Here is a 121,777-nt window from a genome sequence, read left to right as displayed (position 1 = left end):
CAGATCTCCCGCGGAAACAAAGAAGCAGTGGCAGGCTGTTGCTGTGTGCAATCGGCGCTCTCTGGCTTGGTGCCAGGCAGTGGCCGGTGCGGCTGGCGAGAAGGAGAGGAGGGAGAGATTCCTGCTGCGATGCGCTGCTAATGCTCTTTGAAGACTGGCTAGTTAGTGTTGGCTGAAACTAGCAGAGCTTGTGCACATGGAAAGTGACTGCAGGTCCAAGCAAGTCACACTCTTTAGATGGGAAGAAGACCAGTTCGTTCCCGATGTAGCGCTAGTCCTGAATCCTGAGATTCAGCTGTCGACAGTTCCAACCGTAGTTCACTCGTTGATCAGGCGAGCTTTGGCGGTGGAGTACCGGTGGTTCACGAGGCTGTCAGCTGGGCTAACCTCGGGCAGATCTTTTTGTTATGCACGGGCAACCTCCGTTCTCGACTCTTAGAACAAAGTTAAGTCCTGGCACTCGGACGCACTGGCCGTCACGTGATTGTCCGAGCTGAGTCTGAGAACATCCTGGAGGGACACCTTCTGGGCATTGTGCTGCCTGTTTTATCTGGAGGAACTACGGTAGTACAGTGGCTTAAAGTTCCGCGGGCATTCGAGACACACGTGGGGTTACCCTGCCCTTCCAGTTCCTGATTGGCTGATTGAGGTGGAGGATGAGTAACAATGACCTCTGACCTTGTAAACCTTGGGATGAGACTCTCCCATGGAATCTCCCAGACAGTAAGGCGCCAGAGATGACCATTTATTAGGGTGGCTGGTGAATCTCAGCCTTGGGAGGTGTTCCTTATCAGGAAACTCTATCAGCTAGAAAAACACCTTAAATGTGAACCAGATGGAATGGCCTCTCTGTATCCAGCTGCACTGAGATGAGGGAGAGAGGGACTGGCAAGGGAGCAGCAAACTTAATTCCTGTATTTTAAATAAGCCTTGCCGCTACAGAAGTGTCCTTAGAAGAAAAACATCTTCTATGATAGTGGTACAGTCCATCACGCCCCTCCTATAGCCTTTCGAAGAGAAAAAAAACTGACAACAAAGTATGTCTATGTGTGGTAATCAACCAGGTCTTACAAACATTCTTAAACCCTTCCACCTCTTTTCATTGCAAATGATTTGTACATGTTAGAAGGTTAATTTTGGCTTCTGATATTATGGTGGATTAAGAGTCCTGGAATCTTTGTAGAAGGACAAAAGACGGAAAGAAAGAGCAGTGTAATCATGGCCAAGAGAAGGCAAATGTTGGACTATCTGCTTGGAGTGAATGGAGCAAAACGTAGGCAACTCCTTGAGCAGAACCTGCTTCATCCTTCAGACTGGGGTTTCTGAAGATCTGTACATTTGAACTTTCAAAGTGACTAAAGTAAAGGAGTTTTCCCTTTTTACCACATAATTCCCACAGATCAACACTAACAAAGAGCCTAATTCCAGCCAGGATTCAATCACTGTCTCTCAGGCATCCCAGCAGTGGATTTCATGACTTCAGAAAGCCATCTTTTACTTAACCTCTTCCAGCTACCAACATTACAAATGCTGTTTACACATTAGATGGTTATTTTTGGCTTCTGATATTATGATGGATAAAGAGCCCTGGAATCTTTGTAGAAGGACAAAAGATGGAAAGAAAGGGCAGTGTAACCATGGCCAAGAGAAGGGAAATGTTGGAGAGATCTTTTTTCATTCACTTTTTATCATTGTTTTTCCAGCCCAACAAAGATCAACATATATGAGCAGGCGTCCTGTGTCAAATCCAATCTGCATTCCTTCCAAGCATACAAGAATGTCAGTGAATTAAATATTGACATATAAAAATACCCAAAAATATGCAATCACACATATGCAGTTTGAGCAAATATAAGACAATAACAAAGTACCACAAACTACCGGGCATCTAGTATCATTAGCAGTTCAGGTGGGGAGCTGTGTCAGCATGTGTAGGCTTCAAAGGAACAAGTAATAGGTCTATTCCATGCTTAAAAGAGAAGAAAGAAAACACAACATTTCAGCCGTGGAGCCTTCTTCAGGTGTGAGGGCTCCACGGCTGAACGTTGTGTTTTCTTTCTTCTCTTTTCATCTAGTGTCATTAGCCTTTTAACAGTTCCTGTCAAAATAAAATAGAAATGGATAACATTCTAGAGAGAGTTTGAAATACCAAGGTACAATTTAAACCATATTTCTTCCACTACAACCACAATATTTTGGAGAGATCATTGAACCTCACTGTTCTGACATGTCCGTTAGCCTCCGTCCTGCTTCAGCAATGAATGTGGCGGGGCACATTCTGAGGGAGATGAGGTCAATCAGGTGGCAGGAAAACCACGCTATGCTTTTTTTTCAGATCCTGAAAAAGACAGAGGGGCCATCTATATGTGTGCAGCTGGATATGTAATTGCAGGTGGCGTAGCAAATTCTGCTGAAGCCCCACTGCCTGATGTGGACAGTAGCTGTGCATGTTGCAGCAGAATTGTGCATGTGAGATCAAGGGGGCATGTCATGTGTTTCAGCACTTCACTCCCTTCAGTAGCAAATGATTCCCTGAGTTCTTTAGATGACCTGTGGACCAATCTTTCATGATGAAGAATTACTTAAGAAGAATAGATCTCGGCCCACCATCCCAATGCCTCCGTCTCAAAACAGCAACCTCCCACTGCCCTTGGTCTGCAAGGCAGTCCTTTCAAGTGCGATGACGATGCCTGGACATTGTGGAACATTGTTTTCAAGTGATCGCTGTTCTGTCATGTTGACGCTGAGTGAATCTTTCTTTGGCAACATGGGCAGAATGACAGCAGCGCGAGCGAAAGTAATGGCAAATTTCTTGACTTATTTCTGAATGTGAATGTTCTTTAGAAAAGGGATGCGGCGTTGCTTCTCGCCCATGTAAAGGTCACACATTCCAGACGTGGTTATGAGCGAACAGTTGCCGCAAGTGTTTGAAAAGAGCAAGAGAGGAAGCAGCCCTGCCCCGTGTGAGGATCAAACTCAGGCCCTTCAGATGATAAGACTGACGCACTACCAATTTCGCCAACGAGCCCAGCTGCAGTACACACACCGGAAAGTTTACCTCACATGGATTTCAGTCACCCGTTCTGAGTGTCGCCATCAGGATGCTGGGGCATAAGAAAGCCACACAGACCGCAGGGTGAGCGCTCCCTACTTGTCCCAGTCACACCTCTTGCAGGAGCAATGATACAAGCGAAGGATTACTTGGCTCCCAGCACTTGAAAAGACCGACAAATGACTCGTTCCCGCCGGAGCTGAATGTACCTGCATGTGTCGTGTCGTCTACTTCCCCCGCCCCGCTGTGTTTGCTGTATTGTCTTTGAAGCCGGTCCCCGAGACGAGACGGGCTGTTCCTGTGCCCCAATTAACACTTTACAGGTGCCATTCCCCGGCATTGTGGCCATTGTCGGTGGTCACACGCCATAAGATAAGGTGGAGGAGAGCGGGGCATGCCCAGCGCCAGACATTCAAGGAGGGGGCTGTGCGAGGTGAGGTGAGGTGCGACACGCCGGAGCCCCGACGCTACTAATGCGGAGCACTTGTTGAACTAGCATTGAAAGGACGTGTGCGCACGGAGCGAGCCTTCCCTGCGGCGGAGCGTGGAAACTTTCTCCCCGCTCTGCAGGAGTTGTGTGCGCTGCAGCGGTGCCGAGAGAACAGCACAGAAGGCAGCAGGCTCTGGAGAGCGGGTAAGAGACGGAGTCTTGTGGGCAGGTGAGCAGGCCCTTTTTTTGGAAATTGCTGAAAAGGCTCCGGTGTTTGTTCGGTGTGTGGCAGGCGCACGACGCAAGCTTGCGTAGCGATCTGACGGTCTGGTGTTATGCAAATGAGGCCGAATTGCGTCCCGGGACATGCTGCGAATGCGCATTGGCGACTGCAGATGTGTAGGAAACGGTTTGCTCGTTTTCTCGTTTTGCCCACCCTTTTGAGTGTAAGTGTGGCGTGTGAGTGTGCGAAAGAGTGGGCCCAGCAGGAGGCGGTGGTGTGCGGGGTGAGGAGCTGGCCTAGGCTGCGCGCTTTGTGCTGTGGGTGCGGGCCACTTGCAGGGGCTTGTACAGCTCATACTTACCTGGCAGGGGAGATACCTTGATCAAGAAGGAGGTTCACCCAGAGCGAGGCTCGGCCATTGCACTCCGGCTGTGCTGACCCCTGCGAATTCCCCAAATGTGGGAATCTAGACTGCATCATTTCTGGTAGTGGGGGACTGTGTTCGCACTCTCCCCTGATGTGCTTGGTCCAATAGCAGATACGGAAGAGTTATGTATCGGATCCCAGTTCGAAAGGAGTCGATGCCACTGCTGGTTCCCGGTTTCTTTTAGTTAGAGGTCCGGAGAAGCATTTCAAGCTGGTTATACTACTCCTTCCGGACATTCATTCCCTTTTCAAAGTCAGTCGTTTTGCTGTAGTCTGCATTATTTAGGCTGATTATCGAGGTTAGCCTTTATTTGGTCATGGGGGCCTCGGTACTGTATGCTAATTCTCAAGACAGTTTCACCCGTTTTCTGATTGCTAGGTTCTGTACCAGTGCAGACATGTCAAACAGTGAATGGCTGTACCTCTATTGTATCCGTGCTCAATGAATGAAATCAGTAATAAATGAATATATGTATAGTTATACGAAAAACAAGTGGTTTATCGACTCATCTTCATTTGCAGATTTAGAGGCAGCTTCGATATTCGTTTTACAAACGGGTTTTTTTTTATATGGGTCACACACATGCCATAGCAACAAAGCATCTCTAGAGATGAGGCTATAGATCACCTTTCCATCCTCCAGGTTTTCCTCCCAAAGCCTACGGTACCAACGGCGACCCCTGCTGGCCGAGAGAGCAAAAGCTTGCAGCACCTGGTATTCCCAGGTGGTCTCCCATCCAAGTACTAACCAGGCCCAACTCTGCTTAGCTTCCAAGATCAGAGGAGATGGGGCACATTCAGGGTGGCGTGGCCACAAGCAAAAGCTATGGTGCCTGACTCGCTACTTGAAGCTGTGTGTGGCTGGGGCTCCGTGCCCCCCGAGCGGGACTGAAGGATCGTTCGTGTGCAACTCTTTGGAAAGGAGCTTCTTTCCAAATCGCATTGCGTACCTGGATGTTGGCGAATGTGCTCCCTTGTGTTGGCTTGTCCCGCACTGGAGGAGAACAAACAAACTGCTCGGAGGAGCACAAGGCAAGTCTTCACAAGACAAAAACCTCCAGTGCACAGCACTCAAAACATTTCTGGGCTGTCGTGTGTTTATTTCAGCACATAAAGCACACCAGTCCAACACGTCGCTCGGGCGCGCGGCGCCTCCGCCCTCTTGTGGCCTTGCGGCATCAGAGCAAGAGGCTCCTTCTCGCTGCCTTTCCGCTGTGTTGCAGAGCCCCGAGAGGAAACCTGGAGCTCACACTTTATGGGGGGCGGGGGACCGCGTTCGCGCTCTGCCCCCGGTCTCTTGCGCGAGTACTAAATCTCACGGCGCCAGCCAGCGGCCAGGAGACAAGTACAATATCGCGGGACAGGGGGGCCTCGTCATTGATTGTTACATATGAGACGTGGATTAGGAGGAGACCCTGACTGATTGGTAAAGGGGAACACTAACACCAGAGTGACACCCCCGGCGTCTCTTTTTGAGAGACGCCCTGGGATTTCTTAATGGCCAAGGAGGGTCGGGACCTCGGTTTTACGCCTCCCCCGAAGGACGGCGCCTGTTTGTGCAGCAGAGTGTCGCCATCAGGATGCTGGGGCTGTTACGATCCCTGCCTCCCGGCAACGGAGGAGGCAGAAGTAGGCGTAGCCCCTATCCACCTGCTTACCTATCAGTTTTCCTATTCACCACCACACCCCCGTCTCATCCTACTTTAACACCTGTCTTTCCTTACCTCTTTGCTCAGTATTGGTTTTCCCTTTCGAGCTTCCTGGTTGCGCTACTTCTACCCCGTGTTCGTCTTGGCTTTCGGTTTGCGGTTTTTCCCTTTGGACTTCGGCTTTTCGGATCTCGGTTTGGCTTGGTTACTTTCGCTCTGTTTCGGATCACTGGCTACCCCTGGATTATCAGATTGCTCTACTGACTACGACTTCGGATCACGCTTCGGCTTCGGTACTCGTTCCCTTTCGGATATCTGGCTTCCCCTGGACTCTCGGCTCGTTCCTACGATTACGGCTTGCTTTCGGATTACGGCTTGGCTTTGTTCGCTCCTGCAAGTGGGTTCACTCACTGGTTCGGTCCCTCTTACCGATTCCGTAACAGAATACTGAGCCATTTAACATGGACCCAGCGGAGCAAGAGGAGATTCGCTGAGCTTTGGATCAGCACGGACAAGCCTTACTCCAGCTACAGGCTTCTGTCCAACAGATCTCTGCGCACCTGTCTGCAATGCCGCCCATCGGCAGTCGAGGAAGCAACGCTGGAGCTGCCGCTTCGGCTCCGCCTCTGCCGTCTCCTACACCTGCCCCTCGACCTCTTCCACTAAATCCACCTGACAGGTTTGACGGCAACCCTACGAAATGTCGGGGCTTCTTAGCACAGTGTGCGCTGGTTTTCAGGCTCCCGGAAACTTTTTTTTCTCCTCAGGACAAGATCGCCTTCATAGTTTCACGGCTAACCGGCCGCGCTTTGGAATGGGCTACTGCTCTGCTTGATCGCGGGGCTCCTGAAATTCAGGATTATGATTTTTTTTTAGGAAAATTTAAGGGGGTTTTTTGTCGTCCCATAGTTGGCCAAGACTCTGCCTTCCGCCTCTCCTCCATCCACCAAGGCCGCCGGTCTGTACATGATTATGCTATAGATTTTCAAGTAGCAGCAGCAGAGACTCACTGGGACGATGAGGTCCTTATTTTTATTTTCCGTCAAGGACTCAGTGAAGAAATTAAGGACCATCTGGTAAATATGCCGCAATTGGGCAATACCTTGGAGGAAGTTATTTCACAGGTATTGCAATTAGAATAATCAGAATTCATCATAGGAGTGCTGAGAGATCTCGGTCCCCTATACTAGAGGCTCCTCGGCTATCACCTTTCAGATCTGCCGACTCAGAACAATCTATGGAAATAGCCCGCACCCGAGTAACCCCTGAAGAACGAGAGAGGCGCCAACGAGAGGGTCGCTGCCTGTACTGTGGGAAATTTGGACACTTTAAAGCGGCCTGCCCTGCTGCATACTCATCCTTGAAGAGCCGCCCACCTTCTCAGAATCCTAAGGTGAGTGAGAATACTCAATTCCCTCACCTTTCCTCAGGATTTTTTATTTGTTCTACACTATTCTGAGGTAATGAAAGGAGACCTTTTCTTGCCTTTATAGACTCAGGGGCGGTGGGTAACTTTATAGACGCCGCCGTCGCTCGAGCTTGGAAACTACCCTTGACCCTGGTGTCAACCCCTCTTCGTGTCCAGTCTATTGATGGCTCCCCCGTATCTCCAGGACTTATTAGGTGGCAAACGGAAATTATAAGCCTGCAGATAGGCGCCACCCATGTGGAAGACATCTGGTTTTATCTCCTTGAGACCCCAACACATCCTCTGGTGCTAGGCTTTCCTTGGCTACAGCAGCATGACCCACACATTTCTTGGTCCCGTAAAGAGATAGTAGCTTGGGGACCCAGATGTGTTAGAAAATGCTGTCGCCTACCAGTGAAGATTGCACTCATGGCGACGTCCCCTTCAGGGGTTCCTACCATACCCCCTCAATACTCTGATCTACAGGAAGCCTTTAATGAGCAGGAGGCCTTGACCCTCCCCCCTCATCGACCTTAGGATTGTGCCATTGACCTTTTGCCTGGTACTATCCCTCCCAAAGGTCGTATTTTTCCACTCTCCAATTCTGAGTCTGAGGCCCTGAAAGTCTATATACAAGCTTCTCTGAAGGCTGGGCTTATACGTCCATCCACTTCACCAGCATGTGCCAGTTTTTTTTTGTGGAAAAGAAGGATGGTGGGCTCCGTCCCTGCATCGACTATCGTGGCCTCAATGAGATCACCATCAAGAATCGATACCCTTTGCCTCTAATTCCAGCAGCACTTGAGTCTGTGCATGGAGCCAAGATCTTTACAAAACTGGATTTACGAGGGGCCTATAACCTAATCCGCATTCGGGAGGTGGATGAATGGAAGATGGTATTTATGACAACCCATGGACATTACGAATATTTGGTCATGCCCTTTGGTTTGGTTAATGCTCCAGCAGTGTTTCAATCTTTTATTAATGACATCTTTCGTGATCTCCTACAAAGATTTGTCTTGGTTTATCTAGATGACATATTATTTTTTTCTGATTCCTTCCAGGATCATGTTCTCCATGTCAGAGAAGTACTCTCCCGGCTCATTAAGAATAAGCTATATGTCAAACTAGAGAAGTGTACCTTCCATGCTTCGAGGATTCACTTTTTAGGGTACGTCATCTCGCCGGAGGGGGTGGAAATGGATTCGAGTAAAGTCTCGGCGATTACTGATTTGCCCACTCCCAAGAATCTAAAACACATTCAACGATTTCTCGGCTTTGCTAACTTTTACAGGAAGTTTATTCGAAACTTCAGCTCGGTGGTCACTCCCATAACCTCTTTGACCCGTAAAGGACCTAAACAAGGCAAATGGACCCCTCAAGCCGAAGATGCATTTCAGCGTCTGAAACACCTGTTCACTACAGCCCCCATCCTAAAACACCCTGATCCAACTTTGCCCTTTGTGGTCGAAGTGGATGCTTCTGGCCATGGTGTGGGTGCTGTTCTCTCCCAATGTCATGGAGAAAAACAGGTTCTTCATCCCTGTGCCTTCTTCTCTAAGAAGCTATCCCCTGCCCAAATGAACTACGACGTCGGTAACCATGAGCATTGGAGGAATGGAGGCACTGGTTAGAGGGTGCTCATCACCCTTTTTTAATTTACACTGATCATAAAAACCTGGAGTATCTGCAGTCGGCCAAACGTCTTTGTCCTCGCCAGGCTAGGTGGTCCCTTTTTTTTTCCAGATTTAATTTCTTGATCACCTACACTCCAGGTTCCAAGAACATCAAGGCAGACGCCCTTTCACGGATCCACGACCCCCCTGAGGCCGAATTGATTCCAGAACCCATCATCCTGTCTGGTAAGTTCCTGGCAGCGGTAAGATGGGACATTGAGGTAATTGTCCCACAAGCCTTGGTAGGGCAGACGGTACCTCCTCAGTGCCCTCAGGACAAGTTATTTGTCTCTAATTCCGTCAGATCGGCAGTTTTACTATGGGGACACGACTCCCGCTTCGCCGGACACCCTGGATTCCACTGTACCTTGGATTTCATCTCCAGAGACTTCTGGTGGCCAACTATGGCCAAGGATGTCAAGGAATATGTCCAGGCCTGCTCTATCTGCTCCCAAATGAAGTCTTCCCGGATGAGGGCAGCGGGCCTTCTTCAACCCTTACCCATCCTGGACCGTCCTTGAACCCACCTCTCAGTAGATTTTATTACTTACCTTCCACCCAGCCATGGACACACGACTATTATGGTGGTGGTAGACCGTTTTCCCAAATCTACCCATTTTATTCCCCTACCATCCTTACCTACTGCTCGAGAACTAGCAGAATTGTTTGTACAACATATCTTCCGACTGCATGGCATCCCTAAGGATATTGTTTCTGATAGGGGCCCTCAGTTTGTCTCCCGATTTTGGAGGGCCTTCTGTAAGTCACTGGGCGCCTCAGTCTCACTTACCTCAGCTTATCACCCTCAGGCCAACGAATGAATCAGGAACTGCTGACCTATTTACGGACTTATATCTCCTCTACCCATGATAATTGGGTGTCCTTGCTCCCATGGGCAGAGTATGCACACAATTCTTTGTATACCACATCTACTGGCATGTCTCCCTTTAAGTGTGCTTTAGGTTATCAGCCTCCTCTTATCCCTGACTCCCATCCCAACACAGAGGTACCTTCGGTTCAGGACTACATCTCTAACCTGAAGACCTTCTGGAGGAAGGCCAAAGCCACCCTTCTTCGCACCTCAGCTCAGCAGAAGAAGGTGACTGATCGGCGCCGTTGTACCCCACCCAGACTTCGACGTGGTCAGTTTGTTTGGTTATCTACTCGTAACCTTCCTCTTAAGCAACCTTCTTCTACGCTGTTGTGTGCTGGGGCAGCAGCATCATGACTAGAGATGCAAATAGGCTCAATAAACTCACCAAGAAGCCTGGCTCTGTGTTGGGGCTGAGTCTTGACCCCCTGGAGATGGTGGCTGAGAGGAGAATGCTGACCAAGCTCACAGCCATCATGAACAGCACCTCTCAGCCACTTCATGGGACTGTTATTGGGCAGCGGATCACCTTTAGCAACAGACTGCTCCAGCTACAGTGTTCAAGGGAATGTTTCCGCAGGTCTTTCCTCCCGGTGGCTGTCAGGGTGTATAACACTGTCCTAGGCTAAGACTGTTAGCCCTTCATATGCTCGTCTATGGATAGCATGTTGCTCCATTGTACTTTTTGGACACTCAATCTGTATATACCTATGCATATTTTGCATACACCTATATATTTATTTTATATGTATGTTGTATTACTGTATGTATTTTAATTTTTTGTCTATTCTGATGTCTGTTTTTGCCTGTCTTGGGCTGGACTGCTGTAACACATCAGTTTCCCTTTGGGATCAATAAACTCTTTATCTATCTATCTATCTTTATCTCCTCTCTTCCTCTCACTGTATCTCCTGTCCTGTTGTTGGTGTTTATTACATGGAGATTCTGTGTTTTCTTCTTTCAGTGTATCTTCTGACCTCTCTCCCTGGTGAGACTCTTGGCTCTGTTCTGCCTGCTGTGAAGGATCACTCCTTAAAAACTCAATAAAGCTCCAAGCATTCAAACTCCTGGTCTGCAGTAATTACTGATCTGTAGTTTATTTCAGTCTTTTAACTGGCTATCATGAGGTTCAGAAATGCAGAAGAGACGCTGAAGAAGTTTTTTAATGACTTTTGTAAATAAACTTTTATATCATCAAGATTATACTGAATTTTAGATTATAATACAGATTTGGCCCACGACTCTACATCTGTTTTGTGAGTCACTGGAGAATATGATGTGGACACGACTTAAACTCTTCAAAATGCAGAATTAGAGATTAAATTTGTCCCTGACCAATCACGTCAAATATTGTGGCCATGTACAGTATTGATGCGCTGATCACTGCTGGGGGCTTTTTGTTAAAGTGTAGTAAGAAGCTACAGTTTTTTAGGTAGTCAAACAAAATCTGTAAAATGATTGAGCTTTATCTTAATTTCCATACTATTAAACCGAGTTCAGGGGAGCGCAGTGGCATAGTGTTCAGTGTTGCTGCTGCCAGAGCTGTTGCTGGGCCTGTGTGTCCATCTGTCTTGAGCTGGACTGGCGTCCTGCCATGGGGTGCCCTGCCTGGGGCCCTTTCTTGCTGAAACAGGCTTGGCTGCACCCACAGCAGACTGCAAATGGATGGATGAAATAAGTAACATGATTTTTTTTTCTTTTTTAATGTAGTTTAATATTGTACTGTAGGTAAAAAAAAATATTGAAATTAAAGTTGCTTGTATATTTTTAATTTGTGATTCATAGTTTTTATTGCAGTAAAAGCGTCACATGGAACGTGAGACTGGGCTCTTGTGGTGCTGCAGCTCTGGATCACTAGGTGTTGCTGTGCCCAAACTCTGTCTTTTTACAGTCTTTACAGGACAATCTTGATTATAGTGTAAACAATAACCCTGCAGCTCTTTAAGAGTTTTAAGATGCGGTAATCTTGTTTTCTTTGCATTTAGATATGTGAAACAAGCACATTTATTTGAAAGAAATCGCATTAACACTTGGTAAAAATCTTAAATTCAGCCCAGAGCCGGACTGCAGTGAAAACTACCGACAACACTTGATTTCCAGCTGTTGCTTTGCGTGTCATGAATTATTTAGTATGCACATCGCCCCACGAATCTAATGGTCCAGATTCTCTTTAGTCTTGAACTGTGAAAACTGCGGAGATGGAAAACTATGAGGGATCACGGTTCGAAATATCCTAAATCCTCAAAAACACTGACAAAGTCAGTCCAGCGGACTTCAGAATCAACATGAGCCAGAGGACACACGTGGTACAGTGCAGTATATTTGTACACTGCCGTTCACTGCCGTGTGCGCTACTGTTTCAGTATATCTGTGTATCTGACTTCCTGTGATTGGCGTGTGTGGAACAGCGGGAGGCGAGACCCGCGGGGGGCGTGTCGTCCAACTTTTGGAATGATCAAAAAATAAACCTTTGTGCACGAGAGACAAAAGGTACCTTTAGAGAGGTCGTGTACTGATTGCAAAGTAGCTGATTTTGACAAACAGATAATTTTGTTTGAAGAATTAAACATCTGTCTGTTATGTAGCTTTATTTTTTATTTACGTGAGCAGAAAGTCACCTTGCTCTTGTTTTTTATTATAATGGGGTGTGAAAATTGCCTGAACACCGGGGCGCACAGTGAGATTACTGAGATGGATAATTTTAGTAAATTTAGTAATGTTGATATGTCTGGATTTTGTTTATATGTCTGGATTTTCGGTTTCAGGAGGGAAGATAAAATTGTATCCAGCCATGATTTAGCTACGTGACGCTGCCCCTGTGAAGTCGCGGTGTGGTGCCCATAGAGTGTTAGTTTTATTATATCAGTGGATTACTGTGATCTTGCACGTACGGTTTTTAAACGTCTGTAATTGCTATTCTTGCAAAATACATCCTGTATTGTTATTCGGTTTGTCTGCGTGCTGGTGGGCAAACGTTCGGCGTGAAAATTCTTCTGCGAGGACGGTACCTTTAAAGCAGAGAAAACGGCACCAGACCTTTTCGGCTCTGTTCGGCTTATAGCTTAAGCCATTCCTCTTCGCACTTTAGTCATAGAGGTTACATTTACAATCATGTTATATTTTTATGTTTTTTGAGAGACTTCAGAAGGCTTCAACTAATGCATAAAAATGTAACATCATGTGTTCTCACGTTATGAACTCACTTACACCTGGGATCTGCTTTATTCAAACTAAGTTTTCTAAATATGCAGCCAGGTACTGGATATTGTTTAAATAAAAGCTGCGACACTTTTCACAAATCGCGATCTCTTAAACGCGTGTGATTTAGTTATTGACATCTGAAAAATAGTGGTCTCAAAAACAGTCATTTTAATAAGCGAAGGTTATGAAAACCGGAGAAAACAAATGACTCTGAACTACAGTATAACAGGGTTTCCTGTCTCCTTTTACAGTTGGACGATAACATACCAGATTCACACTCACCTTTTTTCTATACTGTATACAGATACAGCCATTGAAAATGCACAGTACGACCCCGTACTGTGGAAATTTTCTACAGTTCACCGAGTTGTACCGCAGTAAGTGATTGGCTGGCCAAAATGACTGACAGGCAGCACTCATGATGAATTGGTTGTTAGTGAAACGATTGCTTCATTTGATCTCTTTACTGTGCATGTTTAAATCCGCTTAATATTGAATATTAATATGGACATTTTACAACTAAAGGAAAATTTTAGTAGCTGAGCATTAAAAGAAGAGGAGTATAACGCGTCTGAAGGTCATAAATAATATTAATTTAGGAACATAAACATATTATGTAAAATGTATGTCTGGTTTTGGTAATTTAAATAAAAAATACACACCAGTATTCCACTTTCTTCATAAACATTTTAAGCATCAGTCTTTCATTCAGTTACATACTGTGGTTATTTTGGAAAAGGTTTTACGTACTTCTGACTGTATTAAGTTTATAGACAGAACTTCATAAAAAGTATATAAAAGTATATACTAAGTAAAAGTATAAGTATTAACTTCATTAATATTTATTCATATTTAATTGGGCTCGATATCACAGTAAAAAACCACATACTTTTTATAATTTGATTAATAGGGAATATAATATGGAACCGTGTATCTAAATAAATTGATAACAATATTATTTTATTCATATAGCTCAAAATATTACAGTAGTAGACTTTCTTTGTAAACATCTGCATCAATTTGACTCATTCACCCGCGATTACTTGGAAACTTTTGGCCTGCCCTGTTCAGTTATAACTTGAACTGTCAAGCAGTGTGTTGGTATAATGGCTTAGGCATCTGACTTGTATGCTGTAAGTTGGAGGATTGAACCTAGCTCTTGCCATGAGTTTTCTTTTAACAGATAAACATTTCTTTGAAAAACTAAAATAGTAAATATTATTGAAAATATATTGAGTTAAGTGATTAACCTTTTCTATGAATACTTGTGCTCGTTATCGCAGTAAAAAACCTCATACTTTTTAGAATCCACTAAATAGGAAATATAAGATGGAATTGCTTATCTAAAGAAATTAATAATGATATTAATTTACTGTACTCCACATTCTTTGTAAACATGGTTTATTTTTAATTTGACTCAATCGCGCATGATTACTTTCAAAACATTTTAAAACTGTTAGTCTCAGCTGTGTTTTCGAGGAGCCCTTGACAATCCAAGTTCAATACCTGCTTACGGCACAAGTTTTTCTTCTAACAAATACTGTAAAAAAATAAAATAGTAAGTATTATGTACACTATATTAACATGTTTTTATATATATATTTATATATATTTATCATAACATATTCAATGTTAATTTATATTAATAATGAAATAAAAACGTGAATTATCAAACGGGAATACTGTCAACTGTTCAACCGATTTGATTCAAAACACTTTTATTCAGTTGGGCAGTTAAACAGACGCCTCAAGCCTTAAAATGAAGTTGTATATATTGTAATTAGAATCGAGAATAACAAATTAAAAATACCATTGAAACTATAATAATGTGTCTGGTCATTATTAACAGTATTAATTTAATAATAATAATTTCAAGTATCTTTTTCAGAGTCATTTTTTTCTTCGGTTTTCATAAGCTTCGCTTCTTAAAATACCTGTTTAGGAGACACAATGTTTCAGATGTCGATAATTTTGTGAACAAATGACAGAGCCTGCAACCTACAGTTTTAAAGATTGTGATTTGTGAAAAATTTCACAGCTTTATTTTAAACAATATCTAGTACCTGCTTGCAGTTTTAGAAATCCTAGTTTGAATAAAGCGGATCCCAGGTGCAAGTGATAACGTGAGAAGACATTATGGTATATTTTTTATGCATCACTTGAAGCATGCTGAAGTCTCTCAAAAACATAAAAATGTAACATAATATTGTGTGGCACGATGGGCAACCGATTCTTTTAATTTTAAAGAAAATCAAAAATAGGAAACAATAAAATGTGTGTCTCAAATAGACATTGCATGGTTTTAAAACCCATAAAAACTGGTTTAGTTAAAAAAACATTTTTCTTTTGTGTGATCAGCTTAGAATCTTTGTGCAAGCTGTACATTTTTAAAACTTTTAAATTAAACATTTTAAAGACTTTAATATTGTAAACGCAACACAAATTTCTTACAGATACAGAACAATCACAATCTCCTGTTTTCCCGTGGTGTGAAATGAATTAGCAGAAGATTGAGAAAACGGTGCACCCACTGAGCTCAGTCAGAGAAAAGGAGGGCGCCGTAAGGACACCATTCTGCAGCGCAGTGTTTTTGGCTCTGAGTGCGCCTGCCTTTAAAACTTAATAATAGAGTGTAAATAATTTATTTTAACTTGAAATATTTTACTATTAAACATAGCTTTCTCACCAGTTCGTTTTATTTTTTAAATGATCTTTAAACAAAACAGGGACTTATTGTACTTTCTAATGACATTACACATGGAAAGATTATACATTTTAATCATTTTTAATTTAAAAATATTTTAGAAACATTTAATCTACACAAATATCACATATTATTTTATTTCTGATTGTTATGACAACAGATTACAATCTAATCTTTCCATGTGTGATGCCATTAGGAAGTACAATAGTCTCTTGCTTTGTTTAACGATGGTATGAAAAATAAATCTAAATGGTGAGAAAGCTATGCTTAAAGTTAATTAAGGAACTTAGAAGACAAAGATAATGATTTACATTGTTTAATTTTAAAAACTAAATAATAAATGCAGACGCGATTGGTGCCATTTGCACTGCGAAAGCTCAGGCTGTGCTGCTTCTCCCCCTGTCTTTGATGGGGCGCAGTATTTTCACAGCCTCTGACTGGGAAAAAAGACCAGCTGATGTGTCCTACATAACAGGAAGAGAAGAGAATGTGATTTTTTTTCTGTATGAAACGTGTGTTACGTTTATGAAATTCGAGTATTTTAAACATTTAATTAAAAAGTAAAAATCTTACAGCTAACACAAAGGTTCAAAGCTGATCACGAAGATGAAAAATCACCCATTTTTTGCGCATAAAAAGTGGTTTTTAACTGAACCAGTTTTTTACAGATTTTAAAGTCATGCGATGTTAGGCAGGGACACGTTATTGTATCTTATTTTTTATTTAATTAAAAAAAATAAATCGTTTGGCCATCTGGTTGATAGGCTGTTCTCCAATTACTGGCAATTGTAAAACAAAATAACCATTCCACCCTCCCTTGATTAACTTAAAGATTTCCATTAAGAAATGCTTAAACATAAAACCATTACGTATAGTAATCAATCCAAATACACACGCAGGAGCCAATTTTGCCAGACACAACATCCCAGAGCAAATCAGGCACTTTGGCTGAGATCTCCTTTAGCCCAGCCAGCTGGTTTCCTGTTGAATGACGTGACAGACTGGGTTCAATCCCAGGTGGTGTACTATATAGTACAGTTAATCTTTGGTTTTAATTCCAAGTTAAATTGTTGGCTGATTACTGGCTGATGACATTTGGATGAAGACAAAATATAGATTTTCTCAATTCAGGTGTAAACCTGAAAAAGACACATCATGTTCACAATAAGCTTTAGTGGACTATAGTAGTAGTAGTAGACTATAATAATAAAGGACTATCTTTATGCATTCAGCTCTGATCGCGCCTAGGTGCACCTAGGTACATTACTGTCATGATCGCAAACCCCTCCTCTTAAGGGCACTCCAGCCCTTCCTTGTTTGCCTTATTCCCCACACCTGTCCCTTGTTCCAGCCCCTTTTCTGTTCCCCCTTATAAGCCAGACGCAGACGCCAATCTGGGCTCTGCATTGGTTCCTGTATCATGCGAGCACGGGTCCTGGATGTGTCTGGCTCCGTCATGGTTTTAAGTTTCTGTTCCTGTTCCCCTTGCCGGTCCCAACCCGGTTCTAGTTTCTAATCTCCTGTCTTGGATGGATCTCCTGGCCATGGACTTTTGCCTTGTTTTTGTACTTCTCTTTGGACTCGTCCCCGGATTGTTTGCCTCGCTACACCTTCCCCGACCGCCAGCACTCCATGGACACGCCCCCCTGTTTTTATTCCCGTATCCTGCATGACTTTTTCCCTGTGTTTCCTCACTCAACCCCGGATTGTGTCGTCCGCATAGGGTCCGGAAAGAAAGCTTTCGTGACAATTACAGTGCTCATTACCACTACAACGACAATAGAAGTTTTTTTTTAAAAGAAACGAATGTCAAAATGTTTCCAAAACGTCCACTTGTGATACTTTAGCTGCTTAGTTACACGATCCCATATTAATATAACTATCAAGTGATGTTAAATCACTACAACATGTATTTTTTTACAATAACAGCAAGTGGTGTTTTTACTACGTATTCTTAGAAAAGGATAAAACGTTATAACTTTTTATGAATTACAGAATATAAGCTTAATAATGTTAGAACAAGCATGTTAAAACCAGAACCCATGTTAGTTACCAAGTTAAAGACTTTGATGCATAAAATATTTATGCATAATTAAAATATTTATGATGAAGGTGGAAGGTTGTGTACTTTTGTCCACAAGAGCAATCTTTCTTTTATAAAATATACCTACTTTTTAATGTTTAATGATTGACATTCTGTAATACACAGTTTCAAATTATTAAAAATCTAAAGAGTATGCAATTTAAATTCTTAATTGTTAAAAGACTGTCAGCAGTGACTGGGATTCGAAACCAGGCATTTTCTGGTGACAGCTCAAATGCTGTATATGAGATGTTAAGCTTTATTAGCTCCACCTGGTGATTTTACAAGGTGCTTCCAGATACTATTATCATATTTCAATTCAAATGTGGTATGATTCGCCATGCCCACCGCGTTTTACCGCCATGTACTCCACACATTTTGAATGGCTGGGTCTGTAGGTGCCATTGCTCCAGGTGAGGCGTGAACACAAAACATCGCCATGACTCTGCTGTGTACACTGACTGATTGTGCCACTGGGGCTTCGCAAGTCGCAAGTCAGTCCAAAGACTTTGAACAAACAAATGGTGAAACAGGGTTTCGTCTGTGGATCCATCTCCACATGGGGGAAGGGGACAGTGAAACAGTAAGGAAAATACAAGAGAAGAAACTGAAAGAACTATAATCACTGCAAAATAGGAAGAGGTGGCTGGACATGTTAAACAGTTTGGCGGTTAATTTGTGACATTTTTGGTGACAATCAGCACACGGATTTCTCTTCAAGTTTCCTTAAGATGTGCAGTATATATTTTCATTGTAGATTGGTTACTTCAAAAGTCCAGTAAAGTGACAGTGGAGAGCTATCCGATATACATCTTAAAGAAGACTCCCTGTAAGTCGATTAAACATTTCATTTTCAAGTCAAATCCTTTACATGAAATAGACACCAACAATAGAAGGGGATGAGAAATGTCTTTTATCAAAATAAACCTGCTATTCACAGACCTCGGCCACAACATCTCCCAGGTACTTCTGCAGAATAAGGTCAAGCTCAGCTGCAGCCTGGCGGAAGCACTTGTCCACCTCAGATAAGTCACACCTGGCCATTGTATTTTCGAAGTAGGATTTCAGCGCCTCTTTCACCTCCTCATAGTTGTCCTGCTTCATGATTCCTGTGCCCTGGGAGAACAAGAAAGGTGAATATTCATCATCATCCCTCAACGATTCTCCAAATTGCCTGACTGCAGACACCACCATGAGGAGGAGCTGGAGTGACATAACATCATCAGTAGGCAGTGAGTCAAGAGAGGGGGAGTCATCCCACTGTTATCCTTATCCATGATCAAGAGTCTCACCCCCTGCTTTACGCTGTCCCTAGTGGTGATCTGTAGACAGTGTGTCTTCCACCTCACCCACCTCCTGAGGCAATAATCTTGAATAAACAGAGGGCTGGAGGCCCAGCCCGGCTCCTGTCTCTCTCCCCTTGGGGACAGGAGATTTTCTCAGAACCATGTTGAGGTGAAATGGGAGTGGGATGACGCAGGTGTCTTGGAGAGGTGAGTCGCCCCAGCCCCTGCATACCTCAGTGTGATTCAAGCAAGGGGGAGGGGTTTAAGGGACTTACCAATCCCGCGTATGCACCCTCTGATTCAAAGTCAGGCAGGAGCTCATTGTACAGCGCCAGGCAGTCCAGCTGGATAGATGATATCATGTTCTGAGCCCAGGTCCGCACCCGTATCTCCTCCTCCTGGAGCAGCCCCTTCAGCTCGACCTGCAGGCCCTCCCTGAGCCGCCACAGGGCCGCTGGGGTCAGGCCCGGGTGAGCGGGTGTACCAGGGGGTGGGTGAGGAGGTGTGTGAGGGGGCGAGCAATGGGGTATGTGGGCTGCCAAGGAGGAGGTCCATGCCCTGTCCTTCTGCAGATCCCTCTCCGGGCCCTTAGGGTAGTTCCACAGCTGGGTCTCGGTCTCCTGCCTGGTGATTGGCTGGCTGGCCTGAGGGGACAGGGGCACAGAGAGGGCATGAGGAGGACAGAGAGAAAACTGAGAGGGTCTTCTCTAGGAGGACCAAGCCCTGCCCCTGGTCTCCCAGCAATCACAGTCACCAACATTGCAGCTGAAACCAAACTTTCGACAGATGTCACAGACATATCAGGCTCACAGACTTGCAGCTCTCGGCTGCCCGGGGTGAGATGCAGGGGGAGTCTGCTCCCTCTTCCTCTGACAGTCTTATCAGATGACAGCGGCAGACCTGATCCAACCCCACCTTCCCTTTCACACACAGCCACACACAGGCATGACTGTGTCACCATCATCAACACCTCCACCATTATAATCTCCACTATCTTCGTCACCATCATCTTCATCACATTTCTAATAAATGATCTCCACCATCTTCATCACCATATCCTTCTTCATCATGACAATCATCATGTCCACCATCATCATCATCAACACCTTTCCATCAACATCATCATAATAACCACCTTCATTATCTACACTACCATCTGCATCACCATCATCATCCTGAGCAGAACACATTGGTTGTCTTACACTGGAAGAATCTTTGCTCAGTGCCTCGGTATCGGTTGCCCCTCTCCGGCCTTTCAGGGTCACATCCACCTTTAGTCTCACCAGCAGAAGCCAACCAAGTTTGTGTCTCAGTACAGGTTTATTCTTAGTCTAACAGTATTAATACAGTATTCTTTACATAGAGGAGGGTGGGTGTGTGGAACAAGCTCTCTAGCCATGTTGTTGAAGCCGATAGGGTGGCTTATCTTAAGAGAGAGCTGGATGAGACCCTACAGTCAGGACAGGAGGCACTACTGTATGTAGAGGGAGGTGGGTGTGTGGAACAAGCTATCCAACCATGTTGTTGAAGCCAATACTCACGTTCCTGTGGGATCTGCCCCAGGTCTCGGTGTGACACCCTTCTCTCTGCTCGGCCATTCCTCTCTCAACTTGAGTGAGTTTCTCCAGGCGGTGCTGGGGAGGAGAAAACAGAGTTACCAGCCAGTCAGACAAACACACATCATCATCATGGGCCAAGATGACCCTACATGACAGTGGCCTGTCATCCTCGATCCAGACGCAGTGTCCAGCCCTCAGCTATCCAGCTTCATGATCCCCAACATCCCTATTGAGGGGCCAGTTCTGCTAGACCAGGGGTCTCAAGCCCAATCACAATCCCTGGAGAGCCAGGTGCATCTCCAGGTTTTCTTTCCAAACGGGGCTAGCCAATTAAACAATTAATCTAATTATTTTCATAAGAAGATGTGGAAATAATGTGTTTAATAATATATTTTGATGTCTCTCACTGTTGAAGACTCAAAATATTCAAGGCACAGTTGGATATTTAAGGTCTGGATAAAGGTACAGTATTAGAATATTTTTTGTTTAATTAAAAAATTAGATCAACTTTGTAACCAAAACCTCTGGGCAGGAAACCAGATGATTCAACAGACCCTCTAGGAATGGAGTTTGAGACATGCTCACCCTCTCTCACACACAACCTCACACACACTCACCCTCTCACTACTACTACTACTACTACTACTAATAATAATAATTATAATAATAATAATAATAATGCAGACTTGCTTTTCTTGGGGTCTTGGGTTTGGCTCCTGTGTTGGCTGAGTCTCCTGTTACCTCCTTCCTGATTTGGGGATGTCAGACACAGTTCTGTTACAGACACGGGCTGGACTAGACTCACAAGCACACACACCCACAGACACACACTCCCACACACTAACACACACGCAGATGCACACACTGTCAGGTAGAGTCTTTCTCCTCCTCAAGAGAAGACAACAGAGCCCTGCTACTGCGATGAGCTTTAATTTCAGGAGGAGGAAGAAGAGGAAGAATCACAATATGAAGAAGACCAGCAGTGGACTCACAGCTCTCTGGGTCTGGGGCCTGACTCTCAAACTTGTCTCCAGTCTCTGGTGAGTTTGGACATCTTCTCTGTTCACCTCTGTTGACATCTGTGGACAGGACAGTTCAGTTAGACAAACAAGTTCGACCAGACTTCACTCTCATAGTCCATCAATCAATCAATCAATCAATCAATTTTTGTCTTATATTTTGCCTTTTAATCCAGAACATCAAAGCACTTTACAAAACATACCTGGAAAATAAAGTATAAATGTGTAATACTGTAGTTCCTGGAGTAAGTGCTTGGATAATCCAACTACCACTGTTGTTACTTCTGCTGCTACTACTATGACCATGACTACAAATTCTAATACTAATTCTGATATTAATACTACTACTGCTGTCATTACTAGTAATAGTGATAAAAACAAAGCACTCACAGCTCTCTGGACATTGGTCTGGAATCTAGAAAATGGTTCCATTCTCAGGCGACTCTGGACCTCAACACCTGTTGATGGGTCACTTCTGTCAGACACAAGAGTGGAGCCCAAGCCCACAGATATACACCCACACAATCACACACATTATCACACACTGACAGACACCCACCCACACATATTCACACACAGACATTACACACACACACACATACACTACACACACTCACAGACACACATTCACAGACACACACACAGACACAACACACACTCACAGACACGACATACATTTATACACACAATCAGACACTCACACACATACTCGCACACATTCACAGACACACACATAGACTACAAATACTTATAGACACACACCAACACACACACACACAGACAAAAACACACACACTCATAACTACAAATACAGTATAACTAACACTAACACAAATGCCACTAACATTAAAACAGTAACACTATCACTAAGAATTACACTATCATTATCACTGACACAAACTACTACTACACTACTAATACTAATAATAACAATAATGCTATCACTAAAACTAACATGACTACTAGTGTAAATACTCTAACAGTAACTCTATAATTATAACTAATATTAACATGAATACTGGCATCAAAACTATCAGAGGCGCAATCACCATTAATACTGACATGAACACTAGCATTAATATTAAAGCTACCGATTGTACTCTCACTAATATTAAATATGAATACACTCGCATTAGTATTAGTCCGTGACGTCAAACCACTCTTTGTGACGAAGGCGAGACACCTAGCTGGGCACAGTGAAGTGGCACGTGTCGCCGTGGTTACCATACTTATAATTTGTAAACAGTGGAAAAATGCATTTAAACTGCTACCTACACAAATTTATCAACTTGGAATATAATTTTCAAGCTCTAGAATACAATTTCTAAACAATCATTTGAATAATCATTCTTTAATTTGGGATTGAACATTATGAACACTAAACGCATTTGGTATTTGTATTTGATCGATACAGGCTGTATTGACTCTTTTCTAGATATTTAAAGAATTTAAAGAAAGAAAATAATCAGTTAATTGATGATTCTAAGGTTTTTTAGTTGAATTAAGTGGTTGTCGATACATAAGTTATCAATATCTCTCCTCCGTGCTCTCAGCGCTCCTCCCGCGGTCTCGCTCTCTGATCCCGGCGCTCTGGCTGGTGTCTGTGACGTCACAGCGCTCTTTCTGACAGAGCAGAGCGCGTCTCCGCTGGAGGAGACTCCTGTCCGGAGCACGGGGGGCTTTTCTTACAGATATACTGTAACATCTCCAAAAGAAAAAACACCAAGCTGTGAAGAGAGGCGATTCATAACAGCTGGAGAAGGAGACCGACAAACCGAGGAATACAATTTATTAAACAAAAAAAATAGTTTACTTCACAGACTAATGCGTTGTAAAGCATACTCCGGTAGAGCAGAAGAGAAAGGGCACAAGTCCCTGTAATAAGCGCTTTTAAGGTTGAAGAGCATCATCTCCTGGTTTTATTTCCACTCAGTTTGGTGATTTAATTAACTGTATAATTGTTATCAGACTCTGTTTAACTGTATATTTATAAGACTCCGTGAGAGACGTGTGGGAGACGCTGAATCCCAGGGCTGGTGTGGACTAACACACAGACAGGTCTTCTGTGTGATCTGAGTCCCACTGCTCAGAGCTACAGACTGGTCAACTGGTCACTATTGTAGACAAGACCATCAGTCTGCTGCTGCAAATAATCATATTACACTTATAAGATTAGCAATACTGCTGTTCATTAAATCAGTAAAAATAATAATAAGAGATAATCACATATTGCTCAATTTTCAGTAAAACACTTCTGACAGAGGGATGGAGGCTGACTTACAGTAAAAACAATGAATCAGGGCAGTAATACTGAAGGGCTGGAGGGCCTGGAAAGGGTTAATAGAAGCTTCTTGCTTCTGACCTGGAACAGAGCTCACAGCTGCCAGATCAGTGACCCCTGAGACCTGTTCATGGAGAGGAGAACCTGGAGCTCTGCTCTGTCTCTAAGAGGCTGTGAGGAAGGAGAAAAGGGGGAGATGTGACTTGAGTCCAGGCTGTTCTGTCTGATATTGTTCATGTAGCAGCACTGATTGTCTCAATGTCCTCTGGTTCTGGATTGTCAGGATAAAGAGAAGGATGGAGATGAGCTTCTGTGTGTTCAGGAGGGAGGAGTTTGGGTAAAGTACTGAAGGACCCAGAGCTCTGTGTGTGTGTCTGAGCTGTGAATCTTACTGAGAGGAGATAAAGATTTTTTTTATTATTCTGCCTCTGAGAAGTCTTTTCCTTTGCCGATCAATGTTACAACCCCTTCAGATACTCTGCACAGACTGTCAGAGTGAGAGAAAAGGAGAGAGAGATGGACAGATAAGAGCACACACAGCGAGAGAGACAGGAAAGGGGAGAGAGAAGAGAAGGAGCAGGAAGACAGCGCAGGTGTTCAACCACACTGTGACCTCAGGAGACAGGAGGCTTTTCTCAGCTCCTGAGGAGCTCAGGGCTCATGGCCACTCAGGCTCAGAGGCTCTGGCAGGAGTCAGGTCTGAGAGCTTCTCCTCATACTGACACTGGGGCTCTGAGAGTCAGCCTCCATTCTGGTACTACTGCTACCACAACTGCTGCTGCCACTGATACTACTGCTACTACTAATATTTTACTGCTGCTCCTACTACCTATCATAATAAGGAAGAGGATGTGGGCTGTGCCTTCACACTGTTCAGACTGGGGGTGTATCAGTCCATCAGTATCAGTTCAGCTCCACTGTGCTGTTAGAGAGTCTCAGTCATGCAGTCGGCTCCACACAAAGAGACACTGGGGTCACAACTGGAGGGGCTGGAACATCTGTTTGGATTGTAGCTGTACAGAGACAGACTCAGGGTCTGAGGGAGTCAACTGGAAGAGCTGCTGTCCAACAGGCTCAGTACATAAGGAACAATCACTGCTGGGCTTTTCTTTCTTTTTCATTTAAATTATTGATCACAGTCACAGGACAGCCAGTTCTTCTTCAGTCCACCTTGTCTCCATATTCCTGTGCTGACCTGAATGACCTCACTGCCACCTTGAGCACAGGCTGTCCTCACACTGCCCTTGACCATGACCAGAAGACATTTCTGTCTGGAGACACAACAACTCTGTGAGTCACTGCAGGACACCAGTCATTGGACACTGCCTGACACAGACAGCAAGGCACACAGGACCACATTCTGGACACCAGTCACTAGACACTTCCTGATACAGACAGCAGGAATTACAGGACCATATATACATAATTGATTATCTTGATACTGATTTAAAAATATAATACTTGTCTACAATTTTTTTAGTTTAATATCAGATCTCTTCCTGCCCCTGGAGCACCTGTAGCCCTGCTGTCTGTATCTGTATCTGTGTTTCCTCCAGTGAGACACAGAGCTTCTCCTGTCTCTCCTCTTCTCCCCGCTGCTGGGAGTGTCTTCAGGGAGAGGAAGCAGTGATGTGGCTCTGATATATATGGAGAAGACTGAAAGGGCCCTGTGTGATTGGTGTCCCGCCTGTGTGAGAGGTTCCTGCTGTCAGTCTGAAAAGGCAGTGCTGTGTGTGATTGGCAGGGCGGGGGGCTGTGTTGTTACTGGGGGTCTGGGGTGCGAAACAGCAGCTCAGTTACCCTGTGAGCTCAGGGGTGAAGACAGGGGTCTCAGCTGCTCTGTCCTGATGACAATGGAGAGCTGCCTGTCCATCTTCTCTCTCGCTGTCCTGGTGCTGCACAGCTCAGCCAGTAAGTGACAAACAACAATTTAAGTTTAAATGGAAAAGAAGCAAGACATTTACATTTACATTTTGATGTAAAAATCATATTGATGTAAACTGATGTAAAATTAAAAAAATATCTAGTATATTATAACTTTATTTTTCTTGATTTGTAAGTGAGGAGAAATAATTGGTTGCTTAGAATAGTTCTAGTTTGAGATCTTTGTATTTTATTTTGAATTCAGAATGGAATTTATTAAAATTCCAAAAAATGTAAAATATATTGTAATTTCTTTTTTCTTGGATTGTGAGGGAGGAGGAATAATTGGTTGCTCATAAGAGTTTTAGTTGGAGATTGGAGTTTTAGGTGGATATTTTATTTGACTTATTTTTATTTGAATTTATATGAATTCGGCTCTATGTGATTTAGTAAAAATATTAAAATTATAATTATATTATATTTTATTAAAATTAAATTAAAACTTTATATTGATATTGTAATTAATTAATTACATTAATTTTGGTTTTAAAACTCAGGAAAATAATTGATTGCTAGAACAATTGTATTTTTAAAAGCATCAGTTTTAATAATAATTTAATCTCTATCAATGTAAAATTATTCATAAGGTTGTAGTTTTTGATAGATAAAGAGCAAAAAGGAAATGTAAAAATTAGCTTAGGTGAGAGATTTTAATTTGAAACATTGTGGGAATTTATCAAAAAGTGTTCTAAATGATTTATTTTTCTGGGCTTGAAAGTTTCAAAAATAAATAACAGCCTACAGTAATTTTATTGTTTAAAAATACAGAACACCATGGATGCAACTAGCATAACTCTGATGAATGGAAGTAGTCTCTCTTCAGTCATTCATGTCTCCAGTATAAATGTCAGTTAACTTCATATTAACATGTTAGTAATATATTACACAGTAATTCACTATTACACACTGGGAGAGCTGGGGTCACAGATCTGTGACAGCATTGGGGTTTTATTAATTGACGTTCCTTGTGTACAGCAGAGGTTAGTCATTATCACCCTTTATTGATAATTTGTAAAAATATTTAGTGTATAAAATCTTTTAAAAAGTCGTTTAACGTATCTGTTACTCTAAAAATAAACTTTCTATATAAATTATACATAATTTGGGTGATATGCTATAACATGTGAGAAATTTTTCATTTGCATGAAATCAGAAAATACTTATTTAATACTATCATACAGGGTGATTTAGAAATCTTTACCCTGGGTTTGTTTATTGTTTTAGTGTGTTCAGTTCTGATGCCTCTGCATGGTATTATTACAGACTTGCATTATATGCACTTACATATAAGTGTGTTTTTAAAGACTGGAGTATTACTGAGACAGATATTTTATTATTGCAGACTGATGTATTAATAGTGATCAGTATTGTCTTAATGACTGGAGTATTACTGAGACACTGATATTTTATCATTATAGACTGATGTGTTAACAGATATCAATATTTTATTAAAGACTGGAATATTACTGAGACACAATTTATTACAGATTGATTTATTAATAGAAATATATATATAGAAATATAGTATTACATACTGTATCATTATTAAAACACTGATGTTTTCTGATTACAGATTAATGTACTAATTGAGATAAGTGTGCTATTAAAGACTGGACGAGACTGTTTTTTAAATGCTGCTGTTATGTCTCTTGTGTATTCAGACTGTCCAGGCTTCTGTCTTTTAGTTGCGTTGAGAGTTGCTGTGAAAGCAAGTATTTCCTCTAGTGTTAAGAAAAGGTGTTCCAATATGATGCGAACTAATGAGTGGGAATTCTTCATTTTAAAGACATACAATTACATTTTTAAAATGTAAAATACTGGAATCATAGGACAATTGGCAACTGTAGTTTTTATAACGTTAAAATAAAATTGATATTGGTATTATCTCGTTCACGTAGACCAAGCTTGCTGTGCCTGATAAAGCTTTTCAGCTTGATAAAGGTTACAATCTTTATTGCTTTATAAGTTATAAAATACAGACTTTAACATCAATTGTGAACAATTATTAGTATGATAGTGTGCCATTATTAGCTGCACTGTAACAGCAATAATTTAACAGCTACAGGACATTGTGGCACTTCAAGAAGAATTTAAAATCTTCAGGAAGTCGTGGCTCATATTCATACAGGATTTGAATGATATTGCACATCTAAATAATTTAATTTGTGTTTAGGTTAGTAACAAATGAAAGTGGTAATTTTCTTTATATTAGAAGTTTTAATAAGAATATTTTTTATTTATTCTGTGTACATAAGAAATCAGAAATTATTATCAAATGCAAGGATATAAGTATGGGTAATACAAATTAAATATTGAAATATTAAACAGGCAATCATTAGACATTCGTAACCACAGGACTCGGGTATTGATTTTTAAGCAGTTTCTCAGGACAACATCACAGTAATACACTGGGTGTCAGTATTGTTGTTTGTCTTGAACCTATCTGGTATTATTTTATCAAAATTATTTTTCTTTAATATAATTTAATCAGTCAAATGTGTTAAATTTAGGTGTTGACATGTAAATCCTGGAGATACATCATGCACTTATTACACAAAGAGAATGAGATTATACACTTCACATACATTTCAGCACAACCTGTCAACCACTGCAGTGACCACAGCTTGGAGAATCACAGGAACACAAGTCTCAGACCTCTGAAGTCACACAGTCATTACAGCCACTGACCATTGTAGCTACCACTACTCAGAGAAACCCAGGAACAGTGTTCTTACAGCTACTGTCCAGAGCAGAGAACAAAGCACCAAGAAACAGAAGAACAGAACCCTCAAGGTTGTGAAGACATACATTCATTACACCCACCATTGTAGTGACCACAGCTCCCAGAAACTCAGGAACATAGTCATTACATCCATTACAGTCATTACAGTCATTAGGGTCATCACAATGACAACTGTGGTGACCACAGCTCCCAGAGACCCATGAGCACAAGTTCCAGGATATGGAAGACACAGAGTCAGTACAAGTCTCTGCCCAGTAGAGTCCTGAACATTCTGGAACCCAGGACCAGAAGTCCCAGCCATCTGATGTTCTACAGTCATTGCAGTCACTCACCACTGCAGTGACCACAGCTTCCTGAAACACAGGACCACAAGTCCCAGCAGTTAGAAGACATAGAGTGATTACAGCCAGTGTGCACTATAGTGAGCAGAACATCCAGAAACCCAGGAGCACTGTCTTAGCACTCACTGTGCACTGTAGTGAAAACAGACACAAAGTACTGATCACTGTTTTTAAAACTGCTGCCCACCACTGTGACCAGAGCACGCAGATACCAAGGAACACAAATCCAGGTCTTTTGAACTCATTACAGCCTCTGTCCACTGTAGAGACCACAGCTCCCAGAAACACAGGGACACAAGTCTGGACTATCTAATCTCACATATTCATTAAAACCACTGTCCACTACAGTGACCACAGGTCCCAATAATACAGGAACACGAGTCCCAGGACTTGCAGTCAATACAGTAACTGTCTAGTACAGTCATTACAGCCAGTGTGCAGTATTGTGAACAGCACATCCAGAAACCCAGGAGCGTAGTCATTGCATTCACTGTCCTTGTCACGATCATAATCCCTCCTCTTAGGGGTGCTCTGGCTCTTTAGTATTTTAGCTCATTACATGCACCTGTCTCTTGTTCTGCCCCTCCTTATTTAAGCCTGGTGCTCTCGCTATTACTGGCTCAGCATTGAGAGCTGGACACCCGGAAACCCGGTCCAGGAGAGACCCAACGGTATAGGCTTCATCACAGCGTCCTGACCATCTGAGACCGGGGCTCGGAGCGCCTGGCCTCATCATCCTGGTTTTATTTCCTGTCCCTGTCCTGGATCCCGTTCTGGATCCTGATTCCGGTTTTTAATTGTGTCTGTTTCATCTTGGATGGATCCCCCAGTTTTGGACTTTGAACTGTGCCCCAGATTTTCCCCATTTTAGACTGTTTTGGAGCTGTTTGTCATCGCCACGCCCCTCCTGAGCAAGAGATCACCGTTGTCACGCACCCCTGTCTGTCAACCCTTCCTGATCCTCTGTGTCTTTTCCCTGTTGTCCTTCTCCACTTTCATCCGGATTATACCGTCTGCATAGGGTCCTGAACTATACCTGGACTGGCTCCCGTTACAGTCCTCTGTAGTGCAAACAGCTCCCAGAATCCCAGTCATTACAAACACTGAGCACAGCGGTGACCAAAACCCCCTGAAAAACAGGAACACAGTCCTAGCCCTCTGAAAGCATGTGGCCATTACTCTTATTGTCCAATGTAGAGAAAACAGCTCCCAGAATCCCAATCATTACAAACACTGTCCACTGCAGTGACCACAATTTGCAGAAACACATAGACACAAATTGCTGATCCGAAGTCATACAGTCTTCAAAGCCAATGTCCACTGTAGTGCCTATAGATCCCAGAATACACTGCCCACCACATTGACCACAGCTCTCAGACACACAGGAACACAAGTCGCAGAACATTAAATCTACTGTCCAATGTACTGGCCACTTGACCACAGCACCTAAAAAAATCAGAAATACAATAATTATAGCCACTGTCCACTGTACTGACCACAGCTTCCAGAAATCAAGGAACAAAATCATTACAGCCACTGTCCACTGTACTGACCATACCTCCCAGAAACGCAGGAACACAGTCATTACTGCCTCTGTCCACTATACTGAACACAGCTTCCAGAAACCAGGAACAAAGTCATTACAGCCACTGTCTACTGTACTGACCACAGCTCCCAGAAACATTCATTACAGCCACTGTTCACTGTACTGTCCACTGTCCAATGTAGAGACAAAAGTTCCCAAAATCCCAATCATTACAAACACTGTCCATTGCAGTGACCAGAGTTTACAGAAACACACAGACACAAATTGTTGATCTGAAGCCATACAGTCATTAAAGCCAATATCATCTGCAGTGACTACAGGTTCCCGAATACACTGCCCACTACATTGACCACAGCTCCCAGACACACAAGAATGCAAGTCCCAGCCCTCTGAGGTCAAACATTACATCTTCTGTCCAATGTACAGACCACTTGACCACAGCACCTAAAAAAAATCAGAAATACAGTAATTAAAGCCACTGTCCATTGCAGTACTGACATCTTCCAAACCCACAGGAGCACAGTCATTAGAGACACTGTCCACTCTTCTGACCACAGCTCCCAGAAACCCAGGAACACAGTCATTACAGTCACTGTCTAAAGTAGAGACCACAGCGGAACACAAGTCCAGGCCCTCTGCAGTCAAACAGCGATATGGACAGATAGATATATAACAGGATCTGGACACCGGTGTGTAGAGGGAGAGGTGAGATGGCTGCTGGTGGACTTCTCTTGTTCTCCATGGGAGTGTCTAGCCATCCAGTCAAACAAATAAAACAAAGTAGAAATACCAGGTGTGTTTCCAAAATGGCTTAACATAAAATGTCTTGTAGATGTGGTGATAAGTGTTTGTTTCTCTCTCTCCAGGCAGTGCACAGCCAAAGCATATCTTTTTCTTTTCCCTTTAGCATGGAATAGACCTTTGTTACCTTAATATAAAATATACGGGTTTGTTTCAAATACAGTATAAATAAAAATATACTGTAGACATGGTGATAAGTATTGTCTCTCTCTGCAGGCAGTGCTGATGTGAGGCTGGTGAATGGTGCCAGTCCCTGTGAGGGGACAGTGGAGGTGTATCATGATGGAGAGTGGGGGACAGTGAACAGTTATGAATGGGATCTCAATGATGCTGCAGTGGTGTGCAGACAGCTGGGCTGTGGATCTGCTGTCTCAGCACCAGGAGGAGCTCACTTTGGACCAGGGTCTGGATCAGTCCTCCTGGATGAAGTTTCCTGCAGAGGGTCAGAGTCTACGCTGACGGATTGTCGAAAAGATGAAGTGAAACAGTATGGCTATCCTCATGCCTATGATTCTGGAGTGAGGTGTTCAGGTAGGAGTCCCTGCAGTCTCCAGCACTGAGGACAATTAAAACTCCTCCATTGATCTAGAGTCCATCATCATGATCCATCTGTCCATCCTCGCATTCCCACTGCTCCTGTCCTGCTGAAAGCTGTGACAGCACTCCTCATTGTCACTTTGTGTCTTTTCTCCTTCTGGATTGTATTTCCTGCAGTGTGCAGAAAAGATATTGAATATGGTTTGAAAACTGCCTGGACCCAAACCCCACCTGTATGCTTTCTGTTAGGTTTTACAATTGACCAATAATGAGGCCAAAGAACAGGGTTTGATCATAAGGCTGTAAAAGTGTGTGACTTATAGATCTGTAGTGAACTAATGTATTTTTGGTCTTGATTTTGAACTCCAGTTTGTTCTCCATTTAAATCATCAGCATCATTTTCACTCATAGTTCTGGTCTGTCTCTCTCTTTGAATTCAGATTCAAAGAGCTGTGTTCAGCAAAGAATTACAGCATTGGCATTGAACATAGGTTGCTTTTCTCTGAGGTATTTATAGCCATTAGAACAATGACCACATTATCTGAGAATGAGTGAAATAAAATATTTACATCACTGTTTAAACGCTGTAGAATAAAAGCAAAATGACTCTTTTCTTAAGAATTTTAAGAGTAGACTTTTCAGTCTCCGTGGTAGATAGTATTGATCTACTGATTGATCTGTTTCTTGAAGAAAGCTGGGATTTCTGAATAGCTTGTTCCATATTCCTGCAATCCTTTAGGTAAGGTGCCCTCAGGTCTCAGTGTACATATGTAACCTTTTTCAACACATAATGAAAATATTAATAATAATAATAATAATTGCTTACACTTACAGTGCCTTGCGAAAGTATTCGGCCCCCTTGAACTTTTCAACCTTTTGCCACATTTCAGGCTTCAAACATAAAGATATAAATTTTTTATTTTATGTGAAGAATCACCAACAAGTGGGACACAATTGTGAAGTGGAACGAAATCTATTGGATTTTTGAAACTTTTTTAACTAATAAAAAAATGAAAAGTGGGGCGTGCAAAATTATTCGGCCCCTTTACTTTCAGTGCAGCAAACTCACTCCAGAAGTTCAGCGAGGATCTCTGAATGATCCAATGTTGTCCTAAATGACTGATGGTGATAAATAGAATCCACCTGTGTGTAATCAAGTCTCTGTATAAATGCACCTGCTCTGTGATAGTCTCAAGGTTCTGTTGAAAGCGCAGAGAGCATCATGAAGACCAAGGAACACACCAGGCAGGTCCGTAATACTGTTGTGGAGAAGTTTAAAGCCGGATTTGGATACAAAAAGATTTCCCAAGCTTCAAACATCCCAAGGAGCACTGTGCAAGCGATCATCTTGAAATGGAAGGAGTATCAGACCACTGCAAATCTACCAAGACCTGGCCGTCCCTCTAAACTTTCAGCTCAGACAAGGAGAAGACTGATCAGAGATGCAGCCAAGAGGCCCATGATCACTCTGGATGAACTGCAGAGAACTACAGCTGAGGTGGGAGAGTCTGTCCATAGGACAACAATCAGTCTTACACTGCACAAATCTGGCCTTTATGGAAGAGTGGCAAGAAGAAAGCCATTTCTCAAAGATATCCATAAAAAGTCTCGTCTAAAGTTTGCCACAAGCCACCTGGGAGACACCCCAAACATGTGGAAGAAGGTGCTCTGGTCAGATGAAACCAAAATCGAACTTTTTGGCCACAATGCAAAACGATATGTTTGGCGTAAAAGCAACACAGCTCATCACCCTCAACACACCATCCCCACTGTCAAACATGGTGGTGGCAGCATCATGGTTTGGGCCTGCTTTTCTTCAGCAGGGACAGGGAAGATGGTTACAATTGAGGGGAAGATGGATGCAGCCAAATACAGGACCATTCTGGATGAAAAACTGTTGGAGTCTGCAAAAGACCTGAAACTGGGACGGAGATTTATCTTCCAACAAGACAATGATCCCAAACATACAGCAAAATCTACAAAGGAATGGTTCACAAATAAACGTATCCAAGTGTTTGAATGGCCAAGTCAAAGTCCAGACCTGAATCCAATCGAGAATCTGTGGAAAGAGCTGAAAACTGCTGTTCACAAACGCTCTCCATCCAACCTCACTGAGCTCGAGCTGTTTTGCAAGGAAGAATGGGCAAGAATTTCAGTCTCTCGATGTGCAAAACTGATAGAGACATACCCCAAGCGACTTGCAGCTGTAATCGCAGCAAAAGGTGGCTCTACAAAGTATTAACGCAAGGGGGCCGAATAATTTTGCACGCCCCACTTTTCATTTTTTTATTAGTTAAAAAAGTTTCAAAAATCTAATAGATTTCGTTCCACTTCACAATTGTGTCCCACTTGTTGGTGATTCTTCACATAAAATAAAAAATTTATATCTTTATGTTTGAAGCCTGAAATGTGGCAAAAGGTTGAAAAGTTCAAGGGGGCCGAATACTTTCGCAAGGCACTGTATATAGCGCTTTTCTGGACACTCCACTCAAAGCGCTTTACAGGTAATGGGGTCTCCCCTCCACCACCACCAATGTGCAGCATCCACCTGGATGATGCGACGGCAGCCATAGTGCGCCAGAACGCTCACCACACATCAGCTATTAGTGGGGAGGAGAGCAGAGAGTAATGAAGCCAATTCATAGATGGGGATTATTAGGAGGCCATGATTGGTTAAGGCCAATGGGAAATTTGGCCAGGACGCCGGGGTTACACCCCTACTCTTTTCGAGAAACGCCCTGGGATTTTTAATGACCACAGAGAGTCAGGACCTCGGTTTTACGTCTCATCCGAAGGACGGCATATATTCACACTCTTAGAAAACAACTCAAGAATCTAACATAACATCTCTGTTTCTCTCGGGGAAAATGTCCCTACCCCTATGTTTTGTGTCTTCCAGGGCAGCTGCTGGGCACTGGGTTCTGGATGAGGTTTGAGAAAATAAAAACACTTTTTAAGTTAGTGAAAACCCAGAAGCCAAGTGCTGTAAGGCAGCTCTTTGGAAAAATACAAATACAGCCTTCATTTCCAAAGTAGTGTTTCATTATTTACAGAACAAGAAACACAACCCAAGAACACAACCAAAAAGTAAAAGCTAAACTCCTCTGTGTTGACTGAGCATCTTCACATGAAGTAATACAATGGGAAGTTAAGCTGCTTACCAGCTCAATTACTCTTAAAAATCATTCTCAAAACTGATCAGTCCCTTCTTCTGCTCCCATCTCCTCTGGTTATACAGCTTCCTGCTTTTAAAAGTCACTTTACAGTTGACTGAGGATGACAAATCATTCTCCATGGGTTTGACAGGAATCATACTCTTGTCTTGTCTCCACATGCTCACCCCTTTACAAAATAGAAAAGAATATGTAGGCACTGTACATGAAACAAATTCACATATGCACACCTATGTAACCAATATATACTGTAAATACATGAAGAACAATGCTGTTTCTACTTACAGGCTGTGGTAACTGACCCTATACTTCATTGTGGTCTGTTTCTCTTTGCTATATCTTACCCTCAGCTAAAGTGAGTTGTCATATTATGCCAAGCTGTGACAAGCAGTGCCAGGCTGTGACAGTCCTGGTCTTGTCCAGAGTGTCTGTCAATGCCCAGGTCAGACAGTCCTGCTCCAGTAGTGCCAGGCTGTGACAGTCCTGCTCTTGTCCAGATTGTGTGTCAGTGCCAAAGTCAGACAATGCTGCTCCAATATTGCCAGGCTGCGAGTCCTGTTCTCTGGACTCTATGAACCCAGGTTTTGAATGACTGAATTAGGTAACTGTTCCTACTATTTTTATGTTCCACAGGTGGTGCTGTCTTCAGGAGTGTTCTGAAGACAGCACCACCTGGAATTATGGTGATGTAGTTTAAATGGTTCATAAATGTTCATGAGGCTTCAGTTTCTCTGACTGTTGTTGCGACTCCAGAAGCTGCTCCTGCTGTCTGTCTTGATCTCAGTCCTCCTTCATTTTCTCTCAAGGCCTCAGTCTAACTTTCTGAATGTCCTTCTGCACCTCCTCCCTGCAGCTTTGTTACCCTCTTCATATTAAATTAGAAACAGAGATATTTTCTGATTTGACCAAGCAAATTGAAATACTTCTCAAACTTTTAGATTGAATGCAAATGATGATTTTAAGGTCTTTTAAGATTAGGATTAAAAACGAATACAGATAATCTAAACATTTTCATTTCTCTGGATTAATTTTACTTTGATATACTGTATTAAGTGCTCTGCAATGTGCTGTAATACTATTTAATTTTGTATAAATCCTCTGACTCCACCTTTGTCACATGTCAGGAGTGCGGTTAGCAGGAGGCAGAAGTCTCTGCTCTGGCAGAGTCGAGGTTCTGCGAGGGCCATCCTGGGGTACGATCTGTTAGGCCGACTTTGACATGAAGGACGCGGAGGTCGTTTGTCGTGAACTAGACTGTGGATTTCCAGCACAGCTGCTGAGAGGGGCTCATTTCGGAGAGGGGCAGGGGCTGATCAGGACAGAGGAGATCCAGTGTCAGGGAAATGAGACCAGAATCCACAACTGTCCCACCTCAACCAGGGAGCATCAGAGCTGCACTCACAGCAGTGACATCAGCCTGGTGTGTACAGGTGAGAGCACTGTTGTCTGTACTAATCCCCAGCTGTATAAACACTTCAATATCTCACTCTGAGCTGCTCTCACAGCAATGACATCAGCCTGGTCTGTACAGGTGAGAGCACTGCTGTCTGAATTGATCTGCAGCTAAACACATCAATGTCTCACTCTGAGCAGTGTCGGCTAATTACATCTCTTCCTTATAGCTTTGCCCACTTATCTTTGATAACATTGTCTGTTCTACAGCACCATCATCTGGTTTAATCAAATACGTAAGGACAAATAATTCTGATTTTTATTTTATTTAGCATGTTCTTCCTCTTTAGAATACATTTTGTCACTTTTTAGATTTTTTTATTTTCTTGTCTGTTGTATCTCAGGGCACTGTATATTGTGCCCCAGACTAATATCTTTGGATCAGTCAGTGAGCTGCAGCAGGCAGTGGTCTTGTGGTCATGTGATTTCCACATTGCTTGATTCATCTTTGTCACAGTGCGAAAGATAATTAATTACTCTTGTGTATTGAACTTAAATATTCAATAAGTATGTATAATTATGAGAAGTTATTTTACAATCAACACACTATAAAATCAATCATTATGACATTGTGTTCATACTGTACAGCTCCTGACTCCCCTGTCTTTTTATAAAGATAACAGTGTGTTTATGCTGTATAGCTCCTGAGTCCTCAGTCCTTTGTATAAAGACTAGAGTGATGTTAATATTGTACAGCTCCTGACTCGCCTGTCCTGTCTGCAGAATACAGTGGCTACAGGCTGATGGGCGGCCCTGACTCCTGTTCTGGCCAGGTGGAGCTGCAGTACCACGGTGAATACAGGACAGTGTGTGACCAGTACTGGGACCTGAGAGACGCCACTGTTCTCTGCCAGCAGCTGGGCTGTGGGGAGGCTGTAGCAGTTCCAGGACAGGCCTGGTTTGGACAGGACAATGGATCAAGAGGAGTTGATGTTTTTGAGTGTCACGGCAATGAGACCCATCTCTCCTGGTGTGCTCTCTCTTCATGGGGCAGAGCTGCATGCTCTCATGGGCAGGAAGCTGGAGTCATTTGTTCTAGTAAGAATCAACACATATTTACATTTTCAGAATTAATACAGCTGTAAATAACGGATCAGTAAGATGTCAAATCTTAATCTGTCCCACTTACTCATGAAGTAACCAAATCCATTTACATGGTCTTGGTCTCCAAGCCAGCCACAGTAGACCTACTGTTCAGAATGCCATTAAAAGCAGCCTTCTTACCAGAATCACCAAACATTCCTCACTTTTCAAACTGCCCTAACCTCTGCAAAGCTCCAGCACAACTGTAATCCCAAGATCCATCCACTTATTCCATCCTTATCTGCTTTCTATTTTCCTTCCATTACCCACCTCTTCATGCTGTTTTATAGGAGCCCTGGAGCTAATTCCAGCTCCACCCACCCTGTGTAACTGAACACACAAGTCAGTCCACATTCACATTCCTCATTCACAGCCCTTGTGAATGGCACAATCTGCCACAGCTGCAGGTTGTGCTCGTTTAATGTCCTAGTCACCTGTTGAGGTGCTGGCCGGTAACCAACCCCCATCTCCCCACATGTGGGCTGAGCTCACCTACCCAGTGCTGTCACAACCCTCCTAGAAACTAGAGCTGTTGTCATCCAGTGAATATTTATATATTTATAGTATTAGAAGAGAGAGTAAGTGTGATGTTAGAATTTGATCTCCTAGCAAACTTCTTAAGAAAGACCATTCATAAAATTATGATGACTATTTTTAAAACACTACAGTATGTTGTGACATAATAAGCTGTGGTGTATCAAGTTGATTGTACAAACAAAAAATATTTCTGATAACCCCTCTGTGAGTTTGTTTTATTTTACTAATGTGTGACTGAAAATTAACATGATTATTAATTTTTATAGATTCCTCCCTGTCAGCTGTAGACGGTGGAGTCCGGCTGTCAGGAGGAGAGAGTCACTGTGATGGCCTGGTAGAAGTTCACTACAACAGGACCTGGGCGAGACTCATCCAGCACTCCTGGGGCTACAGAGAGGCCTCTGTGGTCTGCAGACAGCTGGGCTGTGGCTCTTTAGTACAAATACACCAGAACTCTGTGTATGAGACTGGCGACAGTGCTGTGTGTCTGACAGGTATTCAGTGCTCTGTAGGACAAGTCTATAACTCCTCTCTGTATGGGACAGTGACAGTGCTGTGTGTCTGACAGGTATTCAGTGCTCTGTAGTACAAGTCTGTAATTACTCTCTGTATGGGACAGTGACAGTGATGTGTGTCTGACAGGTATTCAATGCTCTGGGGACGAGTCTCACCTGGTGAACTGCAGTTCTCCACAGAGAGTCAACTGTGGTGCTGGACAGGAAGTGTCCCTGCTGTGCTCAGGTAGGAACCATTTGGTCAATTTGCTGTCTTTTTTTATTAGTTTACCGTTCATATTGTGATACCTGTTGCACTGCCCTGGTAGAAGCAGACTGGAGCCAGGAGGTCTGACTAAAGCAGGCTGAGCAGGCAGCCAAAGTGAAACTATATCCAGACAGAATTAAATAATTCACCTCCTGTACCGAAACATACAGGTCCTTCTGTCAGATCTTTCCTTGAGAGATCTACTCAGTCTGACATCTTTGGCATCCTTTCCACTCTTAAGTGAGAATCACAGTTGTCACTGCAACATCAGCTGACAGCTTGCCTTCTTTTTAAAAAGAAACACAAAGGGTAAAAAACCATCCCAGCCCCTAAATATCTCCTCTAAAGACCATCCTTCTTTCAGCAGCCTTAGCAGCCTTTTCCCACAGCATACCAAATTCCAAAGATGACTGGGACTGTGCTTTTAGATGAAGAGGAACAACTATTTTATTTTGAAATAATCAGAATCACAACAATTGAATACAGTTGGAGCTTAAAAAAACAACTAACTTGGACACTGTAATTAGGAAAGCAAATGGTTACATCAGCACAAATTTACAATTCCTATTACTAAAGGGTGTGTAATCTTCTTCTCCCAATTTTTTCTAGGGCTTTAATTTGTAATTACTTATCCGGAAGTCTCAGAACAACTTCACATCCCAGTGGATAAGCAGAAAAAAATAAAAATAACTGGTTCATAAGGAATGTGCTGTGTATGAAATTGAGCCTTGACTAATTAGCCTTGCTGTGCATTGACTAATAAGATGCAGACAGGTAAAGGCTAGAAGCAAATTATTGTTATTGTTACAGATAGGAGGTTATGAAACTGGTAAAAACCAGGAATAGACAAGTGGTTTAGTTGATCAGTGAAATAATTATTCATAACCCCCGCCTTGTAAGTGAATTCTACACCCAAGTGGCTGGTATAATTAGAGGAATGTGAATACTTTGTTCTCCAGCACAGCTTGTTGAGAAGAGCAATAATTTAGGCACACATAGTTAAACAAATATTTATTACCATAAACTACATAAGACACAAAACATACAACACACAAAGTTACATTATATTGTTACAAATGGGGTAGGACTCATAGTTTAAAACAATGACACAACACACAACAAAACATGCTACTTTATATACAGTATTTACAGACAAGGCATTTCAGAGGCCTAACATTCTGCTCACCCAGAAAACCCTTGACTGTTTCTACTGACTTAACAGACAAATAAGTTCTGGAACCTGAGATTAAGTTTAAACAAGGGAGTTTATTGCATGCAAGGAACAATAAGACTGAAGTATTGTTCAAAATACAGGTACAAAACGTCGGGTTTATATAGCACGAAATGTCCGCTTCTGTCGTACTTCGTTTCCATGGTAATGGGGAGAGGTCACGGTGTTCGGACAGTCCCCCAGGCTTTGACCACTCTTAATGGTCAGTTTTATGTTTCCTTTGTTGGGGGGGGGGTTCTAGCTGGCATCTGGAATTCTTATCAGTTAACCCCCATTCCTGACATAACTTAAAGCCTGGAATGTCATGGGTCACAAGAAGTCAAGTCCTTGTGCAAAAAGAAAGCAGTTAACCCCTTCTTCACATCTTGTATCTTACTTCACTATGCATTAAACTCTTAATGTCTACAGAGGCCACATAGGAGATGAGCTACCTTTTTAAATAAAAGGTAACCTGCAGTTAGATTTCTCTCCCTGCACCCTGGAAGCCACAAGATTAATGGGAGCCTATATCCCTATCCATAAAATGCACCCTCATCAGGAAAGATGTTTCTAACTGAGGTACCTGGAAACCCAAGTTCCCTACAAGCACAGAATAGCATGCTATCTCCAATGTTTCACACACAGTCACTGTGTGCTAGACTCTCCAGTATTTCACACACAGTCACTGTGTGCTAGACTCTCCAGTATCTCACACACAGTCACTGTGCTGCTAGACTCACCAGTATCTCACACACACTACTGTGCTGCTAGACTCTCCAGTATCTCACACACAGTCACTGTGCTGCTAGACTCTCCAGTATCTCACACACAATCACTGTGTGCTAGACTCTCCAGTATCTCACACACAGTCACTGTGCTGCTAGACTCTCCAGTATCTCACACACAGTCACTGTGCTGCTAGACTCTCCAGTATCTCACACACAGTCACTGTGCTGCTAGACTCACCAGTATCTCACACACAGTCACTGTGCTGCTAGACTCTCCAGTATCTCACACACAGTCACTGTGCTGCTAGACTCTCCAGTATCTCACACACAGTCACTGTGCTGCTAGACTCTCCAGTATCTCACACACAGTCACTGTGTGCTAGACTCTCCAGTATCTCACACACAGTCACTGTGCTGCTAGACTCACCAGTATCTCACACACAGTCACTGTGCTGCTAGACTCTCCAGTATCTCACACATAATCACTGTGTGCTAGACTCTCCAGTATCTCACACACAGTCACTGTGCTGCTAGACTCTCCAGTATCTCACACACAGTCACTGTGTGCTAGACTCACCAGTATCTCACACACAGTCACTGTGCTGCTAGACTCACCAGTATCTCACACACAGTCACTGTGCTGCTAGACTCTCCAGTATCTCACACACAGTCACTGTGTGCTAGACTCTCCAGTATCTCACATACAGTCACTGTGCTGCTAGACTCACCAGTATCTCACACACAGTCACTGTGCTGCTAGGCTCTCCAGTATCTCACACACAGTTACTGTGCTGCTAGACTCTCCAGTATCTCACACACAGTCACTGTGCTGCTAGACTCTCCAGTATCTCACATACAGTCACTGTGCTGCTAGACTCTCCAGTATCTCACACACAGTCACTGTGCTGCCAGACTCTCCAGTATCTCACACACAGTCACTGTGCTGCTAGACTCTCCAGTATCTCACATACAGTCACTGTGCTGCTAGACTCACCAGTATCTCACACACAGTCACTGTGCTGCTAGGCTCTCCAGTATCTCACACACAGTCACTGTGCTGATAGACTCTCCAGTATCTCACACACAGTCACTGTGCTGCCAGACTCTCCAGTATCTCACACACAGTCACTGTGCTGCTAGACTCTCCAGTATCTCACACACAGTCACTGTGCTGCCAGACTCTCCAGTATCTCACACACAGTCACTGTGCTGCTAGACTCTCCAGTATCTCACACACAGTCACTGTGCTGCTAGACTCACCAGTATCTCACACAGTCACTGTGCTGCTAGACTCACCAGTATCTCACACACAGTCACTGTGCTGCTAGACTCTCCAGTATCTCACACACACTCACTGTGCTGCTAGACTCTCCAGTATCTCACACAGTCACTGTGCTGCTCTACTCTCCAGTATCTCACACACAGTCACTGTGCTGCTAGACTCTCCAGTATCTCACACACAGTCACTGTGCTGCTAGACTCTCCAGTATCTCACACACAGTCACTGTGTGCTAGACTCTCCAGTATCTCACACACAGTCACTGTGCTGCTAGACTCACCAGTATCTCACACAGTCACTGTGCTGCTAGACTCTCCAGTATCTCACACACAATCACTGTGTGCTAGACTCTCCAGTATCTCACACACAGTCACTGTGCTGCTAGACTCTCCAGTATCTCACACAAAGTCACTGTGCTGCTAGACTCTCCAGTATCTCACACACAGTCACTGTGTGCTAGACTCTCCAGTATCTCACATACAGTCACTGTGCTGCTAGACTCTCCAGTATCTCACACACAATCACTGTGCTGCTAGACTCTCCAGTATCTCACACACAGTCACTGTGTGCTAGACTCTCCAGTATCTCACATACAGTCACTGTGCTGCTAGACTCACCAGTATCTCACACACAGTCACTGTGCTGCTAGACTCTCCAGTATCTCACACACAGTCACTGTGTGCTAGACTCTCCAGTATCTCACATACAGTCACTGTGCTGCTAGACTCACCAGTATCTCACACACAGTCACTGTGCTGCTAGGCTCTCCAGTATCTCACACACACTCACTGTGCTGATAGACTCTCCAGTATCTCACACACAGTCACTGTGCTGCTAGACTCTCCAGTATCTCTCACACAGTCACTGTGCTGCTAGACTCTCCAGTATCTCACACACAGTCACTGTGCTGATAGACTCTCCAGTATCTCACACACAGTCACTGTGCTGCCAGACTCTCCAGTATCTCACACACAGTCACTGTGCTGCCAGACTCTCCAGTATCTCACACACAGTCACTGTGCTGCTAGACTCTCCAGTATCTCACACACAGTCACTGTGCTGCTTGACTCACCAGTATCTCACACAGTCACTGTGCTGCTAGACTCACCAGTATCTCACACACAGTCACTGTGCTGCTAGGCTCTCCAGTATCTCACACACAGTCACTGTGCTGATAGACTCTCCAGTATCTCACACACAGTCACTGTGCTGCTAGACTCTCCAGTATCTCACACACAGTCACTGTGCTGCCAGACTCTCCAGTATCTCACACACAGTCACTGTGCTGCTAGACTCTCCAGTATCTCACACACAGTCACTGTGCTGCTAGACTCACCAGTATCTCACACAGTCACTGTGCTGCTAGACTCACCAGTATCTCACACACAGTCACTGTGCTGCTAGACTCTCCAGTATCTCACACACACTCACTGTGCTGCTAGACTCTCCAGTATCTCACACAGTCACTGTGCTGCTCTACTCTCCAGTATCTCACACACAGTCACTGTGTGCTAGACTCTCCAGTATCTCACACACAGTCACTGTGCTGCTAGACTCACCAGTATCTCACACACAGTCACTGTGCTGCTAGACTCTCCAGTATCTCACACACAGTCACTGTGCTGCTAGACTCTCCAGTATCTCACACACAGTCACTGTGCTGCTAGACTCTCCAGTATCTCACACACAGTCACTGTGCTGCTCTACTCTCCAGTATCTCACACACAGTCACTGTGCTGCTAGACTCACCAGTATCTCACACAGTCACTGTACTGCTAGACTCACCAGTATCTCACACACAGTCACTGTGCTGCTAGACTCTCCAGTATCTCACACACAGTCACTGTGTGCTAGACTCTCCAGTATCTCACACACAGTCAGGGTCTGAAATGGCAGAGAGCGGACTTTCTGTATTTTACTGAAGATGACTTAGTGGATTTAGTAGACCTTCTGTGTTTCATTTTCTGCGTGTCCTCTGTTTCTTGTTCACTGGCAGATGGACTAGCAATCCAGTGAAACAGGTTAAAGAAATTTTAATTATATGACATATTTTGAAAATGTATTAATATACTATATATATGTAAGTAATAGGTTTATTCCATGCTGAAAATAGAAGAAAGAAAACAACATTTCGGCCACGGAGCCTTCTTCAGATTTAAGACCACACCTGAAGTGATCTCACACCTGAAGTCTCCACAGCCAAAATGTTGTGTTTTCTCTCTTCTCTTTTCAGTATGGAATAAACATATTACTTGTTCCTTTGCAGCCTATGCATGCTGATGCTGCTACCCACCTGAACTATATATATACAATATATACATTAAATATAAATATACAAAATATCCTCTACTAGTTAAAGTAAGTATCTGTGTCAGCATGCGTAGTCTGCAAAGAAAGTAAAGATTTTTTTCCATGCTGAAAGGAGACAGAATGTTGTGGCTGTGGAGCCTTCTTGGGATGTGAACAAGGCTCCAGCGCTGAAGTGTTGAGTCTCTTTTCTTTTCTTTTAAGTATGGAATAAACTTTTACTTGTTCCTATGTTAAATATCCTCTGGATATGGTAATAATACTTTTCTCTGTCTCCAGGCAGAGCTGATGTGAGGCTGGTGAATGGAGCCAGTCCCTGTGAGGGGACAGTGGAGACTCACTATAAAGGAGAGTGGGGAACAGTACTTAGTGTTAATTGGGATCTGGATGATGCTGCAGTGGTGTGCAGACAGCTGGGCTGTGGAACTGCTGTTTCAGCACGAGGAGGAGCTCACTTTGGACCAGGGTCTGGATCAATCCTGTTGGGTGCTGTTTCCTGCAACGGGTCAGAGTCTGCACTGAGGGAGTGTGGTAAAAGTGAAATGAAACAGTATAGCTTTCCTCATAGCTATGATGCTGGAGTGAGGTGTTCAGGTAAGAGACACAGACTCTCTCCAGTCTCCAATACTGAGACATTTAAAACTCCTCCACTGATCTAGAGTCCATTATCATGATCCATCTGTCCATCCTCCCATTCCCACTGCTCCTCTCCTGTTGAGAGCTTCTCACTGACAACACTCCTCACTGTCACTGTGTGTCTTTATTATAAATCCAAACTATAAAAAATTTCAACCACCTATCTTTTACTTTTTCTCTACTGTTATTGCTCCCGCTCTCTTACTGTCTACTATTAGCAAGGAATATTCTTAATAAAAAAATATATATCCTAATAAAACATGAATTATATAGCAATTATAAATATAGGGAATAAATATATGTCATAAATAATATTTATTTTTCTGATAATTATTTCCATAATCATATTAAGGACAAAGTATACATTTAGCACATGACTCTTCAGTTTGAGAAAACTCATTTTTTCATGTGTTTGTACAGCAGGACAACAGGAAGTGTCTCTATTTCTGTCATTCTGAGCTCATCCTGTTTGTGGTTATTGAGTCTGTAAATGCTTCACTGTGTCTATATTGTTTTAACACTGGTGAAATGAGAGTCTGCATGGGTTCCAGTGGGCTGTGGGGTGAAATACCTTCTCAACAGCTGTCAGTGGATGTGGTCAGTCATTTCAGGTGTGTTTTAATGGTATTTTGGTGTCAGGTGTCAGTGGATCCGGTGAATTTCAGGTATATTTTAATGGGTTTTCATGGTATTGTGAGCTCAGTGTTGTAGACCTCAGTGCTGCAGTGGGCTGTGTGTCCAGGTGCTGTACCAGCTGGCCCAGGGGCAGATTCTTGGTGGTGGAGTAACTATCAGTCTGATACAGATGAGCCCAGAATGGAATTGTGGGATGAGTTCTCAATACTGATTTGTACCTAAATAGAAATTAAAAAGAGCAACTTCTGTTGGCTTTGTCAAGTTATTCAATGATATTGCTATTGAAGATTGGTCCTCTAACCTCTTAGCTGCTCTGTCTTATTGTAATATGGGCGGCATTATACTGAAGATGGGGAATTAACTCCAGATGAAGAATTAAAATTTAAAGATTGGCACCTTCAACAAAAATACCATTAGGGATTTGATGGTCCTGAATTTTCTTGCAATGCACTATAGCCAGGAGCTGACTGCTAGTCCCAGGTGTGTGTAAATGGTGCTGAAATAAATGAGTGTGTATTTTGCTGAGACCTGCTTTCACATGGAGAAGCACAACCCTGGTCATGTCCACATTGTCGATCAGTGCCCAGGTCAGTCAGTCCTGTTCCAGCAGTACCAGGCTGTGACAGTCCTGGTCTTGTCCAGAGTGTCTGTCAGTGCCCAGGTCAGACAGTACTGCTCCAGCAGTGCCAGGCTGTGACAGTCCTGGTCTTGTCCAGAGTGTCTGTCAGTGCCCAGGTCAGACAGTACTGCTCCAGCAGTGCCAGGCTGTGACAGTCCTGGTCTTGTCCAGAGTGTCTGTCAGTGCCCAGGTCAGACAGTACTGCTCCAGCAGTGCCAGGCTGTGACAGTCCAGGTCTTGCTCAAAGTGCCTGTTAGGGGTCAGACTTGTCAGTGACAGTGATCTCTGTTATTGTTCTGATATTCCGGCTCATCAAAGGGTCAGACTGGTCAAGGACAGTGATCTCTGTTATTCTTCTGATGTTCCAGCTCATCAAGGGGTCAGGCTGGTTGGAGGCAGTGATCTCTGCTCTGGGAGAGTGGAAGTGCAGCACGGAGAGACCTGGGACTCAGTGTGTGACTCTGACTTTGACTGGCAGGATGCAGAAGTTGTCTGTCGAGAGCTGGACTGTGGGGTTCCCTCACAGGTGCTGAAGGGGGCTCATTTCAGGAAGGGGGGGGGGAGGTCTGGACAGAGCAGCTCCAGTGTCAGGGCAACGAATCTCAGATTTTCTCCTGTCCAAAGTCATCCACAACATCACAGAACTGCACGCACGAGAACAACGTGGGACTGGTGTGTTTCGGTAAGAGCAGGATAATTGATTCCATTTGTTTATTTTATTGAAGTTCCTAATTGAAATAACAGAAGTTAAGGAAAGAGAAACAACCCTCAAATTCCGTCAGTCACTGCAATATAAAGCTGCAGCTTGTCCTCCCCTGATTCAATGCCAATACAGCAGGGACAGCAGCCCTGTGTTATTTGATACAGGGGCTCTGAGTATCTCCTCCAGTTTTTTTCTTGAAACATATAAGTAAGGCTGAGTAATAGTAATTATATGTAAAATGGTTTTGTTTTGTTCTCTAAAATAAAAAATAAAAATAAATATAACTTAGACCTGTTCTGTTTTGCTCCTGAATTCAGCTGTTTAATCAGTGAAGAGTTGTATACGCCTCATTCATCACCACTATATCTCTGTCTGAGTCTGTACTGTGGGTTTAATCAGTGAAGAGCTCTAGTCCTATTGATCACTAGTACTCTATTGAAGGTTTACTGTATACTTGAAGGCAGAGTTGAGGATCACTGCTAGATGTTGCAGGGAGATTTCGTTGTGTTGTGACACTGTGTCTGCTCTCCCCCTGTCCTGTCTGCAGGATACACAGGGTTCAGGCTGGTGAACGGCTCAGACTCCTGCTCTGGCCGAGTGGAGTTACAGTGGCTCTTCAGGGACTGGGGGACAGTGTGTGATCTCTACTGGGACCTGAGAGATGCCAGTGTTCTCTGCCAGCAGCTGGGCTGTGGGGAGGCTGTAGCAGTGCCAGGACAGGCCTGGTTTGGACAGGGCAGTGGACCAGTATTGGCTGATGTGTTTGAGTGCCAGGGCAATGAGAGCCGTCTCTCACACTGTGCTGTCTCTTCATGGGGGAGAGCAGGGTGCTCTCATGGACAGAACGCAGGAGTCATCTGCTCTGGTGAGAATCATTTGATAAAATGACACCCCCTCTGCTTATACACAGCAGCACACTATCTTCATGGTTGACCGAATAACTGCTCTGTTACATACCGCAGTAAAAGGATAGAGATGTTTGAATTTCTTTTCTTAATCCATTTCAGTGTATTATCAACATATATAACTCAAAATTTCTCCAAAGTGGTTATTAGGTTGCTGTGTAATTTTCTTTCAGAAGAGTAGATATATACAGTGCATACAAATACAGTGAGGAGTAGAAATCAAGTGTATATTTGTTATTCAGATCACCAATGAAAGAATGTCCTGGAACTCAGTATATTGTAATTAATGCCTGATCTCTGCAATTAATCCATTAACCCAGAGCCTAATTATGCAGGGTGCTGTACTAGTGTAAAGAGGGAATCCGGAGGTCAAGGTTTATCAAAGTAATTTTTGTGCCACACAACTGACACTCCACTGGTGAAACCACTCCTGTGGACAGTAATGAGCTCCTTCATTCTCTTTTACAGACTTGAAAAGCAGCAACGACTCACTTGGCACAGGTAAAGGGAGACTAATGACTAATTTTGTCATTAATCAGTGTTGTTTTAATTTTAGTTTCATTACTGATGTTAACTTGTTTGATTCACATATAGCTCACACTGCTTTCCCTCTCTATGTGTTTGACAGGTTACCCATCTTCCTCTGTTCCTTCCTAAGTAACACCAGGTATGAACTGGTCCTTGTTCTGTATCTCCAGGGCTCTCAGTGTGCATTGACATCTCTGTTACTCATTTCAGACTCTGGCACTGTGAGGTAGCAGGTGTGTGTGGAGTTTTTCAACACTGTCCCTCTCAACCTCTCTAACACACGCAGTCAGGCTCTGTGAGGCAGCAGGACATAAAAGCTGCTTGCACTGCATCTGCTGCCCCTTAGCTGATGTTCAGCAAATTATCTCCCACTAGAGGTCACAGTGATCTCTTAGTACTGCATTGACTTCTGACCATTGGTCCCTTACCTCTGATTTTCTGCTCCTAGACCAACTGTCAGTAATGTTTATATATACTGTATACTGTATATGTGTTTATATCACTGGGTATTGTCTCTCTCCCAGCCCAGCGCTCCCTCAGGCTGGTTGGGGCAGGTAGTGACTGTGCTGGGAGGCTGGAGGTTTATCACAATGGCTCCTGGGGGACAGTCTGCGATGAATCCTGGGACCTGGCAGACTCTCAGGTGGTGTGCAGGCAGCTCCAGTGTGGGACGGCCCTCAGTGCTCCAGTGCCAGCCTCCTTCAGCCAGGGAACTGGAGCCATCTGGCTGAACAAAGTGGGCTGTCTGGGGAACGAGTCATCTCTGTGGTAGTGTCCCTCAGCAGGGTGGGGACAACATGACTGTGGACACAAGGAGGATGTGGGAGTGGTGTGTTCAGGTACAGGACTCATATCACACCATGACGTTTTCATACAGTAGGGTGTTAACTACCAGGAGTATTGTACAGTATCTCCTGGTCAAGACAAGAACAGGGACAGTAATGTGAAAATAATACTATTACTGTAATAGTAATAGGGTGCTTGACATAATAATCCAAAGATTCTCAATTTGGATTGTAATTTACAGAATAAAGAGATACTAGTGCCAGACTGATGCTTGACATTGATTTAAAAAAAGTTACCAATGTATTGTTTTCTGTTGAGAAAGAGCATTCCGTTCCATTGATATGATTTTGGAGAAAAGAAAAGATTATGAAATCCTCTAGTGTCACAACAGACTTAGCAGACACACTGTTTCTATCTGAGGTCTTTAATCTAGAAGTCTGTGTCAGTTCAGAGCAGGGTTCTCTCAGTCTGTCCACTTGTGTGTCCCCAGAGTTCAAGGAGCTGCGACTGGCCGAGGGCTGTTCTGGTCAGCTGGAGATTTTCTACAATGGCACCTGGGGCAACGTGTGCTCAAATAGCATGAGTGAGGACACAGTGAGTCTGTCTGTCAGGAGCTGAACTGTGGGAAGAGTGGGCGTGTCGTCGATTCAGCCCCCAGACGGGACTCCGCTCCTCACTGGCTTGATGAATTTAAACGCCGCCCTCACGACTCCACGCTGTGGCACTGCCCCTCCTCTGCCTGGAATCAGACCCAGTGCACAGACTCTGAAGTGGCTCTGATCACCTGCTCAGGTAAGGACTCCAGATCATGACTTATAAATTAAATAGATAGCCCAGTGTTTCACTGTTTTTGTCCACGGCCTGTGTTGGACAGTAAGACGTTGAAGGTTAAGATTATGGTGGGATGGCTCAGAACCTAATTTGACATAAATCTGTCTTCACACAAAAATGGTGGGTAAAACATTGACACCTAAATACGTCAATAATTGATTAGTTTCACAAAAACTGTTCCTAGTGGCTTTTATTACAATCAGACTAACATGCCTGTCATTATTATCAAAGAAAAAACAGATAAAATACTTTGAGGTTCAAGAGAATTTTAAATGTCTTAATTATAATAAATTATAATTATAATAATTGCTTACACTTACATAGTGCTTTTCTGGACACTCCATTTTTCTGTCCCCGTCACTATTCTGGGGCATTAGGACCCACATAAACCGCAGGATGAGCATCCCCTGCTGGCCCCACTAACACCTCTTCTAGCAGCAACCTTAGTTTTTCCAGGGATCTCCCATCCAGGTACTGACCAAGCTCACACCTGCTGAGTTTCAGGGGGGGGGGGGTGCCAGTGGTGAGTTGCAGGGTGATATGGCTGCTGGCATAGGAACCTGATGTCAGGGCTAGATTTCTCTCACACCATAGTTGTTACAACTATTACTCTCCACAGTACAAAACTGGACACAGCCCAACAGACGTGAAAGGCGATCTGGTATCTCTTACCTTTTTGCCCAGACATCGCTGCAGCTGTGCTGTTTCAGCATTATTTGGCTTGGCTCCAAACCGTCGCGGTGTGGCCGTATGCTGTTTATTACAGTGGTTGACATGGAAACCTGTTTTGAATACAGATGAGCTGTAGTCATTTAGTAGGCGACTTTTTTTTGGTTAGTTAATCAAGCTAGTTGTTCTGTCATTTCCGTGCTGGATTTCAAAGAAAAAGGATTAAGGATTCGCAATGCGTAAACGAGGAATCTGCCCCTTGTTCTTGATCTCTGCAGAAACATTGGGATCAACATTGGGGGATTTTTTCACGCAGATACCAGGTGAAGCTGAGGATGGACTGCGTCCATACAGCAGAGGGGCGTGACGTGATTTATTTTAATGACATTGTAACACACCGAGCCCCGTTAAATGCACAGCTCTACCACATGCAAAGCTCGTAACATGTCTCTGTTCCTGTCGCATTATCCCAGAAATGACCGATAACAGACCCTCTGTTTGCCTAAAAAAAAGGGGATTGAACGTGTTTGAACATGTTGAAAACGATATAAGCAAGTCTAAGAGGGAAATGTTTGTCTCCACGCAAAAAACAGTTGCTGGCTACGTTTAGTTGTTTCTGGGCCGAGTCGCTCTTCGTTGTTATCATAACACCAAGAGTGACTCATTGAAGAGAAATGATGCCAAAATGTTTGATCTGTACACAACCGGTAACTGTTGCCAGAGAGCAATAGCAATAGTTGTATAAGTGAATTGATTGCTGATTTTATATTGCTTATCCCTAGCAAATAATGTTCTGTATATGTGGTGTTTATTTTGAGTCACACAATGTTAGTTTAGTCTTATCCATTACTGATTATTTCCAGTTTAAAAGAATAAACAATCTGCTAATTAAGACATAGGGTGAGCTGTCAAAAAGTGCTGAATGTTAGTTTTATGAGCAGATTCCAGAGTTTCTAATCCCTAATCCCAGAGTATGGAACTTTAAATCCAGCAGTTTACCAAGCAATATGCCTTACAAATGTCTTCAGACATTCACACAGTTTTCCTATTTTATTGTTTTAGATCTGGCAGTCACAGCATTTTCAAGAAGCAATATGTGTTATATACAGAATCCGTACAACACATTAAAAAATGAAAGTAAAAAAATATATAATACGAAAGACAAAAGAAGATGTAATGACTGCATGAGTACTCATACTTGCAGCTAACATACTCTCATACTCAGACATGATACTGTTGTAACAGAAGAAATAAGGTTCTTGATCCCGAGATGAAGTAAAACAGATGAGTTTATTGCATGCAAGGAACAATAAAGCCGAAGTCTTGTTTCCCGCAAGAAACAACAAAACCGAAGTATTGTTCGCCGTACTGTTACAAACTTTTGGGTTATATAGTGTTTTCTTCTCCGTTTCTGACGTCACTCGGTCTGATGGTAAAGAGGGGGATTCATGGTATTTGGCCAGTTTACGATGTTCTGGACAAATGGTCAGTTTAAGATTACACCCAGGGGGGTTCCTAGCTTGCATCTGCAATCCTTATCAGTTAACCCCCTTTCCTGCCATAAACCCCAGCTTGTGACTTAGAAGTCTAAACCTCATACAGAAAGGATTAAATTCAAACCCCCATCTTCACATCTTTCTTCAATACTCATTAATGTCATCATAGTTCAGGTGGGAGCAGCCTAATAAACCTATTACTTGTTCCTTAATGTCTTCATGTCCAGTATAAAGGTTATTAATCTTAAATTAACAGGGTTTTCCTTCTTTTAGATAAAGAGAAGAAGTCTGTGCCCCGGAGTTTCAAATCCTGTTCCACAGCCTCAGGCCAGGACACATGTTCAAGTGAGTTTACAAAATGTATCTGTATGTTGATAAAATAAATCAGTTCTTACATTTTTTTCACAAATAACAAATAAAGTCAGTGCTCTAAACCAGACAGTAGTCGAGATGTATTTTGCTTTGATGTTGATAAGATGTGTCAAAACAATCTCTGGACTACTGGCTCCTCAGGCTGGTTGGGTTTGTACTGTATCTCTATGTCTGTTAATCAGATTTGTTTTGTTCTCTAGACTACTGGCCCCTCAGGCTGGTTGGAGGAAGAGATGCCTGCTCTGGGAGGGTGGAGGTTTATCACAATGGCTCCTGGGGGACGGTCTGTGATGATTCCTGGGACCTGCAGGATGCCCAGGTGGTCTGCAGACAGCTGGGCTGTGGAGATGCAGTGAGTGCAGTGGGAAACGCATCATTTGGACCAGGGGATGGCACCATCTGGCTGGACAAGGTGAACTGCAGGGGCAGTGAGCTTCACTTGTGGGACTGTTGGCACCCTCCCCTGGGACAGAGCGACTGTCTGCACAAGGAGGACGCTGGGGTCACCTGTACAGGTGAGTGGGAGCAGCTGGAGCTCCCAGCGTGTTCAGGGCTGCTCTCAGTACAGGAATACAGATGTAAATAATAATGAAGAAGCCAACACAAATTCTGCCTATTAGAAATACAATTAGTATGAGCCCTTATGGCTATTAAATACTCTCTGAATCTCGACCCATCCCTTCTCCTTTTTTTTTCAGGTTGGGGATCTCAAAGTCATCCAGTGACAACAGGTAATGCAGTTGACAGAAGGGAATAAGAGACATTTCGGTTTGTCTAAATGATGCTGCTGGCAAACTGCATGGTTTTCAGAAGTACTGCTCTCTATAAACTATAGCCTCTCTGTTTCATTTTTGTCAAGAAATAAAGAGAATTATTGTGAATCTCCTCATCAAAAAACATTTTATCTTCTATTATAGCTCTTCCGACTTCCACCAGCACTTCTTCTGTGGAAACAGGTAAATTCTCCAGTTTCTAATCTCTGTCCAGATGAGATCACTACTGAGATTAAAGATTAAAACACAGAAGATTATTTTCTGATCTGTGTCCCTCTCCCTCAGGCAGCACCAGGACAACACCCCAGACACAGCTGCTGGGAGGCCTCTCCGTCTCGCTCCCGGTCCTCCTGCCACTGGGGGCTTTGCTTTTTGTGGTGTTTGCCCTGTTAGTGTGGCAGCTGATCCATAACAGGAAGCTGAGGAAAGGTAGGGAGGGAACTAGTGACCTCTGGTGGTCAGTACTATCACTCACATGAAACTGATATGTGGATTTTACTCTAAGATGGAGATCTGTAGAAATTTGCAGATGTGTATAATATATAATATAATATATAATATATAATATATAATATATAATATATAATACAATATTTATGTGCACAGATGCCCAAGAAAAGGTTTAGCACCCAATTAAATACCTTATATTCCCCTCACTGCATGTTAACCCTGAGTGTTTGTTTCCTAACACAGCCCTATCTAAGGGAGCACACACCCCCTATCATGATGCTGTTTATGAGGAAATAGAGCACAAACCGGCCAGAGAGGGAACCTACAGCGCCCCCAGGAGAGGTGAGTGGAGAGAGAGTACAGAGGGTGTGATTGGTCTCCACCCTCTGAGGAAGATTTGAGGACTTACACTTGTAGAATATCTCACCACACTGGTTTCAGACAGTGGTTTCTTTCTCAAGAGGTATGTCAACATGAGTAACGAAAATCAGCACAGCACTGTCCCTGATCTAAAAACAAACTCTGTGTTACTTTTCACACTCTGGCTTCTCACACAGTGGGAACAGCCAGTAGAGGACAGTGAGGCTGCTGTCTGACTGCAGGTATTACTGATCTGTCCTCCTGTTCACAGGGAGATTCTTCTCTGACGAGCTGCCCTCAGGATACGATGATGTGGAGGACAGTGAGGGAGACCCAGTATCAGGTGAGGGGAGATGGAGTCAGGGGGCTCAGTGTGTGAGTGGGGGTGTCTTCAGTCCAGTACTCACTCTCATCCCAAACCAGGCTGAAATCTAGAGAACTTGTGTAGAAAATTCTGAATCTGAAAAATATACTGTAACCTCCGTTGTTTGACACCTTATTAACTCTGTTCTTCAGTGTTGCCTAATGCTGGCCTGATCTTAACAGATCACAGAGGCTAAGACAAAACAAAACTAGTCTTTATCAGTAGAGGGAGAGGATACCTTTAAGGAATAGTTAGGATGCAGCTCTAACTAGTGTTGATGCAACAGTTACAATTTCCCTCAGGAGCAGAATTCAGGATCGTTGTCCCAGAATGATGACTGGGAAACTGAAGGCAGGAGAAACCACCTTTCAGATGAGATATTAACACCAACATCCTGACTTAATTATTAAAGATTCTCTTGATGGCTGTTTATAAGACTCACCCTGGAGTCTTGTCTTAATTTTATCTCACAAAGCATTTAGAATTACACTTTACTATAACTACATGGAAAACACATTTTACTCTGCAGTTCTTATGAACATCAGTGTTTAAAGTGATTGCAGCACTGTGGTGAAGTAAGTCAGAGTTGAAGTGTACATTCTCTGTGTCTCTGTGTGGTTCAGGAGACTCGATAACCTCTCTGAAAGAAGAGATCCCAGAGCACTATGATGATGCTGTAACTGTACCTCAGAGTCCAGACGCTTTGTCAGGTTGGTTATTTCAGTCCAGTCCCAAAGAGAAACCCTGCACCAAACCCAGTGAGTCTGACTCTCTCTATTCTCTCTTTTATCTCAACCTCAGAATACAGAGTTATCATTTACTCAGCAACGGTCACATTAAACTGACTCTCTATGCTCTCAGCTCTGAACTATCAGTCTGGGTCACTGTGCTGCCAGTGTCCAGCTCCTCTTCAGTATCTTCACTCTGCCCAAATAAGTCCAAATCTAGGAATAGTTTTATATTTATTATGGAAGTGAATAGGTCTGGATTATTCTCTGGGTTATTCTGCTGCCATTCTCCAGCTCCTCTTCAGATATTTAACAACGATTCACACCATTGCTCTCTGTTCTGAAACAGGCTACTCTGTTGTCATTCACCATTTTAATTTAAACAAAATAGAGTTAATTTGAAATGTATTATATAATCAGATTCCCAAGTCTCCTGTATTTTAAATCTGATATGTAACAGTAAACCTGTCTCTGTGTGGTTCAGGAGAGCTGATGTCCTCTGTGAAAGAAGAGGCTCCAGGGTACTATGATGATGCTGTAACTGTACCTCAGAGCCCAGATTCCTTCTCAGGTGAGTCATTTCAGTCCAGTCCTACAGAGAGAAACCCTGCACCAATCCCAATGAGTCTGGCTCTCTCTGTGCACTACACAGCTCATCACAATGGATTATTCTCTGGGTTATTCTGCTGCCCGTGTCCAGATGAAACTCTTTAGATGTTTCACAAAGGTTCACAGCATTGCTCTCTCTGTCCTGATTAAGGTGGCCCTGTTGTTATTCACCATCTCAATAAAAATCTGAAATTAGCTTGAAATGTATTATAGAGTTAGGTTGCCAGATCTCTTTAATTTTAAATCTGATGTGTGACAGTGTGTGGTTCAGGGGAGCTGATGTCCTCTGTGACAGAAGAGGCTCCAGAGTACTATGACGATGCCATCACTGTACCCCAGAGCCCAGACACTGTGTCAGGTGAGTTATAATAAATAAGACTCATGAGTATGCCCTGTACCAGCCTGCACTAACCTCTGTCAGTAGAAAGTAGTTTCAACCTAATTTCACACCAGCAAATAAACACTAACTGGAAGAGAAGAGCTCTAAATGATCAATTCTTCCTAAAAGATACAATTATATATGGAAAATTACTTACTTACTTCAAGGCTTTTGACTACAATATTGTAAAAACTATTCTGTTTAATCCAACCATTACTCCACTAACAGCCATTTGTATCACTGCAGATCATGTAATGCTTCTATCAATAAATGGTATATTGTTTATTTAGATTGGTTCATAAAATCAGCAAATACTCTTACAATGTACTGTTACAATCTCTGATTATTACGACGACTTAAAACGTTCATTCACTATACTATTGTGACTATGGAAGTGTTTTAAAAAATCTAGATACACCTGGCTATTGTCAACATTTCCAATTCTCCGGGCCTTCAAAGCAAGGAGATGTATGCTAAGATGTAGGGATGTGAGATTCAGTGAACAAAGCAACCATAACGTTTACATCTGTTTACTTTAGTTAAGTTAGGTTGCATGATTAAGTGTCAATTAATAGTCCAAGAAAGACAAAAGGTGAGAACTCCTTGTCCAGATCAAATGTAAAGACCAGTTTGGTGTTTAATATCTGTACCTCATTAAGAGAGCTTGCCATTCAATTGTTTCTAGAAACTTTAATTGTTCTGAGATTCCCTTGGCTAAAAACTGCCTCTCCTGGTTAGTGGGAGCATTTTTAGAACAGGGAGATAGATTACCATTCATTTTGTAGCATCCAGGTTCACAAAGAGAGAAATGTTACTGAAGGTCTTATTCTTTTTTTTAAGCAGCTTTATCTCTTCAGCGGAGACAGGCAGAGGACAGCTGATGGACAGGAATGACTCTATATCAGCTTTTATATCTGTGTCTCTCTGCCAGGTGTCCCCCACACTGACAGGGTCCTGCCCACTCTGCCTTCTGAAGAAGGAGCCCCTGCCCCTGACAGGACTGACTACGATGACGTTGGGGACGAGTCTCAGGGAGAGGATGGGTACTGTGAGACTGACAGGGCTGTCTGGGACAAGCTCCTCCTGCAGGTCTAGACACATAAGAGTTTTACCAACACAGTCTTACAGCAGCTCTGAGCACTGAGACTGTCTGACACTGTCTGTGACCTGAGTCCACTTCACTCCAGTGTTTCAACACTGACACTGTGACCTGAGTCCACTTCACTCCACTGTTTCCACACTGACACTGTCTGTGACCTGTGTCCACTTCACTCCACTGTTTCCACACTGACACTGTCTGTGACCTGTGTCCACTTCACTCCACTGTTTCCACACTGACACTGTGACCTGAGTCCACTTCACTCCACTGTTTCCACACTGACACTGTCTGTGACCTGTGTCCACTTCACTCCACTGTTTCCACACTGACACTGTCTGTGACCTGAGTCCACTTCACTCTACTGTTTCCACACTGACACTGTCTGTGACCTGAGTCCACTTCACTCTACTGTTTCCACACTAACACTGTCTGTGACCTGAGTCCACTTCACTCCACTGTTTCCATATTGTCCTCTGTGTCTGTGTCTACAGTACCTGCAGCTTGTGTTTTACAACACGGAGGCTTGAACATCCCATTTCTGCTCAGCCTTACTTCTTTTTTTTATAATTTGATGTTTCAGAAATTAGGGAAAAAAATCATTGATGTATAATTCTGAATGTACCACTTTTGATTGTAACATTTTTATAAATGTCATTAGAATTTTGTTTTGCAATAAAGTTTTTTAAACCATTTTTGTTATCTGCATGTAATTTCTAAAGTATATTGTTACACATTCCACCCGCTCGAACAAATTCCCACGCACACCCACTTAAACAGATGCGCATGCCACAGCTAATCTTCCTACCCCTTTCACTCCCATCACTACTTTAACCCTCCTCTTTTCCCTCACCATCCCTCCCTAATTCGGATTCTCTTTGGAGCTTCCTAGTGCCCGTACTTTAGGTTTGAACTCATCATTGCTTCCTGGATTCTCGCTTCTTTCTGACCTCGTTTTTGCCTTTGCGATGTGGATTTGTCGTCTCGATTGAACTGTTCAAGCCTGTTTTTTTACTTTTGCCTGCCCATCGGCTTCTTGAGTATAAGGACTTGCGTGTTGTAACATTTTCTAAAAGGACTTCCTGCAACAGCGTGGAGATATCACCAAATGAGCACAGGGTCTTTATTTTTTAGCATAATGATTGTCAACAGATATTAAAAGTATCAATAAAAAATAAGGAGTCTTTGTCTACTTACAGTAGATGGTCTTTTGTCCCTCAGTTTTTCCAACTTGTTCTATGAATGTTTAAGCACTCTTAAGCACGTTCCATCACAAAGTTTATGGTGTTCTTGGCGCTGTGCTGCACGTAGATAATGTAGACAAGAGCACAGGTAACAATACAGGACAAGCAGTGAGAAACTCGCGTAGCTTTCAACTCAGTGCGGAATCCAGAGGGAGGCCTTGTTCACTGAACGATCTCTCAAGGAACCCCGGTTGAGATTCAACAGGCTTCTAATAATCATGTTCAAAAGTATGATACGTTTTTTTTTTACATAACCTTATATTTGCCCGTACAGTACAACATATTTTTTGTACCCTCAAATCACCAACGTTACTACTTTCTTCTGAGAAACACAAGTGAAACACGAGTGAAATCACAATAAATTATACAATAAATCTATTCAAATGCCCAGATATGACAGAACACATTTAAGACTTACACCCCCTTTAAATATGTATTTCCTTCATTTCAGTTTTCTTCCCTCCCCAGGACACTTGAAAATTTACTATTGCATATTAAAGGCTGTACATGTAATACTACTTATTAAGATAAACATTAAAGTTAATTATGAATAAATTATACATTTCATTAAGAAATGTATTGATAAAATTCATTGTGAATAGTTGTAGTGTCTGGAAAGCAATTTTAGTTAAATATAAAAATATTTTTCAAGTGATTGGTGCATAAGCTCGTTATGTAGTGACTATATTATTTCCACTATATTCACAACAGTTCAAATGTGATCTCTTGTTCCACTTACTCCGCTACTCGGTTGCTTAAACCCTGCGAAGAGGCTTCAGTAACATCTAATGGGCAACAGCTGTTATTTTAGATTTGTTGCAATTGAGAACAGGTTTAGTACAGAGCTGGTGACAAATTTCAGCGGCCATGTTTGTTGCAGCTGACATGTTGTAGATACCAATCAGCCTCAGGAAAAAAAACAAACATTGCCTGTGCCTTTTAAAAAAAGAAAAACAGAGCAGTAGTTATTGAGATATTTTCAGGTAGAATGTAATAACTAAAGTTAACTAGTCCCACAATAATGCGTGGGGTCTTATCAATAGAAACCAAATTGCAACTCGAAAACACAACAACCACAAAATGAGAAGTCTTCCAGGAAGCTAGGTAAATCCCTGTAGTAGTCTAATAACTTTAAAAAAAGAAACAAACATGAGAGATCTTCAAAAGAAAAAGAACATTAAAAACATATCTGTGGAACAAGAAGAACACAGAATCTAACTGCGAGAGCTTTTTCAAGTTTTCGATACTCCATCATGCTCCTCTCATCTATACAGTATTTATACAGGTCAGCTGGAGGTCCACAGCTGATGGTAATTTAAGTAAGTAGCTGTGTCAGCATGCATGGGCTGGAAAGGAACGAGGACATTTCAACAGTTACAACCCTCTTTATAAAGGGTGTGCACACTTATTCAGTCAAGGCACTGAAAGTTTTTTTTTATATTATTCTTGTTCCAAAAAATGTTCCATTTGTTTTCTTTCTTAAATGTTGTTGATTAATAGATCTTATTAAATGTGAAAAAATCTGATTGTGAAAAGGTCAAATTCTTAGTGAAAAAATCAGTAATGTGAGAAAAGATGGATTGTGGGAGACCCTTGACTCCCCATGTCATGCTGTATTTCTCTCTCATTCTACTGGTAGTGGTGCCGTCGCTTCTGGAGAAAGTCTGTCAGTGGTCTTTCCAGACGGGTCAGTAAATACTGTTTGTGTGCTGTATAAAAAACGCCGTTGAATTTTTTTCTAAAACAGGAGAGATACGTTTCGGAATGCATTTTCTGGTAAAAATAAAATATCTACACGGGCGCTATTAGCTGAGTCTGAAGCCTGCTCTACAGAAGAACTATATTCAGAGTGCCAAAGAAGTCGCTTCCATGCGTCATAACACCACAAAGTCAGACTACAAGTGCTGAAAAGCCATTATGAATGGTAACTGGTAATTGGCTGGATTAAATTTCCAGTCTATTTGAGGGCATGACTTGGAATCCCACTGCTGCCCCATATTTCCTTATTAAGAATCACGATATTGTTGTTGTTGCCTCCACGCAATTTAATCAATTTCAGTAGAATTAATTTGAACAACAGTAATAATCATATTTGTTTTATTCCCTCATTGCAATTTGTACACAAAGATTATTTTTTTTATTTTAAAAACGTGATAGCCTTGATGGGAAATAATACGGAACTGCAGGTGTGGGGGTCAAGTGGTAAGGTGTTGGTTTTATAAACTGAAGTTTGTGGGTTTGAACCCTATCCTTGCCTGTTTTGTTTACCATGACATTCCTTTATCTAAGTCATCAAATGTCTTGCAATGTAGAAATCTCTGTAATAAGAGGAAAATAATTATCGGTAGTGTTTAATAATCCTTATGTTGTTCTAGCATAATCTGCCCTGATTTTTAGTTGACAAAGCAATGGGTGCACACACCACCCTCTGCTGCCTGGCAGGATGGTTAAGTGGTCTAAAGTGCCACACTCAAGGACTCTTGTTTTTTCATGTTGCTCATGTGCTCTGGTCTCTAAGTGGAGGCTTCAGTTCAAATGTCACTCCCGATAGCTAAACTTTTCCTGTCGTGCATTATTCCAGTCTTGTACTCGCTGACAATCACAATAAAAGGAAAACGGAGAAATTGCTTAGCAAGAACTTAATGGACAAGGAAAATGCTTCCCAAAAACTTCAATGTCTTTAGCAGAAAGGAAAAATTAGATAGCCTTTGATTTCTGCCTTAAGAACTGTTTGGGCTGTCTGTAATTGAGAAAAGATGTTCGGTAAGATGGGCATTAAAATGTGAAAGACCAAATTATAAAAGCAGCAGGAGAAAGGTGCAGCACAATGAAATTTGTGAGTGTTCTACATTGTTAAAATTCATGAGTTTTTATGCTGCTTGGATTTCTTTTAAGCCTACGAAGTGACCCCTGTTTCATTTTCTATTCACCCACTCGTTTTGTAATATACCTCTCAAACTTCAGAACCAAATAAGATTTCATGTGTGACAGCATTCCCCTGCAAATACTGATGTATTGGGTGAACCCGAATGAAATATTTTAGTGCTGGCTCAAATATGAGAAATTTCAGGAAGACCTTTTTAAACTTGGTGTGCTTTCGTTTCGTTTGTTCACTCCTGTACTACAGCAGAAATATTTCTATAGGTGTATGATCATGGTAGGCTGACAGGAGGAACATGTGGCCCAAAAACAGTGACAATATCAGAGGTGTCTGCAGTGTGTTGGTTTGTGAGCAACGATAAACTTGACGTGGAAGCAGGTGTGCCTGCATTAATACAGCTCCATCGATCGGAAAAAGTAACACAAGAACCGAGAACTGCTCCAGGTGATGATCAAACTCACAACCTCTGCAGAACACCACTGTATAAGCGCTGCACACTGACCAATTGCGCTACAATGCGGGGAAGTTAGCTTGAAGTTCAAAAACGATTTTGGCACGCCAGTAACGTTTTCACGAAACATCTCAGAGTTACGAAAACACTTACTTTGTGTATAAAATACACTGTGAATGTTTTTACAGCCATTTACACCATTTTTTTAACCAAACACAAATATTCTTATGTCCATATCCTCGCAAGAGAATTTCATGAGGCTGGTGGTAAATATCCTGTCCAGGAATATCGGGGCTGTAGCGGGTCAGATCTATAGATATAGTGAAGATGTTAATGGAGATGGTGTGTCTGGTCTATGTGTAAGAGATGTGCAGGAAGAATAATCTGTGATCTGGGAAGAAGAGAACCCCTTCGGAAGAGCGGTGCTCCTCACAGGAGAGAATAAAAAATAAATTCAGGGATGCTGATTTTTCTCCTTGGGGGAATTAAAATCACTCAGCAGGAGTGACCTTGTGGCACAACGGTAACGTGTCTGACTCCCCTTCAGAAGGTTGTATGTTCAAATCATATCAAAGTCACCTGATGTGTTTTCTGGTTCTGTTGGTGCTGAACCAGGAAAATACACCAGGCAGTTGAGTTTTATCTGTACACCACATAGGTAATCTGAACGAAATAACAGAGCAGTACAGAACATGCAGTCAGGAGCGAATTATCTTGAACACGACAAGAGAAAAGGCACACTGCACATCCGCGAAACACCACGTCCGACTTTAGAGACAGTTACATAACAGAATGGAAGTTTCAGACCCCTTTTTTATCACAGGTATCACAAGGAAACCTGAAAGTTAGGGAGTTTTAGGTCACTTTTGTATTAAAAAGTGTCTGAAGCCTGTAAATATAATTTGCCCTTTTTTAATTGTGGATGAAATCCACTCCCATGTACCAGGACCTTACAGTATAGTCATGTTAATTAAAATGACTAACCCTATTGGACATTAGCTGGTGCTATTTGTAATGATTGCTATTTCATGCTGGAGAGAAAGGAAACCAGACCCAACGTTTGCTTTCAGGTGCTGTTCATTTATATAATGGACAAGTTTCCAACTCATTTCCTTAGTCTTGTTTACCTTGAATTTAAGTCACGAACCAGGTTTCTACTGTACATGTAAAGGCACAAGTAATAGATTCCGAGATCACAGGCAGAAACAATCAACACACTGAAAACACTAAGTTATTCCTGATCGTAGTCGAAGATGTGCAAAAATAAATTTCCTGATTCCTAAAACCCAATAAAGTCCATATAAAAGTCTATTTTCAATCCCAATACACGTAACTGGATATAAACCAGTGACCTTCACGTACTAACTATTCTGATGTATCTGTATTCTGTATATGTATTCTGATGTATCAGGTGGATGCTGCACATTGGTGGTGGTGGAGGGGAGTCCCCATTACCTGTAAAGCGCTTTGAGTGGAGTGTCCAGAAAAAGCGCTATATAAGTGTTAGCAATTATTATTATTATTATTATTATTATCTGAATTGTTTTAGCACAGTTACAAGAAAGAGACAAAATCTTTTTTTTATTTAAAAAAAAATCATTCAAGCTGTAGGTTTGAAAATGATTTTTTTAAATTTCCTAAATAATATAAAACACGAACATCACTCATTGTAAGCGTCTGACCATTGATATTCATGAATTGTAAGCCCGTACACGGTCACACGCTCTCAGTTCAGTGAGTATAATGCCTTTCAGGGTCAGAATATTATATTTTTGCCACTTATATCGAACCTGTTAATACTCCCAAAAGTGCAGTAGTAGCTTGTACTAAATAAAAATGTACAGTTCACCGCTAGTATAAACAGATGTGTGCAGTGTTTGCCTTTGTAAGCATTTGTGTAAAAAATAAGTTCACGATATGATAAAAACACAGGAAGCACAAACTTAATAATATAATGATTCAAAATCAAAACCAAATCATAAAGCCTATTAAGTACCTATCCTTTGAAAACAGAGAACACCTTAATATCTACGAAAAACATGACATTTGTATCTACTTTTGAATTACAAAGCAGACAGAGTAGTCCCTGAATTCAAAGATCAGATCTTGGCCAAAACAAGACAATCAGACGTGAGCTGAATTCGGAACAAGAGCCTCTGCTTCGTCGTTTATTGAGCTTTTGATCGAAGTCTGAATGAAAAAGATTCACTATTTTAACTCTTTGATTAAAGTACACAAAAAGCACCTTCCTTCAAGCCGGAATCAAACCAGCAACCTAAGGATTCCCCACTGTTTCCACTACAGTCCTCTGCTCTACCAACTGAGCTATCAAAGGGATGTCAAGAGCTTCTCTCTGGCACATACTGCCCAATGTAGTGAAATGTTCCAGGTGATTTAAATCCCAGTTCGACATCAAGTTTCCAACTCGTTTCCTTAGTCTTGTTTATCTTGAATTTAAGCCACAAACCAGGATTCTACTTTATAAACTTCCGGGGATATTACAAAAGGTTTGATGGGGCATCAATCATTCCAGGTGGAAAATGACTCAAGGACTTTTTTTTTCTCGAGGGATCATATTAAACATTTCATTTGGATCAAGAAGTGGATCAGGGAGCCACAAAACAAACAGTTTAATTCCATCTTTATTAGAAACTGCAACATAGCTACTGCATGTAAAGCCTTCAGTATGCGATTGTGAGAGTTCAGTTATCCCGGGGAGAACTGAAATTTAATAAATTGACATTTAAATAGAGTGTAAATCTTCAAACTATTCTATCACTTCAGAATATTTATAAGAGTCTACCTGGAGGGGGGTTTAAAAATTAACATTTGTCTATTGGATTTAAAGTCCAACACCTTAACCACTTGGCCATTCAGATTTGATTCAAACAATTAAAAAAATTAAACCAGCGCCCTGTCACAGAAACGTACCCCGGTCTCCCGCGCAACAAACGGGGGTACTCAGCACTGTACGAACTAAATTTGCTCATTTCCAAAGATGGTTTCGCCTGCTCTCATCTTTTTAAAGACTGTCATAAACACTCAAGGAGTAATTCATTTGAGTTTGAAGTCTGTCTCTGTTGCTTCGGCTCTTGATGAAGAAAAGCTGTACGTGGGAGACTCCTCTGAAGAAGTTTAACGTCACCCTGCAAGGGAGAAGAGCCATCATTCACCGAGGCAACCACTAAGACACTTAACATTAAACACATGAAATGTGAGATGTGAAAATGTTTTCTACTTAGAAGTTCTGTCGTTTCTATTCTAACGAGAGAGGCTCTTTGTCGGAAGTGAGATTTGAACAAATGTCGCCAGGGGAAACTGCAACCTAAACGCAACGCCTTTTTTATCTTTCATTTATCAATAATGCAATAAAGTATTTAAATGGTTTAAAAACAAAAAGAAAATAAGAAATTGACAATTACAACACCAATCCAATCTGTATATAAAACATAGTTCAAGAAAAAAATAAGCTAATTAAGGCACAAGAAAACAAAATAAATAAAACAACCCTAAACCACAAACATAAAATATATTCTGATCTTATCTTTCTCTATTAGGAGACACCCCCACCTCAGAGCCTGAAGTACAGGTCTTCCTCTCGCAGTTCCACAAAGATGTTATTTTTTAAGAAGATCCTGCAAAAGTCGTCCATCTGCCTCTCAGCCCTGCAGTAGGCCAGGCTGAGAGAGAAGCAGTCCTTCACCCTGGCGATGTACAGCCTGACAAGGTCTGGCTTCAGGCTATTGTACATCACCAGGTTCCCCCTCTCCCAGACAACTGCCCTCGCTAGGCTGAGGAGGAGGTTCGCTAAAATGGCATTAACCCCCTCCTCAGACCCGCGGTATCCAAAGAGGAACAGCTCTTTCCAGGGTACCCCGTCAAGAACAGCTCCTCGAACAGAGCAAAACAGGCCATCCAGCAGGGCTGTCAAGTACACCCTCAAATCCTTCAATCCATCACAACTGACAAAGAGGTGCAGCAGCCCCTCCGTCCACTGCACGCACACCAGGCAGAAGAAGTCCTCCCCAGCATGGAAGCACTGCAGCACCATCTTGGGGAAAACACAGTTGTGACGGATGAAGAAGTCCAGCTGTTCGCATCTCTGGGGCAGGAAAGGCAGCCTCAGACGTGCCCAGATCCATGCCAGCTCGGATCTGGGCACGTCTCACCCACAGCTCCAGCCAAGCCGGGCCTGCTGCCCCATCTTGTGAACAGAGCTTCTCCAGCCAACTGTCCGGGAGACCGAGTTTGAGCTGCTCGCAATCCTGATGGATCTTACTGTTTTTAATGTATAATATTGCTTATCCTTTAATTGCAAAATAAAGTGTTTTCATGTTCTAAAAAGTTACTACAATTTTTTTTTACTTTGAAAAATGGTCACTTTGTATTTATAGACTGAGAAAATACTGCAAAAAAGCTGTTAATATGTGAAAATGTGTTTGTTCCATTGAATGTGTAAATGGGTATGTCTCATTAGTTAATTAATGAAGATCTAGTAGCTTCTAACATTATTTCTAATATAATATTATTTCCAGATAAACCAACTTCGGAGAGTAGGCGGCAGTGATGTCAGAGAAAGTGTGTTCACAGTCTTGTCAAGGTATTGCTTGTTGATTTTTAAAATGTTTTTACATTACATTTTTACTTTGATCAAGTTAACATATCCACAGAATTGAGCTTATAGATACCTATGTGTTAACTACTGAATGTGCAAGGTGTAAAACTGCAAAATAGTCTTTTAAAATATAAGGATTACAGTACTACAATTCTAACATACGTCTATCGTTATACGTCTGTGATTAGATGTTCATTATACATAAATGGTTGGAGTTCTAGTATACGGATAAACTTAGAGGACTATTATACATATATGGTTGGAGTTCCGGTTAACTTTAGAGGACTATTATATATATATGGTTAGAGGTAGGATTCAGATCTCCCGCAGACACAAAGAAGCAGTGGCAGGCTGTTGCCGTGTCCAATCGGCGCTCTGTGGCCTGGTGCAAGGCAGTGCTGGTTCGACCTGAGAGAAGGAGAAGGAGGGAGAGATTTCTGCTGCGGTGCGCTGCTGATGCTCTCTGAAGACTGGCTAGTTAGTGTTGGCACACAGAAAAGTCACAATCTTTAGACAGGAAGAAGACCGTTTCGTTCCCGATGTAGCGCGAGTTCTGAATACTGATATACAGCTGTCCACAGTTCCGACCGTAGTTCACTCGTTGATCAGGTGAGCGTTCGCGGTGGGTTCACGAGGCTTGCTGCTGGGCTAACCTCGGGTGGATCCTTTGGTTACACGCTGGCAACCTCCATTCTCAACTCTTAGAACAAGGAAAAGTCCTGGCACTGGGACACACTGGCAGTTACGTGACTGTCTGAGCTGAGTCTGAGGATGTCCAGGAGGACCTGGAGTTTTACCTGGAGAACTACGGTCACTCAATGGTTGCCTACATTTATTGGTGCCCCGTGTGAGGATGAGTAGCCATGAACTCTGACCTTGGGGTTGTAAACCACATGGGATGAGACTCTCCCTTGGAATCTCCCAGACAGTGAGGCACCAGAGATGACCATTCATTAGAGTGGCTGATGTGTCTCAGCTTTGGGAGTTGTTCCTTATCAGGACACTCTATCAGCTACAAAAACACCTTAAATGCGAACCAAATGGAATGACCTCTCTGTATCAAGCACCACTGGAGATGAGGGAGAGAGACTGGCAAGGGAGCAGCAAACTTAATTCCTGTATTTTAATAAACCTTGCCGCTACAGTGGTCTCTCTCCTGTGTGAATGCGCTGGTGGATTTTTAAGTCACTTGACCGACTAAAACTCTTCTGACACTGACTGCAGCTGAACGGTCTCTCTCCTGTGTGAATGCGCTGGTGGGTTATTAAGCTACTTGACTGACTAAAACTCTTCCCACACTGACTGCAGCTGAATGGTCTCTCTCCTGTGTGAATGCGCTGGTGGGATATTAAGCTACTTGACTGACTAAAACTCTTCCCACACTGACTGCAGATGAACGGTCTCTCTCCTGTGTGATTGCGCTGGTGGGATATTAAGTTAAAGGAGTGACTAAAACTCTTCCCACACAGACTGCAGCTGAATGGTCTCTCTCCTGTGTGAATCCACTGGTGTGATTGTAAGTGGTTTTTCCGACTAAAGCTCTTCCCACACTGACTGCAGCTGAACGGTCTCTCTCCTGTGTGAATGCGCAGGTGGGTTTTTAAGTGACTTGACTTACTAAAACTCTTCCCACACTGACTGCAGCTGAGCGGTCTCTCTCCTGTGTGAATGTGCTGGTGGGTTTTTAAGTCACCTGACCGACTAAAACTCTTCCCACACTGACTGCAGCTGAAAGGTCTCTCTCCTGTGTGAATGTGCTGGTGGGTTTTTAAGTCATCTGACCGACTAAAACTCGTCCCACACTGACTGCAGCTGAATGGTCTCTCTCCTGTGTGAATGCGGTGATGTCGTTTTAAGATGTGTGATTGACTAAAACTCTTTCCACACTGACTACAGCTGAAAGGTCTCTCTCCTGTGTGAATGCGCTGATGCCTTGTTAAGTGACTTGACTTACTAAAACTCTTCCCACACTGACTGCAGCTAAAAGGTCTCTCTCCTGTGTGAATGCGCTGGTGTAATTGTAAGTGGCTTTTCACACTAAAACTCTTCCCACACTGACTGCAGCTGAATGGTCTCTCTCCTGTGTGAATGCGGTGATGTCGTTTTAAGATGCGTGATTGACTAAAACTCTTCCCACACTGACTGCAGCTGAACGGTCTCTCTCCTGTGTGAAGGTGCTGATAGGGTTTTGAAATGCTAGACTGACAGAAACGCTGCTCCTCCCTGTGCCATAATGGCAGTTTGTCCACTCCATCTGAGCAAGGCCTTGAGTGATTCTTCCTCATCCTCTGATCGTGCTGGGGTCTCTTATTCTGCAAATGCTCCATGGAATGGTCTTGCTCTGTGTGATGAAAGTGAGATTTGTTTTCTTCATTACATCCCTCAGTGTGCTGCTCAGCAGTGTGAACCATCTGGGACTCCATCTCCAGCTCTCTGAGACTTAAACCATCCAGTTCATTCAGTTGTTCCTCTCTTTGCCCAAGAACAGACACACTCTCCAGTTCATTAAAACTTTCAACGATTTTTTCAGTAACCAGATTATTAAACCCGTGTGTAAAGTCATCAGATGCTAAGGGATCATATGATTGTTTGAGACTGTGCAATGACAGTCTCTCCACTTGAACAGAACAAGGCCTAATTATCAAGCCCTGTAGGAGCTGCTGTTGCTCCTCCCTGTACTGACTCTCCTCTCGGTGCTGTATCTCAACACTGTTCTCTTCACCAGGTACATCAGTCTGCTGCTCTGCACAGTCAATCAACTGGGGCTCCATGTCCTGCTCTGTAAGATTAAAGACATCCAGTTCTTCACTGTGCTCTTGTACAGAGACACAGCCCAGTTCATTACAACCTTGTGTAATATTGTTCGAGTCCAGATTATTCATCTCTGTAAAATCATCACATACTAAGAGCCCAGGAGTCTCACTCTCAGGGTCTGTCTTCATCGTGGGCACAGAGTCCAGATCCTTGACACTCTGTCTGCTCTCGGTGTGCTGCTCCCTGAATTTCTCTTTCTCTTGTGCGGCAGTGAGCACTGTCTCCTGCATCAGACTGGAGCCCCACTCCTCCTCACTGTGCTGCTGTTCAAGAGGAGCCCTTTCCCCAGCTTCAGAGAGAGTACTGGCCTCTGAGCCTGTAAACACAGGACAAGAAAACAAGACCTTTATAATAATAATAATAATAAAAAAAATATTTTATATAGCACCTTTAAAGGTGGCTTCTCAAAGCGTTTTATAGAATGACAACAACAAAAAATACACAATATAAGCACGATGAGAATACACAGTTAGAGGAGACAGTAGATGGTGGTACTAAGTACAGTAGGAGCAGAGGGGTAAAGAACAGTTAAATAAAGGCTCTTCTGAAGAAGAAGGTTTTGAGTCTGGATTTGAAGGAGTTTATAGAAGGTGACTCTCCGATATCCTTAGGGAGAGAGTTCCAGAGCTTGGGGGGATAACAGGTGAAGGCCATGTCACCCATACAATGTAGACGGGCTTGGGGGACAGTAAGGAGACCAGAATTAGAAGAGCAAAGGTTGTGAGGTGGGGAGTAGGGTGATAACTCAGACAGGTACCGAGCCATGGAGAGCCTTATAGGTGAGCAGGAGGATTGTTAAGTCGACAGGAAACTTGACAGGAAGCCAGTGCAAGGACTCCAGGATAAGAGTAATGTGAACACTTGCACTAGACCTGGTTAGGATTCTGGCTGCCGAATTGTGGACATACTGGAGTTTCTTCAATGGTGATTTAGAAACCCCAGAGAGTAGAGCGTTACAGTAGTCGATTCAAGATTAGACAACACTTTTCAGCAACAGTTAGTGATAACATATTTCTAATATATTATTTCTGAAGTGAATGAAAATGTTTTGACAACATTCTACGCATGTGGGTCGAACGTCAAATATCATCCCCAAGTTTTTCAGTTTAGACTGAAGCTGAAGTACAAGACCATCTACAGATAGGGTTTCTTACGGGTTTTATAAAGTTGATGGGTGGTGCCAATAAGCATGGTTTCAGTCTTGTCACAGTTAACATGAAGGATATTTTGAGTCATCCAAGTTCTTATGTCAGAGATGCAATTAGAATAGAGACAGCCACATCAGCATAAGGTTTGGTATGTATGTATATATGAGTATCATTAGCATAGTAATGATAGCTGAGGCCATGTGATCTAAAAAAATGCTTCAAGCTAAAGCTGTAAGCTTTAAGCTACACAAACACACGTCTAGTATACTCGCAATCAATTTGGGTTGTTTAAGCATAGAGGAATAAGAGGGTTTAAGGGGGTTTCTAATATTATGTGATTTTAGATATACAAGCTTTGTCAGAAACCTAACTACCATGTAAAAAGTAAGACTACAGAAATAATAATAATACATTACATTTACATTAACACTGCACTGAGAAAGAGAGGGGTTAATACAGACACACCGACTGGACACTGCAGTACATTAACACTGCACTGAGAGAGAGGGGTTAATACAGACACACTGACTGGACACTACAGTACATTAACACTGCACTGAGAGAGAGAGAGAGGGGTTCATACAGACACACCGACTGGACACTGCAGTACATTAACACTGCACTGAGAGAGAGGGGTTAATACAGACACACTGACTGGACACTACAGTACATTAACACTGTACTGAGAGGGGGGTTAATTAGCTCCGTAAAGTTGCCCCCCTACAGACAGCACAAACAATGAAACTTACCTCATTTGTTAGTGCTATGTTTGTGTCGGTTTGTGTTGTTAAAAATAGCATTTGTGCTGCTTTCATTCCCGTGATATAGCGCCTTGTTTTTCTGATGATCACATGACCATGCACGGTGACTTGGACCTCAAGTAACCCCGTCTGCCGAGTTCAAGCACTCTGTTACCAGCGCGAGAGTAACAATTCTGCAACTTTGTTCCTCTGTTTGCCCAGGTACGGGGGGCGGTGGTGGATTTTGCATTTAATATCATTATCTTCTATGCGTTTGTGTGAACAAGAAAATTAAATTTGTCTCCAATATCATACCCCAATTAGAAGAGTTGCGGGTGTAGACTTAAAAAGCGAACATTAGCAAAATTGTATATTCTTACAAAGAGGCTTTAACAAACAAGTCTTAATACCTCATAGCGGTGACCTTTTTTAAAAATCTGAAGAAGTAATCAGTTTCGCATTGTCTCCTTCTTAAATAAACAGGCATCAAGGGACGTGTGAAGATTCAACCTGTCTGTCGACCCACGTATTTAAAAAGACTTGAATTTGCAACTTTCTGAACCATTGTTGCTCTTTTTTATGCAAAGCCAAAGTGAAAAGGAACCAGGACTTCAGGACTTTTATTTTTAAGGGGCACTACGTACAAAGTTTACACAAGTTCATAACACATCCGAGAAACAAGAGTCTTACCATCTCACACATGAACACCGTGGCAATATTGGAAAATATTTTTATTTTCACAGAACAGAAGTGAACATATATCTAGGTTATCTGAAAAACTGGCATTATCCACGTGTTTGTATTTACAGGGGTTCTTATGCGCAAACATGAAACGATTAGCTCACAGTTCTTTTATATGTGATTCTGGTCAGTCGGTGTAGAATACAGCATGAGGGCACACCTTGACCTCTGAATACACAGATATGACTACAAGGACCTTTACAGGTACCAACACACTCAGTACTTAAATTACTGGATGTGATGAAAACAATGAATGCAATTTGTTTTCCGACTCTGTCTGGTCGGGTGGGGGTGGATGTTTTACATTTTAATATAGCGCCTTCTTTTTCTGGCCGTGACGTCACATTGTGCCGTCGGCACCATACAAAACTGCAAGTTCACGACCACCAGATCTTTCAATTGTGATCTCTTGATCAGCTGACCCCAGCCTTTGCAGTTGATGTTTGATTTATTATCTGCATCTCTGGCGAAGACCTCTTCTTCCAAATCGTAAGTTACTTTACAAACTAGAAATGCTATACTGTAATTATGATGCTACGTTGACGTTCCCATGAATTTATTTTAAAGTAAAGATATTTGAGAAACTTTTTATATCGCGGGAAATACTACAAAAATTAGTAAGCTGCATTTGCCGTTATCATGATATTTCTACACATGCAAGTGAAACTTGAAAGGATTTGTCACACTTCTGAATTTAAATTATAATGTTTTGTTTCTGTAAGTGTTACAAGGAGAACTGAACCCCCAAAAATCTCTGACATGTTAGAAATTGCTGATGTGAAAGCAGAAATGATTAAGTGGTGAATGCAATGCTTTAAAAACATATCATAAACGAAAGAAGTGGTGATGGGCCTTGGTATTGCAGTTAAAGTGAGTAGGCAGGTCTTAAAAATATTAATCTATCAATTTCTATCTACATATACAGAGACTTTTTGATGTGCACTTAAACTGTAATCCATAACAATGTAAAAATTATTTTCATTTACGCGGTGGAGGGAAGTCCCCATTACCTGTAGAGCGCTTTCACTGGGGTTTCCAGAGAAGCACTATGTAACTGAAAGGATATTATTATAAATCACGTAAAAATTGGGAAGAAGCACAGTTTAAGCCAGGTTTGGTGAAATTCATTTTTTGTTACTTTTTTGAGTGTTAATCGGACTTCTCTATACTTTGCATTAAACATTTCCCATAATACCCGGGCCATGGGTCTAGCTAGGGATTCGGCCATCACATGAACACTAAGATTAAAGGGTGACATCATGGAGCTAACAAAAGAGAAGTGTAAAGCTCGCCACGATTTGTTGTTTGAGATTTCAGTTCTAAGCAATATACAGTGTTTTGCATTCATCCTTATTTCTTTCTGGGGATTTAAACTACTCATCAATTGCTTGATTTTTTTTAAACCTTGAGCGGTCAGATTCCACGTACTGCACTACATATTTGTGATTTTTGATTGTTAATTCTTAATTGTGTATGAAAAGTAGATATCAGACCTACTGCATGCAATAGCTTATTAAGGACCTGTTGCCTTTCTATTGTTCCATTACCTGTAGAGGAGGAGAGGCGTTTATAATGTACATTGAAGTACCTGCCTCTTTGAAGTTCTGAGCATCTTTGGGAATGTTTGCACGGTTTACGTTGTTTGTATCATGTCCCAGAAGCAGCAGGCACAAAACTGGTGATTCCACTATTGTAGTAAATGTAGTAGAGTTAACCATTTGACAATAGATTAAAGTCTGCCTTCACAGAGCATAGAACAGGATAAAATGAGTTTTGTGAGCTTTATTAAGTTATACCCTCACACAACAGAGTATATTAAGGAAGTACAGAGTTGGTATAAAATTGCATCATTTGGTGTGTTACACTGTTACCACACTTAAGAGACCAAGGAAATGTACTGGATTAAAGCTCTGCATTGTTCATTTTTATTCTGACATTGTTAAACATTTTACACATTGTTTGGTTACGAAAGTCGATGTGAGGACAGGATTTGTTTTTTTGTATTTGAAACAATGTATGTTGTTGCACCATAGTACTCATTCTACATATTTGCCCTTCATTCCAGGATTCATCACCTACAGGCACTGTGAGGGTAGGAGCTTAACAGTACTAACATTCAGGCTGTGCTGCCAGACATAACCTGACAAAAGAATATACCCAAGTGCTGCAGGACTGCAAAGGTAACAAAGAATAAATGTATACATGCATAACAGATAAAATCACACTTAAAACCTCACACTTAGAACAAAAAAATAGCAGAAGGATACGATGCTTTTCCTTCTGATGAAGTTCTAGAAAAAATAGGTGTAGCTGGGGACCAAGAGCCAAGTTGTACCCTTGATGCATGCCCGACAGCATTGAAAGACTGGGTAACAGAAATCTGTGAAGAATGCAGGTTCCTTGCTGTGGACAGTGGTGATAGAGATAACCTGCATTTCCTACCGGAGATTGTTCCTCATCTCACGAGGCTTGCTTGCTATCTCCCACTCTGGATAGGCTTAATGGTTCCACTTTTCAAAAGTGTGAACATTACTGCAAGTTCAGCCAATGAGGAGGCGGATTTCAAAAACCTAATACAATCAGTGCTGAAGCATGACACTCTGACAATGCGAGATGACAGGTTCCTTATGAAGCACCTAGCACACATAGGAGGTATGAGAATATCAATGGGTGCTCATAGTGTTTCCCAGAGGGCCGTTGTCAGTGCTACCACCTCTGAGGCAGAGACATCCAGCACTACCTAAAAAACGGAAACCATCTTTTTATCTTGTGCCTTGTTCTGAGTGGTTACAACATAGATTGTTCGGTTCCTGTGAAAAAGGCTGTAGTGGCTCTGATGAGGAATGGAAGCAGCAGAGACCTGCCCCCAGTAAAGGTGAGTGGATTGCATTCCAATGTTTCTATGTATATCACCATTCTCTCTTGTGTGTTAGACTTTCAGCGATCCACAACCTTGAATTACAATGGAAAATGGTTTTATATATATATACTATGTACCAAGATCTCTCAGTAACAAAAACAAAACCACAATAATATTATAAGAAGAAGGAGACATGTTCTCCTGGTTCTGTGGCTGAACCATATATATACACACAAGAATATGCAAAGAATATGCAAAAACTTTGTTTTAATCTGAAATTTTATATACAAAGATTTTAAAGTCACTACGTACAATAGATATTTATCATTAAAATCTTAAAATCATTCACTGATGATAACTTCTCAGTAATATGTATATTATATTGACATTTATATTGGTTATATATACATATCACAGCCTGTTAAATATTCACTTTAAATTCATGAGCTCTTAAGCCCGTAGTGGTAGTGAGGACGAATCAGATGTTAAATCGAGGAAGGGAGACAGGAGATTGAGCCCCACCCCCCAGACAGACTGAGAAAGGGTTCATTGTCACACATATGAGCACATTTGCAAGACAATGCGAGGCTCCGAACCGCAGCAGCCACAAATCCTGCTCCTGTGTCAATGTTAAGAGGGTTTATAAGACATTCAACACACATTTATTGATTCATGGCATAACTTGTCCTCCCTATTCACTAACATTATAAGACCACGTCCCAATTTCCAAACTGTACCCTAAGCCCTTCCTCCAGGTCCACACCTCCATGACGCAGCGTAAGAAGTGTGGACTTCAGTGCATGTGGACAGAATTTCTTAAATATGTTTTTGTTTTCCTTTCTCCATTCACAGGCTGATGAAATTGAATCTCATCGCGTATGTCCCCGAACCAAAAGGGAGTGACATGTTGTGTTCATTCGTCTTTAGCAGACTGAACTCCAAATGGGCGAAGTAAACAAAGGAAAACGTGGTGATACCGCCGTTTTTGCGTAACTAAATACATTTCAACTCGACTATCCCGGTACACAAATCACAGTCTGGGGAAAATAACTCATTCATTCGCTTTCTTTCAACACAAACTAGGCAGGACCTCAAAGCTTTGTACTACTGAATACATCTTCTATTAAATATTCCATCTACAAAATATACTGCAGGTAAACCAATATTATATTTATCAAAATGGGGTGACGAAATCAAATCTGTACATCAAAACCTAGAACACAAACAGGATGAATCTGAAAGTAACACATAATCTACAGATATAAATAATATATACAGCATGAATACTTAAAGTAGTTCAGGTGGGGAGTTGCGTCAGCATGCGTAGGCTGCAAAGGAACAAGTAGAGGTTTATTCCTGTGCTGAAAAGAGAAAAAAAGAAACATTTCGGCTGTGGAGCCTTCTTCAGGCATCAAAACCTTCTTCAACAGCTGAAATGTTGTTTCTTCTCTTTCCGGCAGGGAATAAACCTTTTACTTGCTCCTGAACCGAAGGTAGTCCAATTTATGTAATTTTGTTTTACATAAAATATGCACATATTAAAACCATAAAAAATTATATTTTAGTTTCCAATTGTGGGGGAAAAGCAAGCGCTGTCTTGACATTAGTGGTTCTATAATAATTAAGCCTGCTTTACTACACCAGCTACATTAGTTCATCATTGGGTATTCCTCAGACTATATTCAGAAGACGGCAAAACAGAGCACAAAGCAATAACTCATCGCAGCAATTAACAGGGTCTAGGAGGGGAAGCTGATCGAACAAAGTTGTAATCATTTTCTTAAGACTCTTTTTGTGCTCAGCAGAAGATTGAAAAGGGCAGCAGAGGACAGTCGGGGATGTAATTTCACGAAAACATTTGTTCTGTCTAAATTGCCAGTATTTAACACACTGACTGTACACTCCAGTACATTAACACCTCAATGAGAGAGAGGGGGTTAATACAGACACAGTGACTGGACACTACAGTACATTAACACTACACTGAGAGAGAGGGTTTAATACAGACACACTGACTGGACACTCCAGTACATTAACACTGCACTGAGAGAGAGAGGGGTTAATACAGACACACTGACTGGACACTCCAGTACATTAACACTACATTGAGAAAGAGGGGGGTTAATACAGACACACTGACCGGACACTCCAGTACATTAACAGTGCACTGAGAGAGAGGGGTTCATACACACACACTGACTGGACACTCCAGCACATGAACACTGCACTGAGAGAGAGGGGTGTTCATACAGACACACTGGACACTCCAGTACATTAACACTGCACTGAGAGGGGGGTTAATAAAGACACACTGACCAGACACTCCAGTACATTAACACTGCACTGAGAGAGAGAGGGGTTCATACAGACACACTGGCTGACTGGACACTGCTTTAATGTACAATAAGGTACATTAACACTGCACAGAAGAGATAGTTACCGCCACGTCGATAAATAATCTGCCCACAAACATATTTCCAAGACTCCAAAGTCTCCTAAATTGGTTTTCACATAAATAAAGTGTATCAGTTGATGACAAATTCAATAATACTTAGACAAAACCGAGTTTCTGGCCACATTCAAAGAACAGCAATAACCTTAATGAGAATATAACCAGACCACAACTAGTTTAGTTCGCAGAAAAGAATCCCTCGGCAACATCACAAACCTTTCCTACTTCGCTCTGCATCTCTCCAGTACAGATTCAACAGTGAGGAAGTTAAAAACACCGTTTTTAAACACAGACATTACTACATAAGTCATCGCACTTACCCGACGGCTCCGTTTCTTCATTTGTTTCTGCAGTGATTTCACAGGGAGGCATGAGTCCAACATGATCCGTCTGTCCCTGATCTCTTCCTGCTCCCGACTCCTTCTCCCACAGCTGCAGTCGCACTTTAAAGGTCTCGTTTTCCTTCATTCGCGTTATTTCTGTCCCGAAACTGTCCTCCACACACTGTGTGATATTAATCACGGCCCGACTCACCAGGATCTGGGAGACGTTGCGGAGTTTGTCTTGAAACTCGTTCTCAGAGTCAGACATCCTGTTTCGGAAAACTTCTGAAACTTCATACACGAACGATTTGAGCAAAACCTCCACGAAACAGTGAAGCTCGTTTTCCTGCTTCATTTGCGCGATTTCGACCCCGAAACCGTTGTCGACAGACGTGATTTTAATCACGACCCGTCTCGCCAGAACCTGAGAGATCCGGCGGAGTTTTTGTTCAATCGACTTCTCGGAATCATCTGTCCGGTTTCGGAAAACTTTTGAAACTTCATGCACGATCGATTTAAGCACAGTCTCCACGAAAGAGTGCGCCTCAGTTTTCAGATTAAGCAACAGATTCTCCATTTTTTTCCAGAGTCGATCTGGAAGACACAGACAAGTCCTGCAGCTGCCGCCGCTGCAAAAACGTGGGCTTGAACACAGAAAGCGAAATGTGGTCAAAGAGAGGACTTCCGGGTTATCAGATGAACTTCCTTAGTGACCGTTGCTATAAACCACAAAAATATTATTCGAATAATAAAAATCTGAAAAAAACAGTCCAGAATAGATGTTTGCGTTATATTATAGTGTAACGTATAGGGTCGACATTTTTATTTTTATTAAATGTGTAAATAATTTACAAATACAACTAAAGGAGCAGAAACAGATACAAGAGAAAAAAACACGAACAGAAAAAAAATAACTGGCAGAGGTAACGAAGTAAATTATATTTTTTACATATATCAAATGTTTTCCTTGCTTTAGCATTTTTTTCATTTTATAGAATTTAAATAATATTTAAACTCCATCTGAAAAGTGCTAAAAAGGGGAGTATTATTGGACCATTTTGATTTATGAATGTGAAATTTAATCAGAATGACTAATAAATTTGCTATAAATAAATTCTTTTTTAAAAAAAGTTCTCTTACACAGTACAATATCAAAGTCCTCAAATCTAAAAAAAACACCTTTAAATGCCTACAAACAAAACTCTGCAAGTCCGTCCAAAACAACTTCACAAACACACACCTTACAAGTAAATGTACCAAAGGTTCCCTTTCAGCCCGACAAAAAACGCACAAATCATCCTACTCATGCTTAAATTTAGATAGTACTAATTTGACTGGATAAAACCTATGAACAATTTTAAACGATATCTCTTTAACTTTATTTGTAATATAATATCCATCAGGAGTTGTCCATACTAACTCCCAATTTATATTTTCAAACGGTGCATTCCGAAAAGATCAACTTAACGCACATGCCTTTCCTGTATAAAATAAAAATTTTACAAAACAAATCGCTTTTCTTTTCGAATACCGTTAATTTAAAAGAATCAATAGAAAAAGACATGCACTAAAGCAGGTAAGTAGCTCTAAGATTAGCTAAATTACTGAGTTTTCCAAGAACCAGAACTATAACAATCCTTAAAACACGACTACAACATTCCAAACCAACACTAAATAAACACTAGTATAGGCTGCTATAACACATATAATCAAACGTAACAATCATTAACTGAGCAGTCACTCTCGTTCCCATCTACAAAGACCCTTCGTGCCTTCTGCCATAAGACTGTACAAGAGATACAAGAGCATACAGACATTACCAGCAGATTCCTCAATAGCTTCTACCCACAAGCAGTGTGATTGGTGAAAACATTTGGTCATGCACCTCGGACCACACATACACCATCTACCTTATTATAATTTCTTATTTCGCACATCTGCAGTCACTGTTTACATGTCTGCATTGTTTACTTGTACATTGCCTACTGTTTGTACAGTATATTGTCTTGATGTACTGTCTGTACTTTGTGTTATTACACTTTTTTAAACAATTGTTACTGACTTCTTGTCAGTAAGAATTCCATTGTACCAGCACATGTACCGGTTACATATGGCAAGAAGTTTAAGTTCATCCGCTGTGTCTCTGGGCAAGGGCAACATTGATCTGTTTCTGGACTAAACATAAAACTCTCTGCTTACATCTGTTTTTTTCCTGTTTACAACTGTTTTTTGGTGCAATATATGCTACGGATTTGTGCAATATATTTATAATGTGCAATACAACTTTTGGTGTACTGGACTTTCGAGTCTGTTTTTGTATATTGTGTAGTGTGAACAACTCTGTGTAATCCATTTTTACTTTTTACTGCACTTCTCCCTGACTGTATTGTATGTATCATATTGTTGTCTTACTGTATCATTTCGTTACACTGGGCTCTGTTGAGTGTGCTAAGCTGCTGTTGCATGGCAATTTCCCTCACGGGATTAATAAAGTATCTATATCTATGCTCTCGCAGTCTCCTTCCTCACCGCTCCTCCTTGCCTGATACTCAGTGTCTATGCCTGGGCTCATTGAATCGCTGTCCCGGTCTTTTAGATCTTTATGCGGCTCTGAGAATGACTATGAACAAAAAATAATTTCAGTTTTACAAATTTGACACCCATTCAATTTAGTGTGCACACTTTCTTGTTACAGAGGGGAAGAATGCACAACATGAAATTTCTCCTGCTCGTGCTCACCTATAAGGCTCTGCATGGCTTGGCACCTCAGTACCTGTCTGAACTATTATCGCCCTACTCCCCACCTCGCAACCTCCACTCTTCTAATTCTGCTCTCCTAACTATTCCCCAAGCCCATCTACATTCTGTGGGTGACAGGGCCTTCTCCTGTTATGCCCCCAAGCCCTGGAACTCTGTGCCCAAGGATATCAGAGAGTCACCTTCTCTAAACCCCTTCAAATCCAGACTCTAAACCCTCTTCTTTAGAAAAGCCTTTACTGAACTGGCTCCATTCTTCACCCCTCTGCTTTTCTTAGTACCATCATCCACGGTCTCCTCTATATATTGTCATTATGTTTTATCTTGTGTATTTTTATTTATTGTTGTTGTCATTGTTGTAACAGAAGAAATAAGGTTCTTGTTCCCGAGATGAAGTAAAACAGATGAGTTTATTGCATGCAAGGAACAATAAAGCCGAAGTCTTGTTTCCCGCAAGAAACAACAAAACCAAAGTATTGTTCCCCATACTGGTACAAACTTTTGGGTTATATAGTGTTTTCTTCTCCGTTTCTGACGTCACTCGGTCTGATGGTAAAGAGGGGAGTTCATGGTATTTGGCCAGTTTACGATGTTCTGGACAAATGGTCAGTTTAAGATTACACCCAGGGGGGTTCCTAGCTTGCATCTGCAATCCTTATCAGTTAACCCCCTTTCCTGCCATAAACCCCAGCTTGTGACTTAGAAGTCTAAACCCCCTACAGAAAGGATTAAATTTAAACCCCCGTCTTCACATCTTTCTTCATCATTCTGTAAAGAGCTTTGAGAAGCCACCTTTTAAGGCGTTATATAAAATACAGTTTTTAGTATTATTATTATTATTATTATTATTATTATTATTATTATTATAAATTTCTCTTTGTACACAGGCCATTAAAAGTTAGAGGGGACCATTGCTTGTGTAGTAAAACCGGCTCAGGGACGCCAAATATGTAATCATAGCCGTAGCAAAATTAAATGTAGTGGCTCTCTGAAGGCACCAGTTCTGTAGGGTTTGGGCTTTACTGAGACACTTATTAATTGTAGCAGTAAATCACAAAGTTGATTCTTTTGATGGCTTTAGAATCCAACCATGCAACATAACTCAAACAACGCACACACACAGGTACTAATACACGAGGATACATTTATTAATACATAGAATATGCATGTAAAACTAACAGATCTTATCGAGAGGGTTATCAGAATACAAAAGGTATATATTCAGTGAGTTACGAAGTGTAACACATCAAGAGGACATACTTTCAGTATATCATTCATTAAGACCGTTTCATAAATGAACTTGGTTATAACTTCTACATTAGATACTCAAAACAAGTACATAACTCTTAGGAATTAAATTGATATCAACTGGTTGGGATAACAATTGAATTCTCGAGCTGTAATGCATTGAAGTTAAATACTCATCCAATCTCTGGGGATTCAGATCTCCTGCGGGCACAAAGAAACAGTTGCAGGCTTGTTGCTGTCCAATCCGCGCTCTCTGGCTCGGTGCCAGGCTGTGCTGTGCGGCTTGCGACGGTGCGCTGCTGATGCTCACTGGCCTGCTAGTTAGTGTTGGCTTTAACTAGCAAAGTTTGCGCACAGGAGAAAAGATTACTGAGGGTCCCAGCAAGTCAGGAAGAGGACCGGTTCGTTCCTGGTGAAGAGCTAGTTCTGAATAGTGATTCAGCTGTCCACAGTTATGACCTGTTCACGAGGCCTGCTGCTGCTTACTCTCTGGCAACCTCCACTCTAGACTCTTAGAACAAAGGAAAGTTCTGGCACTCGGACACACTGGCCGTTCCGTGGTTGTCCGGGCTGAGTCTCAGGATGGTCAGGAGGCGCGCTGCGAGAATGTCCTGCCCTTGGGAGCCTTCTGCTCCTGGGCCGTCCTGCCCTGGAATTCTCCTTTGAATTCCCTTTAGAAAAGTCCACAGAGTTCTCTCCTGAATCTTACTGAATCTTGTTGAATCTCTGTGTTGCCTGTTTTTACCTGGAGGAACTTCAGCTCGTTGATTGGCTGAAAGTTCCATGGACATCCCACGTGGGTTACTCGGCCCTACCAGTCCCTGATTGGTTGATCAAGGTGAGATATGAGTCACTTACTCCTGACACTTAGTAATGCAGTCCAGATGTCCATCTGGCACTCCCTAGACAGATAGGCGCCAATGGATGACCATTGATCATGATAGCCAGGCTTAGCTAAGTGCATCCCCCTTTGGGAGCTGTCCTAGGACCTTAAATCACCCTGCATGAATAGTCTCTCTGTGGCTGCACCACAGAGATGAACAGAGAAATGGGGCCTAATTTGGGAAAGCTCAGAAACACTTAATTCTTTCTTATTAATAAGCCTCGCCGCTACATATTCCCCCTTTTTGAAGGTCACGAGGTCCTGAGGCATTGTTGCCTTCAAAACAAAACAGAGTTAAGTGATGTCCCTTGCCATTAGTACATTAATCTTAAATGTCCACATTACTCCTCGAGAATTCATACCGGAACTAGCGTTGGATACAAACAGGATGAATAACATCTGGAGTATGTATAAACACGGTAGGAGACATTATTTCAGTCTAGGAATTACAAATCAGGAAGCTCACTGTCAATATCTGATACCTCTGTAGTAGATATTTGGGGAGAAGTCACTTCCTTTCTTTTGACATGCTACCTTTGACTCATTCATGCTACCCAGAGTACATCTTGATGTGAGAGTACAGCATTCAGAGTACACTGTCAGTCATGATCCAGCTACCCGGCAGCAGTGTTACAATAACAACAATTCCTGTTCCCAGCCCCCCTGATGAACCACAACACCTGTGTTGGGTATCTGCTAGGGTGGTTTGGAGGTTTGTTCCATTAAAGCAAATTAACTACCTGTACCTCTTCAGGGCTTACTGTTTCTTGGATTTCTATCCAATTCAATAGTGTGGCACCTGAAGGCATCCACGACCTCAAGTTTCGTCTTATGTTGTCTGGTTCTAGACCATACAGTATTAAGTCACCAAGCTGTACTATGGCCTCCTCCGGAACTTACAGGAAAACTATTGGTTAGGTAGCTGCTTTGTGGTAGCTATATCATGCCTGTCACAAGTCATAGTGTCAGTTAAATGTGGTGTGCTGACCAGCCATTTACGTCCCACCTGCTCTTCATGGGGTTCATTAACCTCCCTCTGCTCGTTAGTAGCTTTACACCCTTCATTGGTGAATCGTTTAGACACAGCCAATGGATAGCTTTGGTAGTCATACCCATCTCAAGATTTGGAACCGAATTCAATCTTGGATTGCCTTCTGGGTGAGCTATGAGCGATGGGGTTAATGTCACATACTCCTCTACTGAGAAGAGTGGAATCAAGTGGGTTGGGAATTGTGCCGTGGTTAGACTGGCTACAGTGGCACTAAACTCCCTTAACAGGTCTTGTGTCAACATTCTGGCCTGTTGCACACAAGCATAAACCCACTGTATAACATCAACAATCATGTCCACTGGTTGGGGAATAATGTTTAACCCTGTTGCATAGGAAGTTGCCTTTAGGGTTTTCCCTAAGCTTTCCAACTTTTGCTGCTGTTGATACAGTCTGTCACTACCCTCTGGCATCTCTGACACCTGCCTTCTTGGGGCAGTCAGGGTGAGAGTGCCAGTAGCACACAAACCTACCAGAAAAAGCAAATGAGCAACAGTGGCGGCAGCAATCATTCCTCCCAAAAGTCTTTTCGGGTGGCTGATCCCAGTCATCTCCTTCTGAGTGACTGTTGCCTTTCTAAGCTGGCGCAGTGTGTACATGGTGTCTTTCTCAGTATGCCCTGTGGCATCTTGGGCACCAACATCCTGGAAATCTGGGGAGATCTGACACAGCTGCTGATGCTGTTCCTCCTTTTCCAGGGCATCTGCTTTTTCAATTTGTTCATGCCTGTGCTCTAGGAACCCTGCAGGGGGCGGTGCAGCGGTGGAGCATGCCTGACCCTCGGCTGAGTGGTCATCTGGAGCACCTGAGTGATCTGGGATTGTTATCCCATTCTCACTGTTCAGGTCCACCCTGCACACTTCCTGATTGAGGAATCCCTCTATCAGCATGTTTACAATCGTTCACTGGGGGTAGGTGTAGGACACCTGCTCGCTCCCCCTTTCCCTCGCTAGGGGTTCAGGGAGCTGCCCCAGCACTGGGATAGCTAGTTCACTGTCTTTGAACTCGCTATCACCCACCAGGCCCATGTCAGTGCAGGCGGGGATTCTGACACCTCTCTTTGCGATGTCCTGCACTGGCAGGCGGGTGACTTGACCATATTCCATATTGTGCCATATTCAATGAAACCAGGAGAAAAAGAGATTCACAACACAAAGCTCTGTCAGTCTTCTGTGTAAGCAATCAAGGACATCATGATTTGAACATCATGCGTGCTGTTAAGTTAACTATAGGAATTTTCCTGCTGAATGAAAACAGGAAATAAAGAAAGGGTTTCAGAAATCAAACAAAGCTTTATTCCCGTGCTTACAGTCTGGGTAATTGGAGACTGTGCTGTTCTGCTTCTTATGGTCATATACGGGTTTTTCGCATGAAACTCTATTGAGCAGTATTCCTGTGTTGTGAACGTATGTACAGTATGTATACAGCGGTCCCCCTGTGTTCCAGATGGTGCGTAATTGCGCATCAATCAAAACCCCGAGTGTCAGAAAAGAATAATTAGCTCACTGATAAGTTTATGGAGGGGTTGTGATAACTTTTAAAAGTCGTGGTCTTTAAAATGCATTAGGTTTAGAATATTCGTGAGTGGTAAAAAAAATGTCATAAAAACATGACAAGTGAAGGCTGTAAAAACAGTCACAATGTACTTTATACACAAACCACGTGTTCTCCCAACTCTAGGAGGTTTCATAAAAATGCTACAGGCGTGCCAAAGTCGTTTTCGAACTTCAAGCTAACTTTACCACAGTTGAGACAATTAACGTTAAACACGTGAAATGAGAGATGTTTTCTACCTAAGGATTTTCTCGTCTCTACTCTAACTTCTTGGTAAGAAGTGGGATTTGAACAAACGTCTCCAGGAAAAACTGCAACCTGAACGCAATGCCTTAGTAAAATCCAATAAAAATTATAAGCAACTAATTATATTTCCTTACTTACAGACCAAGATAAAATACAGTTATAATATTTTTGATGAATACCCACAAAGCTTAATGTAAAATAAACATTAAAAATTGTTCAACCACCTTATTGCTCCATTTACATAAAACATCTAATTAATTTAATTCCAGTTGTTGTCTGTCTGTCTGGACAGGTGAAGACTGGTCACTTACTGGCTGAGCTGTGCAGCACCAGGACAGCGAGAGAGAAGATGGACATGCAGCTCTCCATTGTCATCAGGACAGAGCACAGCTGAGACCCCTGTCTTCACCCCTGAGCCCACAGGGCAACTGAGCTGCTGCTCCACACCCCAGACCCCCAGTAACAACACAGCCCCCCACCCTGCCAATCACACACAGCACTGCCTTTTCAGACTGACAGCAGGAACCTCTCACACAGGCGGGATGCCAATCACACAGGGCCCTTTCAGTCTTCTCCATATATATCAGAGACACATCACTGTTTCCTCTCCCTGAAGACACTCCCAGCAGCGCGGAGGAGAGGAGAGACAGGAGAAGCTCTGTGTCTCACTGGAGGAAACACAGATACAGATACAGACAGCAGGGCTGCAGGTGCTGCAGGGGCAGGAAGAGATCAGATATTAAACTAAAAAAATTGTAGACAAGTATTATATTTTTAAATCAGTATCAAGATAATCAATTATGCATATATGTTCCTGTAATTCTTGCTGTCTGTATCAGGAAGTGTCTAGAACGTGGTCCTGTCTTTCTGTCTGTGTAAGGCAGTGTCTAGTGACTGGTGTCCTGAATATGGTCCTGTCTTGCTGTCGGTGTCAGGCAGTGTCCAATGACTGGTGTCCTGCAGTGAGTCACAGAGTTGTTGTGTCTCCAGACAGTAATGTCTTCTGGTCCTCTTCAAGGGCAGTGTGAGGAGAGCCTGTGCTCAAGGTGGCAGTGAGGTCATTCAGGTCAGCACAGGAATACAGAGACAAGGTGGACTGAATAAGAAATGGCTGTCCTGTGACTGTGATCAATAATTTAAATGAAAAAGAAAGAAAAGCCCAGCAGTGATTGTCCCTTATGTACTGACCCTGTTGGACAGCAGCTCTTCCAGTTGACTCCCTAAGACCCTGAGTCTGTCTCTGTACAGCTACAATCCACACAGATGTTCCAACCCCTCCAGCTGTGGCCCCAGTGTCTCTCTGTGTGGAGCCGACTGCATGACTGAGACTTTCTAACAGCACAGTGGAGCTGAACTGATACTGATGGACTGATACACCCCCAGTCTGAACAGTGTGATGGCACAGCTCACATCCTCTTCCTTATTATTATAGGTAGTAGGAGCAGCAGTAAAATATTAGTAGTAGCAGTAGTATCAGTGGCAGCAGCAGTTGTGGTAGCAGTAGTAGTATTAGTAGTTACAGATGCAGCCATTCAAAATGCGTGGTAAAAACCCGCGGTACAGTAACCTACCCGCAGGGCACCGTGGTAAGTGATTGGCTGGCCAAAATGACCGACAGGGGCACTCGTGGTACATTGGTTGGTAGTGAAAAGATTTAATCATTTAATGTCTTTACTGTGCACATTTTAATCCGCTTAGTTTTGAATATTTATATGGAATTTTACCACTAAAGGGAAATTTTAGTAGCTGAGCATAAAAAGAAAAGGAGCATAACACATCTGAAGGTCATAAACGATATTAATTTAGGAACATAAACATTACTGTATGTACATAAACTGTACTGTGTATGGCTGGTCTTGATAGTTTAAAGAAAAAATACACACCAGTCTTCCATTTCTCCCTAAACATTTTAAGCATGAAAGTTTTATGAAACGGTACCCAAATATGTGATTGCTGTATGGAATGAATTTTAATTTTTAAAAATTATTTAACACGGAAATTAGCTGTTTACATCTTCCGCCTGAGAACAGTCACCCATTGCTACCCAACGCAGAAACACAGCCACTAACTAGCAAAGAGAGGACATTAGCTAGCCAATATGATAAAAAAATAAATGATTATTTTGTTTATTTCTTTTGCACATTTATTTGAACATTTCCATCGATTGTACAAGCACTTGGAAACTGTCCAATCCCTAGTTCATCAGGCATTTTCTTTTACGCTGCGGGCATTCTCCTGGTCTGTGTCTTCTAGGATATAATGCCAGCGAACTCTTGTTTTTATGTCCACTATAACAGACAATCTCCTATGCTTTTAACCGAGCGCTTAATAATTTCCTAAAATGAAAATGATTTACTTTATTTCCCTCACGGGATCAATAAAAGTATCTATCATCTGTCTAAACTATGGGACAGAATTCTGGGGTCTCCCCATACCAGAGATTATGGTAGGGCTTCAGAATGGTGATTGGCTGACACTATCTGACACCCCTCTGATTGGAGAAAAAAGACGTGCTGGTTTGCTATACATACAGTACTGTACCAGGAAGAGGAATTCTTTCTGTTCTAAACGTGTATTTTAAAAGTTTAAGAAGTAAAAACCTTACAGCGTACACAGATTTCGTCATCTTTGTCTTATGCATAATAATGTTCACCGCTCTGTCTAGCAAATTAATAATAAACTTTATTTTATATAGCGCTTTAAACGAATAAGTAATTAGATTGCTCATAAACCTAATCACTTGCTTTTTCTTTTTATTTAGGCTCAGATTTCAACTATAGATCGTATTATTAATAACCATAATAACAACCAACCAACAAAAACAAACATATAAACATAATACCAACCAAAAACATAGATAACCACCACAATACAAAATCAAATATATCAAACCATTATACTCTCGCAACTTCCTTCAATTATCAGAATCCCGCCCCTTATGCAAAACCAAACCCTCCTCCCATCCCAGTTCATCCTCTTTATCATAAACAAAATCCACCTCAATTTTCAACATAAAGCATTACACGAAATCAATACCTCAACACTCCATACTCAACAACGATAATTCACAAACAGCCAGAACATGTAACTCCACATTCCCAAACAGACCTCATTTCCATAGCCCCGCCCCTTATGCAAAACCAACATCCCTGTTTTCTCTCTCCCCTGGCGTTTGTAATCGTTATTTTCAAATAAATGTTTGCAAAGTCATGTATTTTAAAAATCTTAAGATTTTTATATTTATGTCTTTATTTAGTGGTTTCATTAGTGACAAAGGCTAAACTTTCTTGGAAAAATGTCTTTTATGTAAACCATGTTTGCTATTAATTCATTCAGGGCTAAAATATGTTCATTGTCGTCTAATGAAAGAAGGGTTCCTTTCGCCATAGTTGGGTTGAAATTAGAAGCTTGCCAGGCCCGGATTGTTACACCAACGCATTAGCATGTTAAAGCGATTTCATTGAGGAGCCTAGCCTTTAACTAGTAAGTACTGTACTTACTGGGTTTTTGAGGTGGGGTGGTGTCTTTCTTTGGAAATCTCGCCTGCTTCTACTTTGAAAATACTTGTGAAACCGGTTTAATTAGTCACAGCCAGCACTCCCGCAGAGAGGGGGGTTGTACTTGCAGTGTATACAGTAGATGGGAAAGCCAGAGCCGACCTCTACGCTGCCCACGTGTTATGCTCTTCGTTAATGTCTAAGCCGGAACACATCATTATATCTCATTTTGTATTTCTTAAAAAAAAAAATCGTTTGCCCAGCCTAACAATAGTATTATTGTTATTGTTTTTAACCTGTAAAGCGCTTTGAGGAGCCACCTTTAAAGGCGCCATATACAATAAAGTTCATTATTATTACTATTGTTAATTTGCTTGACAGAGAGGTGAACATTATTACACAGAAGACAAAGATAGCGATTTACGTTGCATTGTGCATTGTGCTGCTGTAATACAGTTTTAAATAATTAATAGTCTAAACAGTATCAGCTTTATTTATGGGTTTTAAATAAAGGCGATTTAAACGCGATTTAAATCAATATAAATGTTAATATTGTAACGCCTAGGTGACTATTCATTGCTATTAAAATGACTTAAATTTGATCATGTTGTGATATTTAGAAATATAAATTTGTTTGGTGCGAGTGAGGTTTTAATTAATCTCTGACTAAGGAAACGTTTAATTTTTTCAAAGAAATGTTTGTTAAAAAAAAATGGTAGGATTTGATCACAGACCATGTGACATGGAAGTCAGGAACCTAACCCACAGCGCCACCGGCAAAGTCACATGCAGTGTGCTGAAAAAGCACTACAGAAATATTATCAACAGACAATGTACAGCGTGTACTATTCTTGTGTTGTGAATATAATTATATCATTATTAATTTCTTTAGATACGCGATTCCATATTATATTCCCTTTTAATCAAATTCTAAAAGTATGCTTGTTGACTTCGGTATCACGTTAGTTAAAGACTTCGATGCTTAATGTTTAGGGAGAAATGGAATACTGGTGTGTATTTTTTCTTTAAAGTACCGAGACCAGCCATATACTGTATGTTTAAGTTCCAAAATTAATATCGTTTATGGCCTTCACACGCGTTGCAGTATGCTCCTATTCTTTTCAGCTACTAAGATTTCCCTTCAGTGGTAAAATTCCATATAAATGTTCAATACTTAAATGGGCACAGTTAAGACATTAAATATACATATACATACTGTATACAGTACAGTTTGCATACAGTAATATGTTTATGTTCCTAAATCAATCTCTTTTATGAGCATGTGAAAGGCATGGTGAATCAGTTCTCAACAATTACTGTACTTTGCATGATTGGAAACAAATGCGTGATTGCGAAATGCTGTGGTGTTACTTTTACAAAGACGGTCAATGAAAAAAAGAACGTGGACAAAGGCAATACTTTGTTTACAGCTTGTCCAAGGTCATTCATTATTAATACTATTAGTAATATCTTCGTTAAAGACTTTGATGGCAACAGCTCAAACATGAGAGGTTGAGCTTTACTAGCTCCACCTTGTGGAAATTCCGGATACTATTATTTTAATTGCGGTATTATAGGAGAATTTACGGTAACTCGCGTTAGACCGCGTAAAGCGCACCGCAAAATAATGCGGTATCGCCCGCGCATTTTGAATGGCTGCATCTGTATGCTGTACTTAAACTCTCCTGTTCAATATAGCAGAGTTCTTGTGTTACAGCTTCACCATAATAGCTGCAGCAGCAGGAGCCGCAGAGCAGGGGTCAGTTTCAAATTTGAAAAAGCAACAAAATTATGAAATAAAAAAGTTCAGTCCTTGTTAATACAGCGGTGATTTAAGGCAGAGCTTCACTGGAGCTACACGTCAGGCTCTGGAGTGAGTCTGTGGTTTGTGCTCCTCCGAGCTCTTCCAGCACAGGAAGCCAGGCTGTACTGTGAGGCTCTGGGTGTCAGTGTGATGAGGCAGCTGAGAGCTGAGCTGTACAGAGAGACACACAGGGAGTCCAGTGTTCAGAGCTCCAGTGCTGCACAGGGAGACACAGGAGAGTCCAGTGTTCAGAGCTCTACAGGGTGACAGGTCCTCTCCCCACACAGCTCTCTCAGTGTGTCTCTCAGAGCTGAACAGGAGGGGCTGTTCCTGTCAGAATGGAGGCTGACTCTCAGAGCTCCAGTGTCAGTATGAGGAGAAGCTCCCAGACCTGACTGCTGCCAGACCCACTGAGCCTGAGTGGCCATGAGCCCTGAGCTCCTCAGCAGCTGAGAAAAGCCTCCTGTCTCCTGTGGTCACAGTGTGGTTGAACACCTGCACTGTCTTCCTGCTCTTTCTCCTCTATCCCCCATCCTGTCTCTCTCACTGTGTGTGCTCTTATCTGCCCATCTCTCTCTCCTCTTCTCTCACTCTGACAGTCTGTGCAGAGTATCTGAAAGGGATGTAACATTGCTTGGCAAAGGAAAAGACTTCTCAGAGGCAGAATAAAAAAAAAAAGTTCTCCTCTCAGTCAGATTCACAGCTCAGACCCACACACAGAGCTCTGGGACCCTCAGTACTTTACACAAACTCCTACCTCGTGAACAGACAAAAGCTCATCTCCATCCTTCTCTTTATCCTGACAATTCAGAACCAGAGGACATTCAGACAATCAGTGCTGCTACATGAACAATATCAGACAGAACAGCCTGGACTCAGGTCACATCTCCCCCTTTTCTCCTTCCTCACAGCCTCTTAGTGTCAGAGAAAAGCTCCTGGTTCTCCTCTCTGTGAACTGGGCTCAGGGGTCACTGATTTGGCAGCTGTGGGCTCTGTTCCAGGTCAGAAGCAAGAATTTTCTATTAACCCTCTCCAGGACCTCCAGCCCCTCGGTATTACTGCCCTGATTCATTGTCTTTATTGTAAGTCTCTCCCCCAACCCTCTGTCAGAAGTGTTTTACTGAAAATTGAGCAATATGTGATTATCTCTTATTATTATTTTTACTGATTTAATGAACAGCAGTATTGCTACTCTTATAAGTGTAATATGATTATCAGCAACAGCAGACTGATGGTCTTGTCTACAATAGTGACTAGTTGTCCAGTCTGTACCTCTGAGCAGTTAGACTCAGATCACACAGAAGACCTGTCTGTGTGTGATTCCACACCAGCCCTGGGATACAGCATCTCTCACACGTCTCTCTTATAAATATACAGTTAAACAGAGTCTGATAACAGTTATACAGTTAGTTAAATCATCAAACTGTCTGAGGAACTGAGAGCTCGAGTGGAAATAAAACCAGGAGATGTCCTTGAACTTCCAGGATCAGGAGTCTGAACCTCCTGGCTTCTATTCTGTGGAGATTCGTGTAAAACGCTTAAAAACGCTTTTTACAGGGACTTGTGCCCTTTCTCTTCTGCTCTACGGGAGTATGCTATACAACGCATTAGTCTGTGAAGTAAACTGTTTTTTAGGTTTAATACATTTTATTCCTCTGTTTGTCGCTCTCCATTTCCAGCTGTTATGAATTGCCTTTACTTTAGGAGATGTTGTGTTTGTAAGAAAAGCCCCCCGGGCTCTGGACAGGAGTCTCCTCCAGCGGAGACGCGCTCTGCTCCGTCAGAAAGAGCGTTGTGACGTCACAGACACCAGCCAGAGCGCCGGGATCAGAGAGCGAGACCGCGGGAGGCGTGCTGAGCGCACGGAGGAGAGTTATTGATCATTTATCTATCGACAACCAATTAATTCAACTGAAGAACCGTAGAATAATCGATTAACTTCACTGATTGGTGAGTACTGATTCTTTTCCCGTTTTGATCCTGTTTTAAATATCTAGAAAACAGTCAATACAGCCTGTATCGATCAATTACAATAGCGCCTTTAGTGTTAATAATGTTCAATCCGAAATTAAAGAATTATTATTCAAATGATTGTTTAGGAATTGTATGCTAGAGCTTAAAAATTATATTCCAAGTTGATAAATTCTTAAAAACTATATTCCAAGTTGATAAATTTGTGTAAGTAAAAGCTTAAATGCATTTTTCCACTGTTTACAAATCACCAGTATGGTAAAACCACGGCAACAGGCCCCACGTCACTGTGCACTACTAGGTGTCTTGCCTTCGTCACAAAGAGCGGTGTGACGTCACGGATAGCAACTAATACTAATATTGTCTTCATGTTTCGAGTACAATCGGTAGTTTTAATATTAATGCTAGTGTTCAAGTGAGTATTAATGATGATAGTGCTACTGATTGTTTTAATGCTAGTATTCCTGTTAATATTAGTGATAATTACAGAGATAAGGTTAGATTATTTACACTAGTAGTCATGTTAGTTTTTAGTGATATCATTACTGTTATTATTAGTATTATTAGTGTAGTAGTATTTTGTGTCAGTGTTAGAGAGGATGATAGTGTAAGTCTAAAGTTATAGTGTTACTGTTGCAATATAATTGGTATTTGTATTAATGTTATTTATAGTGTATTTCTAGTTATGAGCATATGTGTCTGTGAGTGTGTGGTGTTTGTGAGGAGTGTGTGGTGTCTCTCAGTGTGTGAATTTGTGTTTGTGAGTGTTTGGATGTGTGTCTGTCAGTGTGTGATAATGTGTGTGAGTGTGTGGGCGTATATCTGTCAGTGTGTGTGAGTATGTGTATAGGTGGGCTTGGGCTCCACTGCTGTGTCTGACAAAGGTGACCCATCAACAGGTGTTGAGGTCCAAAGTCGCTTGTGAAAGAAAGCACTTTCTAGACTCCAGACCCACGTCCAGAGATCTGTGAGTGCCCTGTTTTTATCACTATTAGTAGTAATGACAGCAGTTGTAGTAGCAGGAGTATTAGTATCAGAATAAGGATAAGAATCTGATGTAATGGTTGTAGTAGTTGTTATAGCAGCAGAAGCAGCAGTAACAACAGTGGCAGTTGGATTATTCAAGCAGTTACTTCAAAAACTACAGAATTACACATTTATACTCTACTTTTCTATGCATGTTTTGTAAAGTGCCTTGATACTCTGGATTAATTCATTTAAATTAAATTTATTTTTATATAGCACCTTTCACAATAACTAGGTTGCCCCAAGGCGCTGAACAAAGGAAGTGACCATACAGTGGATATAAAATGTCTACACACCCTTATCGAAACTGCAGGTTTTTGTAATGTAAAGGCAGAAATCAAGATAAATCATGTCAGACATCTTTCCATCCTTAATGTGACCTTGCAACCAACAAAATTCAAGAGAAAAACAAACAGATAATTATTAGGAAAAATAATTGAAACTATTAAACCTACAAAACCCTGGTTGCATAAGTGTGAACCCCCCCTCCCCAACTAATACTTTGTGGAAGATCCTTTTGGATTTATTACAGCAGTAAGTCTTTGTGAATAAGTCTCCAAGAACTTTGCACACCTGGACCTTGCAATTTACTCTGTAGACAAGCAAATCAGTTCAAGGAAGAAACTCATTTTAGTGATCTACTGGTGAATTCAGCACACCTTCTGTCTTTGCTTGTTAGGATGGCTGAGTGGTCTAAGGTGTCATGTTCAAGCACTGGTGTCTTTCATCTTGGTTGGGTGTTCTGGTCTCCGAATGGAAGCATGGGATAAAATCTCGCTTCTGACAGCTACTTTTTTATTTTTTGTCCATTGTTCCTGTCTTATTGTGCTCGCTGACAATGACAATAGGAGGAAAACAGAGAAACCGCTCATCAAGAACATGATGGGCAGGAAAATGCTTTGTCAACACTTAAATGTGATTAGCAGAAAGGAACATTTAGATGGGCTCCGATTTCTACATTAAGAACTTTTTGAGCTTTCTGTAAGTGAAGAAAGATTTCCGGTAAGGTACAGATGCAGCCATTCAAAGTGAGCGGTACAGACACGTACCGCAGGTATGATGACACGGGGTACCGCGGTGCGTGATTGGTTGACCGACAGGGGCACTCGTGGTCCGTTGGTCTGTCGTAGAAAGACTTACTGTAAACGTCTTTACTGTGCCCGTTGTAGATATTGAATTTTACCACTGAAGGGAAATCTTAGTAGCTGAGCATAAAAAGAATAGGAGCATACTGTAACGCGTGTGAAGGCCATAAACGATATTAATTTTGGAACGTAAACATACAGTATATGGCTGGTCTTGGTACTTTAAAGAAAAAAATACACACCAGTATTCCATTTCTCCCTAAACATTGTAAGCTTCAAAGTCTTTAACTAACGTGATACCGGAGTCAACAAGCATACTTTTAGAATTTGATTAAAAGGGAATATAATATGGAATCGCGTATCTCAAGAAATTAATAACGGTATGATTATATCCGTGTACTGCGGCAGGGCTGCGTAGGGCTGTTTCGGCTGCCTGATCATGCGAGCTGTCTTGTAGCCTACTGGTCTAGGTGTGTGACTGCCAACTGACAGGTTGTGTGTTCAAATCCAGCTGGTGCTGGACTTTTCATTTTTATTTATTTATTTTTTAATCGCGTAACATAAACATATTACCGTATGCAAACTGTACTGTATACAGTATGTATATGTATATTTAATGTCTTAACTGTGCCCGTTTAATTGAATTTAAAAAAAATATTTAACACGAACATTAAGCTGTTTACATCTTCCGCCTGAGAACAGTCACCCGTTGCTACCCAACGCAGAATGGTGATTGGCTGACACTATCTGACACCCCTCTGATTGGAGAAAAAAGACGTGCTGGTTTGCTATACATACTGTACCAGGAAGAGGATTTCTTTCTATTCAAAACGTGTATTTTAAAAGTTTAAGAAGTAAAAACCTTACAGCGTACACAGATTTCTAAACTGATCAGGATCGTTATCTTTGTCTTATGCATAATAATGTTCACCGCTCTGTCCAGCAAATTAATAATAAACTTTATTTTATATAGCGTTTTAAACGAATAAGTAATTAGATTGCTCATAAACCTAATCACTTGCTTTTTCTTTTTATTTAGGCTCAGATTTCAACTATAGATCGTATTATTAATAACCATAATAACAACCAACCAACAAAAACAACCATATAAACATAATGGTGGTGCTGGACCTTCCAGTTTTATTTATTTATTTTTTAATCGCGTAACATAAACATATTACCGTATGCAAACTTTACTGTATACAATATGTATATGTATATTTAATGTCTTAACTGTGCCCGTTTAAGTATTGAATATTCATATCTAATTTTACCACTGAAGGGAAATCTTAACATAAACATACAGTATATGGCTGGTCTCGGTACTTTAAAGAAAAAAATACACACCGGTATTCCATTTCTCCCTAAACATTGTAAGCTTTGAAGTCTTTAACTAACGTGATACCGGAGTCAACAAGCATACTTTTAGAATTTGATTAAAAGGGAATATAATATGGAATCGCGTATCTCAAGAAATTAATAACGATATAATTATATTCATGTTGCAAAAGAACTGCAACGGACATAAAAACTCCCTTGCATGGTTTCATTACGACCAGAATCGGTCTTGAGATATTTTTAACTTGATTTACAGTATTTGAGAGGTATGTCTTAACACCGATACTACAGTGCTTAAGTACTGCTCACGTATATGTTTCTAGGTTTATATTATGCATTTCATACGGTCAAATTACTTTTGAGCAACTAATAAGAAGCGCGAAACGGTATGCGTTTTACTTTCGTTTGTCCCCTGTTCCCACACACCCCGCCCCCACTACCATTAGAATATACACAAACATTTTAGCGTTTCATTCTGAGCAGAAGACCCTCACACCTGAAGAGTGCTGGCTGTGACAAATTAAACCGGTTTTACAGGTTTCAATCACAGACCATGTGACATGGGACTCAGTAAACTACAGTAACACCGTATTTGATAACGCTATAAAAACGCTATAAAATAATGTGACTTGGCACAGAACAAGTTTACAGCACAGTACAAAGATAAATGCTGACCATGACTTTAGAAGCATAAATTGCCTTACACTCAATTTAAACACAAGCTGTCTTTAGCCCTCTAAGCTGGTTCATACAGAAATGTAGAGATCCAGGCTCAGAACACACAGCTTCATTAGCGAATACATATGCAGGACAACTAGAGAAGACATTTTACAGAGGATGGATTTTTAGAAACATCCCATCAGACATCCCATCATATTCACAACGTGAAATCTAGAAAATAATATTACGTAACCAAAATCCGCAATATGGAAACAGAACCTGTGTAATTGTTGCTAGATGATGTACTCTTAACATTTTTTCAAGACGAACTACAACATTTAAAAAATGATTTGTATGTACTTGATATCTCTAATCAAACCACGGGTCCCAGCACAAAACGAAAGTAAAACGCATACCGTTTCGCGCTTCTTATTAGTTGCTCAAAAGTAATTTGACCGTATGAAATGCATAATATAATATATATAATAGTATATAATAGTATGCCGCGAAATACCTCACCCATTTTGAATGGCTGCATCTGTATGCATTCAAAAGTCAAAGACCGAAATATAAAAGCAGAAGAAAGCAGCAACACTACAATTTGTGAGTGTTCTGTACTGTTAAAATCCACAGGTTTCCATGCTTCTTGGATTTCTTAGCCCAAGAAGTGATTGCTGTTTCATTTTCTATTCACCATCTCAATTTGCATTATGCCCCTCAAACCTCAAAACCGAATAACAAACGCTAATCAAAGTTGTACAAGGGCTACACTACTTTGCCCCGTCTAAATACCATAATATGAAATTAAGAAAAAGCAGTATTTTGACAAAGTGCGGTCTTCAAGCAGTAAACGCTCATGTGTTTATACTTACTCGGGAGCAGATCACCCTCGATTTAGAAATGCCTTTGCTTGCCCCTTGCTTTCACAGCGATATCGAGCCCCAAAGTGGTAAGAAAGCTGAATTACACAAAGCTCATAAGACATTGGGTTGTCACTGTATGATATCACGTCCTGCTTGCACTGTCCTACTAAAAGATAAGAGTGATAAGAAAGGACACAAATGACCCTTGAATCCACAATTCTGAACTTAAGGGTTGCCAGCTCTACCGATTGTGCTTCTCTTGCTCCTTTATTACACCGTAAGATTACTAGCGTTGGTTGAACATGGTATCGTAGGCTGACAAGCAGTGACAGTATCATTATCAGATATTGCTGCAGCATATTAGTTTGGGAGCAGGAATACATTTCCCATGGAAACATGTATGCTTCCATTAACATAGTGTAGTATGTGGACATTTGGTTCTTCTTTCAGCACCACGTTTCTCTATCTAGGTCTTCAAATTACTTGGCAAAACGTTGGTTCTTGTTACTCTTTCTCTTATGCTGAAGATTGGTAGTTCAAGCCCCCCTAGGGGCGCACTTCTCATGATTCCCATGTAAGCATAATCTCTGCTAAAACTCGATTATTTTCCTCAGTGACACCTAAAACATCTTCGTATTTGAAAGAAATGTGTTTTGCACATTTCAAGCTACAACAAGTAAACATTTGAGGACATAAGTCAATATCACCTGGAATGATCAATAATGACCAACATCGGCAACTTCCAAGAAAATCATTTTCATTCATTGAATTTGGTCTTCATACTCACCTTGCATTCTCAGCTATCATACTTCAACATAACAGTGCAGAATTGGTGGAAAACTTCACAAACATTATTAGGTTAGGACTGTACAATTGTATTTTAATATCTTGGTATATTTACCTTCATTTTAATATACATGTAACCATAAATGCTGTTCAGTATATTGTAATTTTGTTGTACCTTTTAAAACATTTTACCTGAGTAGGCAAGGGGACTGTTATATCTTGTGATACATGCAAGACATCTGTAAAAGGTCAAATTTTAATAAAATTGGTGATTAAAAGAAAACCACAATTTGTATGATATTATCCCTCAATATTGACGATCAATTGAAGGATTTGAAGAAACTATCAAAGAAACAACAGCTATAGCAGATGATTTGGGTTTTGAACCGATGATTACACCTCAATAATCCATTCATCCTTGAAAAAAGAAGAGACAGGCATGTTTTGAGTCTCATAATGATTCTCTTCTGGATCCACAAAAAATGTGTTTTGGATGTACACTTCCATCAAAGAGAGATCTCATCAGTTGCATGCAATTGAAACTTTGACTTTTTGGATGGTATTGAAAATATTTTAAAAAATAAAATAAACAATTTTCTAACAAAGATCTCATGAAGTATTGCCAGGATCTATACTTAGCGCTCGGTAGTGATAACACTGCTGATATTGATGGAGTAGAAATGCACAATTCATTGACAGCTTTTCTGACCCGAGAAGTCCTAGAATGCCGCCTATAAAAGAGTTAGGATTCATACCAAGAAATACTTTTTGTTTTCCACCCAGAAGGCTGCTATTGCATTACACATCTTGTGAACATTACCAGTGTTGGTAGCTTCTGGGCGTGATTTTTCAAAACTGAAACTAATAACAAAATTATTTAAGATGCACCATGTCCAAAAATTGTAAATCGGGACTAGTATTACTACAGAAGAAAAGATTTAACCAAAATATTAATAAGACTATGTAAGTATAAAAAGTAGAACTATTCAATTCATATAACTTATTTTTTATTCTTATTAGAAATGGGCTCACACACCGGAAGAAACAATCAAAAGTTGTTGTTTAGTCCTTCAGTTTTTCTCGAGTTGTAGCTTGGATATTTTATACGATTAATGCTTTTCATGCTCTTTTGCATTTTCCTTCATGGAAAAAGTTCAAAGTCTCCTTATGGCTGTGATCAACATCTACACGAGAGCACTTGTAACAGTACAGGACATGCAGTGAGGAGCTTGTGCAGCTTTCTGTGCAGAGTCCAGAGGGAGGATGAATGATGTCTCAAGAAATCCCGGGTGAGATTCAACAGGTGGCTTCTTCAACACCCGCGACATGTCTGAAGGATTTCCTGAATATGATGTTAAATTAACTCAAATCACTTGGCACTTAACATGCTTTGGAGGTACATTTAAAACAGCAGAGCAACACTGTAGCACTTTGAGTGTGCCTGAGTTTAATTGTGTGAACGTGGCTTTCTATGAACACAAGCAAAGAGTTCTCACTCAACAGATGATTGCAATATGAGCACAGTAATATAAATCACTCAGAAATGCCAGGGATTGAACCCAGGACCTCCTACGTGCAAAGCATACTACCTGCCACTGAACTACATCCCCACAGAAATGTTTATGGAACTGACTTAAAGACGTGCTGATGCTCTTTGAACACAATACACCACTCACGAAGAATTCCTGCAGTTTCCCGCTTTCGCGTTTCCTCTACTACAGAGAAAATTCATGAGAATGAAGAAATAAGGAAGGAAAAATAATCGCATCGAAGCTTCCAGAGACTGGGCACAAATGAACCAGTTATTTTTATATCCAGTCACACGGGCGACGGTGGTTGATTCCTCGACGGGGGAGAGCTTTTTTACCTCCTTGCTCGACTGTCTTTCAATTTTGTTTTCTTTGAAAGCTTTTTGCATCTTTTAAGTGTTCTTGATTAAACTATGCATATAAAAACAGCAGTACTGATGTTTTTCATGGACCGATGCACACTTGTTCTGTACAATTCCAGTGATAAAACCCTGTCCATAAATATTGTAGAAGAACGTAAAAGGGAGAAACAACACTCCAACCACAGGAATGGTAACAGGAAAGTTCATGTTCTTATTTAATATGTCCTTTTCAGATGCCTTGTCAATGCACACAGGCGTTAGAGCTGAATAATTGTTTAGTGGTGTTTGTAAACAAAGATGGAACATGTTAGACCGATACCAGGAAGAAAGGAGCAGACTCTTAAACTTTAAGAGACAGAAACAACACCTAATAACAGCTAACACTAATTAAAATGACATCACAACAAAAGAGTGGAGCCTTGAGTGAATCAAATTAGTTTTCATTGGTCGTCTGTGTCTTCATAACTTTGTAGGTGAGAGAGAGGATTGTGAAAATGTGCAGGGGCTTCTTAGAAGGTACAGGCGATTTCTAAATTATTGAGCCGGATTTGAATCCCTGTCAGTGCATCCCCAAATCTTTTCAAGATAATCTGTGGTCTGGTAACACATCTTTTAAAACTACCATGTGAGGTACGAAGCGTGTTCTTAAACACCAAAACACTCAATAAGGAAGAAGCAGACCTCTGTACACAAGATGGCAGTGCGATATTAGAATTTCTGTGTTCTTGACGGATTCAGACTCCTTCTCAGAGGGTCTTGCTAGCCAAATAACTCTGCAGCTGAGGAAGAGCACCACGGAAAATACCCACTCGACAAGCGAGCGTGCTGGTTGCTCTTGCTCTTTATGCAAGGAGCTGTTTTTTTTCCTCGCAAAAGTCATTATTAACCAGAAACAGCAGCACAACTGGTCACATTTGTGATTATGTCTCCTCTCTGCTTCATCAAGGTCAATAAAAGACTCTGAAAGTAGTAAGGCAAAACTGAATTCAAAATCATATTAGGAATTCTGAGCGATATCTGCATACAGGCAATCGAATAAGAACGTTGAAATCTTTGAATATCATCTCTCTATATATTGTGCTGTTTTTTACTCGGAGTAAAACTATTGAATTGAAGGAATGTTTACCGCAGGGTTAAAATGTATCGTTATTTGGAGAAATCAATGAACACTTGATTTTATATGCTTCAAAAGACAGCCATACGAACAGGAAAAACGACAGTTCCGATTATTTTCCCGAGACGGAGCACTGACGACCTATCCGAGCCCGATGATAAAGACCACCCAGTGGATACTCTAGCAGAACGTCAAAGAACGGTCAGGTTTGTAACCAAGGCAACCACAGGAACAACATCAAAACGCGCAATCAATTCCCCAGTTAAGTCTTTCGTGTAAGGTGTGCTTTGTGAAAGCATGAAGTGAATCCCCTGATCACTTTTGAACATGGACAACGTATTTTTGAAAAGAATTAATAAGCTTTACCCCTGCCGATGATTCGGCGTGAAGAAGTAAAAGTTTCACAGACAAAAGCAGCTCGCCACCACAGCCAATATTAAATGTACTTGCCGGAACACTACCATGCGCACTGGCTCATAAGTAATCTCGGCAGGCGTTGTTCCCCTACGTAAAGCTGAAAGTGCCAAAAAGCATTTCTGTTGAGAAATTTTTTCTGCCTTGATAGCTGACAGCCTGTCTTTTAGAAAGTCTATCTCTAAACTCCTTGCGCAGCCTGTCGAGAGACTAACAAAAAGCGCTTTTACTGATCATATTACAAATCAGAGGAAACAGCTTCTTAAAACCAGGACATAGGGGAGTGCTGGGATTTGAACCCAAGACCCTGGAAAGAGTGATCCAGCTCCTTACAACGCTCGGCCACATTCACCTTGTCACTCTTCTTCACATTTCTGCCTTGGACAATGCCGGGAGGGGGCTTCAGCTTTTGTTGCCAGTTCTAGTGGTATCATGACGCGTGGAAGTGACCGCACCTATGCAGCACGAACGCTACTTTCGACAGCACACCCCAGCACTAACAGAGGGGGTGTGTTTCATTCTTTGTGCTGTTTGTAGGGTGGCACCTTCACGGAAATCCAATTAGTTCTTTAAGTGCAAAGATCAAAATCCCCTGCTATCAATGTAGCATTTTTCACAGTTTCTTCATTTGAACTTCATTTGGACGTCGATTTCGAAGGATATTGATGATAATACCACATGAATTGTGGTTTTCTTTTGATCATCAATTTTATTTCAAATACCGGCCACTTTATTTAATCCAGTTCATTAATCCATTCGTGCTCGAAAAAAGCAAAGGCAGGTATGTTTTGAATGTCACCATGATCCTCTTCTCAATCCAAAAGGTTTTATGTGATCCTGATCCCACTAGAAAAGAGTCAATTTCCGCCTGCACTGATGTCCCTTCAGATGTTTTATAAGAACCCTGGACGTTTATAGAGTAGAAGCCTGGTCCATTTCCTCTACTAAATGAGACTATGGGAGTGAGTATTTTGATATCGAACTGGGATTTAAATAAAGAGGAACACTACACTACATTGGGCTATGTGTATGACAAAACGTTTACTTTCTGACCTCTCCATAGCTCAGTTGCTAGCTCTTAAGACTAAAAAAAGCAGCAAGTGTTTCTTATGTCCCTGGTTTGAATCCAGCCGCCGACAAACTTACCGATCGGGAGTTTAGTTCAGTGATAGCGCGCACTTAAGACGCTCCGTTTTCTATCGCCGGCGTCTCTGGATTCTTTTTAAACGCGATATCTTTTATTCTTTGTGTGTGAATTTCGGGGAAACTCATAAACCCTTTGTCAATTTAAAAGAGACATTATTTTAATCCAGCCATAATGAAAGACGTAGTAATTAGACACACGTACAAAAACACATTAATCTAATTGAGAAAATGTTGACCGGGGCGATGTATTGCCAATAGCGGCTCTGAGCTCAATGTGGTGCTCTATAGGAATGCAATACAAATGCCAATGGCACAATGGATAACGTGTCTGATTACGGATCAGAAGACCTCAGGTTTCTACTCTTTCCTGGTATAAACCAGGCTACTTAACACTGGCACCATAGTGTGTGTGGTCCTACATAACCTTACTATCGACTGGATGAGTCTTCTGTTCCATCTCCGATTCTTTCCGCACATTCCTGCTGTTTCACCACCGTTATTATAGGACAACAGCCAAAGACACGAGAAGATATACTATTCCGAACAAATGTTTTAACTAATCATGTTGAAAAAGGTGACAATAAGTTTTTGTTTCTTTAACATAACCTTAAATTTGCCTGTAAAGTTCACATAATTTTCTGTAGGCACAAATCCCCAATATTTCTGCTGTCTCCTGAGAAACACAAGCGTAGAGTCAAATCATATTAAATAACACAACACATCTATTAATTTAACACCCAGATATGACAGAGTGATACACACAGACTACACACAGCTTTTTATATGCGATAGGGAATTTGCAGGTATCCTGGGGAGGGAAGAGAACTGATATTAAGGAAATACATATTTAAAGGGGATGCAAGTCTTAAATGTGTTTTGTCACATCTGGGTCTTAACTGAATAGTTTTTTTAGTATTATTTATTATGTTTTGACTCTATACTTGTGTTTCTCAGGAGACAGCAGAAATATTGATGTTTACATTTATATTCACATTCCCGGTGATATTGACTTAGGTACTCAACTATTTACTTGTAGTTTGACTCGTGTCAAAAGTTGAAAATCTCTGCAAACATCAAGATGACTAAGGACGTGCAAAGAAACTCAATCACATTTAGAGATGGTAATGTTTAGATCGGATTAATTCAAAGTGTGTCTCTGGGTGCGTTTGATCTACCAATGTTGTGTTTAACAGAATGACACCCTGACTGAGTGTGCCATAGAAACTGACACGTCGTATTTTGTCTACATTCACAGATTTTTGGCTAAAGTAAAAAAAAAATCGTTGTCATTTTCTTGCCAGCTGGCAGTAATTCTTTTGGATTGATAAGAAAGATGAGCATTTTATCTTTCGCAATGTGTGGATTTCTTGAAAAACAAGTTGTGCCAAAAACAAAATGAACACCTCCATTGCAGAAGCATGTTGTCTATAACAATAAACAGTGCACAAAGACAGGCACCAGTGGGATTTGAACCCAGAATCTCCTATTTAGCAAGCAGGCACTTTAACCAACTAAGCCACGGCACCAGCAAAGTGCCGGCCTTTTACAGCCAGTTGGACACACTGCTCTGTCATATCTTCGTTCGGTGTGCGGTGAGCCTGCTCGCTGAGCAAGTTGAGAAAGGATGAGAAATGGCTTTTATCCGGCAATTTCATTACCAAGGAGCTCGATGTGCTTTTGATGATTTACAGGGTGTCCAGTGCAACACAGGCGATGGGCTGCTGGGATTTGGAGCCAGGATTTCCGTTAACTAGACAGGTACTTTAACCAACTAAGCCACGGCGCCGGCAGAATTCTCCTCTTTTACTGCCGCTTGGACACACTGCTCTGAAACACCTGCGTTCAGTAAGCGCTGAGTCGGCTGGCTGAGCACGTTGCCTCCTTTACATTCAATAGGGGCCCTGACACTAAGAGAAACGTACAGAAATGGCTTTTATCGGGCACTTTTCATGTCCAATGCGCTTGACATCTCCCACGGGCGACAGAGTTCATTTATGACGCTTTTCCTTTCTTTCTTATTTCTGTACACTTTGATGAATAAAAAAGAGAAATCATGTAGAGAAAATGTCTTTTTTACATGGAGAAAACGTGCACCAGGAAATGTGGTGTTTAGAAGAAGTGAGTTAACATGAAAAGCGACCTAATTTACCAGAGTAAATGCTCACCTAGCAAGGTCTGCTTTACTACAAGAAAGACGTAGAGTGAAAGATGTGATAATTTCACGCTGTTGTGGAACAAAATGCTATTTTCTTTGAATTCTAAATCAATTAGAAATTCAGAGCGACACATAAACGCTTTGTCTGTTTAAAAGTGATGATTTTTTAAAACTGATAAAAATGTAGAAAACACGTTTCTTACTTAGAAATTGTAGATGGGGTGGTATATTAGTAGCGGCGCTGAACTCACCAAAGCGCAATTCATTTACGTGACGGACTAGTGGTTTAATGGATAACGCGACTGATTTCGGTTTATTAGATTGTCGATTCGACTTCTACCGGGGTTGTGTGATTTAAATCAGGCTCCTCAGAAATAGATGTCCTTTATGTAAATAGACCGCACCTGAAAGCAAACGTTGGGTCTGGTTTCCTTTCTTTCCTGCATGAAATAGCAAATCATTACAAAAAACACCAGCTAATGTCCAATAGCGTTAGTCATTTAAGCAAACATGAATATACTGTAGGTCTTGGTACATGGGAGTGGATTTCAACCACAATTAAAAAAGGACAAATTATAATTACAGGCTTCAGACACTTTTTCATACAAAAGTGACCAAACACTCCCTAACTTTCAGGTTTGCTTGAACCTGTAACAAAAAAGCGTCTGAAACTTCCATTCTCTGATGTTACTGTCTCTAAAGCCGGACGTGATGTTTCGCACATGTGCAGTGTGCCTTTTCTCTTGTCGTGTTCAAGATGATTCGCTGCATAAGCTCCTGACTGGGTGTTCTATACTGCGCTGTTACTTCGTTCAGATTACCTATGTGGGGTACAGATAAAACCCAACTGCGTGGTGTAATTTCCGGGATCAGCACCAGCAGCACCTGCAAACTCCTCAGCTGACCTCGACGTGATTTGAACACGCAACCTACTGATTTGGAGTCAGACGCGCCACGAGGTCACTCACCACATGTGCTTTTAATTCCCCCAAAGAGAACAATCAGAGAACAAAAGATTATTTTTCATTCTCTCGTGTTGAGCGCCGCTCTTCCAACGAGGGTCTCTTCTTCACAGACCACAGATTATTCTATCCGCCCGGCTCTCTCACAGAGAGCAGACACACCGGGGTAAAGTTAGCTCGAAGTTCGAAAACGATTTTGGCACGCCTGCAGCGCTTTCACGAAACCTCTTAGAGTTGCGAGAATGCTTGTTTTGTGTATAAAATACATTGTGGATGCTTTCTCAGCCTTTACTTTTTCGTTTTTATGACATTTTTTTGACCAAGCACGAATATTCTTTTGTCCATATCTCCGCAATGGAAGCACAGAAAGCCGTCAAACCAAATGCATTTTAAAGACCACGACTTGTGGATATTTCCACACCCTTTACATCAAACTATCAGTGAGCTAATTATCTTTTTTTAAACCTCCGGTTTTTCATCAATGCGTAATTACGCACGATCTGGAACCCGGGGGACCGCTGTGTGCACACGTTCACAACACGAGAAATACTGTTCAATACGACTTCATGCGAAAAACCCGTATATGACCATAGGAAGCAGAACAGCGCAGTCTCCCATTACCCAGACTGTAAGCATGGGAATAAAGCTTTGTTTGATTTCTGAAACCCTTCCTTTACGCCCTGTTTTCATTCAGGTAAGGGTCAACTATATTGAAAATACTACTGACAGCAGGAAGATTAAAATATTCTTTACTCAGCAGCTTATTAAAAACAGCTCCCATGATGTTCAAACCGATTTTTTACACAGAACACTGACACAGCTTTGCATTCTGAATCTCTTTTTCTCATGCTTTTATTTAATATGGCACAATGCACTGGGATAGGGGTATTCTGTTCACAAACCAATAGCATTTAAACCACAGCACCCACAATGCTGCAAGTGTTTTGCACACTAAGCAGGTCCTCTGACTTTTCCCAGCTTTGTTTTGGGTTGTGGAACCTTTCTTTATATTTTTTATGATTTTCTGAAGATTACACTACAGCTAATACACTGGGATATGTGGGTCGTCTTCATGGCTCAATAGCATTTTAAATACAGCACCCACACTGCTGTACCCAAGTGTTTTACATACCAGACAGGCCCCCGAACCTCGTACAACCTGGCTGTGGCTGTGGCCCCTTTCTTTAATTTTTTATGATTTTCTGAAGATTACACTACAGCTAATACACTGGGATAGGTGGGTCGTCTTCATGGCTCAATAGCATTTCAAATACAGCACCCACACTGCTGTACCCAAGTGTTTTACACACCAGACAGGCCCCCGAACCTCGTACAACCTTGCTGTGGCTGTGGCCCCTTTCTTTAATTTTTTATGATTTTCTGAAGATTACGCTACAGCTAATACACTGGGATAGGTGGGTCGTCTTCATGGCTCAATAGCATTTCAAATACAACAGCCACACTGCTGAAACCAAGTGTTTTACACACCAGACAGGCCCCCTAACTTTATATAACCTTGCTGTGGCTGTGGCCCCTTTCTTTATTTTGTAATGATTTTCTGAAGATAACACTACAGGTAATATAGTGCCATAGGTGGGTCGACTTCATGGCTCAATAGCATTTCAAATTCAACAGCCACACTGCTGAAACCAAGTGTTTTACACACCACACAGGTCCCTTAACCTCATACAACCTTTCTGTGGTTGTGGCCCCTTTATTTATTTTTTTAATAAGAATTTTAGTTTTTCAATATGGCACCATTAGACAGGCGGTACATGGGGATTGGGGGGTGCTATTCATGAGTCAATAGCTCTTCAAGCACAACAGCCACAGTGCTGCAACCAGGTGTTTTACACCAGACATTTCCCCTAACCTTATACAACCTCGCTTTGAGTTGTGGAACATTTCTTTATTTTTTAATGTTTTTTTTTTTTACTGTAATCAAGTGTTGTGCTCACTAGGCAGGCCTCCTGACCTTTCACAGTCATGCTTTGTTGTGTGCAACTTTAATTATCTTTTTAGGATTTTTTGAACATGGCAACTTCCACCGAGACGGGTGTGGGGTGTGGGGGTGAGCTTCAATAGCTTTTTCATCTATTCATCTTTATTTTTTTATGAGTTTTTCAATATGGCACCATTAGACAGGCGGTACATGGGGATAGGGGGTGCTCTTCACGAGTCAATAGCTCTTCAAGCACAACAGCCACAGTGCTGCAACCAGGTGTTTTACACACCAGACAGCTCCCCTAACCTTATACAACCTCGCTTTGAGTTGTTTAACATTTCTTTCAAATCACTTGGGTTCATCAATCATTTGATCATTTTTCAGCGTGGAATAAACCTATTACTTGTTCCTCGGAGATTACCATCTGCTGATAAGATATGATCGCTATATTGACCATATACAATTTCTTGCATAAGGAATTCATATTTTGCATACACCGATCCCCCCTGAGTCCCAAGTGATTCTGGTTTTGGAAAGCTAAAGGACAATGAGCTTCACTATACCAGGGGGACAGTGGGTGGTCAAGTCTCCCCTAAACAATGGATCTTGTCAGATTATGATGTCAGTGCATTTAATAATGTTGTTGAACTCTCTTTAGCCCAAATACAGAGGAGCCCAGACCCAGAATGTTACACATACTGACAGAGAGTGATCTCATTATGTGTGTTTGGATTTTAACAACTATTTTTATTGTTTGCTAGAACCAAAACAATCTATGTTAGACATTTTCATCTTCAGCCAAAAATACAAACCTGTGTACGTAGTGTGGTGCAGGTTCTTGTCCCATCCTGCTCTTCGTCCAGGTTGGAGGGTTGCACCGATTCTGAGTCTTGTTAGCTGGTATGGATGGGTTTGGGGGTGTTGATACCAGAGTGGTCCAGGAGGGGGATGCAGGTGTCTCGGGGGCATTCTTGTTTTTCTATGAGTTCAGGTTGATTCTGTTGGTTATGTCATGAATCTCCCTCACGCAGGCAAGCGCTCCCGCATTCCCTTGAGCTCTCCCCATACCAAACTTGCACATGTCAATCAGTCCTCTACTTAAACCCTCATCTGTCCCCCGGTCATTGCTCACAATTGAGCGCAACTTTATTTTAAAGAAAACATTTCGTAAGAGTAAACATTCTCGTTATCTAACAAACTATCAAACTGTCATCAAAAAGCTTTCCTCACTGGTGAGAATATAGTGCAGAGATGCAGAGTGAAGTGGGAAAGACTTGTGTGATGTAGCAACGGGATTCTTTACTGGAAACTGAACTGTTTTGTCCGGTTACGGTGCTGAAAACACCTCGTTCACATTCAACAATTGTTCCACTGAATCAATTTGTAATCCAACGTCATTATGAAACAACATTTATAAATATTGTATTTACGTTGTATTGGTCTAGATTTTATATGTATACTAATGATTGTGTATATAAAAATTATTTCAATTGGTTTAAGTATTACCGTCCTCCACGGTCTGTGTCTGTATTAACTCCTCTGGAATATTAATCCAGTGTGTCTGTATTAACCTCTCTCTAAGTGCATTGTTTATGTACTGTACTGTGCAGTAAGTGTGTGTGAATCAACCCCTCTCTCTCTCAGTGCAGTGTTAATATACCGGAGTGTCCAGTCAGTGTGTCTGTATTAACCCCTCTCTCAGTACAGAGTTAATGTACTGTAGTGTTCAGTCAGCATGTCTCTATTAACACCTCTCTCTCAGTGCAGTTTTAATGTAATGTTATGCCCAATCACTGTCTGTATTTACCCCTCTGTCTTAGTGTAGTGTTAATGTACTGTACTAATGTACATATACAGTCAGTGTCTGTATTAACCCCTCTCTTTCAGTATAGTGTTAATGCATGGTAGTGTCCAGTCAGTCTGTCTGTGTTCACCCCTCTCTCTCAGTGCAGTGTTAATGTACTGTTATGTCCAATCAGTGTCTGTATTTACCCCTCTGTCTCAGTGTAGTGTTAATGTACTGTAGTGTGCAGTCAATTTGTCTGTTAACCCCGTCTCTCTCTCTCAGTGCATTCTTAATGTGCTGAAGTGTCCAGTCAGTGTCTGTATTAAGCCCTCTCTCTCAGTATAGTGTTAATGCTCTGTAGTGTCCAGTTAGTCAGTGTGTCTGTATTAACCCCTTTCTCTGATTGCGGTGTTAATGTTCTGTGGTGTCCAGTCAGTCTGTATTGATCCCTCTCTCTCAGTGCAGTGTTAATGTACTGTAGTGTCCAGTCAATCTGTCTGTATTAACCCCTCTCTCTCAGTAAAGTGTTAATGCTCTGTAGTGTCCAGTTAGTCAGTGTGTCTGTATTAACCCCTTTCTCTGATTGCAGTGTTAATGTTCTGTGGTGTCCAGTCAGTCTGTATTGATCCCTCTCTCTCAGTGCACTGTTAATGTAAATGTAATGTGATTGTGTTATTATTACAGTAGACTTACTTTTTACATGGTAGTTAGGTTTCTGGCAAAGCTAAATCAGAACACCCCCTTATACCCACATATTCCGCTATGTTTAAACAACCCAAATTGATTGTGAGTGTACTTGTACGCGTGTGTGTAGTTTAAAGCTTTTTAGATCACATGGCCTCAGCTATCACAACTATGCTGATGATACTCAAATATACATCCTTACCAAACCTGACGCTGATGTGTCTGTCTCTATTCTATTTAGTTGCATCTCCCATATAAAATCTTGGATGACTCAAAATGTCCTTCACCTTAACTGTGACAAGACTGAAGTCATGCTTATTGGCACCACCCATCAACTTTGTAAAACCAATGTGTAACCCTATCTGTAGATGGTCTTGTACTTGAGCTTCAGTGTAAATTGAAAAACTTGGGGATGATATTTGACGTTTGACCCATATGTGCAGCATGTTGTCAAAACATCTTTCATTCACTTCAAAAATATTGCTCCACTACGCCCTGTGTTATCACTAACTGTGGCTGAAAAGAGTTGTCTAATCTTGAATAGACTACTGTAACGCTTTACTCTCTGGGGACTCTAAATCCACATTGAACAAACTTCAGTATGTCCAAAATTCAGTAGCCAGAATCCTGACTACTGAATCCTGACTCTGTACAAGAGCACAGTGAAGAACTGGATGTCTTTAATCTTACAGAGCAGGACATGGAGCCCCAGTTGATTGACTGTGCAGAGCAGCAGACTGATGTACCTGGTGAAGAGAACAGTGTTGAGATACAGCACCGAGAGGAGAGTCAGTACAGGGAAGAGCAACAGCAGCTCCTACAGGGCTTGATAATTAGGCCTTGTTCTGTTCAAGTGGAGAGACTGTCATTGCACAGTCTCAAACAATCATGTAATCCCTTAGCATCTTTACACACAGGTTTAATAATCTGGTTACTGAGAAAATTGTTGAAAGTTTTAATGAACTGGAGAGTGTGTCTGTTCTTGGGCAAAGAGAGGAACAACTGAATGAACTGGGCGGTTTTAGTTTCAGAGAGCTGGAGAAGGAGCCCCAGATGATTCACACTGCTGAGCAGAACACTGAGGGACATAATGAATAAAACAAATCTCACTTTCATCACACAGAGCAAGACCATTCCATGGAGCATTTGCAGAATAAGAGACCCCAGCACGATCAGAGGATGAGGAAGAATCACTCAAGGCCTTGCTCCGATGGAGTGGACAAACTGCTATTATGGCACAGGGAGGAGGAGCGTTTCTGTCAGTCTAGCATTTCAAAACCCTACCGGCACCTTCACACAGGAGAGAGACCATTCAGCTGCAGTCAGTGTGGGAAGAGTTTTAGACGATCAAGTAACTTAATAACCCACCAGCGCATTCACACAGGAGAGAGACCGTTCAGCTGCAGACAGTGTGGAAAGAGTTTTAGTCGGTCAGATGTCTTAAAAACCCACCAGCACTTTCACACAGGAGAGAGACCATTCAGCTGCAGTCAGTGTGGGAAGAGTTTTAGTCAGTTAGGTAACTTAATAACACACCAGCGCATTCACACAGGAGAGAGATCATTCAGCTGCAGTCAGTGTGCAAAGAGTTTAAGTCAGTTAGGTAACTTAATAACCCACCAGCGTATTCACACAGGAGAGAGATCATTCAGCTGCAGTGAGTGTGGGAAGAGTTTTTTTCCAGTCAGGTGACTTAAAAACACCAGTCTAGTCACCAGGTCAGTCACCAGTCATGTCAACTAAAATGTCTTTTAGTGCAAGTAGGTAGATACATCAGCATGTGACATCCGAAGAAGGCTCCACTGTCGAAACATTTATTTTCTTCTCTTTTCAGCAAACCTTTACTTGTTCCCAAAATATCTATTAGTCATAGTCACCCACTTTTGAGTTCGTCTGGTCCATTAAATTTTGACTATACTCTTATTTACAGTTGACTAAAATAGAAATAGCTCTTGTCACAGAGTTTAATTTGTGTATAGTAAAATGTTTTTAGTTTAATTCAATTTTAAAATGAATTAGGTCTACATTGAATTAATTTCTAAATTGAATTGAATTCCTTATACCCTTGGAATGTTAATTACAGTCATGTTTAATTTACAATTAAGTCTCATTGGATAGGCTTGTAATTGTTTAACAGCTTTTAACTTACCATGTTAAGCAAAGAATGTGTGTAAAACAGATTAAGATCCTTAACTGTCACTCTTAAGGGAAAAAAGTCTGAATTAAATTCTGATTAAATTCTACAGAAAGAGCTCAAAGTCTTTGTTGCACAATCTAAAGTGTATTTATCCCCAGGGAGGATATATATCAAATACAAGAAATATGTATGCAATAAAGGGTAAAAAATAAAGAATAAGATATTGTATGAATCTCTTTTAATAAGAAAATCTATTTTGGCACCATTAGTAATAATTCCATATTTTAATGTTTTTTTTCACTGCAGCTATTTTTTTTTAACAAGACAGGACAAGCAATATATACAGTGCCTTCAGAAAGTATTCACATCCCATTGTTTATTTCTCATTCTGCTGTGTTGCAAAGTCAAATTAAATCATATTTGAATGGGATTTTTTCCACTCCTGTAGAAGCAATTCTCTGTAATGTTAAAATTAAATTAAGTATTTATAATGGAAAATTACTTAATTGATAAGTATTCACTCCCTTTGTTTTAACAACCTAATTTGGGTCAATTATCTTGAGAGATCACACTTAATACATTAACAAGGTACACCTGTGTTCATTTCAAATTCACTGGTGTTCAATTGCTTGATAAATTGCACAATAAATATCACTGACTGTCAAAAAAACCAACAACAGGCAATGTTCAAAACAGCAAAAAGATAACAGGTTATGTGCAAAAACATGCATCAACAGAATGAAATAAAGGGAATTAAATTAAGGGGATCTACCTCTACCATACATGTCATAGAGGTAGATTTTCAATGTGTGTTTGGGTTTTTGGTAAGAAAGAAAGAAGGCGCTGTGAGTTTCAGATCATAGGTGAGAGGTGAGGTGAGAGTGAGAGAGGCTGGGAGTTTAATAGTTTGATAGTGCGGGGGTTAGAACTGTCTCTGAGTCTGGTAGTCCAGGCCCGAATGCTCCGGTACCGTTTTCCAGATGGTAGCAGATCATAAAGTCTGTAGCTGGGGTGTGTCAGGTCTTTGATGATGCTTAGAGCTTTCCTCAAGCACCGTCTGTCATTAATGTCCTGTATAGATGGGAGGGCAACCCCAGTGATAGAATGGGCAGTTTTCACCACCCGCTGTAGGGCTTTGCGGTCAGAAGCACTGCAGTTGCCATACCACACTGTGATGCAGCCTGTCAGTGTGCTTTCTGTAGTGCATTTGTAAAAGTTAGTGAGGATCTGGGGATATATCTTAGCCTTCTTCAACCGTCTTAGGAAGTACAGGCGCTGTTGCACTTTCTTGATCAGACATGTGAGGTCCTCGGTGATATGGACGCCAAGGAATTTAAAGTTACTGACCCTTTCAACTTAAGCACATTGTGAAAGGTGTTGATGGGGTCTGTTAATTTAGCCTGAAACAAAAGTTAAACTAAGATGCCATAAAGCTGATTTGCTTTAGCAGCCCCAGTGACTTAACGTTACATAATAACAGACAGGAACAACACCCACAGACAGGACAAACCAGACCAATGTCTGCTGCATATCAAAGGGCAGAACCTAGAGCAAGACAGAGTAGGACAAGAAGTAATTATATATCAAAGAACAGGACAAGCACTCAGATTGTGAAACAAACTTTCTTCTGACTGTATATATAAGAGCTGGGAAACCCTTGCAGTTTGTCTGTTCTGTGGGGCAGACCCAGCGCGCGTTGTCGGACTTATTGAGCTCAATAAAACTGAATCCACACAAGACTGTGTCCTGCTAAGGAAGCTAAGGTTAATAATATTATTAATAATATGAGTATAGACCAGTTGTGCTAGCAGTTTAATCACCAGTGACTGCTGAGCTGAGTGTTAAGCGAGGAGTTGGCCCTGTATGCTAACACCAGACTCATATTCACTGACCTCAAGGGTACTTGTAAGTGTGATGGCAGCTCCGCTGGCAGAACTGATAGATCTGGAGATGGTATCTAGTCCAGATAAAACAGGGTCGGTTCTAGACCACTTAAGGAGGAGTATTATAAGGGCTAAAGGTAAAGGGAACATGGAAACAAAAGTTATGTATTAAGATTGAAATAAAACATAATAATAATAATAATTGCTTACACTTTTATAGTGCTTTTCTGGACACTCCACTCAAAGCGCTTTACAGGTAATGAGGACTCTCCTCCACCGCCACCAATGTGCAGCCCCACCTGGATGATGCAACAGCAGCCATAGTGCGCCAGAACGCTCACCACACATCAGCTCTCAGTGGGGAGGAGAGCAGAGTAATGAAGCCAGTGCAGAGAGGGGGGTTATTAGGAGACCATGATTGGTAAGGGCTAATGGGGAATTTGGCCAGGACACCAGGGTTACACCCCTACTCTTTTTCAAGAAACACCCTGGGATTTTTAATGACCACAGAGATTCAGGACCTCGGTTTTACATCTCATCTGAAGGACGGCGCCTGTTTAAAGTGTAGTGTCCCCGTCACTATAATGGGGCATTAAGACCCACATGGACCGCAGGGTGAGCGCCCCCTGCAGGCCCCACTAACACCTCTTCCAGCAGCAACCTTCCCAGGAGGTCTCCCATCCAGGTACTGACCAGGCTCACACCTGCTGAGCTTCAATGGGTTGCCAGTTGTGAGTTGCAGCTGCTGCTAAATGAATGGCGATAGTATTGTTGTTAAGTTATGAGAATATGGGGAGGGAATTAATACAAATGTTGTTTAGCAATGCTAAGTCAAGAAAAGAAGACAAACAACTTTTAAAAAAAGTTAAAAGAAGGGTTGTGCGACATGCAAAATGGGTAAAAAAACAGGTAGTGATGGGCTGCGAGAGGTGGCAATGATGGAGAAGAATGTGAGGTGTGGAGAGGACAGAAGTATAAGCCTGGATGGGTGATAGAAGAAAGAACTGGAGTATAAATGTAAAGAATAACCTTCTGCCTTCCACCTCATAACCCTGGTGAGGCAAGAAAGAATAATACAGCACACAATAGCACAGAACGTGCGCTCAAAAGTACGATAAGTAAAAAAAAAAATTGGATTGCAATCTGATTGGAAGTAACAAACATTGCTTGTTGTAAAAAACTGAATGGAATACGTGATACTGTGTTTATTAAAAGTTACACAGCCGTTAAAATAGATACATGTAAAAGTAAAATGGACGCTGTCATTTCGTATAGTTTTCACTGGGATGTTATTTTGTTCAATCTTTTTATCTGTAATCTACCCGTAGAGTCTACAGTTTTAATCGATAATTTACTACTTATGTCTGTGAAACACAGTGAGAGGGAGCTCCCATTCCTCATTCACACTAATCAAAGCTACTGAGAAAAGAAAGAGTTTAGTAACTATAAATCATTTCCCTCTTCGGGTAAAAAGTGTATAAAACACGATTGTGATTTGGAGAAAAGTTGTCAATGATTTGTTATTATGTCAAAAGTATTTTCCGGTCAGATTTGAGTGTATTTGTTAAATTATATCGAGTTATTAGAACAAAGTTGGTAGCGCCAATCCTTATAGTTAGCATAAAGGCCATGTATTTGGTATGTTAAATGAAATTTGAATTTAATTTTAAATTAAATTAAATTTGAATGTTAAATGAAATGAAATTTGAAATTGGTTTTCTATATTTATTGGTGTTTTTTTATAATAACCAAAGTGCTCCACATTTTTATATTGCTAGTGAACATTATGTTTTTAAAGAAATACTAATGTGGTCTCGTGATATTGTCGATTTAGATTGTGTTTTACTGAAATGTAGAATATACTAAGGAGAAGACTGAATAAGACATAATGCAGAATATTTTCTTAATGTATAGTTAGAAAAATATTAAGAAGCATTTTTGTAACTTTCAGCTTATATTCTTTGTTATATTGTATTACTGTAAATTGTTTATCCTATATAGAATCACACTAAAAGCCACTGATGAGGAAACAAGTTGAGTGACTGATTATTTAATCATTTCCCTCTTCAGGGGCGCAACACTTCCCCTCTCATGGCGAGATCTCGACTTCTTTAACACCTCTGGATAAGGTTCTTCTGTGGAGCAGGCTTTAGACCGCTGCGTACAGCACCCTTGACGTCATTTTATTTTTACAGCATCCGCAATCAGTACAATCAATACAGCAATCATACTGGATTTGACTAGGATTCTGAAATGTCTCTTGCAAAGTTATTTAGGTTTGCTTGAACCTTTAATAAAAAAGTGATCTGAAACTACCCAGCTTACAATCTCTGAAGGAGGTGTCACTAAACTCAGACGTGATGTGCCATGTGCCTTTACTTTTTTGTGTTCAAGAGTATTCGTTGTGTGAGCTCCTCACTGCGTGTCCTGTACTGTACTGTAATTTCGTTTAGATTATCTACGAAGAGTACAGCGACTAGAACACCTTGAACGTCTATAAGAATGTGTATATATAAAAATGCTAAAGAATTTGTAAAATGATTAACATTTTCTTGATGTCGATTTTCTGATTATGTCTCGGAGTCATTTAATGAATTCTCTTAGTGACAGGTCATTTCTTTCCGGTATTTTATTCTGGTGCTGTTATTGATCGCATACGAAACCTTATTCTCATCAGGAAAATGTCACCTACAAAGTCACTGTGAAACTTGTTTTGGGAAAAGTTTCTTAATAGTTCTTTTGGTTAGCATGCAAGAAAATGTGATCATTACCTATGGAATTTCCCGCCACCTTGAGACTCAGTGTTCAAGAGTCACAGAAGAGGTCAGCCTGGTCTTCAGTTTGCCAACGATAAGCTCCGGCAGTGCTCCTCTGTAAAGCAGATTGTTCGGATCAGTTATGTGGGACGGCACTTCGATACTAAGATCGTTTGCAGCACACGCATGGTTTCCCCCTTCACGCAAAAAACATAGACGAAGGAAGCTCTCTTGTCTTGGGCTGCTGACTCACGGATTTAAAGCGCTCTGGGTGCCAGCTAAGTCTCTAACAAGCACACTATTGTAGTGTTTCATAGCCGTTCAGGGATGCCAAATATGTAACTGTAGTGGCTCTCTGAAGGCACCAGTTCTGTAGGGTTTGGGCATTTACTGAGACAATTATTAATTGTAGCAGTAAATCACAAAGTTGATTCTTTTGATGGCTTTAGAGTCCAACCATGCGACATGACTCAAACAACGCACACACACAGGTACTAATTCACAAGGATACATTTATTAATACATAGAATATGCATGTAAACCTAACATATCTTATAGAGAGGGTTATCAGAATACAAAAGATATATATTCAATCAGTTACAAAGAGTTACATATATCAAGAGGACATACGTTCAGTATATCATTCATTAAGACCGTTTCGTAAATGCACTTGGTTATAACTTCTACATCAGATACTCAAAACAAGTACATAACTCTTAGGAATTAAATTGATATCAACTGTTTGGGATAACAATTGAATTCTCGAGCTGTAATGCATTGAAGTTGAATACTCATCCGATCTCTGGGGATTCAGATCTCCTGCGGGCACAAAGAAACAGTTGCAGGCTGTTGCTGTCCAATCCGCGCTCTCTGGCTCGGTGCCAGGCTGTGCTGTGCAGTTTGCGACGGTGCGCTGCAGATGCTCACTGACCGACTAGTTAGTGTTGGCTTTAACTAGCAAAGTTTGTGCACAGGAGAAAAGATGACTGTGGGTCCCAGCAAGTCAGGAAGAGGACCGGTTCATTCCTGATGAAGAGCTAGTTCTTAATAGTGATTCAGCTGTCCACAGTTCCGACCTGTTCACGAGGCCTGCTGCTGGTTACTCTCTGGCAACCTCCACTCTAGACTCTTAGAACAAAGGAAAGTTCTGGCACTCGGACACACTGGCCATTCCGTGGTTGTCCGGGCTGAGTCTCAGGATGGTCAGGAGGCGCGCTGCGAGAATGTCCTGCCCTTGGGAGCCTTCTGCTCCTGGGCCGTCCTGCGCTGGAATTCTCCTTTGAATTCCCTTTAGAATTGTCTACAGAATCCTCCTGGATCTTACTGAATCTTCCCTTCTGAATCTTACTGAATCTCTCAGGCTCTCTGTATTGCCTGTTTTTACCTGGAGGAACTTCAGCTCGCTGATTAGCTGAAAGTTCCATGGGCATCAGGGTCCCACGTGGGTTACTCGGCCCTACCAGTCCCTGATTGGTTGATCAAGGTGAGATATGAGTCACTTACTCCTGACACTTAGGAATGCAGTCCAGATGTCCATCTGGCACTCCCTAGACAGATAGGCGCCAATGGATGACCATTGATCATGATAGCCAGGCTTAGCTAAGTGCATCCCCCTTTGGGAGCTGTTTCTTATCAAAAGAAAACATCTTAAATCAGCCTGCATGAATAGTTTCTCTGTGGCTGCACCACAGAGATGAACAGAGAAATGAGGCCTAACTTGGGAAAGCTCAGAAACACTTAATTCTGCCTTATTAATAAGCCTCGCCGCTACACTATAAAGACAGGAATTACACTTTGCTCACGTCACGCATGGAATGGCAAGGCTACTTGTTCCAATATTATCTAGTCTCACCTCATATGGTGCCGATTCCTGGTTTTCATTTAAGAAAGAGCACTGCAAACACCGTAAACAGTGCAAAACGTGTGATGAAAAAAGTCTTTTCCCCCCTTTGTCTAAAGCAGAACACAGCGGAGTCATGCCGAGGGTTGTGAGATCAAGATTTCAGTGGAGTTCTGTCGTCTACGTCTTTAGCTACATGAGTTGGACATCCTCTTGTACACGGAAAGCAGATTGAGATCCTCTGACATGAAAAGTGCCAGATAAAAGCCATTTCTCATCCTTTCTCTTAGTGGTGGAGCTATCGCATGTAAATGAGGCAACTTGCAAGGCGAGCAGGCTCGGTGCACACCGAACGCAGATGTCTCAGATCTACGATTTGCATTGACACAAAAGTGATCTGTGCAGATGTCGTTCCCTGCATAACGCAAAAAGTGGCAAAAAGTCTAAACAGTATCAGCTTTATTTATGGGTTGCAATTTAAAAAAAGTCAAAAACTGCACTCAAAATGCAATTTAGAGCTTTCTGGCAAGAGGAGACACCAAAATTAATAATGTAACATGCCACTGCATGAACATATACTGCTATACTGCTATTTCCTTAGATACGCGATTAAAAAAATAATTTTTATTAAATTTTTAATAAAATGCTTTTGTTCACTCATAATCTTACAATTTCAGGAAGACTAAGGAAGGACTAAGGGAATTGTCATCTGTTGTGAAAGCTCTGTGAGCTCTGTGACTTTGAGACCACTTGTTATCCCAGGTTGTTTGAATTGCCACAATTCAAATAGAGAAAAAAGAGCTGACTGACAAGATTTAAGATGTGGCTGTCAATGTTGGATTAAAAAAAACACATTGCCTGACGTTAGTTGCATTGCTTGAAAAATAATTTTATTTCGAGAGACTGGATAAGTAATTCAAGTGTTTTTTTTAACTTCCTGAAAAACAAATAATAATTTAACTATATGTGCAAACGTTTTATGATATGTCGATGTTGTGAATGTCTGTGGAGTGTATCTTATTTGCCTGTCTGTCCTGGCTGTGCTCTCTCGCTTGCTCGCCCTCCCCTTCTCTCTCTCTCTCAATTCAATTCAAGGTGCTTTATTAGCATGACAGATCGGTACAATCAGTGTTGGGTATTTACTTTGCTTTGAGATGCCACTTTTAAAGGTGATATATAAAATCAAGGCTTTAACTTGCTTTAACTCCGGAAGTCTGAGTTCTTGTGTCTGTCCTATCCGAACCCGAAAGTATTACAATATGTATCTTTATAGCAGGTGGTGTACAATTTTTTAGTATAGATTACACTTTTCTAAAGTGTATTTAAAAAATAAAAACGATTACAATCTAATCTTTCCATGTTTGATCCCAAGATCCCAAGAAAAATACATCTAAATGGGGAGAAAGCTATGCTGAAAGTTTATTAAGATACTTAGAAGACAAAGATATCAATTTATGTTGCATTTGTCTGATTGTGAATCAAAAAACACATATATTTAAACCCGCATTTGCGATTTAAATCAAAACGCGATTTAAATCAATATAAATGTTTATATAGTAATGCATAGGTGACTATTCATTGTTAAAATGACTTGAATTCGATCATGTTGTGATATTTAGAAATATAAATTTGTTTGGTGCGAGTGAGGTTTTATTTAATCACTGACCCAGGGAAATGTTTTATTTTTTCAAAGAAATGTTTGTTGAAAAAAAAGTTATGACTCCAGTGGGATTCAAACACACAGCATGTGAGGTAGGAGTCAGGAGCCTAACCCACAGTGCCACCAGCAAGGTCACATGCAAAGTGCTGAAAAAGCACTACAGAAACATTATCAACAGACAATGTACAGCATGTACTATTCTTGTGTTGCGGTACATGAATATAATTATATCGTTATTAATTTCTTTAGATACGCGATTCCATATTATATTCCCTTTTAATCAAATTCTAAAAGTATGCTTGTTGACTCCAGTATCACATTAGTTAAAGACTTCGAAGCTTAAAATGTTTAGGGAGAAATGGAATACTGGTGTGTATTTTTTATTTAAAGTACAGAGACCAGCCATATACTGTATGTTTATGTTCCAAAATTAATATCGTTTATGGCCTTCACACGCGTTACAGTATGCTCCTATTCTTTTTATGCTCAGGTACTAAGATTTCCCTTCAGTGGTAAAATTCCATATGAATATTCAATGCTAAAACGGGCACAGTAAAGACATTTACTGTAAATCTTTCTACGACCGACCAACGGACCACAAGTGCCCCTGTCAGTCAACCAATCACGTACCGCGGTATTTTGCGTCATCGCGCGTCACGTGTCTGTACCGCGCACTTTGAATGGCTGCATCTGTACCTTCCAATCACTGATGTCACTCTCCCTAAACCTTAACGTGATGTTTTTCAGATGTGCAGTGTGCCTTAACTCCTGTATTAAAAATGACCTCTGTTGTCGGGCGGAGTTGAAGGAGAACTAACTGCACAGAAAAAGTATGTAACGATAAAATGTTTCTACACTTCAGAATGTCCCTTTAAATCCCTGCTCACACACGTCGGTGTGGGGAGCGGGCAGGTAGAGAACTTTTCCAGAAACTCATGATGTTTCTCATGGGGTGTTACCTGCAGTAGTATCTCTCTACACGCCTTTGGAAAGAAAAGAGTGGCTCCAGTGCAGGGTAAGGTCAGAACAGCTGGTCTGATTGTCTTAGAAAACAAGAAATTAAAATCAACAGGGAAATTAAACAATACAGAAATCAGCGCAGTATACAATAGGAAGCAAGCAAACAAAATGCTCAGCAA

At 41.6% G+C, this 121,777-nt stretch overlaps 2 protein-coding genes, 2 non-coding genes and 2 pseudogenes across 4 annotated transcripts; 2 read left to right on the top strand and 4 right to left on the bottom strand.

Moving 5' to 3' along the window:
- Positions 1–4,058: 4,058 nt before the first annotated feature.
- Positions 4,059–4,222, top strand: LOC148812407 (U1 spliceosomal RNA). Its single transcript, XR_016086344.1, has one exon. It is a non-coding gene; the product is annotated as a U1 spliceosomal RNA (small nuclear RNA).
- A 609-nt stretch (positions 4,223–4,831) lies between these two features.
- On the bottom strand, positions 4,832–4,950 carry LOC148812406 (5S ribosomal RNA; annotated as a pseudogene).
- Positions 4,951–18,653: 13,703 nt separating this feature from the next.
- Positions 18,654–22,019, bottom strand: LOC148812405 (uncharacterized). Its single transcript, XM_088908637.1, has 5 exons — positions 21,978–22,019; positions 21,561–21,647; positions 20,551–20,643; positions 19,285–19,653; positions 18,654–18,839 (listed from the first exon to the last, which is right to left on the bottom strand). Exons 1-5 carry the CDS (start codon positions 22,017–22,019, stop codon positions 18,654–18,656), a joined length of 777 nt encoding a protein of 258 aa, XP_088764763.1.
- Positions 22,020–25,721: 3,702 nt separating this feature from the next.
- On the top strand, positions 25,722–57,229 carry LOC148812404 (scavenger receptor cysteine-rich domain-containing protein DMBT1-like; annotated as a pseudogene).
- Positions 57,230–64,053: 6,824 nt separating this feature from the next.
- On the bottom strand, positions 64,054–64,141 carry trnay-gua (transfer RNA tyrosine (anticodon GUA)). Its single transcript is given in 2 exon segments — positions 64,054–64,089; positions 64,105–64,141. It is a non-coding gene; the product is annotated as a tRNA-Tyr (tRNA).
- A 290-nt stretch (positions 64,142–64,431) lies between these two features.
- Positions 64,432–78,076, bottom strand: LOC148812402 (uncharacterized). Its single transcript, XM_088908621.1, has 2 exons — positions 77,497–78,076; positions 64,432–69,551 (listed from the first exon to the last, which is right to left on the bottom strand). The coding sequence occupies exons 1-2, from the start codon at positions 78,074–78,076 to the stop codon at positions 67,561–67,563; spliced, it is 2,571 nt and encodes an 856-aa protein (XP_088764747.1). The 3' UTR covers positions 64,432–67,560.
- Between the last annotated feature and the right edge of the window lie 43,701 nt (positions 78,077–121,777).

Source organism: Atractosteus spatula (assembly GCF_055471065.1).
Source record: "Atractosteus spatula isolate fAtrSpa1 chromosome 10 unlocalized genomic scaffold, fAtrSpa1.hap1 SUPER_10_unloc_3, whole genome shotgun sequence".
NCBI classification, from domain to species: domain Eukaryota; kingdom Metazoa; phylum Chordata; class Actinopteri; order Semionotiformes; family Lepisosteidae; genus Atractosteus; species Atractosteus spatula.
This window is presented reverse-complemented; position numbering and strand designations above follow the sequence as displayed.

Bases quoted from the DNA above. Each gene is read 5' to 3' on its own strand.
- LOC148812405 (XM_088908637.1), bottom strand. From the start codon at position 22,019: ATGGAACCATTTTCTAGATTCCAGACCAATGTCCAGAGAGCT. The intron at 19,654-20,550 runs GTGAGTATTGGC...CTGTCCCCTCAG, and splicing joins GGGGCAGATCCCACAGGAAC to GCCAGCCAGCCAATCACCAG. The intron at 18,840-19,284 runs GTAAGTCCCTTA...TTGTTCTCCCAG, and splicing joins AGGGTGCATACGCGGGATTG to GGCACAGGAATCATGAAGCA.
- LOC148812402 (XM_088908621.1), bottom strand. From the start codon at position 78,076: ATGGAGAATCTGTTGCTTAATCTGAAAACTGAGGCGCACTCTTTCGTG. The intron at 69,552-77,496 runs GTAAGTGCGATG...CTGTGTTTACAG, and splicing joins TGAAGAAACGGAGCCGTCGG to GCTCAGAGGCCAGTACTCTC.